The 144,179-nt window shown below is 42.9% G+C and overlaps 1 protein-coding gene across 9 annotated transcripts; it reads left to right on the top strand.

The window, feature by feature from the left end:
* Window positions 1–77,090: 77,090 nt before the first annotated feature.
* LRRC3B (leucine rich repeat containing 3B) lies at window positions 77,091–132,618 on the top strand. Of its 9 annotated transcripts, none has more exons than XM_084620122.1 (3): window positions 77,091–77,640; window positions 119,792–119,839; window positions 131,497–132,618. In XM_084620122.1, the coding sequence occupies exon 3, from the start codon at window positions 131,660–131,662 to the stop codon at window positions 132,437–132,439; it is 780 nt and encodes a 259-aa protein (XP_084476248.1). In that variant the 5' UTR covers window positions 77,091–77,640; window positions 119,792–119,839; window positions 131,497–131,659; the 3' UTR covers window positions 132,440–132,618. The 9 variants fall into 9 exon arrangements, with proteins under 9 accessions (XP_084476248.1, XP_084476244.1, XP_084476251.1 ...); XM_084620118.1 differs by lacking the exon at window positions 119,792–119,839 and adding an exon at window positions 78,619–78,973; XM_084620119.1 differs by lacking the exons at window positions 77,091–77,640; window positions 119,792–119,839 and adding exons at window positions 77,786–77,992; window positions 78,619–78,973.
* The last annotated feature ends 11,561 nt before the right edge of the window (window positions 132,619–144,179 follow it).

Genomic DNA, 144,179 nt, shown 5'->3' with positions numbered 1-144,179 from the left:
GAACCAGACTCAAAGAACCCAGTCCCCTAGTTCTGTCTTTATAGGTCTTTGGCTAAATACAAGTCTATGCAGGTTGCTTCATCAAGCTGATGTTGCAAATGAGATGACCATTAATCAGTTCAATCAGCAGATGGCACATCCATGACAGCTCCATGATGGCTGGGTGTTATCTTCAGTTCTTCTGTCCTTTCTTGAGGCGCTTGGGTGGATTCTGGTTTGCCCACTGGCCGTCAACCGGTTATCTCCACTCTGCATTCTCTTCGGCCCATCAATACTGGAGTTGTAATTCTTAGGTTTAGGCTGGCACCATCCACTAACCAATCAATTACCTGTTCCAAACACTCACTCCCATACGCTCATCATTCTTCCATTTCAAATGCAGTTTCATGACTTTCAGAGTATAGCAGAATTAACTCAATTCTCTCTCACTCTCTTGTTACACAAAAATCTACATAGGCCTGGTCTACATTAGGAGTTTAGGTAGTGTTTAGCTGCGTTATTTCAATTTAACCCTGCACAACGAAGCCCTTTCTTTCAACTTAAAGGGCTCTTAAAATCGATTTACTCCACCCCCGATGAGGGGATTAGTGCTGAAATCGGCCTTGCCAGGTTGAATTTGGGGTACTGTGGACACAATTTGACGGTATTGGCCTCTGGAAGCTAACCCAAAGTGCTCAGTTGTGACCGCTCTGGACAGCGCTCTCAACTCAGATGCACTGGTCAGGTATACAGGAAAAGGCCCGCGAACTTTTGAATCTCATTTCCTGTTTGGCCAGCTTGGCGAGCTCACCTGCACAGGTCACCATGCAGAGCTCATCATCACAGGAGACCATGTAGTCCCAGAATCGCCGAAGAGCTCCAGCATGGACCGAACGGGAGGTTCAGGATCTGATCGCTGTATGGGGAGATGAATTTGTGCTGGCAGAACTCCGTTCAAAAAGACGAAATTGCCAAAATATTTGAAAAAATCTCCAATGGCATAAAGGACAGAGACTATAACAGGGACCTGCAGCATGAAAATTAAGGAGCTCAGGCAAGCCTACCAAAAAACCAGAGAGGCAAATGGCCGCTCTGGTTCAGAGCCCCGGACATGCCGCTTCTATGATGAGCTGCATGCCATTCTAGGGAGAGCAGCCACCACTACCTCAACCCTGTTCTTTGACTCTGTCCCAGGAGTGGGAGGCAACGTGGAAGCAGGTTTTGGGGGCGCAGAAGATTGCTGTGAGCTATCTACAACCTCCTCCTCATCATAGCAAAGAATCAGAGAAACTGGTTTCCGCAACAGCCAGGATCTGTTTATCACCCTGGACCTGGACCCAGTACCCCTCGAACCCATCCAAGGCGGTGTCCCAGACCTTGAAAGTGGAGAAGGGACCTCTGGTGAGTGTACCTTTGTAAATATTATACATGATTTAAAAGCAAGCGTGTTTAATGATTAATTTGCCCTGGTATTCGCAGCCAGTACAGCTATAGGAAAAGTCTGCTAACATGTCTGGGGATGGAGCGGAAATCCTCCAGGGACATCTCCATAAAGCTCTCCTGGATGTACTCCCAAAGCCTTTGCAAAAGGTTTCTGGGAAGGACAGCCTTATTCCGTCCTCCATGGTAGGACACTTTACGATGCCAGGCCAGTAGCACGTAGTTAGGAATCATTGCAGAACAAAGCATGGCAGCGTATGGTCCCGGCGTTTGCTGGCATTCAAATTACAGAACAGCAAGCTCAATCCTCTGACATCCCCATGGAAGAACCCCCTCAGAGGAACTTCATAATGATTTCCATCCTTATATCCCTTCCTATGGGTTTCCATGCAGGCAGGGTTGGTTGCGCTCACAGCTTCTTATAAAAATCTGATCACACAAAGGACTGCTTTTTTACTTAATAGTAAGTGCTCATAGTCACAGTTAAAGACAACTTTATGATCTCGCGACTGCAAAGAATTATCGCAGAGGAGCAACTTTTATGAGACTCGTCTGACTGCAGAGAGTTACAAGAGCATAAAATCTCACAACATGCATACGATCAATCTGCATTAGCATTTTAATTGGGATTTTTGTTTTGCATTTGGTAAATACTGTACAGTGCCATTTCTAAAGTGCCTTGTCTCTCATTATTGATGTGCTAGACAGCTTTTTTTTTTTAATGGCATGTTTTCAAAATAAATGACTCGCAGGTCCTAGGGAGGCTTATCTGCTGATGAATGTCTGGGCATATTTTAGAGATATTGTAGTGAACCTGCTGGCTTATTATTGGCCACTGTGTAATGCATTAAGAGAAGAGGGTTTTTTGTGTGGATGGGACTTGAGTTGGGGCAATATTCAACTTATAACTCAAATTAACTTTGCAGTGACGACAAACCCTGAGTTTCTGGCAGTTCAAGAGAAGGAATCCTCAATTATAGAATGTGGCTTAGGGACCCACCAAGGGCCAGAGCCTAAAAAGTCTAGTCTTTAGAGCCCCTACAGTACTTGTCTCTAAGCATGAGGTACATCTGGCATACAATCAAACATCTTGGGGTCTGGTGGACCACAACACTCACAGTAACTCCCTGCAGTGGGGTCAGTTACAAGGTACAGTAGATATGATGTCAACAAGGTTATTTCCTTTTTTAACTATTCAGTTTCAATGTTTTGCTTTAACAGTGGCAAAGTATTCAGTTTTAGTGTGGTGGAGTAAGGCTTAAAAGAACCGCCAAAACTTTTGGGAGTTCTACAAACCCTCATGCTTCAGGGTGTAAACCGATTTCTCACTAATGAGGGCTTGGAAGAAACCTTCCTTTTGGACAGGTTATTCCACAACTGGCTTCTGCAGGGTTTCTTTCACTTTCCTCTGAAGCAGCTGTTATTAGTCACTGTTGGTGACAAGATACCGGGGAAGAGGGAGCACTGCCCTGACCCAGTGTGGGGATTCCCATGTTCCCAAATATAGAGACAGCAATATTGACTTTTCTTGTTGAGCGTGACTTGCAGTTGCTGGTGTACATATAATCAGACTGGAATAAAGGAGTCATACACAATGAACTAAGAATTTAGTTAATATTTTTGTTCCATCTAATTAAAAGAACCATTTATATTTTTAAGAAGGAAATGTGTTGACCCTCCATAGGAGACATACCAACCCAAAACTCCCAGTAGGGGCTGATTGAACTTGGCAATCAGAGGCCCGTGATTAAATAGTGTAACTATCTTCATAACCTTTGTCTGCTTTTGCATTTCAGATGCATAATGATTCACAGCTTTTTACATAGTTGTATAAAATGAATGTTGTACTCTGGCAATCAATGTATCTGGTAATCTATTTCTCTGCTATGTTATTCCGTCTATGAAAAATTACAATAAACTATTGGTATAAAAATACTTCCATGGCTCTTCCTGGCATTGTTTTGCATTCAATTTATTATAATATTTTCATGAGATCAACTTCTTAGGCCCTTACTAAGTCAAAACTCTCATTGATTTCAGCAAGAATGTTGCCTGAGTAAGGTCTGAATAACAATGAAGTAAAGATGCTGGGATTTTGCCCACACCAAGACTTAAGAAATCCTCCACATGTATATGATGACTCAGAATCATTAAAACTTTCGGATGGGATTTTCAGAAGCATTCAGCATTGGCCTAACTCAGCTCCAATTGAAGTTAACAGAAGTTTTTACCATTGACTGCAATGGGAACAGTCTGGCCAAAGCTAAGTGCTTATGAAAACCCTCCCCTGCATGTTTTTATGGTTTTTGTTTGACTAATTAGTCAGGGTTGGTTTGTCTTTTAAATAAAAATAGGTGCATTATAGGGGTTTAAAAATTACAAGACCAAAATAAATAATTGTTCTTCTTAACACACAACAGCCTCCCACAAACTATTGAAATCCTTGCTGACCTCTCTAATTCTTGTTTTCGTCATAACAGTTTCTTTCTAAACAGAAAAGTCTAGGCCAAGTGTGAGCAAGAAGGGCCATCAAGCAGCATGGGAAGGAGAGTGTGGGCTGGCATGTTTGGTCCATGGTCAGAGGATTTGGTAATTTGTGGGAAATAAACCATTTTAGCTTAATTTTTTTTGGCATGGATGCCATTTTGAGCCCATTAGGCAAGGAGGGGTGATAAAAACTTAGCAGACAGAGCTAAGGGCATATGTCAATCCTTTCACATAGTGATTTCCATCCAAAATGGGGCATTCAGGCAATACCCAGAACAAAGTTGTTAAAATCCCCCTATACAGTCAGTATCCAGACAGTTTATTTTAATACAGTAAATCACACATACTGCTGTTTGAAGTCTCCTCTGCAGCACTGTCAGACTGGTTCTTCATCTATGTCTTGGGGGCCAACTCCAGTTCCTTCCCTGCCTAGGGCTGGGTGGGCTGAAGAGATGTTGGCTGTCTGGGGGAATCTCCTCCTCGTTGGGATCTGTGGTCGGTTAGATGCTTTCCAGTGGTGTGGGCGAACTGTCCTGCATATACGGGAATTCTGTGATAGCTTCCCTGCCAAAATGTAGGCCATTGCCTCATAGTAAGTGTATGTGTTGGGAGCATTACCAGAAGTTCTGTTTTTTGTCTCGTGTTCTTGCAATTCTGCCAGAACTCCTTGTCTTTGGCAAGGCACTGGGCCATCTTCTGGGAGTACCCCTTCTCCCATGTTTGCTGTGCTAGCTCCTTGTAAATCTTCACATTTCAATGACGCCTGTTGAAATGGGACTGAACATGCTCTTCTCCCCAGAGAATAAGGAAGTCCAGGACCTCCTGATGGGACTTTGCGGAAGCCTGGGGCATTGCTGCTATAATGGACTTGGGATGCGAACTTGCCAGGACCTGGAATCCCAAAGGCGAACAGTTGGGTGTGTTGGGATTTAAACAGGGAGGAGACATCTGGTCAAGCAGCAGAGGGTGCAGAGGAACCAGATAGGCTCATCCAGAAGGGAAGCAATGCAGTGTGGGATATCAGTGGGAGGACTGCCTGCTAATTATAATTACAGTAATTTGAAATAGGCTGGCATCCACACGAACCTTATAACTCTGTTCTGGAATGAATTATACTGGTACGTCGCTTCCAAAAGGGGTTAATTAAAGTGATAAAATGCCAGATTTAAAACAAAACAAAACCCACCACTTTTGTGTGTGGACATAAAGCATTTTATGCTGAAAAAACTAAAGTTATACTAAAAAGCTTTCTTGTGTAGACAAGACCTAAGGACATATATAATTAGAACCAGGTCCTACTACATGCAAAAATCCCATTAAAGTAAACAGGAGTTCTCTTTGGGCTTGGGGCTTTTTAAAAAAGGGTTTGTGCTGGTGGTGTATTGGGGATGTGTGCATATATAAAGTTTGTATTAATTGTAAATGTATCAGACAGGTAGTGGGATCATGAATGAAGCAGGAGGGTAGGTTATGTATTAAATAGTACCATTTTAAAATAAAACTAAGAGCTTGCTCCCATTCCTTTAGAAGTCAGTGGCAAAATTCCCATCAATTTTAATTGGAGCAAGATTGGATCTTAAGGAACAAGTGAAATTTTAAATATCTTCTCTCTCTCTCGCTCTTAACTTTCTCTGGGCTAAAATTTCCATGCTTGTTCTCAAAGGAGAATTTTATTTTGGAAAGTTTGAGTAAATTTGGTTCAGCCATTTTTAAGTTATGTGAGGGTGGAGAGAGAAACACGCTCCCCATATGTTCCAGTATGCAAATTTGTACTTGTATAACTCAAAAATTGCTCAAGTGAGAAGTTTTAATTTTGGTTTGTTTGATGGTGTTCACTGAATCTGAAACAAGCCAAGTTTGAAGACAACTGGATCAATATTTTTAAAGGTATGAAACACTGAAGACACGACTTTTCTGCAGGCACAATAGTAGAACTCAAAAGGGGTTTGGAAGGTACGGAGGGTTGTTTTGGTGGTTTGGGGGGGTTTGGTTTTTTTTCAGTTTAAGGAAATATTATAGATAACTCTGTTAAGGAGGCCTCAATTTAGGAGCCTTAAATTAAAGACTGCTGAGTTAAGGCAGCCTTCATTAAGGACAACTAGTGCATCTATTGGCTCCAAAACCTAATAGATCCATTTAGGTATTATGACAAAATGGGATTGTTTTTGAGGAATATTATAGGTAGAACTAATTACTTTAATGGGAGCTGCAGAGTTATAGGCACTTACTCAGGTGCTTAAAATATGAATTTAGGAGTTTAAAATTAACAGCCAGAATTTTAAAAAATGGATGCTAAAGTTAAACTATCCCAAAGGTGCATTTTCAATACCCGTTTGTGGCACTCCAACCACTTTTAACCCACTCTTTATTGTATTGCTATATATTAAAAGAAAAAACACCTACCTCATCTGGCAAAGCTCGGAGATGCTTGTAAAGTCCAGATATCTTTCCTTTACTTTGAAATATAAAACAGTTCATTATTTTAATGTTATAATAAAAGTGGTTTAAAGTAGCTGAAGGTCTCCAAACTACTGTTGAAAGGGCAGCTTGGCACTGTGGGGGAGAGACGGTTTCAAATTAGGGGCCAAGATTAAAAAAAAAAGCTAAAGTAAGTTTCATAAATCCATATCTAGGTATCTAAATAAGTGGTGTGATTTTCCAAGTGCCAAGAATGCAGCAATTCCCAATGAAATTAATAACTTTAGCTACAGTGATCCTCAAAAATAATCTCATTCTGTTACAGTGGTCAAATTAATCAGTTTACCACATCTTTGCTGGTTCATTTTTTTGTCATTTGTATCCTTTTTCATGATGCCACCCAAGAAAACCAGAGCATTTAACAACTGTCCTCTGCATATGATGGGAATAGTGGGAAAACTCTCTACACTGTTTTATTCATTTCCTGGGCAGGAGTTGGGATTTAAAATACATCTAGTGGAGAGAATGTAGAATAAAGCTTCTCCAGATTCAAAACTACTGCACTTTCCCTGTGTACAGATTGCTTATCATACACTGTTGTGAAATGTACCTTCTTTGAAACATTTTAAATTGCAGTAAATTACGGGGCATACCTAGAAGCATGCAAGTGCTGAATGAATGCAATAATACTTTATCAACAACACAATTTTGAAACCATATAATATTTTATACCTATCTATTTATCATATTCTGAATTAACCATGTCACAGAAGATGAACGGTTAACATTACCTTGGAGCATTCTTCCGCCTACAAGACTTATGTAGATCCTACTGAAATATTGTTGGTACTGTCCTATGTTGGATGACATTTTCTTTCTATACACATAATGCCATCCTATTCACAAATGCGGTCTTGAATTTATCATGCAGGTTTGTACCAACATATTCTTTTTGGGTTGCACAAGTGACAGTATGACTGAGGTTTCTCTGGAATGAGAATGTGGTGTCTTACTCAGGCTAGTTTATTGTCTTATGCAGCTGATACTTTCTTTAAAAATACATTTTAAAGGACTGTCCAGATGTTAAAAAGAAAAAAGCAGGAGCATCTGCCTTTTGCTACCACATCTGTCATCACTCAGTCTTTGATGATTTATACTCAGCCCCTTGGTTCTGGACTAGCCCCTTAGTGAAAAATAGGCAACTAATGTTTGTTACATTAGGCTAAAAGTCATTGGTGAATTAAACTGAAAGCTGACCCATAGTGATGGCCAGACTAACTGCTGGTGGCTGTGATTTCCTTCCTATTGTCAAAACTTTCTTGTTAGGTTTCTTGCTCCTTTTTAAATAGGGTCTGAAAGGACAGTGCTGATTAGACACCGATGTCCCCATTTTAACTGGTCCTTTGTAACCAGCTCCCATGTTAGGTATGAGAATCTTATAGTTTTATGGTTCCAGATGCAAAATATCTACTTTGGTAATTTAATTACAAACTGTGCACAAGTGAATATGTTGTTTGATGTCCTGTTGCATTAAGCTTTCCATAAGCCTGGAAAATGGAAGTTCTTACGCTTTTTCCCTGCTGTTATGTCTTGCAGCCCTGTATTAAGCTGGCCCAGGTTCAAACTGCTGTTTATTAAATCATAACCACAATAATGATTCTCTTTAATAAGCGCAATGCAAATTAAAATAAGAATAGAGTTTCTTTGATGTAGCATTAAGCTGCAGCTACAGCAGGATTGATACAATACAATGAATAGCACAGCAGTAAATACTCCTCTGATGTTCAGCTGTCCAGATAGTCTGCATCTTGTATAAACAAAGCTGAAATAGAGCTTTAGTACTGTTAAAGTCCGTTGCTACAGAGTCCCCCCTAAACCAGAGCTCGCTCTGCTGGTCACTGTACAAACAGATAAGAGACAGTCCCTGCCTTGAAGCGCTTACAGTCTAATTAGGCAAGACAGAGAAAGGAAATACACTTATTCCCATTTTTGATGGGGAACTGAGGCACAGAGACACAGATGTGCACAAAGTCACACTGAATCTGTGGCAGAGCGAAGAATTGAAGTCAGATCTCCAAAATCCTAGCCCACTGTCTGATCCACAAGGCCATCCCCTATTTTAAAAGTAATTCTTCCGATCAGCGAACTATGCTATAACAACATTGGCCTGAGCACCAGCATGTTGGTAAGAGAATGTGTTTTAGAAAACTGTCTTATGAAAACCAGATGCACAAACAGAAGTTCCCAGTGAGCTGACCATGACGGGCAGAGTAACCAACTCTTCTTTTAATTACAATAAAATGTAATGGGCCCAATTCAGTGAGATTAATATAATAAAATACAATCCTCCCCTGCTAAATTGGACAATCTAGGATGTCACATTTGTCTGGGATAATACAGTGTCTGACCTAGTACAATAGGCCCTCAAATACTATTTTGTTTTCAACACAGGTTGTTTAGCACATTTCTCTGTTTCTTTTCATTCAAATTTTCATAAACAAAAATTATAGCAATGCAACTGTTGTTCTCCCTCGATTGCAATGTGGTTGTTTCCTTTGTCATAAAGGCAAAGCACCACGATGAAACATTTGCACGGCTATGCTGTTTGTCAGAAACATACAGCACAGGAAGTTTCAAATTTAACCCTTTAAAATGGTATCGTTTGTTTCATTCAGGATGAGGAAGTTAAAATTGACCATGTGAGGATTCCTTCCTTCCTCTTCTTTGCAGTTGTTTGGTGGGAGGTAGGGAGGGGGAAGAGGTGTCTGTAAGTGGATGATCCCAGAAGACTGGCTGTTCTGATTTGGGGGAGTTGCTGTTCAGACTTTGGCTGCAGCTACTTGTGCTCTCCTCTTTGCAGGATGCTGATTCCCTCAGGGGAAAAGCATAGGGAACCTGCCCATTAGCAGTGTTGTCGTACAGCTGTAGAGCTGGATTAGATTACAGTGAAAACTAAATGGAGATAGACGTAACTAACAAAATGGAGGATTGGCCCTTTTCCCTAGTTGCTTCCTTATGAGGATCAGCCAGGCTTGACATGGAAGAAAAGATTTGCAGGGTCTTTGCCAGTTTGTCTGGGGTCCCTATTTTTTTGGTTAAACTAAACTTTGAACTATTGGTGAGGCATAATATTAGCACGAATTAGTACTGGGAAGCAAAAAACCATGATGTCACTAGTAAATTGCACCCATTCTTATTAGGAAATTGAAGCTAATATTTGGATTCGTCAATGTAAAACATAACAGTGAATTTGTCACTTCCCTGGTTAGTATCCCTTACTTCCTCCTGGCCAGAGGTGGCTAAGAGAGAATACTGCATTTGGAGGTTTTTCTATATAAAAATAAAAAAGGGTAAACACTGGAAAAGCAGAGGCTGGACTGTTGAATCCCAACAGAGGAGGAGCCAGAGACCCATAAAACTAGTCTTCACCTTCAAGGTAAATGAGTTCAGTTTAGCACTTTGTTGGGATCGGCACAGCTACACATTATCTTAATTTAGTTAATGAGCAAAATTTTCAAAATGCCTAAATGATTTAGGAGCTCACACCCCCTTTTCAAAGTGACTTATGTCTCAGATTTAGTCTGCAATGGGTCAGATTTTTAAAGGCATTTAGGTGCCTAACGATGCAGATAGGCATCTGCAATGGGATTTTTACAAATGCTTAGGCACCTATGTGCTTTTGAAAATCCCAGGTAGGTTCCTATCTGCATCTTTAGGTACCTAAATACCTTTAAAAACCTAAGTGCCTAAATCACTTTTGAAAATGGAGTAGAACTGGACAAAATTTTTCAGTTGAAACTTTTTTTGGCAAAAAAATGCAGATTTGCTGACATCCAATTCATATTGGTTTTTCCAAATTGTTCATTTAAAGGGGGAAAAAACACCCCAAATCTCCTCACCAAGTGCTATAGCATTTCACTGTAGACATTCACTACTCCAATGGGAAGGTCTGTCCCGTTGCTGTAGTTAACCCACCTCTTTGAGAGCTGGTAGCCAGGTCAGTTAAAATTCTTCCGTCAGCCTAGCACTGTCTAGGGGTAGGTCAGCATAGTTACGTCTTTCAGAGGTGTGGATTTTTCATACCCTGAGAAATGTAGCTATGCCAAGGTAAGTTTTCAGTGTAGACCAGTCCTTAGGCTTTGACATGGTCACCTCATAATAATGTGATTAATTAGACTAGATTACCTGGATAACAACTTGATTTGCATTTTGAGCTCATGCTTGGATATTTGGGATTTTTCTTCCTCTGGGTGGCAGCTGCAATGGGATGGCAGCTTTGAACTGCAAATCATAATTTTGTCACCAGAGATGGAACTTTAGCCTTTGAATTATTTTCTTTTTAGCTATCTCCTCCTTGTTATTGTAGATTGCATATTGTGTTAACAAGGAGTTGAATCAGTTTACAGTATGCTCCACTCCTCACCCACATACATACACACACAAGCTGAGGACTGCAAAATACATTCCATGTTTATATCAATGACTATAGAAAAATATGGAGTATTGTCTCCATTTTTATTCTATGCTTTTTATCAGTTAACATTTTCACTATGGTAGCACCTATAGACCCCCACCCCCTGCAACCATGGACGCTTTTTTTTTTTTTTAATTTTTGGTTAGTGAAAGCGGAGATTCTAGTGTAATCGTGGGATTCTAGAAGCTGGGACTTTATGACAAACACCAAATACTCACCAAATCATGAGAGCTGGCAACACTGCAACCCTGCTAGGGCCCCATTGTGCTAGGCACTGTACAAAGATAGAGTAAGTGATAATCCTTGTCCCCAAAGAGTCTAGTCCAAAGCGTGCTTCTGTATCTGGTTAAGGTGGTTGATGTGTATACGTGTGCATGTGTGAGTATAAGAGTTTTGGACAAAGTTGGTACTCTGGTAGCATATAGCTCATCCCCTCTACTCTTTGAATACCCCACCAGAGTGGTGGGCACATTGAGTTGTTTGTTGTGTTGTTTTTTGCTAATGTTTTTACATGAAGCATTATTAGAAAACATTACAAAACATGGACACGACCTACTTTCCATGTTTATATAGAGTGCAGTGAACTGCATATTGGGGCATGTGTGTGTGTGGTGGTGGGTTGGTAGTTTGGTGGTGCGGGGGTTAGAAAAAGCTCTGATATATCCCCCCCATAGATCAAGCTTTCGTGAAGCCTAGAAAGCTCACTGAGGTGTGGCAGGTAGTGCATATCATGCTAGTTGTATGATTCACGTTCCCCAAACCTGCAACTTGTTAAGTGTGCTGGAGTCTTGAGCCTAGCTGGTGTACCCAACATGAATTAATGTAATCTTAGTGAACCAGCCTTTGGTGTAATTAGATGCCATAGCTTGTATGAACCACTTCCATTGTACTTTCTATCTGTATAACCCAGTGCCTTCAAATTACATGGAGATTGTTTTATATAAATAAATAAATCTACAATAGGATGAAATATTTTTCATAACCACATATAAGCCTCCCAGTTCATTCAGTGGGGGTTTTTTATTAGAATGAACTACCTTTCAAAGATGTTTGGGGGCCTTTTTGTAGCTAACTAATGTTAGTTTGTTTCCCTTCCATAAGATCTGTACATTGGCCCATATACCTTAATCTACAAATGTTAGATGACATTGAGATTTCTTCATGATTGCCATGGCAATCACTTTAAACTAAGTTTACTTGTTTAATTATTTTTGTATGCTGGCCAAGAAAGTACCTAAAGAAACATATGATGCATATACCAAGCCAGCAGAAAAATCCTAGCACTAGAAGGCAGTGGTGCTGGAACAATTTTTATAGTGGGGGGTGCTGATGGTGGAAACCATGTATTTGGGTTGTTATTACTACTTCAAGCCAGGGGGTGCAGCAGCATTGCCAGCACCCCTAGTTTCAGCACCTATGCTAGAAGGTTATTTTATCTATCATTAAGTAAAAAAAAAATCCAACTCCCCAAATAAAGTAAATCAAAGAAGTCAAGGTACCTGCTATTCTATCCCTCCAGCTTACCTTAAATTCATGATACTTTTTCTAGTATTTAACAATATCAGATGCACCCTTTTATTGAATGATCCTATTTTAAGATTATCATGATAATGAGCCTACATGAATCATTCGATTATTTCACTCCTTGTCATAATTGCATAGTTGTATGATTTCCTCAATGGAAGTAGGTTTTGTATAAAGTATTCAGGACCAGATATAAATCATTAATACTTATTAATTATTTGTATTACTGCAGCACCTTAGAGCCCTGTTCATGACCTGAGCACTTCCTGTGTCCATATGTTTGGGTCTTCATTCTCTGATATGTCTGCATAATGTCAAAATGACAAGCCTTCCAAGGAGAGTTATTGTCTAATAAAAATACAGGGAAAACTATTATACTGGGCTAAACACCACATCAGTTCCACTGACATGCATTCCCTTTCCACCTCCTCAAGTGATTCCATGGCTCCAGACCATGGGTTCCTTCCAGCCGACCTCTGACAGTACTCAGCATTGGCTGAGCTAATGAACAGCCAATTTTTCATTGGGCAATGGCAGGAGGAAAGCAACCCCTGAAGCTGCCCATACATGTCACCTATGCCTAAAAGTAAAGCATATCAGCCTTCATTTTTGGAAAGATCGCCCCAACACATAGTGCTAAGTCTCTTGTCTCAGGGATCAGCAGATCCATTCTCAAAACCAGATCAGCCACACCAGGGCAATTTTCTCCCACATTGTATATTGTCATGGATTCCACTGATTCTACGGGTGGTGGTATCTTTTCTCTGGAGCTCCCTTCCTCCCCTACCAGGACTCCTTGATGCACCCACAGCCATGGACTGGCAGTGGGAGGGTGCTGGACTGTGGGGATCTTCAGCAGTTCTGGGTGGGTCCTGTTGCCTATTCCATGGTGGAACTTGTGGCCAATTCATCTTCTCTCTTCTTTCCCCCTGGGCAAAATACGGCCTGCCTGTCTGGCCTGCCAGGCTTTTTGGCTGCCCCCTCACGATCTCCGGGCTGCTAAAAGTCCCGCAGTGCAGTGGGGTGCTCAGGCAGGCTGCGTGCCTGCCGTGGCCCCATGCCAGTCTCAGAAGCAGCCAGCTGCTGCTGGCATGTCTCTGCATGCCCCTGGTGAGCGGAAAGGCAGCTCCACGCACTGCCCCCATCCCCCGCACTGTCCTCACAGCTCCCATTGGCTGGAAACAGGCCAATGGGAGATGTGGGGACAGTGCTTGCAGGCATGGGCAGCGCACGGAGACCCGCTGGTCCTCTCCCCCAAGAGGTGCACAGAGACATGCCAGCAGCAGCTGGCCGCAGCCGCTTCCGGGATTGGCATGGAGCCATGGCATGCAGGCAGCCTGCCTGAGCCCTTCTGTGCCACCAGCTGCAAGCCACCTGTGGTAAACGCCTCCTGGCCAGAGCCTCACACCCCCTCCTGCACCCCAACCCCATGCCCCAGGTCAGAACCCCCTCCTGCACCCAAACTCCCTCCCAGACCCTGCACCGCAATCCCCTACCCCAGCCCGGAGCCCCCTCCTGCACCCAAACTCCCTCCCAGACCCCACACTCCCTCCATTAATATAGTAGAAATGTGCAGCTTACAACTTACCAAAATTCATGGAGTAGCGCCCCGGTGAAAAATATTGCCCACTCCTGCCCTAGAGAGAGCCTCACAAAGATTTCTTCCCTTGAAATCCCTCCTTTTCCCATGAAGTGGATGATTTAGGCCTATTGTTTTGCTGAAAAAGAAGTACCAACATGTAATAGCTGGGAGTTTACTCATAATGTTCTGAAACCTCTCAGACTTTCAGTCTCCCTCCCTGTCCTGATCAAACATGGAAAACAATCGTGCTCCCAAGCTTTTGTCTGAAATTTTTCATCTCCTTATATATTTATGGCAACAAAATGAAGGAGAGGAATGGTACTGAGGGGCAAGAGAGTCTGTGTGGATTGTGAATTATCATTTTCTACAGCCACTGTGTTTCTCAAAAGCGAAGATTAAAATCTGCCAGTCAGAGAGCTTATTACAGCTTTCAAGTTGCTTGGTTTGTATGTTAACATTTTGCATATGCATATTTCTGGCCTAGAATCCAAAGTATTCACTTTATCCAAGAAGGTGGGAAAGAAATGATAAAGTGGCACAATCTGAGCACTATCCCCATGGCAACCAGAGCATGGAAACTTACTTATATTTGGTGAAACAATACCGCCTCTGGAGTCAATGGGCCAATTCCATCTCCGGTGTAACTCCAAGGGCATCAATGGGCTTGTGCCAGATAGAAATCTGATCAGTGGAAATGTCAGATATGTCTCGCTTCCCTTTACGAATGTTGGTCTGATTCATCCCTGTGCTGATGCTGCTGGGGGGGAGTTGTGCTTTGCCTATTCAGAGTCTGTTAGGGGCCACTTTGGTCTCCAGCCCTGAGGCAGCCCTAATTTGCGCCCTGCTGAACTGGCCCTTCTAGGGCACTGCAGCAGCAGTGCTCCCTCTCATGCCTCTGACATGTCCCCTGCCCTGGAATGCCTCCGACAAGGGTCAATATACCGCCTGCGGCCAGCGAGGCTGTATCACTGTGATACACTTAATTTGGGAGTACTTCTGAAAAACCGCTCAAAGCTACTGCAGAACATAGCAGGGCTACGTGGGGCTGTTGGTGCCACCAATCATTTGCACTGAATGCCCTTTAAGATTTTAATGTCATTATTTAAAGCCCTTAATAACCTAAGACCCCTCTCCCCCAGGGACTGCTTGTTCTGTGTTCCCAGCATCAGCTGTCATTCGCTGGATTAGAACTGGTAACCCAGCTTCTGACTGTGTGCTGAATGCTGAGCTGCCTAATCTAGTGTGGCACAGCAACTGCAGAGTGGATGTATCTTGTTTATTGCCCCCTCCTTCAAGGGGAAAGGATGAAGGTGCAGTGCCAGAGGAAATGATACAGCCCAATTTCATCTTAAATGCTGCCTGTCTCTCCCCTATGTCACAGCCAAGGTTGTGGCCGGTGGAGGCACCTGTCCTGAAGTCCCATCAGAATAGGAAAGTAGGGGTGACTGGCAGGGCATTCTCTGTTAGGGGTCTGAGGACTTATGGGACTCACTTCATCTCCAGATTAGTAACTGCCCTGGTTTGGTAGCCTTCAGTGTGCTGCAAAGCGTGCCTGTTGTCCCTTTGTCCATGAGGAGACGGGGTTACATGAAGTTGGGTTGCAGCACTGTGGGCTTTTGGGTATTATGTGGGAGGTTAATTCAATTCCTATTATACTGATGTTGTCTCTGGTTATTTGATTTGATCCAGGGGAAATGATGTGTCTGTTTATTGTAATCTTAAAAGATTGTCAAGGGCACCCGGAGTATTGCAAGGGCACCATTGTACTGCACTTAATCAAAATCCAAATAAATAAATAAAATGCAATGGGGTCAATGGAAGCCTAATTACACCAACTGCAGATCTGGCCATTCCGTCCGTACCTTTTGTATAAAATTCACACAGAATTAATATAGTAACATAATTATAAGACAACCTTCCTGATTCTGAGGACAGTAACGACTGTGGCGGGATCAAATGTAGTGCATGCAAGATGACAATTTCCAGGGACTCTGGGTCTGATGAACCCAATACTTGTCCTTATAACAAAGTTGGCACTTTGAAACTTGAACACTTTGTTCTTCGTGCCTTGCATTAGGATGTTATGCGGGAAGGTGTTAATGGATGCCATCAATTGTGTTTCAAGCTATAGCTAGTCACAGGCCTGGCTAAAGCTGATGGGTGTACTAAGCACCCTTCTTTCAGGCTAAATGGAAGGAGAAATCAGTGACAGCTGAAAACAGTAGGAAGCTATTGCCCAAGGCACTAGGCCACATGGTGAAGTCTGAGCAGGGCTAAACCATGTGGTCTGAGGAGGTTACCTGGTAAAACAGGGGCTAAGGGATTGTTTGGCAAGTAGTTTGTGTCTTAGAAAAGAGAGAGCCAGCTGATAGTAAGAGGAGCAGCCATGGGCATAGCCCTGACAGAGAGAGCAGAGACTGAGCTTCTTGAGTACAGAACTCACTGGGGAGGCTGATGTGGGGATTTCCAAGCAAGGAAACTGTCTGCTGTTGTTTGTTTCTACCGTGGTCGGGGAAACAGGACTTTGTGTACATTCTTTGTAAATAAACAGTATTGCACCAAAGAATAAACCCAAGTTGTATCATCAATTTCTTCTCCTAATGAAAACAACCCTAAATGGCCCTGAATCTTGTCTAACTGCTTGGGCCAAAGGGGCAACAATAACAAAAGCAAAAGTTGGACTTTTAATAAAATTAATTCCTTTTTAAATAAACAGGGGCCTTTTCAGGGACGAAGTGAATAGCATGCTCATCAGAGAGCTGGCGATTGTTATTCCGGGGAAGAGTTCAGCAATATGGTTCAACAAGAGTGATCTAGCTAAGGAGTGGTTTCAGAGTAACAGCCGTGTTAGTCTGTATTCGCAAAAAGAAAAGGAGTACTTGTGGCACCTTAGAGACTAACCAATTTATTAGAGCATAAGCTTTCGTGAGCTACAGCTCACTTCATCAGATGCATTGGTTAGTCTCTAAGGTGCCACAAGTACTCCTTTTCTTTTTGCGAATACAGACTAAATTGGTTAGTCTCTAAGGTGCCACAAGTACTCCTTTTCTTCTAGCTAAGGAGTGTAAATCATCCCCAAAGGTTAACCATTATGATTTTCATAAGAGGTAATTTTCAGATTTTTAACATTTTCTTTAGTCCTTAGCACTTACATGGCACTTCATGCTAGGAAAGCACTGTACAAACATTGCCTAAGTAATGGTAATAAGCTATTAATATTTTAGTGACAGTATAGAGACCAAGAGTAAATCGATCCCAAGTGTATGATACTATAACTCCATGGAATTCATTGTGGTTGTGCTCACATACATTATGGCTGCATTCAGTAAGGAGAGGTTAAGGCAGGGGTGTCAAACACACAGCCTGCAGGCCGCATGGGGGGCTATTTCCTGCGGCCTGCCAGCTCCCCGTGGTCCTCCCGCGTTTACCTAGAGCAGCTCCAGCCCGGTGTGCACCGGGGCAGGGCAGGCTGCCTGCCTGCCTGCCCTGCCCCCGCGCCGCTCCGGGAAGTGGCCAGGACCTGGGGGTGGGAGGGTGGGAGCACGGGTCTGTGTATTGCCCTGGCCGCTCCTCCAGGTACCTCCCCTGAAGCTCCCATTGGTCGCGGTTCCCTGTTCCCGGCCAATGGGAGCTACGGGGGGCGGTGCCTGGAGGCATGGCCAGGGCAACACACAGACCCTCGTGCCCTGCCCCTCTCCCCCAAGTTCTGGCTGTTTCCCGAAGCAGCACGGGGACATGGCAGGCAGGCAGGAAGCCTGCCCTGCCCCCGGTACGTGCCGGGCCAGAGCCCAGCCCCCGAACCCCTCCTGCAGCTGACCCCGCTGACACACCCCAACCCCCTCCTGCACCCCAACCCCCTGCCCTGAGCCCCTGCTGTACCCCAAACCCCACCTAGGAATGGGGGCAGAGAAGGGGTGGGAAGAGGTGGGGCAGGGGCAGGGCATCATGGAAGAGGTGGAGTGGGGGCAGGGCAGCGGGGGGCGGGGTGAAAGTGATGCAGCCCTCAAGCCAATGTACGAATCCTCATGTGGCCCTCGTGGTCATTTGAGTTTGAGACATTTGGGGTTAAGGGCTAGGTTGTGATATCTGCTACATGCTCATGCCATGAAGTAAGAATCCCCCTTACCCACCCTACTTTGGGTCCAATCACTTAGGAAAAAGCAGGGCTACTTGCCTGTTTTTCTCCCCAGAGTGAGTGGGTAGGGGATGAAGTCTTAGTTCCACACTCCACCACTTTCTGCCTAGAATAGCTGAGCCAGAAGACACTGGGGGATAATAAATTACTGCTGGTATAGGCAAGGAGGAAGCAGGGGAGGAATTGGCCTGTCTCTGACTCACAGTGCCTTCTGGAGTTACATCTGGATTAGTGCAGTTTAGGCACCACCGCTTAGTCAAGGCTACAACATAAAAATCAGCCCTAAATGATTTACCTTAGGTCACAAAGTAAATTAGCATAAGAGCATACTAGGGTCAGACCAATGGTCCATCCAGCCCTGTATCCTGTCTTCCAACAGTGGCCAGTGCCAGATCAGATGCTTCAGAGGCAGGAAGAGAACAGGGCAATATATCGAGTGATCCATCCCCTGTCGTCCAGCCCCAGCTTTTAGCAGTCAGAGCTTTAGGGACACCCAGATCATGGGGTCACATCCCTGACCATCTTGGCTAATAGCCATTGATGGACCTATCCTTCATGAATTTACCCAGTTCTTTTTTTAACCCAGTTGTACTTTTGGCCTTCACAGCATCCCCTGGCAACAAGTTCCACAGGTTGACTGTACTTTGATTGAAGAAGTATTTCCTTATGTTTATTTTAAACCTGGTGCCTATTTAATTTCATTGGCTGACTGCTGATTGATTTGTTATGAGAAGGGGTAAATAACACTTTCCTATCACTTTCTCCACACCATCCATGATTTTACAAACCTGTATTATATGCCCCATCCATGGGCAGCGGGTCGCATAGGCTGGGGAGGCTTTGCCTCCCCAAATACCCAGTCATGACCCCGTTCCCTGCTGTAACGCTCCCTGCATGTGGCTCCAGTCCCCAAGTATTCCGCTGTGGGCTGCCCGCCTACCCACGCTGGTGCAGCTGGGGAGGTTGGGGCCACGCGCCGCCTGCCTTCTCACCCTCCCACGCTCCAGGGCTGGGGCTACATGCCGCTCGCCCTCCTGGCATTTCTTTGGGGTTGGGGGGCTCACCATGGGTCTCGGGGTGGGGGGGCAGAAGGTGCAGGGCCTTGGGCAGAAGGGGCACGGCTGGGGGCTAGCCTCCCCAAGCCAGCAGTTCACGTGCTGCCCATGGCCCCATCAGTCTCTTTTTCCAAGCAGAACAGTCTCAGTGTATTTAATCTCTCCTCATACAGAAGCTGTTCCATATTCCTAATCATTATTGTTGCCCTTCTTTGTACCTTTCCCAATTCTAATATATCTTTTTTGAGATGGGGCGACCAGAGCAGTATTCAAGGTGTGTGCAGACCATTAATTTACATAAAAAGAAAAGGAGTACTTGTGGCACCTTAGAGACTAACCAATTTATTTGAGCATAAGCTTTGAGCTGTAGCTCACGAAAGCTTATGCTCAAATAAATTGGTTAGTCTCTAAGGTGCCACAAGTACTCCTTTTCTTTTTGCGAATACAGACTAACATGGCTGTTACTCTGAAACCTGTCATTAATTTACATAGTGGCATTATGATCTTTTCTGTCTTCTTATCTGTTGCTTTCCCAATGGCTCCTAACATTCTGTTTGCTTTTCTGACTACTGCTGCACATTGACCAGATATTTTCAGAGAACTATCCACAATGACTCCAAGATCTCTTTCTTGAGTGGTAACAGTTAATTTAGACCCCATCATTTGATATGTGTAGTTGGGATTATGTTTTCCAATGTGCATTTCGTTGCATTTATCAACATTGAAGTTCATCTGCTATTTTCTTGCCCCATCACCCAGTTTTGTGAGATCCCTTTGTAGCTCTTCGCAGTCAGCTTTGGACTTAACTATCTTGATTCATTTTGTTTCATCTGCAAACTTTTCTACCTGACTGTTTATCCCTTTTTCCAGATCATTTATGAATATGTTGAACAGCACTGGTCCCAGTACAGATCCTTGAGGGGCTCTGCTATTTACCTCTCTCCAGTATATAAACTGTCCATTTATTCCCACCCTTTGTTTCCTATCTTTTAACCAGTGACTGACCCATGAGAGGACCTTCCCCTTTTTATCCCATGACTGCTTACTTTGCCTAAGAGCCTTTGTTGAGGGATGTTGTCAAAGACTTTCTGAAAGTCTAAATATGCAGAATCACCCTTGCCCACATGTTTGTTGACCTCCTGAAATAGATTGGTGAGGCATTATTTACCTTTACAAAAGCCATATAGACTATTCCCCAACATATTATGCCATCTGTGTGTCTGATAATTCTGTTCTTTACTATGGGTTAAACCAGTTTACCTGGGACTAAAGTTATGCTTTCTGGCCTGTGATTGCCAGGCTCGCATCTGGAGCCCTTTTTTAAAAATTTGCATAAAATTAGCTATCTGCCAGTCATCTGGTAAAGAGACTGATTTAAGTGATAAGTTACATACCACCATTAATAGTTCTGCAATTTCATATTTGAGTTCCTTCAGAACTTTTGGGTGAATACCATCTGGTCCTGGTGACGTATTACTGTTTAACTTATCAATTTGTTCCAAAACCATCTCTCTTGACATCTCAATCTAGGACAGTTCCTCAGATTTAAAAAGAATTTACATCGTCCTCTGCAGTGAAGATCAATGCAAAGAATTAATTTAGCTTCTCTGCAACGGCCTGACTTCTTTGAGTGCCCCTTTAGCACCTCGATTGTCCAGTGGCCCCACTGATTGTTTGGATGGCTTCCTGCTTCAGATGTACTTTAACAAAATATTTTTTGTTGTTAGTTTTTGTGTCTTTTGCTAATTGCTCTTCAAATTCTTTTTTGGCCGGCCTAATTATACTTTTACACTTGACTTGCCAGAGTTTATTCTCCTTTCTGTTTTCCTCAGTAGGATTTTTAAAGGATGCCTTTTTGACTCTAACCACCTCTTTTATTCTCTTTAGCCATGGTGGCAGTGCTTTGGTCCTCTTGCTGTTTTGGTTTTTTATTTAGGGTTTACATATAGTTTGAATTTCTGTTATGGGCTTTTTAAAAAGTTTCCATGCAGCTTGCAGGCATTTCACTCTTGTGACTGTTCTTTTTAATATCTGTTTAACTAGCCTCCTCATTTTTGTGTAATTCTCCTTTTTAAAGTTAAATGCTACTGTGGTGGGTTTCTTTGGAAATCCCCCGTCCCCTCCCCCCCCCAGAAGGATGTTAAATTTAATTACATTATGGTTGCTATTACCGAGCGGTTCAACTATATTAACCTCTTGGATTAGATCTTGTGCGCCACTTAGGACTAAATGAAGAATTGCCTCTCCCCTTGGGGGTTCCAGGTCTAGTTGCTCCAAGAAGCAGTCATTGATGTTGCCTAGAAATTTTATCTCTGCATCCCATCATGAGGCAACATGTTCCCAGTCAATATGGGGATAGTTGAAATTCCCCATTATTATTGGGTTTTCTGTATTTGTAGCCTCTCTAATTTCCCTGAGAATTTCACAATCACTGTCACCAACCTGGTTAGGTGGTCGGTAGTATATTTCTATGATATACTCTTATCATTCAAGCATGGAATTTCTATCCCTTGAGATTCTATGGTACTGTGTGATTCATTTAAGAATTGAGCAGTGGAGTTGAGAACTCAGAACTCCTCGTTTACACTCCTAAATTTAATCCATTAGAACACGTATTCCCAAAGAAAGAAACCAAGTGCAGAATATTTGGGGACCCAGCATATATATTAGTAAGCACAGGACAAATAGCTTTCATTTCAGTATTTCTCCACAAAGTATTTAATTTCCTTCCAAAATGATCAAAGAGCATGTATATTAACTTATCTTTTCTATTCAGTAACCAGAGGTGTTAACCTCTAAGAATAAAAACAGAGCTTTGCGTAACCTATACCAATATTATCTCCTTCATTCAATATGGCTCTTGCAACATATCACAATCTCTTCAGCATGACAGTGTTTTTCTTACATACCTGATTGTGCTGAATTTTATCAGACGTTCATTCTAGAACTAGCCACTTGGGGAGGGAAAAAAGGCACAGTATAAATACCTCAAGTGATATGAGAATCAGTCTTTAATAATGGAAGGGTGAATACCATTGTAGTGGTAACTTTCTTGATCTAATTTACTCAACCATCATATTTAATAAATGGGGTACATAGTAACAGCACAAGTTTGTGACAGAGACCCTGTATTCACAGGGGTTTTTCTGCTTCAGCTTGCCTTGAGCTTTGTGATATACAGGTCATTTAACAAAGCTGTCCTTATCTAATGATGCTAAAGCTGGAGGTTTTATCTGTGCATGCTGGCTCATTCACAAATCTATACAGAAATACATAGGTAGGAGGACAATCTGATTGCAATAGAGTGTTACACCAATCATATTTTGGATGGAAATCAAATAAGACAATATACACACAGCAAAAGTACTGTGGAAAAATACACTGTAGAAAAATATACCATAGGCTGTTCATTCTATTTCTAAGCTCACAATAAGCTATATTGCACTTCTATAAGGACCATGAATCAGAGTCAAATGTGAATGTTTCTTTTAGGGGTTATATAGGGAATACAGAGTGTAGGAGGAGGCTCATACTTGCCCCAGCAGAGTGCTAGTAGGCACTTTACATGCTGTTCTAAGATGAATACAGGGTTGCACATGCCAGTAACTAATAAGGGTATAGAGGGAAATAATAATAGCCTCATATACATTTTGTATATTTGCCAGGCCATTTTGTTACTGGTACTTTTCCCCAAGAAATGCCCAGGCAAAACGAACATACTGATTTCTAAGCTGCAGCGGGATTTCTTGTGTTCAGATGTTTTTTTTTTCTAGGAATGGTATAGACCAGGGTGATTGATAAAATGATAAACAGCCTGTATCTCTAGGTCCTTGAGTGCCATCCAGCCCAGGTTATTCGTGACCAAAAGTGGCTTCCACGTGTTGGCTCTTTGGCCTGTGTGAAATGAGATAGTGATCTTAGTTCAGCCTCTAGTGGACATATGTCCTCCACACAAAAGGCACCATCACAGCTGACACCAATTTGAAACTGTGATGAATCGGTTAAGCAGGAAACTGCTATTCCCATCAACCTCTACCCCACTGATCTCTGACTCATCAGGGAAGGGGAAGAAACTCTAGGGAAAGACTCTGACCTAGGAAGTAACCTGGCACTTGGGGAAGTCCCAACAGTGTAGAAAGGCAGGAGCAGCTGGGCAGCTGAATACAGCATGGGAACCGCCAGAGAGCTGTGTGCAGTGCATGTGGAGCAGGAGGTGACTGTCAGTGTTGTGACTGGGTGCAGGTCCCTTTGGGGCTGGTGGGGAAGCAGCAGAGACTGGGAGCCAATGCATAGGGGTCCCAATGAGACACACCACTAACTGATCCTGGCCTAGAAACCTGGAAGTTGTTATTAGTCTCTAGCAGAGGCTGGACTGGATAGGCACAAGCCTTGAGGAGCCTTTACTCAGTATTGGTCTGCCCACCCCAAAAGCCCCGATAGGAACTGTTATTGTTTAACATTCAATTGCAATGCTTAACTTACTGTACCTAGGTTATTTGTAACCTTCCCCTTTCTGCCAGCCCTAGTAAAATGCCCTTCATTTACCATATGTCTGTATCATAATTGGGACCCACCAGGGCTAGTGCCTACAGGAGCTAGTATCTGAAGTGCCTCTAGAACTTGCCTCTGAGCTGTGATACATCTGGTGCGATACCTTAGAAGTGTGGGGTACCTTGGCACTAGTGCCTGTAATAATTACATAAGTCTGCTGATGGCCTCTACAAGAAGACGCAATTGAATGGACATAGGGACCTAAGCCTAGATATTTAAACGCATTGAGGCGCTGAAAGATGCGGAGAGGCACCTACTGGGATTATCAAAAGTGCCCAGATGCCTAAACCCCATTAATTTCAAATGGGAGTTCAAATGGGGGGGGCGATCTACATCTTTAAGTGCCTAAATATCTTTAAAAATCTGGTCCCTACACTCTTAACCCAAGGTATGGAGCCTCCACGTCAGTGCCTAGATGTGTTGGGTGGATGGTGTGGAGAAGTATGCTGCGCCGTTGCAGGTACTATACCTGTCACGGAGAGAGGTCTCCATGGTATCCTGTGCTATCAGTGTGACACTTTTCGTGAGCACTAAATTCACTGAAATATGTGTCCTTTGGCCAAAAAAAAAAAAAAAAAAGTAAACAAAATTGAGATTCTCCTTTGATTCTAAATTGTGTTTCTCTGTATATCACTGCAGGTTCTAGCAGTGAAGTGAGACATTTCAGTGGAAACAAGTGAATCTACTGGAGGGTAAAATCTTTCCTCCCAAGTACAGAAATATGGAGACCTTTTTCAAAACAGTCCTAAGAGGGGAGACCTGGACACGATTCACCTTTTCAGGAACCACTGTTGCTGCTTATAACATAGTATGTGTATTCTCTGTTTGTCAATTGAGACTTTGTTATTTGTTGATACATACTGTAGGGGGCAGAAGCTGGAGACTCAACATGCTGCACCTGGCTGTAAGCCACCCCTGTATTGTCTCAGGGCTGAGTCTACTGGATGCTGGACTGGTCCCCAGTGCAAGACACTGTAATGATCTTGTTGGCTTATTACTGAGCGCTGTGTTGCCTCCCAGTTCAAGATCCAGCCAGTCAAGAGCTCCATTATCCCCAGAGTACAGGAAAGGGAAGTACAATTTAGCTCACGGGCAACAAGGCAGAGCAGAGAGTCAGAGGCTGCATGTGTCTGGGTTCAGCAGGCTGGACAGCAGCTTGGGAGCCAGCTGCAGAGGGGAAGCTGGGCCAGGGGCAATCTAGGCCCTTGGAAGCAGGAGAGCTGGGCCAATCACACCTGCGTAGGGGGCTAGCAGTAGCTGCAGTAGGAGGATACAGAAAAGTGGCCTGCAGGGCAGAGGATGGTATGGAGGGGTTACAAGACTCTGTTAGCTTTATACCTCTGTAGTGGACCTCCCTGGGGGGCTGGGTTAGGAACTGTTGGGTTTGATCTTTTGTTGTAACTGGTAAAGTCACTGGGTGAAATCCTGGCTCCATTGAAGTCAGTGAGCTTTGCTCCTCATTCACTGGGGTAGATATTTCACTAAGGTGTTTGCATTGTTTCACTTCTGGCAACCATTGCATCGGAATGCTCTGTTACTGAAAATGCGTGAGTGTTTACGATCACCCACCACAGGCAAGAGCGCCCGCAGCCCTCAGCTGTGAGCATGTGGTACTCCCTGCACGCTGCCAGATATCACAAAGAGTCAGTGTACCACAACCCTCACAGCGACACCCTGCAGTCGACTTGCTTAGAATACATTAGCGTCAGGGCTGCTCTAGCTTACAACGAGCAACTGGTAGCTCCCGTTGGCTGCTCCCACAGGCAGGGGTTAGCTGGAGATTGCCATGCCCTGGCCATACACCCCTTTCCCAGGCCCTTCCCCAAAGTAGAGTGAGCTATGCCACCTGGGGATTTCCCACACCAGATGAATCCAGGGTGGTGCAGTACAGCCTTAAGGGGGTCAGAAGCAGGCCCTTTGAATGCAATCCTTTCCAAAGTAAGATATGGCTTGAAGAGGAACATACAACTAGTCTCCTTCTGTATGTCCACATACCCCCACACTGATGCCAATGGGGAGGAGGGTTCCATATATGTGCACGGAGGGCAAGGTGGGTCTTACAGTTTGGATCTCATGCTACTGAAGGGGATGAGGCCATACACTATCTCTGTTTCCCTTTCTAAGAAGATTAGAGTGGCCCATGAATTAGAAATCTATGTGGGGCAATCAACCACTTGCTTTGCTGATGCTTGGCCAGAGGGAGAACAAGCCCCTTTCAACAAAACAGCTTCTTTGAATCCATGCATTATTTTCAAAAGGATAGTCCTTTTAACTGCAGTATTCAGAACACTGATACAACATGTCCTAGTGGATGCATTTGAGCAGTGCAGTTACTTTGTTGTAGTGCTATTCTTGCAGTGTGAGCCTTAGAGGATCTATTCTTTCCTCAATGTGCGTGCATAAGTGGGAGTTATGTGTGCACAGATGGACGCACATCCTAGCTGCCTCCCGTTAAAGTACTGGTAAAATTCTGGTTGATCTGAGTGGGTAAAGGATGCAGCCTTGATGGCAAATGCACCCAGTCCAACAGCCTAGAAGTCTGCAAGGCAAGATGTGCTTGTCACTATTCATACACTGAAATACTGCACATTGTTTTCAAAGTGTTTAATTGCAGTTGGCATTACTCACCCTATTGCTGGAGGCACCTACCTTGCTAGAAAAGGATGATGCTGGTGCTACTTGCAGTGTGTAAACCTAAGGGGAGAGATTGTAAACCAGTTTCCATCATGCTATAACAAATGGGTTGATAATTGGAAGAGAAACCTTGATTGCCATTAGAGATGGGGCCAAATGAAAACTAGATTCCATCCCAGCTAAATGTGAGGACCAGTCTTCATAATGAGTGAACACCTTCCAAGATGTGCTGAGTGCCCTCACCTGCCCAACAGGAGCTGAGGGCGCTCAACATCTCTTGGAACACAAACGGCCTCTCACAAGTTCAGTCCTTGGAGAGTTTTGGGGGATGTAAGGTCAGAAGCCACGCTATGAGGCCAGTCCTGCAAGGTGCTGCGGGCCCTCAACTCCAATTGACAGCACCTCAACTTATCAGGCCTCATGTAAGGAAGTTTGCATAGTTCTTGCCTACATGTGCTTGGCTCTAACCCGTGCTATTAGCCCACCACCCCACCTTGTTGGTTTTTTGAGGTACATAGTCTAGTAAAAGTTTTGAAATGTCAATTTTCTCAGTGTAGAAATCCCATGTCAAATTTAAAATAAATTTAGACATTAGAAAATATTTCCTTGTTAGTCCTTTGACTCATAACCAGATGCAAAGCCATGCATGAACTGCACTACATTAATTGATGGTAATTATGCATTTAGAGGGCTATTAGCTTTTTTTTCTGGCTAAGGATAATAAGAGACAAATATAGTTTCATAATTCCATACAAAAGACACTGTTGGGGAGAGGTGCAATGATTGATGAACCTTTGGAGAAGCCTACATAGTTTAGATAAAATAAACAATATGAGCTGCTTCTTGTTATGGGTTGAGTTAACACCCCATTGAGGTTGATAGGTGTGAACTCACCCATTAGTTAACATAACTGTAAGGAGGCCTCCCTTTCCTGCACTTAAGACAACAGTGTGCATGAACCCGCCCAGGAACTTCTGACTGAGAATTGTTTTGAATGGAGGGATGTATGTGGAGTGGCGAAAAAGAGATCACACAGAAACTTGGGCCATGTCTATACATACAGCGCTGCTGCAGCACAGATACACCAATACAGCTGTGCCGCTGAAGTGCATCTGGTAAAGATGCTCTATGCTGATGGGAGAGAGCTCTTCCATTGGCATAAAAAAACCACATCTGCGAGCAGCAGAAGCTTTGTCGGTGGGAAAAGCTCTCCTGCCAACATAGCACTGTATACATGAGTGTTTATGTCAGTGTAATTTATATCGCTTGCTGGGCCGGGCGGGGGGAGGTGGATATTCACCCTTCTGAGCAACATAAGTTTTTCTGACGTAGGCTGTGCCACTTGGGAAGGTAGTCTAAGAGACAAGAACAGAGAGAGGAAGAGGCAAGAAAGCCAAGCAGAAGCCTATAAGTACAGTGTGACCTGTTGCCATAACTAGGCCTACAAACTTACCCCATTTGTGAGCTCAACCGTAAGAAGTGAGTGTATGTTCATGAAGTGTCACAGTACCTTATAACAATGAATGTTGAGGGTACAATGGAAACAGACTGAATTAGTCCAAACAAAAAGGGCTATTGATATAACTCAAGGACTGTGTTAAGATCATGCCTGGTAAACAAGAAAAGTGTGGAACCAGAAATCAGTGAACTAAAATTGGTGTATCAGAAACTAGGCCTAATTTGTGGACAAATAATGAGGGGATGGGCTGGGGATGGGCTATTCCACTCATCATTCCTCTTTTGTGTCCTTAAAGAAAGACTTGGAGAGACAAATAGACTGCTTCACCATCATGGCACTCCACCAGCTCCCAGACTTCTTCATGCTAATCCTGAAAGATGTACTGACCAGATCAGGACCCACAGGTACCAAATGACGTTGCCATGTCCACTGGCTTTGGCTAAATCCTGAACACTACCTGCCATGTGAGACTTTGTCTCTTTCAGTCCCCAGTGTGTCCTTTTCCTTCCCTACCGTATTTCTTCTTTCTTCTCTCTCTCCCCTTTTTGTTATGTCTAATAAGAGTTTGCCAAGATGCATATTTTTGAACATTGCTGTAAGCCTGTGACCACAGAGACAAATAAAATAATGCCCTAAACAGTTTGATGCTGTTAAAAGCATAGGCGGTGAGTGACTTTTTCATTTTGGGAGGCTTACGTGAGCACCGGAAATTCCCTAGAAGTGGGGGGGGCCACCAGTGCCCAGACCGTGGTTCCGCCCCCCTGCTCCACCCCACCCTCGCTCTGCTTCTTCCCGCACCTGCTCTTCCTCTTTCCCCATGGCCCCGCCCTTGCTCTGTCTCTTCCCTCCCCCATTCCATCTCTTCCTCAGAGGCCCCTCCACCCACCGCTTGCTCCTCTCTGCCTCTTGTATGCGCCACCCATAGGTAAGAGTTTGCCAGGTGTCAGCGTGCCTGATAAGACCATGTGCCATGACTGTGTTTTTCCAGCAATGAGGGTGCACGTGTGAGTCAATCCCAGAGACAGAAGGTCCATTTTCTATCTTTTGCCCTTTTGCGTGTGTTTGTCTTGTTTTGTCTTCTTTGGAAATGAGATCAGACTTTAATAACAACAGCTCTAGCTCATCTCACCTAATCTCTTTCCCCCCCCCCCGCCCTAAAAGGAGAGTTATTAGCATCTTTGATACCATCTAAAAGACTGTTTCAAACTAGAGGGTTTCTTTCTAATTACTGTCTCAAGCTAAAGGGAAAGGTGTGAAAATGAAAACCCTACTTAATACTTTACATTTCAAATGCTTTAACTGGTTTTTCCCTTCTTTTCTGTTTTTTAATAAAAGGTTTAAAGGTTTTTTAATGATGTGTTTAACATGGTACTAACAGCCTCTGTATATCAAACCTTGTTTAACACTCTTTAATGCTGGACAGTGCCAGGATCTGAACACTTTTCGTCCATATGTTCCATCTAAATTAACAACAGACCCTGGAATAAGCTAGAGAGAGAGAGTTTTTGGGTCTGGTGTTGGCTAAAGAGGCTTGGGGGCTGTAAGCTAAGAAACTGCTGCTTCTGTTCTTGGCTCCTTCTGCATCCAGAGACACAGGACTTCTTACATTCCTTGTAAATAAACAAGATTGCGTCAAAGAAAATACAAGACTCCATCATCAATTTCTACTTCCAGCTGAAACATCTTCAGGGCCCTGAACTTTGACTAGCTGGTTGGGTCAAAAAGGGGGCAACAGAGGTAAACAGCAGAGTTAGAAAAGTGCTATGAGTCACAGCCATGCTCGATTAGTGGTTGTAAAAGTGACACCTGCTCTGTGCTTTCTTCTCCAGAACACCACAGAGAATACAACTGATATTAACAAGTGTGTCAGGCAAAAATGTTTAACCCAGTTTCTCTGCCTGGCTCAAGAGAATAGGTCTGTCTGTTTACCAAGAACCTACAGAGAACTCAAAGTGACAAATGAAGGAATATTTTGTGGCAGCAGGTTTTTCAGTTGTTCCTGAGGAAATTGCTGTATTTCAGACGGTGAGCAATCAGTAGTTTTCCAGCTGAGGCCACTTGTGATGAATGTGTTGGGCACTGGGTGAAATATTACAAATGCAAAGCCATTTTCTGACTGGCCAGCTGGTGATTGGAATTAGTGATGTAACACCCATGCACTGATTCCCAAGGGTACAGGGCTGGGACTTTAACCACTGAAAACATGCAAACAAAATCACTTGTTCTGACCTTTGGATGGGTATCCCCCTGCAAAATGAACTAGGGTCCTTTTCCGTGCTCTACAAAGAAGCACTAACCATGCACTAACCAGTTAAATATCAATTCAGTACCTTCCCAAGTGGCATTGCAAATGACCCCTCCTTCTAATATATGTTTTATTTTTCTCTGAATTTTTGGGTTTGACATGATGAAATGAAAGTGTTAATTTGAGCTTCTTTGAAAAATGGAGAATCTTTTTCCCAAGCATTGTCAAAAAAAATTGCCCACCTCACCTGTTAATGTTATTTACCGGCACTCCCTCCTTCTCCACTGTAATGGAATATTAAACTATTATAATGTTTACCCTCTAGGTGGTGTCATGTGTAACATACCTTTCCCGAACTGCTAATAGCTACAGACAGCAATGCATTTAAGGGTATGTCTACACTGCAATTAAACACTCACGACTGGCCTGTGTCAGCTGCCTTAGGCTCGCAGGCTCAGGCTTCAGGGCTGTTTAACTGAGCTGTAGACATTCAGGCTTGAGCTGAAGGCCACACTCTGGGACCCTTCCCACTCACAGGGTCTCAGAGCCTGGGCTCCAGCCTGAGCCAAATGTCTACACTGCAATTTTACAGCCCCATAGCCCGGGCCAGCGGTGGGTGTTTAATTGTGGTGTAGACACACCTAAAGTACCTTAAAGAGAACATATCCTCATATATGTCTTTGTGGTGGAAGCTCTGTAACCAATACATATCTGGCCAACACAATACATGGTGTCAGAAGTGAAGGCAGCCTAACTAATGCGAGAGGAGAAAAGAAGTAGATGGAAAGTAGCAACACAGCCTTGCAAGCAGAAGAAGAAAAAATTAAGGTTGCAGGTTTGTTCTCATCAACATGCCATTCTACAATGCCCCAGAGAATGTCAGCTTTGACAGACCTTCAGAATGGACCAACTAGAAAGCAGCATTTTACAAGATTTCACATTGCAGCCAAACTCCACAAGGAAACTGGAGATATTCAGGTATGCTTTTTAATTTATGCTATTGGGAAGTAGGCAGAACATATCTATGTCTTTTAGCTTTACTGAAGACAGCCACAAAGGGGACCATAAAAAGGGTTCTGGCTATGTTTGATGCATACTTTATACTTCAGAGAAATGTGGTTTATGAAAGGGCATGTTTTCACCAGATAATTCAATAACCAGGGTGCTCTGCTGAATTTTTTTTTTATCAGAGCTTTACTTGGATTGGCTGAAAAAAATAATATTTTGGGGGGGCCTGTAAAACATGGAAATATGGCAGATATATCGGTTATTAGTCGGACAGACAACTGTCTTTCACAGCGGCTATAACTAAAAACAAATTTAACCCTACCCACAGCTATTCAAATAGAAAAGCATTCTGAACTTGCGAAACAGCAAAACAAATTTGCCAAACCAGAAACTAGCTTAGAAGCTGTAAACAGACACAGCATGTGTCCTAAATGTCATTATCATAAACCCCCTGAGGCAAGGAGTGATAACTGCCAGAATAACAAAAAAGATGAAATGCACAAGAGTGGAAAAATTCACAGCTCCAAAAGTGTATGTCCAGCCAAAGGAATAAGATTTAATGAATATACTAAAGATGGACATTTTGCATCTGTTTGCAGTACTAGGGCAGCCAGGGAGCAGACTCATGTTACAGACAGTCAAGAGCCATTGTTTCTGGGATCTGTCGCATGTGATGAGACAAAGCCCGCCTGGAGAGTGAAACTGACTATTCATGGAAAGACTATTGAATTTAAAGTTGACTCAGGTGCAGACATGAGAGTCATATCAGCAGAGCCGTCCCATCCATAGGACAGACCGGGGCAACTGCTTCAGGATGTGGGGTCCAGGGTGTCCTGGGAGGTTATCGGGAGGCCTGGCACCGACAGCAACGAGCAACATGGCCCCAGCCTGCCCCGCTTCGCTCCGCTCTGCTCCACCCCGCCGGCTCCCAGAGTTGCTCAGGGGAGGGGGTGGAAGCCGGAAAGAGGTGGGGCCGTGGTGGGGGATTCAGGAAAGGAGTGAATGGGGGCGGGGAGGGGGCGGAGCAGGGGCAGAAAGAGACGAGGCGGAGGCTTGGGGGAAGAGGTGAAGTGCAGGTGGGGCCTCGGCCAAAGAGGGGATTTGTCCTGGGCCCTGCACTGCCCTAGGGATGGCCCAGCATATCAGAAGGGTCTTACAATCACCTTCATCCCCTCCCAGAGCTGAAATTACCTGACACAGCCTTGACCAGCCCTGGAGGTATTCTGAACTGCCTGGGCCAGTTCACCATAGAAACAACTTACAAAGACAAAAGCTTTGCATTCAGAGTTTGTGATCAAAGGATCAAAGATCAACAACCTTCTCCACTGCAATGTAGTAGCCTAGTGAGAGGTGGTGATGTTGGACTTTTGAAAGGAGATCCAGTACAAATAACTTTGAGACAATGCTGAACTATATAGTGCAGTGGTTCCCAAAGTGGGGTCTGAGGATGCCATCTTGTTCCTAAAATGGCATCCTGTGAACTATGTGACCTCTCATGCACTTCTTGTGCACCATGCTTGCAAGGTCGTGCTGTGCAGAGGTCGTGACCTTGCATACACTGTGCTTGTGAAGTCACGCTGGCTGGGGCAGTCCCACGCTGGTGGGGACATTCCAGTAGTACCAGAAATGAAAGGAGTCTGGGACACTCGGTAAATTGCCAAAGGGGTCCCTTGTGGGGAAAAGCTTTGGAAACCGCTCATATAGTATACCTACACCTCAGAGGATACCTCTCGCAAAGTGGAAACTGAGTTAAAGAGAATGGAACAGACTGGCATAATCAAAAAAAAAAATCTCTGAGCTAACAGCAGGGTGTGCCCCAATGGTTGCAGTTATAAAGAAATATGGAAAATATGAATCTGTGTGGATCTTAAAACTTAATGAAGCAGTTGAAAGAAAAATATATCCTCCCAACACAGGATGACTTCCTCCCCAAAGTGGAAGGAGCTACAATATTCTTCAAGCTGGATGCCTCAGGCAAAATCTGGCAAATTTATTTAGCTAAAGAGAGTGCTAAACTGACTACATTTATCAGACCCTTCAGAAGATTTTGCTTTTGAAGTTACCTCTTGGGATTACTAGTGCACCTGAATTTTTTTCCAAAGAACGATGGCAGAACTATTAATGAACACAAATGGAGTTGTAGTTTTCATGGGGAATATTTTGATATATGGGTCTTTGATGGAAGAACACAACAAAACCCTCATTGAAGCTTTAAGCCTAGTCAGTTAGTGCGGACTGAAGCTAAACAAGGAAAAATGTGTCTTCTGCCTACCCCAAATCAAGTTTTTTGGGACAGACAATAAACTAAGGTTGAATCCATACTTGCCCTGAGAAAGTAAAAGCTATTTGAGAATTGAATGCACCAACAAATGTACCAGAACTGAGATAGATACCAGATACTGGAGATAGTAAATTACCTTGGTTGACACCTAAAAGACCTTTCCATGGTGACAAAACCACTGAATGAACTATTAAAGTCCAAAACATTGTGGTTATGGGGGCTAAATCAAGAAATTTCCTTCAAAAAGGTAAAAGAAATTATCTCAGCTGCTCCAGTTCTCTAGTACTATGATGCGAACAAACCCACAATATTCAGTAGTGAGGCAAGCAGCTATGGCTAGGCTGTGAATTGTTGCAACAACATGGCTCTGAGTGGAAGTATGTCTGGTAGCCATCGTCGCCATACTCCAGGGTGCTCTTTTAGCCGACCTCGGTGAGGTCGTCAGGGGCGCCTGGGAAAACATGGGAGTGACTCAGCCAGGTCATTTCCCTTTTAAGTTTCATCTCATGGTGATTCAGTCCTGCCGGCAGTCGTATTGCACTGTCTTCTAATGAGCACCCACAAGATGACGATGGCTAGCATTCGTACTCCACCATCTGCTGCCAGCAAGATGTATAAAGATAGATGAAGTGGATCAAAACAAGAAATAGACCAGATTTGTTTGTATTCATTTTCTCTTCCCTCCATGAAATCAACGGCCTGCTAACCCCAGGGTTTTGAGTTCTATCCTTGAGGGGGCCATTCTGTTTCTCCTTGATGAAAAGCCACCGTCGTTCTTGATTTTAATTCCCTGTAATCCAACCCTGTAAGCCATGTTCTCAGTCGCCCCTTCCCTCCATCAGAGCAACGGCAGACAATCGTTTCACGCCTTTTGTCAGTGCAGACGTGATAGCACTGGGAACATGGAGCCCGCTCAGATCACCGCGGCAATTATGAGCACTATAAACACCGCGTGTGTGATCCAGCAGGATATGCAGAACCAGAACCTGCAAGAAAAGCAAAACCAGGAGAGGAGGATGCGACAGCAGCGCGGTGATGAGAGTGATGAGGACATGGACACAGACTTCTCACAAAGTACGGGCCCCTGCAATGTGCACATCATGGTGTCAGTTGGGCAGGTTCATGGTGTGGAACGCCGATTCTGGGCCCAGGAAACAAGCACAGACTGGTGGGACCGCATAGTGTTGCAGGTCTGGGACGATTCCCAGTGGCTGCGAAACTTTCGCATGTGTAAGGGCACTTTCATGGAACTTTGTGACTTGCTTTCCTCTGCCCTGAAGCACAAGAATGCCAAGATGAGAGCAGCCCTCACAGTTGAGAAGCGAGTGGCGATAGCCCTGTGGAAGCTTGCAACGCCAGACAGCTACCAGTCAGTTGGGAATCAATTTGGAGTGGGCAAATCTACTGTTGGGGCTGCTGTGATGCAAGTAGCTGACACAATCAAAGATCTGCTGATATCAAGGGTAGTGATTCTGGGAAATGTGCAGGTCATAGTGGATGGCTTTGCTGCAATGGGATTCCCTAACTGTGGTGGGGCCATAGACGGAACCCATATCCCTATCTTGGCACCGGAGCACCAAGCCGCCGAGTACATAAACCGCAAGGGGTACTTTTCGATAGTGCTGCAAGCTCTGGTGGATCTCAAGGGACGTTTCACCAACATCAACGTGGGATGGCCGGGAAAGGTACATGACGCTCGCATCTTCAGGAACTCTGGTCTGTTGAACAGCTGCAGCAAGGGACTTACTTTCCAAACCAGAAAATAACCACTGGGGATGTTGAAATGCCTATATGTATCCTTGGGGACCCAGCCTACCCCTTAATGCCATGGCTCACGAAGCCATACACAGGCAGCCTGGACAGTAGTCAGGAGCTGTTCAACTACAGGCTGAGCAAGTGCAGAATGGTGGTAGAATGTGCATTTAGGTGTTTAAAAGCATGCTGGCACAGTTTACTGAGTCATTTAGACCTCAGTGAAACCAATATTCCCACTGTTATTACTGCTTGCTATGCACTCCACAATATCGGTGAGAGTAAGGGGGAGATGTTTATGGTGGGGTGGGAGGTTGAGGCAAATCGCCTGGCCGCTGATTATACGCAGCTAGACACCAGGGCGGTTAGAAGAGCACAGGAGGGTGCGGTACGCATCAGAGAAGCTTTGAAAACCAGTTTCATGACTGGCCAGGCTACAAGTGTGAAACTTCTGTTTGTTTCTTCTTGATGGAAACCCCCGCCCCCCCCCGGGTTCACTCTACTTTCCTGTAAGCTAAGCACCCTTCTCTCCCTCCTTTGCTCACCACTTGCAGAGGTAATAAAGTCATTGTTGCTTCACATTCATGCATTCTTTATTTATTCATAACACAAATAGGGGGATAACTGTCAAGGTAGCTCGGGAGGGGTGGTGGAGGAGGGAAGGACAAGGCCACACAGCACTTTAAAACTTTAAAACGTATTGAATGCCAGCCTTCTGTTGCTTGGACAATCTTCAGGGGTGGAGTGGCTGGGTGGCTAGAGGCCCCCCCACCGTGTTCTTGGGGGTCTGGGTGAGGAGGCTATGGAACTTGGGAAGGAGGGCGGTTGGTTACACAGGGGCTGTAGCGGCAGTCTGTGCTCCTGCTGCCTTTCCTGAATCTCAACCATACGCTGGAGCATATGAGTTTGATCCTCCAGCAGCCTGAGCATTGACTCTTGCCTTCTTTCAGCAAGCTGACGCCACCTATCATCTTCAGCCTGCCACCTCTCCTCGTGGTCATATTGTGTTTTCCTGCACTCTGAGATTGTCTGCCTCCACGTATTTTGCTGTGCTCTGTCAGTGTGGGAGGACAGCATGAGGTCAGAGAACATTTCATCACGAGTTTTTTTTTTTTCGCCTTCTAATCTTCGCTAGCCTCTGGGAAGGAGAAACATATGCAGCTGGTGGAGGGAAAAAAAGGAGAGAATGGAAGTTAAAAAGACACATTTTATAGAACAATGGGTACGCTCTTTCACGGTAAACCTTGCTGTTAACATTACATAGCACATGTGCTTTCATTACAAGGTTGCATTTTGCCTCTTATTGAGGGTATGCCAGTTTGGTGTGAGAGATCACTCACGCAGGGCCGGGTGGCAGAATTTGACTTGCAAGCAGCCATGGTAAGCCACAGTCTTTTGGCTTCTTTAACCTTCATAACATGTGGGAATAGTTTCAAACAGCAGCGCCCTCATTTCCCATAGGAAGTAGCCGTTGGGTTGGCCATTAAAAATGAGTTGGCAATTTAAAAGAATGGGCTGTGGTTTTGGGGTTCACGTGCAGCAGAAACCCAACTAACACCCCCCCCCTGCAACCACACACCCAATTCTCTGGGATGATGGCTTCACCCCTCCCCCCCACCGTGTGGCTAACAGCAGGGAAGATTTCTGTTCAGCCACAGGCAAACAGCCTAGCAGGAAAGGGCACCTCTGAATGTCTGCTTACTAAAAGCACCCTATTTCAGCCAGGTGACCATGAATGTTATCACTCTCCGGAGGGTAACAGAGAGATAAAGAACGGATGTTGTTTGAATGCCAGCAAACACCAGGACCATACGCTGCAATTCGTTGTTCTGCAATGATTCCCAACTACGTGTTACTGGCCTGGTGTGGTAAAGTGTCCTACCATGGTGGATGGAATAAGGCTGCCCTCCCCAGAAATCTTTTGCAAAGGCTTTGGGAGCACATCCAAGAGAGCTTTATGGAGATGTCCCTGGAGGATTTCTACTCCATCCCCAGACATATTAACAGACTTTTCCAGTAGCTGTACTGGCTGCGAATGCCAGGGCAAATTAATCATTGAGCACGCTTGCTTTTAAACCATATATAATATTTACAAAGGTACACTCACCAGAGGTCTCTTCTCTGCCTTCAGGGTCCAGGAGCCCTCCTTGGGTGGGTTCAGGCGGTACTGGATCCAGGTCCAGGCTGATAAACAGATCCTGGCTGTTGGGGAAACTGGTTTCTCCGCTTCCTTGCTGGGAGCTATCTACAACCTCCTCCTCCTCCTCCTCCTCCTTCTCCTCATCATCTTCCTCGCCCCCCAAAACCTGCTTCTGTGTTGCCTCCCACTCCTTGGACGGAGTCAAAGCACAGGGTTGGGGTAGTGCCTAGTATGGCATGCAGCTCATCATAGAAGCAGCATGTTGGGGCTCTGAACCGGAGCGGCCATTTGCCTCTCTGGTTTTTTGGTTGGCTTGCCTGAGCTCCTTAATTTTCACATGGCACTGCTGCAGGTCCCTGTTATAGCCTCTGTCCTTCCTGCCATTGGAGACCTTTTCAAATATTTTGGCAATTTCGTCTTTTTGAATGGAGTTCTGCCAGCATGAATTCATCTCCCCATACAGCGATCAGATCCCGTACCTCCCATTCGGTCCATGCTGGAACTCTTTGCCGATTCTGGGACTGCATGGTCTCCTGTGATGATGAGCTCTGCATGGTGACCTGTGCAGGTGAGCTTGCCACATTGGCCAAACAGGAAATGAGATTCAAAAGTTCGCAGGCCTTTTCCTGTATACCTGGCCAGTGCATCTGAGTTGAGAGTGCTGTCCAGAGCAGTCACAACTGAGCACTCTGGGATAGCTCCCGGAGGCCAATACCGTTAAATTGCATCCACAGTACCCAAAATTCAACCTGGCAAGGCCGATTTCAGCGCTAATCCCCTCGTCGGGGGTAGAGTAAAGAAATCAATTTTAAGAGCCCTTTAAGTCGAAAAAAGGGCTTCGTGGTGTGGTTGGGTGCTTGGTTAAATCGAGATAACGCTGCTGAATTCAACCTAAACTCGTAGTGCAGACTAGGCCTAACAATGGAGAGTTCAAAAAAAGAGGAGACTTCTACAGTTTGTTCCTCAGAAAGAACAATCAACAGAGCAAGCTCTACAGATGGGAGATGCAGAACATGACACAAAGATTCCACACCAGTCATTGCAACTAATAAACAGCCAGATGTAAAGTTGTTACATGTTTGCGTAATTAAAAAAACAGTAACATTCAGAGACATTTAACAGACTGAACTGTACTGAACTTTAAAGTAGCATCATAGTGTAAACTTTGTAAGTGATAGGAATGTAAAATTAAAGAGGGACATGTAATGGAATGTTAAACTCTATCCTAATGTTTACCCAGTAGGCGGTGTCCTGTGTAACATACCTTACCTGAGATGGTAATAGCTAGAGCCAGCAGTGCATTAAAGTGTCTTAAAGAGAACACATCTTCATGTATCTCTATGGGATGGAAGCTCTGTGACCAGTCCACATCTGGGACATGATATCCACTGTCATCAACACCAACTTTTCTTCCTGGGTCTCCTTTTCTATGCCCTTCACCTGCTTTAATGATTCCAACTTCTCTTGACCTCCCTTGTCCCCAGTTTCACTTTCTTCCTCGCTCTCACTATCCAGGCATGCTCTAGTCTTTCCCATTCTTAAAAAGCCACCATCCCTAAACCACACCCTCACTCATCCAACTCCCACTCTCACCCCATTCCCCCTTTTCCCTCTATCTCCAAACTCAGTGAGCAAGCAGCTTGCAGGCATTGCCTCAGATTCCTCCTCTCCAGTTTTTGTCTTCAATCCCCTGCAACTTGGCTTCTGCCTTCTCCTCTCCACTTGCACTACTGCTCACCAAGGTCTTTCCTTGCTCAGTTCTCAAAGTGGAATTGCAGTTTGGATTGATCTGGAGGGAGCAGAAAGAGCTGAATGGTTGTGGGCTGGGAAGGTGGAGAAGGGGGACTTAGTGTGTTTAGCTTTTCAAAGACAACTAAAGTAACTTAATATGATCCCCATGGATCACAACCCCAATCCCTTTGCTTATACCTTGTATTCCCTTCCTGCACTCCTCCTATGTCTTTATCTTTTTAAATTATATGCTCTGCTAGGCAGGGACTGTGTCTTCATCTTGTTCAGAAGGTGCCTTACCCATTTGGACTCCTGCTACTGTACAAATAATGAATAATAACGCATGAGTTTCAGGAGCCTGCAAGATTTATAAGATATATAAGTCAACAAGACTGGACTGGCTTCCATTGGTGTGCTTCTGAATCCAGAATGCTTCTGTAGGTAGCATATTGGTTTTGCATGTTAATGTGAAGATCTGTGAATATGCATTGCACAAATACTAGAACAAACTCTGTTGTGAAGCAAGTAAACCTTACAGGCAGTATGGATACTAGAGGTTCACATGCTTGCGTCTGTAGGCCAAGCACATTGTACACCACAGGGCCTATTACATCTCTCTATTCTCCCCCACAAGTTTCCTGTGTGCCACCCTCCCATATCCAACTATTTTATGGATTCACTGCAACCCCTTTACTACCTCCTTCATACCAGATGCTCTGTGCCCTCTATTGCAGGGCCCACCATTCTCTACACCCATGCCAGGTCCCCCTTCCCCCTTTCCCACTATATCAGGGGTTCTGTGTGCCCCATCCCTGCGTACCAGTGTCTCCCATTCTCTGCACTCATGCCAGGTACTTTCTAAGCACCCCTTCCCCCCATGGCCTCTACTTCCTACCATGACAGGAGATCTATATACCCCCCATTGCCTCCCCACACATGCATATCAGGTGCTCTGTGTGCGCTCCAATTTCCTCCTTCCCCCTATGCCAGTGGTTCTCAAACTTTTGTACTGGTGACCCCTTTCACATAGCAAGCCTCTGAGTACAACCCCCCTTATAAATTAAAAACACATTTTTATATATTTAACACCATTATAAATGCTGGAGGAAATGCAGGGTTTAGGGTGGAGGCTGACAACTCGCGACCCCCCATGTAATAACCTCATGACCCCCTGAGGGGTCCCGACCCCCAGTTTGAGAACCCCTGCCCTATGCCCTCCACTTCCCACCATGACAGGGGTTCTGTGCTCCCATACCCCCAGTTCAGGGTCCCCCATTCTCCCTCCCCTCCAATGTCAGGGCTCTGTATAGCTCCCCTTCCCTGCATTCCCCTCTTCCTCCACCTTATCTCTTCTTTCTGTGTGGGAGATAGATCATTCAGGCCATCAACCTGTTCAACTCTATTGAGAGGACAGGCACAGATGAGATGGGAATATTGTTATGCTAGAAGGTACTAATGGATGTCATCAATCAGTTCTTTGATCTACAGGCAATTGCAGAGGTGCTTGAAGCTGTGACTTTGCTGAACTGATGGCAGAGGGGCCCTGTGTCTCCAAAATTCCCCCTTCAGGTTTTTCAATTTCCCCCCAAATCTGCCCATTGATACCTAGAATCTTCCCTGAAATTTTGGAATTGATTGACTGCAGTATACAAAAATTATTGTGTTACCGACAGACAGAGAAATGCCATAAAATCAAGTATGGAGTCTCGCAAGCTCAGCCAAAAATCCCCACCACTTGACTGCTTTTGTTTTAATGACATCAATGTTCCCATTACAATTTGCTATGCCTCCAACCTTCTGCTTTTACCAGGCCATCATTTCTTTACCTCCAACTACGTGAGGACACTAAAACTGGACAAATAAACTAGGTCATTTTGTCTCTCAGCTTTTAAAGTTGCACCTGGCACTGGGATAAAGTGCTTTCAGCTTTAACTCATGGATTCTCTCTGGTACAGTCAATGTGTCACATTCTTGCCCTGTCATACCTTAAAATCGGATTTTCATTTAAATAATCTAGTTTGAAGATGAATGCTTAACAGTTTTATTACAAAGTTTCTTCCAATTTGATTTAAAAAAATCAAATAAACTCAAACAACCCTGTGCTGCATTAGCCAGGAGTACGTATCAGGAAAGTTTCCTGTCACTGAGGTTTGTTAGTGGAAAGACTCCTGAGGGAAGTACTAAAACTCCACTGCTTGACCTGTAAAAAGATTGCATGACCTATTAGAAAGCACACTCTAAGGAACAATCTGGTAGTAGTAGGGAAGCTGACCTGTTGGTTCTTTTCCACCTCTTATTTCTAGAATTCCATGAGAATTCATATAAATAACACACGAGAGAAGAAAACAGGAACAACATGACACGTGAACTACATGGGATATTTCTGTTTCAGCAGAATTTAATACAATAGGCTAAATCCTGAAGACTCAGCGCTTACCAGCGAAAACTCCCACTGACTTCAGGTGGTTACATATTTTCTTATTTCTCCTGATGTGAAGATTATATGTGCCTCTTTGTATCGTGATTCTCCAGCAGGCTCAGGTGCTTCAATGCTTGGCCTGCCACAAGTGCTACCTTGCTGCCTTTTGCTTGAATTTAGTGCGCTTTCTCAGATCATGTGCTACCTTGCTGCCTTTTAGTGCACTTTCTCAGATCATGTCTAGCACGATACCATACTTAAATCAAACACAAGAGGCAGCAGAGGGAAGTTAGGCCAATTCTGTTCCACCTCCTTCCACACCATAGAATCATGGATATGTAGAATGGGAAGGGACCTTGCTAGCTCATCTAATCCAGTCCCCAGCACTGAGGCAGAATTACTGGTAAGTATTTAACCTCCAATGATGGAGATTCCACAACCTTCCTAGCTAATTTGTTCCAGTGCTGAAATACCCTGACAGGAAGATTTTCCTAATGTCTAACCTTAATCTCCCATGCAGCAATTTAAGCCCACTGCTTCTTGTCCAGTCCTCCATGTTCTCCTTCTCCAATTTATCACATTCTCACCGCCTGTTCTTACTCTTCTGTGGAGTTGCCCCCTTCACCTAATCTAGCTGTGGATCAAAGTTTTGTTAGGACTTCTTAGGGCTTTCAGCCACAGATCAGTGGGTCTGTAGTTAATCTGTCAATGGTTGCAGGAGTCTCAAAGGGTCTTCAAGTCCAGGCACCCCGTTGGAAATTTCCCTGTTGCCTCTGAACTTGGTGACATTCCATGTGAACACATATACTCAAGGTATAATTTGGCCGGCTATCATATGTCTAAATAAAAACTGGCTTGTGATCTATTGCTATGTCTGATCTTGCAGTCCTTTCACATGCAAACTCCCATTTATTTGCTGGAAGAACTGCATGATCAGACCAAAAATGAATTACTATACATGATGCAGACACTTTACACAGAGGTTTTACAAAAGCAAGACAGCAGCAGCAGACTAAGTTGCTGAGCTCATCTTGAGTTATACAGTCACAGAGCTCAATTCAACAGGAACATACAACCATAAATGTTTGAAAACATAAATCACAGCAAAGGAAATAGGAGAGGCACAGAACTGATACACATGCAATTTCAGACCAGGAGAAATCTCTGTTATCATACCTTTGATTAAAAATAATGTAAGGATTATATTTGTTTTTCTCATTGCACAGGGACACTGCATGTCCTGGTTGTTAAAACTATACCCAGGGTACTACTTTATATATACAGAAATGGTGCACTAATATTTTAACAAAAGTATTTATAGTACACAATGAATGTTTACATGGGATGTTCCACGCACTCAGGCAATGCCTGCTACACAGTGTACTCCAAAGTGATTTTATTTGAAAGGTAAAATATTTTAGGGCTGGGTTCCTTTTGACTTCTGTTCAAGCTGATTTCTCTACCATGGAAACAACCCAAAATAAAAAGAAATCTATTCCAACCAGGAAATCAAATCAGCAGCTGGAAAGAGGAAGGGGGAACTGGGGTTTCTTGAAAAGTCTTGCAGCGTAGGTTTTTAAAACATTATTATGTTCAAGTGACAATGGTTGCTGGTGAAAAACATGGCTCAAGGCACCAGTTTCATTTCTCTAGATACCAATAGGAGAAAAATGTAATCATGCACATATTTGTATTCAGCCAGTCATGAAAAAGTATATGCTATAAATATATTTCAAATGCCAAGACAAATCAGATGTATCCTGACAAACAGTCCTGTAAAGGTTTCAGAGTAGCAGCCATGTTAGTCTGTATTCGCAAAAAGAAAAGGAGTACTTGTGGCACCTTAGAGACTAACCAATTTATTTGAGCATAAGCTTTCGTGAGCTACAGCTCACTTCATCTGATGCATTCAGTGGACAATACAGTGGGGAGATTTATATACATAGAGAACATGAAACAATGGGTGTTACCATACACACTGTAAGGAGAGTGACCACTTAAGATGAGCTATTACCACCAGGAGAGCGGGGGGGTGGGGGTGAGGGGGGGAAGTAGTGATAATCAAGGTGGGCCATTTCCAGCAGTTGACAAGAACGTCTGAGGAACAGTGGGGGGTGGGGAGGAAATAAACATGGGGAAATAGTTTTACTTTGTGTAATGACCCATCCACTCCCAGTCTCTATTCAAGCCTAACTTAATTGTATCCAGTTTGCAAATTAATTCCAATTCAGCAGTCTCTCGTTGGCGTCTGTTTTTGAAGTTTTTTTGTTGAAGAATTGCCACTTTTAGGTCTGTAATCGAGTGACCAGAGAGATTGAAGTATTCTCCGACTGGTTTTTGAATGTTATAATTCTTGACGTCTGATTTGTGTCCTGTAAAGATAGGTAATATATCCCCAGTTTATTATATGTTACGCAATACTGGACTAGTAACTCATAGAATGTGCTTAGCTATTACTTTTAAATGTGAATACCTAGAACCTGTATGGTAGGTATTGTATTTGCAGGCTGGTACAAGTTTTTTTTGGGGGGGAGGGTTGGAGGGTTTAAGTATATAAATATAAATCCCCCGTCTCTGTCTTAGGACCAAATCATGTAGTCCTCACTCACATGAAACTATCAAACTCTATCATAACTTTATTCTGAAGGCCCAGGGCCAGATTTACTGTTTAGGTGTCTAAAAATACAGATAGGTGTCTAGTGGGACGAGTTAGGTGCCTAACTCCCATTGAAAATCTTGAAGTCCCACTGAGACTCAACAGGAACTAGGCATCTAACCTGCTTAGGCACACTTGAAAATCCAACTTGGTGCTATCTGGACCTGTCAGGGCCTAAATACCTCTGTAAATCTGGCCCTAAATTTCAGGATTTACCATAAAAGTTAATGGGAATTTTGCCTGAATGAGGAATTTAGGATTTCACACTTGAATCGGCCAGGGAGTAAATCAGTGCAGCTCCATTGATTTAAAGTGTAGTTTTTAGATAACCCCCTCTAAAAATAATAGCTAAACATATTCTCTGAGCTATGGGTCCAGTACAGTGTAAAATACAAAGGAGTGTGGATATATTACCTACCTTTACAGGGCTATGGGTAAGAATATATCTGTTTTGTCTTAACTTCAAGTTAATGAACCTAGGATTAGGGCCCTACCAAATTCATGGTCCATTTTGATCAATTTCACCGTCATAGGATTTTTAAAATTGTAAATTTCATGATTTCAGTTATTTAAATCTGAAATTTCATAGTGTTGTAATTGTAGGGGTCCTGACCTAAAAAGAAGTTGTGGGGGGGTTGCAAGGTTATTCTAGGGGGGGTTGTGGTTCTACTACCCTTATTTCTGCACTGCTGGTGGTGATGGCGCTACTTTCAGAGCTGGATGGCCAGAGAGCGGCAGCTGCTGGCCGGGAGCCCAGCTCTGAAGGCAGAGCCGCTGCCAGCAGCAGCGCAGAAGTGAGGATGGCATGGAATTGTATGGCATTGCCACCCTTACATCTGTGCTGCTGCCTACAGAGCTGGGCCCTCTGTCAGAAGCCGCCCTTCTCCAGCCGCCCAGCTCTGAAGGCAGCAGTGTGGAAGTAAGGGTGGCATGGTATGGTGTTGCCACCCTTTCTTCTGCTCTGCTGCTGGTGGGGCACTGCTTTTAGAGCTGGGTGCCTGGCCAACAGCCACTGCCCTTCAGCTGCCCAGATCTGAAAGCAGCGCAGAAGTAAGGCTGGCAATACTGCAACCCCCTAAAATAACCTTCTGACCCCCCTGCAATCTCCTTTTCGGTCAGGACCCCCAGTTTGAGGAATGCTGGTCTCCCCTCGTGAAATCTGTATAGTAGAGGGTAAAAGCACACAAAAGACCAGATTTCACTGGAAGACCAGATTTCATGGTCTGTGATGCATTTTTCTTGGCCGTGAATTTGGTAGGGCCCTACCAATGATGTTTTAAACCTTTAAGCTGAAGATCTAGCCCCAAAAATTCTTAAATCGGGCCTAACTGCTTAGGTCTTAAAAGAAAATACTCTCATTTCAATATTTGTTTTCTGGGGCTCACATGATTCTAAGTTTAATGTAGAAATCCTTGTAGTAACATCTAGTTCCCAGGAAAGTGCCGTGGAAGGATTTTTTTCCCTTAGTCAGAACTTAGAAGTAAACCCAGCCAAACTCCGATACAGATGTGGTCTAACTTGTCTAAAAGGGAAAAAGAACAGAGTCACCACCTCTGCCTGCCTGTTTGCAGAAGCATAAAGCACAAACCAAAACTTGATTACCGAGCTAAGTGAAGGAAGGGAGAGGAATGCAGACACGATTAAAAATAAAAAAGAAACCCCTTGTCTGAAATGCCCTTACACTATATTTTGGGGGGAGGGGTAAAAAAAGTTTCCCTCTCATTTAATTTAATGAGTTTTTATTATTGATTTCCATGAAAGCAAGATCAGGCCCAAAATGTCTACTGTATCATAAATAGCATAAACGGGTACCAGGCAAGTAGCCTGTCTCTGTTTCAAAAAATGTGTGATAATGAAGACCTTAATGTAACAGTCCTACACGCCATGCCTCCTTTCTATCCAGGACACGTACCCACTTGTTTACTGGATGCCTTTACAAACTGCCAATAAAAATCAGCAGGCCATCAGTAATCAGAAGGGATGGAAAATGTGAGCACTTCTAGTCATGCAAATGATGGTAACAATTATATAGAATGACTTTTAAAAATATTAAAGAAAAGCCAAGGAGAAAGTTCAGAAAGATGGTGTAAAGGTAAACCACACACTTTCTGGGTGTGGTGTTCTGTCCTGTTTAGTGGCACTGAGACCACTTAGAGAGAAAGAGAGAAAGAGATTAATGAGTCTGCTTTACAGCCTTAGCTAACAGCCAGTTAGCTTTTAGCTCGTGCAGTAGAGGCTCATGCACTAAGCTCCAGAGGTCCCAGGTTTGATCCCACATGCCGATGGCCAAGGTCTGTCAGTGTTACATAAGCAGGGTCTGAATGAGCTCTCCGCTGGCATCTAGTGATGAGCTGTGGAAGAGGACTTCAGGAGCTGATCTTGTTTCCTTGGCACACCCACTACTCCTGAGGGAATTCTGTGCCAAAAAATTATGCACACAATATTTTAAAATTCTGCAAAATTCTGCAAATTTTATTTGTCAATAAATAAATGTGGCTCCAGCATGGCAGTAGAGAGCACAGGCCACAGGCTGCACTGAGGTGGGAGATCACCCTGAAGTCCCCACTTCCCCCAGTACAGAGACTCAGTAGTGAGGCTGCACCTGACCCTGACACAGTGCAAGGGCTGGGCCTGCTCCAGAAACAACCTGGGTCCTGCCCCTCTGCGCCAGGTGCACCAGGTGTGGGTGGTCAGGCTCAGCCCAGCAGGATCCAAGTGTGGAGGGGCTTAGTGTGGGGGGATCCAGGGTATCTGAGAGGTATCTGTGTGGGGCAATCTGGGTGTGGGTGGCTCAGTGATCTGGATGCATAGAGGTTCATTGGGGGGTTCTGGGTGCAGAGGCAATGTGACTCTGCAGGGAGTCCAGGTGAAGGTGGTCGGGGCTCAGTAGGGGGACTCTGGATGTGGAGAGATGGGGCTCAGTGGAGGGGTGTCTGGGTGTGGGGAACTCAGTGGGGGGGGTCTCTGTGCTGGGAGAGTGGGGCTTGATGGGTTGGGGGTCCAGGTGCAGCTGGTTGGAGATCAGTGGGGTGTGGGGCTCATCGGAGGTCTCCAGGTATAGTGGGGTAGGGCTTGTCAGGGTGAGGGTTCGTTGGGCCTGCTTAACAAGGGAGCCCCAGCTGCTGCCAAGGGGATGCCACATGTCAGACTCCCGCTTCCCCCCATGATTCCGCTAACCCCTTTTATCCAATCATAGAATATCAGAGTTGGAAGGGACCTCAGGAGATCATCTAGTCCAACCCCCTGCTCAAAGCAGGACCAATCCCCAATTTTTTTTTTTTTGCTCCAGATCCCTAAATGGCCCCCTCAAGGATTGAACTCACAACCCTGGGTTTAGCAGACCAATGCTCAAACCACTAAGCTATCCCTCCCCCTTTTCTCCATCCCTCTCCTCACGTTCCCACATTCCCCTCCACTTGCCCTATTCCACCCTGTAACTTCCCCACTGCCTCTTCCTCCCACCACATCGCCCCCCCCACACACTCATTTCCCCTCCTTATCCAGCCCCACTGTGGGCACTCACTGTTTCACAGAAAACAGGAAGGCTCCCAGCACACAGAAGGGGAACATGACTGGCACTAGGACCCAGGAGGTGGCGTTTCGCTGCAGAGTTAGCAGAGCGGAGACCAGCCTCCTTCAGCTGGGCAGCTCTGTGCTTGCAGAAATGAGGGAAGGGCCATGGCACATAACCCCACATGCCCCCAAACTGCACTCATGGTCACTCCCCATGCGGCTTCCCTTTGCTTCCCTGCCATTTTCTGCAGGGAAGCACAGGAATTCTGCAGGGGGGAGGGTGCGTTTTCTATAGGCAGGCAGTCACACAGAATCTCCTGCCTGGTGCTCAGCATGATGGGATTACTTGCCCAAATGATCACTTTTGGCTGGTGTTGGATCCCCAGTCCCATTGTTATTGAGGCAGGAGTAGTAAAGTGTTGTTATCTTTGTTGTGTAAATCAAGGGCTGCAGAACTGCATACCCTGATTGAGGGACTCACCCTCAACTAAATGGCACTTGCTAAGCAGGAGACATGGGTTCCAAAGCCCAGTGAGTTGAGAAGGGTGGGGATGGTGTTTGTACCTGGTGGTGTGGGCCCTATACACCATTTGACCCTTCCTCTCTCCCCTGTGTAATAAAAGAGCTAATTTAGACTCAATTAAGAGTCTTGTTACACACCACAGAGCTGAAATCACTGATACCTAGGTCTAAGCATTAGACTTGCTTTGGGACAGTGTCTCTGATACAAGAGATTGCCCAGTGTGCACCAGCAATGAGGCTCCCCCGGCTCTAACAGCTGAAATCACTGAGAGCTGTGATAAGTGGTGAGACTTGAAGACCACCTGGTGGATCAGTGAGTGGTTGGCAGGGTGGCTAGCAATGTGACCAGTGGAGAGGACCGGAGTGGAGCCTGGCAGAGAGGCGCAGTGATCGGCCAGCAGGACGGCTATCAGAGAGGCATGGTGATTGGCCCCGGCAGGGCAACTGGAGAAGAGGAGCAGAGCACCGATTAGCTGGAAGAGGAGAGGAACACTGAGTGAGTGCCTGGGCAGTGGAGAGAGTAAGATTCCTTCTTACCCCCTCCACCCAGGGTGGAAGGTGAACTCTGCACCTCTGAACTCTGGGTCTGCCCTAACCAAGGACAACAACTGTGAGTGGGGTGCAGACAAGGGACAGGCACGTTAAAGGGACTTTTGGCTGCTGGACTTAAGAACCTGAGGGAAAAGGACACTGCCCAACTTACTTGGGGGTGGGTCTTTTGCTCATGGTTTATGTTTATAAACCCTGTTTGCAGTGTCTTCCCAATTTAATGCTGGGTTACTTCCCTCCTTTTATTAAACGTTTCTTTGCTACACTCAGACTCTGTGCTTGTGAGAGGGGAAGTATTGCCCCTTAGAGGCACCCAGGGGGTGGAGTGTAATTGTCCCAGGTCACTGGGTGGGGGCTTGAGCTGGTTTTGTGTTGTATTCTAGAAAAGGAACCCCTAGAGACTGAATCTGGCCCTAGTTGCAGCCAACTCTGACTGGGAGAAGGGTTACAACGGCATCAGACAAGAATAGGTGATCCTACTTGTGACACAAAGGAATTGGTAGTTCTAACACCACACAAATAATATGTACACCTTAATTTGTTTCTAATCAAACCATGATGAAAAGCCCATCTGACAATTCATTAACCCAATTATCAATATTATTCCAGCAAAAAGGATATTGCTCTTTATGTTTTCAGTGTATGTATTCTAAACACCACATAATCATCTGATGGCATTTAATAGGTCCACTTATAGCTGACATTTCTTCTTACAGATGTAAATCTGTATATTTAATTTCACAAACAAACATCACTGACAATTAGCCAAGAACATCCAAACATCCGTGTCCACAGTCTGGTTCCTTTGATGAATGATTCTTTCAGACGTGGCAGTGAGATACAATTACTCTGGAAAAACAGCATGCTAATCAAAGAAGCCAAGACATTGCTAACCTAATTGCACTGGAAATTCTGAACTTGCAAAGAGACATAGAAATGCCGGTTTCTGTTGAAAGAATTCCTTTTAATATCTAATCTGCCATGACAAGAGAATTTTCTAGTGCTTTTCAGCTCCTGTTCATAGGGCATTCCTCTTACAGCATTTGTACTCCAGCAGGGACCATTGAAGTAGAGCCAGATCATGCCCTCCTATGTAAAAACATTCAGCAGGTTAGGTCAAAAACTCAGCAACTTTCCATTCACAGGGCCAAATTCAGAAGTGATATATAAGCCAGACACACTTGCACTCAGTTAGGTCTAAACTAAACTGGTGTAATTTATGAGATGACGTGCTGGAAGAAAGTGTAAGAATCTGTAAGCTGGAGACTCTTCACACCATGCTGGGCAGTGGATTCTCGCCATTGTGCTGTCAATATATTTAATCTCAACTAGAAAAAAAACTTTCAAAACATAGCTATGATTAAATAAATATAGCTACTACTCAACTATGTGACTAATGGTGAAATAAGGCAGTAATTTTAAATCTTACTGTTGAAAGAAACCTTCTTTTTTTTGGCATTTTCCATTCGGGCACCCATGAGAAGTCAGATGCAATATCTAAATAAAAGTCTTGCTTTTTTCAGCCAATATTAATTAATATCTCACTTTTTCTCATTTGCTAAAAGATCAGGACTTACCACAGGTACCACAATAGAGACAATCATCCTTTTCCATGGTGACATTAAAAACATTTACTCTGATCATTCTCTGAATTAGGAGAGCTTTTCACAGGAGCATTAATTTAAAGTGCTGTTACCAGAATTCCTCAGGAGAGTTTAGAGGCTTAAATTAATGATGTTTAGATTAATTGAAGAGAATGGTCTGTGAATTTTCCCAGCTGAGTTAAGATCCAGGATTTTTTTAAAAAAAAATGTTTCCAGCAACAGCAAACTTGAAAAATATTCAGACTTAAACCTAGACTATTGCAGAGCAGATTATATTAAGACTGCAATTAAAAATAACATAGAGGCAGCTGGTGGTTTATTTGCCAACTGTGTAGCTCCCCAGCTCATGTAAATCGCCACAACTGAAGTCGTTTGAGCTCTGGTGATTTACAGTAGTTTATAATTCTGACCCAGCATGTTTAGTAGTTAGAGGAGAAAATGTGGACATTAGGACACCTTGGTTCTGTTCCCAGCACTGCCATCAACTGACTGTGTGGCTGTATAGGTCATAGCACTAAAGAATATGCTTCATGGAGTAAACACAGCAGCCCTGATCTACTGTACATTTTGTAAGCGATTTGAGGACGGACTGTCTTTTTGTTCTGTGATTGTAAAGCAACAAAGACAGTGAGTCCCTGGTCCAGAATGGGGGCTCCTAGGTGCTACAGTAATACAAATAATAACAGTTTTGCTGCCCAAAGAATGTGTGAAGCCATTTGGAGACACAGGGGCCAAGCCAGCTCCCATTGATGTCAGCTGGATGGGTTACTGCAGGATGTTTCTATAATCAATATTTCATCTACTTTGAAGTATTTACATGAAGCTGTCTGGAAATGTTTGTCTCAGAACTGTTTAGGAGAACAGTGCTAACCTAAATTCTGGCTCTGATTGGACAGGATGTCCTACGGGGGGAATGGACAAAGACTCTTAAAGCCAGATAATCCACTGAGATGTAGTCATTGTGTCGTACTGCCAGCTTGATCTGGCCCTAAAGTTGATGTAACTCATTCCGGGAGGATCACCCTAGTCAGTGTAAGGGCAATCCTCTGTTAACATATATGCTAATGCCGCTGGTGTGGAGGGGTTGGTGTCCTGTGGCTAGTTAATTGTCCCAGAGGATCATTGTGCTTTATTCTGAAAATGCCATTCCTTGGGGATAGCAATGTTGGACAGATTGACTGTTAGGCACAAGGTGCTTTTTCTACGTGTAATTAGTGGATAGCGAATGTGACACTGATTTTTTAAAAAGAGGCTTCAGAGCTGATCCTGGCAATTACAGGCCAGTAAGCTTAACTTCAGTCCCAGGCAACCTGGTTAAAACTATACTAAAGAACAGAAGTATCCGACATGATACATTGGAGAGGAGTCAATATGGTTTTTGTAAAGGGAAATCATGCCTCACCGATCTACTAGAATTCTTTGAGGGGGTCAACAAACATGTAGACGAGGGTGATAGAGTATATATAATGTATTTGGAGTTTCAGAAAGGCTTTGACAAAGTTCCTCACCAAAGGCTTTTAAGCAAAGTAAGGAGCCAAGGGATAAAAACAAAGATCCTTTCATGGATTATCAACTGGTTAAAAGATAGGAAACAAAGGGTAGGAATAAATGGTCAGTTTTCACAGTGGACAGAGGTAAATAGCAGAGTCCCCAAGGACCAGTGCTGTTCAACATATTCATAAATTATCTAGAAAAAGGGGTAAACAGTGAGGTGGCAAAGTTTGCAGATGACATAAAATCACTCAAAATAGTTAAGACCAAAGCAGACTGCAAAGAATTACAAAGGGATCTCACAAAATTGGTGACTGGGCAACAAAATGGCAGATGAAATTCAGTGTTGATAAATGTAAAGAAATGCACAGTGAAAACCATAATTTCAACGATACATACAAAATGATGGGTTTTAATTTAGCTGTTACCACTTAAGAAAGAGATCTTGGAGTCATTATGGGTAGTTCTCTGAAAACATCTGTTCAATGTGTAGCAGCACTCAAAAAAGCTAACAGAATGTTAGGAGCCATTAGGAAAGAGAGAGATAATAAGACACTATTTAAATCCATGGTACAGCCACACCTTGAATACTGCATGCAATTCTGGTCACGCAATCTCAAAAAAGATATAGTAGTTCTGGAAAAAGTACAGAGCAAGGCAACAAAAATGATTAGGGATGTGGAACAGCTTTCATGTGAGGAGCGATTAAAAAGACTGGAACTGTTCAGCTTGGAAAAAGAGACAATTAAGGGGGTATATGAGAGAGATCTATAAAATCACGAATGTTGTGAAGAAAGTGAATAAGTGTTGTTTACCCCTTCACATAACACACAAACCAGTGGTCACCTGATGAAATTAATAGGCAGCAGGTTTAAAGCAAACATAATGAAGTACTCTTCACAAGATGCACAGTCAACCTGTGGAACTCAATGCCAGGGGATGTTGTGAAGGCCAAAAATATAAGTGGGTTAAAAAAAAGACTTGGATAAGTTCCTGGAGGATAGGTCTATCAATGGCTGTTAGCCAAGATGGTCAGGGATGTGACCCCATGCTCTGGGTGTCCCTAATGCTCTGACTGCTAACACCTCGGCCTGGACAACAGGAGGTGGATCACTCCATAAATTGCCTGGTTCTGTTGACTCCCTCTGAAGCATGTGGCACCAGCCACTGTTGAAAGACAGGATGTTGGGCTACATGGATCATTGGTCTAACCCAGTGTGGGCATTTTTATATTCTTATTTAAAGTGTCCTTGCCCATGGTGGATCTCGACCCAGAAGTATTTGATAAATTAGCAGCTGGTCATTCTACAGATTATCTCAAAGAAGGAATCTACAAGGGACAAATCAACCTTCTTCATCTGGTGTTATACCATGGTGATACACAGTCATGGAAAGCACCACACACAGCTTATTGCTCTCTGAAGGGCTACGGGTATGTGTGCCAGTGTAATGTTTTTTTATGTTGTTACTCCAGTGTGTGGTCACTCAAGTTTCAACCAGCTAAATGAGCCTGGTGAGTTAGCTGCAACCGTCTCATGTCCTGTAAAGTTAACCAAATGGAGAATACCTGCTAAGAGGGTAACCTATAATATGAACAGTCAATCCTGTGTGGTTACTAATAGAAAAATCCATATATATGGGGACTGTGTATGTAATGTCATTGTTTCAAACTTTTGTTTTACATGACAAAAAAACATAGTGGATAGTGAATGTGACACTGATTTTTTTAAAAAGAGGCTTCAGAGCTGATCCTGGCAATTACTGGCCACTAAGCTTAACTTCGGTCCCAGGCAAACTGGTTAAACAACAAGCCAGGCTCTCAAGATACCACTGAAGCTTTTGGTCCAGAGTTTGATATGCACATTCCCCTTCTAACATTATTGTTATTAATAAAGGCAATCAAGCTTTATTACTATTTCATTGCTACCAGCTAAGACCAGACCACTAATCCATTTTATGCTGGAAGGTAACATCGTACACAGGGACCACAGGTCACACACTGCAATGTTGTATCAATCATAGCACACCTCATAACACACATAATGAGTCTGCATAAGGAATACAGTAGGTATCACTATGATAAGTGCCTTAGAAATACCAATAGATAGAATATTGTATTTAATTCCGTAGCACCTAGGAGTCTTAGTCATGGACCAGGACCCCCAAGTGCTAGGTGCGATAGAAACACAGAACAAAAAGAATTACCTAGTCAATCTCTTCCACCTGTTGCTGCTCACCTTAGTATTCAGAGGCAGTAGGCTGTCTCCTATCCCCAATCCCAAAATTTTTAGGCCAAAATTTTCAAAGCTGGCTGCTTAAAATTAGCTTCCTAAAATCATCTGATTTTCAGAAGAACTGAGTACCCCCAAATTTCATTAAAGTAAATGCAAGTTGCAGGTGCTCTGAACCTTTGAAAACCAGGCCACTCATGTTTAGATACCTAGATATATTGATTTAGGAGCCTATGCTTAGGCATCCAGGCCTGAAACTTTTGGCCTATAAGACTTAGTCCCTAGTATTTAACCTCTTCATAAGTGAACTTATATTTGCAACTTACAGCATGGCAAACAGAGGAATGGGTTATGCAGTTACAGCAGTAAAACTTCCTGTTTTTCCCAAGTAAAATAGCAGTATCGAGACACCACCTCTTCCCTGCTTTCGCCAACAAAAGGAATCTGAAATGCAGGTATATAAATGGAAGTCAGCATTTCTACTCATTTCCAATGGCCTCTGCTTCTGATAAAGTGGAATGCTAATGTCTTTCATTCTAAAGAATTAAACTGAACATATGAATGGCTTTGTGGCTATTAAAATTCGTGGAGATGTTCTTGTTCATTTATTTCAATGGCAGTAACTGCCGTCCCTTTTCTCTTTGATTTCATATAATCAAATCAACTTGACAGAAAAAGAGAGAGTGAAACATTGGACTTGTAGGCGCACTGTTGGATTGACAGAGTCTACCCCATTAAAACTCATTTAATCAAGATCCTAAATGCTTTGAAACAATGAAACAAATTTCCCAAATGAAACAAATTACAAACACACACACACCCCACCCCAAGAAAAGTTGAGGAGCCACAGAAATATATATAAAAAGGATTCTTCCCTGATTATTTTTGTTTTGTTTTCTACCTGTCTGTTACTATATAATACTTGTCTTTTTATTATATATGCTATAACCAGAAAGAGAACAATACAGAAACAAACTTGGAGTTTGAATGGGCTGCTGGGTTTGGCTGCTGACAATCCCTCAATGTTGAGCTATAGTATTCTCAGGGATAATGAAGTATAAATGGAAATACCTTGTAATATACATTTCAATGGCCAGCCAATTTTCTGGAAACCAGCTAAGATCTTGATTGAAATAGTTTTAATAGGCAGATTCTGTCAATCCTACAAGCCCAGTTTTTCCCCAGCTCGCTCTCAAGTCGATTTGGTAATAAGAAAATCAACATGAAAGGGGTTTTATTTATATAAAATGCAGCTGCTGCAAGATAGCCCTAGGCACAGATATTCCATCTAATTTTATTTCTGTGATTTTGCATCTCTAATTTAATAAGTGACATTTTAACATAGATGCCCACCTTTTTTTTTTTTTCACTAGTCATTATAATTCACTGGAACTATGACATATTTTTGTTGGTACTTCTGAGAGCCTTAATGACACTGTCAGAAGTCTGAGAAAGGAACGTGCAAGACGAGCCAGTGCATTTCTTCCTTGACATTTTAGCTCCAGCAGCAGCCAAATAGTATTTAAGAAAAAAACGGAAGAACCTACAGCTCTTCCCCACTGATCTATAGTATACAAATAGATATTGTTTTATATGTAAAAACTCAGTGCAGCAGGGCTCCCTGGCAAGTTGTTATAATGAGAGTGAAAGCTTATGCTCAAATAAATTGGTTAGTCTCTAAGGTGCCACAAGTACTCCTTTTCTTTTTGCAAATACAGACTAACACGGCTGTTACTCTGAAACCTGCTCCTGATCATAGAATCATAGAATATCAGGGTTGGAAGGGACCCCAGAAGGTCATCTAGTCCAACCCCCTGCTCGAAGCAGGACCAATTCCCAGTTAAATCATCCCAGCCAGGGCTTTGTCAAGCCTGACCTTAAAAACCTCTAAGGAAGGAGATTCTACCACCTCCCTAGGTAACGCATTCCAGTGTTTCACCACCCTCTTAGTGAAAAAGTTTTTCCTAATATCCAATCTAAACCTCCCCCACTGCAACTTGAGACCATTACTCCTCGTTCTGTCATCTGCTACCATTGAGAACAGTCTAGAGCCATCCTCTTTGGAACCCCCTTTCAGGTAGTTGAAAGCAGCTATCAAATCCCCCCTCATTCTTTTCTTCTGCAGGCTAAATAATCCCAGCTCCCTCAGCCTCTCCTCATAACTCATGTGTTCCAGTCCCCTAATCATTTTTGTTGCCCTTCGCTGGACTCTCTCCAATTTATCCACATCCTTCTTGAAGTGTGGGGCCCAAAACTGGACACAGTACTCCAGATGAGGCCTCACCAATGTCGAATAGAGGGGAACGATCACGTCCCTCGATCTGCTCGCTATGCCCCTACTTATACATCCCAAAATGCCATTGGCCTTCTTGGCAACAAGGGCACACTGCTGACTCATATCCAGCTTCTCGTCCACTGTCACCCCTAGGTCCTTTTCCGCAGAACTGCTGCCTAGCCATTCGGTCCCTAGTCTGTAGCTGTGCATTGGGTTCTTCCGTCCTAAGTGCAGGACTCTGCACTTATCCTTATTGAACCTCATCAGATTTCTTTTGGCCCAATCCTCCAATTTGTCTAGGTCCTTCTGTATCCTATCCCTCCCCTCCCCCTGATGTTTGCAATCATTTCTAACCTTCATTCTGTGCAGTTGTTCTCTGAGAGGGAGGAGAAAGTCTGAGGGAGAGTTGGCCCTGGGATCCTCTCCTGGGTAGAGGAGTTGGGCAAGAGGCCAGGAGAGACAAAGCAGCCACTGGGACTAAGTGGTGCAGGCAGCAGGCTCCAATGCTAAGCCTTGATAAAAGGCAAGAACTAGACTTCCAGGAAGGGAGCCCTGGGATGTGTTCAGTTAAGGAAAAAAGCAGGGGAAACAGAGTAGCTGAATGGTGTGAAAGGCCAAATTGGCAGGGGTGGGGTAAGTTGGTTTGAATTTATACCTTTGATTTGGGTTTGTTAAGGGGAATCTAGGAGAGGGACCTGAGAGAAGGGTGAACCTAGAGAGGTTGTGGGGGAGAAAGCCTGAGACAGAGCACAGTAGGAAGAAGCCGAGGGAGCCTGTAGCAAGGAGTTAGATGGAACAGACTTTGGCTCCTGGTGATTGGGTCCCTTGTCTGGAACATGATGTAGTGGGAGGGGCTTGTTCCCCAATAGCTAATGGAGAAGGTGCCATGAAGCCCCCCTGCTACAAGGGAATAAAGACATTGGAAAGCCCTGGGAGAAGTGTGAGAATGATGGGGCCTGGAATTGGTGCTAAAGACTTTTTGTGGGGACCTTTGGACTTTGTTACCCCAGAAGGGGTGGACTAAATCATGATCTGGTTGGGTCATGGGAAGAAGCAGACAACTGGAGGAACAAAGCAGCTGTCAGCAGGGACTGCCAGATGGGGAGAGAACAGCTATGCCCCTCCCAGCCACAAGGAGGCACTCCATCCAATGAGTCCATCACACAAATTTGCAAGATTTTAAAGTCTCAAAACAAATCAAGTTTGAAGACTGTCAGTTCAGTAGTCTGAAGTTATGAGCAGGTGAAGGAAGCAAATGTATCCTGAATTACGAGTAAGCCTTAACTCTGAATGAAAAAGTTTCAAGTAGCAAAATTCAAAAATTTTTGTATTAAGTTTTAAAACTATTGAATGTACTTTTTTTCAACTTGACTTTTTTGTAGATCTTACTGAGTCTTAAAAAATCAAGCCAAGTATGAAGACAATCCAGGATCCTGATATTGACTATCCATCTGAGAAAGCATTTGCCAAATCTAAATGTCTCCTATCTTTAAAATTGCTGAACCAATTTCTTTCAAACCTAGCCTGAAGTTTAAGCAATAAGATCTTTAAAAAGAAGAAGAAAAAGAAAAGATAACTGGTTATCATTTTAAAATTATAAATGCTTGTGAACAATTTTTCAGCAGATTAAAGGCCTGCTGCATCTACAGAAATATACATACTACTGTGTACCTACATTTTTGCATGCAGTTACTGAAGATTGCATTTGCTGATGGATATCCTATATCTATTTATACATTCACTGCAATATGCCACTGATTATCAGCCTTTGGAAAACAGATATTAATGAACATCACCAACAGCTGTGCTGGCCTTCTCTTCTCTTCTGATGGAACTGTAAAATGACTGAAGGCTGTTCATTTATTTGATGGATATGTCTGTAAGTGTTTGTTGTTATTTTGAAATAAGTATGACATCTCATACAATCTTTACCATAAAAACTTGATATAAAAAGGCGGGAAGCTGCAAAGTCAAGACCTAAAGAAAGCAGTGGCTCTCCTTTGTGAAGCGGCATCAAGCTTTCTGGTGCCACCTGTTCCTGCCCAAATCCAGCCAAAACCATCTCCTAGCCTGTCTGTGGACAGACATATGGAACATGATGGTGCCTCAGAGTCAGAGGAAAGAGAGCATTGTTTCTCTGTTGCAAGCACTTGGGTCTACTGTTGAGGGAGGTTAGCTGCAACTAGACTACTTTCTTTCCCTGCAAAAATTCTGAGTAAGCCTTTCACCAAAAAAATCTGGCTGATGCTGGCCAACAGGTATAGTTGCTAACAAACAACTAATCAAATGCTTGTGCACCAGCTATGTGGCTATACAGCTGTGAGTGCCCTTGAAGATCTATCTGCAGTATAGGCTGCATATCCGTTGTTTTAGGATTGGTGAGAGAGAGATAAGGAATCCATCTTGCTACTAACAACTTTTTCCTTCCATTGTTCTTCTATTATGTCTTCTGTATGAAAAGCAGAAGAGAGAAACAAACAGGCTATTTCTGCAAATCTCTAGCTGCCCCTCCCTGGTGCTAGGCTCCTACTGGATACATTAAAAATGGCAACACAAAAGCAGAAAAAAGGGCTGCCCAGAAATATATCCCACCCTTTCCTTAACAGAAGAGGTGGGGGAAAGGAAGGCTTTACAAAGCGTTTCCAGAAGCTCAACGAATGTGTGCTCTGGCAAACCAAGCTAGGGACTAAGTGCCAAACCCAAGGACCCCTCCCTGCCAGCAGCCCCCTCTTGTTGAGACTGAGAGGCTGCTCCAACTGTAGCCCCACTGTTGATCTCAGCCGTGGCAGTGTCTCACGGGGAGAGATGCCGTCTCACAGGTAATCAGATCCCCAAGCCTTTTCGGGCTCTACAGATGAAACCCAACACCTTGAATTCCACCTGAAAGTTTCTTAAAAGCCAGCACAGATGTGCAACTCCATTCAGTAAGTGGGCTGCGGTATTACAACAAATATAGATAGAGCTTCTGACACTGGTGAGTGGTGTTAACTACTAATAGTTCTTGACTATTCTAAGAGTTATGATGTCAAGAAAATGGATCTCCTGAATTGTATAACCCCTGGTTGCTCTTAACAGCCCACTCTTATGATTGGAAGATGATGAATTAGTATTCCAGGCATGATATTTGATTTTCATTTATTCCCAAACTGGTAATATAATAATTAATTAATAACAAATAGACATTGATTTGTTTCTCCTTCCAGACCAGTTAGATAAAGTTAGAATGCCACGGGATACTATCACACTGAAACTGATGTTTAATAACAAAGGCTAAACTTTGTCCATTAAAGTTTCCAGGTGTTACTGCAAAATGGCAAAATCCTGTTACAGTCCAGCATACTATTAATAGTAATGATCACCTTCCAAGTATCTGTTTTGGAGTGGAGATCCACATTAGTGGATCTGACTGGGTTGCAGGCCTGCTTTGATATGAGTAATTAGAGACGGGTAAGGCCTCATTTCTTAGGAGACAGGATTAGGGAGGTAAGTGGATCAGTGGGTTGGAGATAGAATATCTGTGCTAACTAAGATAGGCAAAAGGATCAGTAAGTAAGACAGAATGTCTGTAGCTATGATAAGGGGGTACACCAAAAGAACCATTTACACTGGACATGTAAGATGAGGTAAAGAGTAAGTTGTGCATGGCCAGTATACGGCCAAAGGATTGGTACGGGGAGAGGTACAGGGATTGGTTCCTACCTGGTAACCAAGCCAGACCAAAACATGTCATGCAATGTATAGTAATGCTATGTGTAAATGTATATAAAGGAAGAGGTTTTCTGTGTAACTTTGGATTTGTGATGTATCCTCTATCCACGCCCTGTGCTGGAGTCTGATCAACTCAGTGTAGCTTTGCTGTATGCCAAATAAAGATACCTGAGAGACAAAACCTTAAGTCAAACTGAGTTCTTGAGAAGCGGAGTAGAAAGAGTTTTCCGAGGGAATCCCAACAAGGGTTCCCACTTCTTTCTCCTGCTCCTTATGATCAGTACTCCATCATACTTTCCCCAGATATGGGACAACAAGTTAAAGTTCGTGGTTTCGTTTCGGCTGCTCTATACATTGCTTCTGGAGTCTTCCATTATTCCCTTGCCTAAACTTGCACACATCCGAATTAGAACTAGTAGTATATAAAGCCCTTTATTTGTTAGTGCAAAAGAACCGGTGTCACAATTGATCATTGTAAAAGTCACTCAACCAGGGGTTATAGTGGACATGGTTTTTCAAAAATTGCAAATAGAAAAACAGAACTAAAGATCACACAACTCAACTAGCTAGGCTCTCCATGGAGTCATGTTGATAACAGCCAAGGTGGGATCCACAAAGCTCCCTCTTAGCTACTAACCCTGTAAGCTCCTAAAGTTGCTCACCAACTAAGTTTTTACAGTGAAACTTCCCTGGGCACCAAAGTTTCTACCTCAGAGCTTGAGACACTGAATTTTAAATTGTCCAATTAAACCATTACCCCTGTACCTGTGATGGAGTGTGCCAAATAGTAGCCTGAAGCAACTCTGCTTGGCTGTTAAAGCCTTGAATTAATTGGTTTATAATAAAAGCAACAATTCAAACTTAACTGTAATAAGCATGATTGTGTCTATACAACTCTGATAAAAGAGGATGTGTTATTGCATTACAGTTCTCCTGTGGTAATCTGGGCCAAAATGTCAGCTGGCTTCTTTGAAAGCACCTGCAATATTTGTTCATGCATCCACTTGTGTGTGCAAAACCCTGCATTTGTGCACACAAAAGTCTAGTGGAAGTTGCCCTACATCCACTTGCATGTGAAAATGCAGAGTTGTATATACAAAGGACCACTACAAGGTCTCTGCATTAAGTCCTATCTTGAGGGCTTAAGTGGGACATAAGTGTGGCAAAGGCCTGTGCTGGCCCTCTGCACAGGAGTGAATGTCACCCTTACAGAAGACATTCACATCTTTGCAGGCACAACAGTGACATTTGGCTTTGAAAATTTGTCTCTCTACATGTCCAACATACATAATCTTACCCCTTGCCTCAGTGATGACTGATATCAACGCCTCACTGGCTTTTCCTGCACTGGTCTCAGTATATAGTTCTATTTGTATTAATGTATTTCTTCCTACCCTAATTTTTCCTCGCAGGTTTTTTTTTCATTACATTCTTTCTAGAATCATGACCTTCTGGAGATTTTTGTGTGTGTGTGAGCTCATCACCCTAAAATCCTCAAACTCTCAAATCTCTGCTAGACATGAATATGACCTGTGTCTTTTCATAGTGCCTTGGTTTTAGTTAGCATGAATTAATTATAACACTTTTACCAAAATGGAAAATTTCAATGCAGTTGACTCTGTAATTTCATTTACCTGCTTTTCTTGACCTCTGAAATAGAGATGCCCCAGCTTTCAGACAAATAACACTATTTCAGAAAAGTCTCATTAGTATGACAATACCGTAGTTTGTTTTTCTTCTAACACTATATTGTCCATATATATGATCTATTGTTACTGTGCTCATGTTGAGTTACTGTAGGCACATATAGTGCATCATCACTGGACCATTATTTTGCCAGATCAAGGCTGCTACCTTGCCCTCTGAGAGCAGTCTATAAGCAGATAACACTTTTGAAGTAGACAGAGGGATTTACAATGAACCTCATTTTAATTATCATGCATAACTCTAGGGATCTTTTCAAAATGTTCCTTCATTAAGTAATTTTAATACATTGTCTTATCAGATGAAAGATTTAAAGTCGAATAGGTCCAGAGGCAGAAAAATTTTTATTACTGTGTTTTAAATATTTGTATAAAACCCCAATTGTACTACTTTATTTGTATTTATTTTATTAATCAGACCTGGTTTTAATGCATTCCTTTCTTGTTCTTACTTCTTCCCCCTATCCTCCAAATCTCTCCTTGACTGCTTCTCTGGTACCATTTTAAAATTTACCTTAGCTATCTTAGGCCCAGAGCCTCAAAGGTGTTTAGGTGCCTAACTTCCATTGATTTCAATGGATCTTTGAGGCTCTGGGCCTCAAATATAGTTAATGTGAGAATCATGGTAGTACTGTAGTCCCTTTGGCCCAAGCAGTTAGCCAGTATTACAAGTGGGAGTGGCCTCAGGGCTGGAGCAGGGGGTTGAGGTGCCGGAGGGGGTGCAGGCTCTGGCTGGGAGTGCGGGCTTTGGGGTAGGGTCAGGGATGAGGGGTTTGGGGTGCAAGAGGAGGCTCAAGGCTGGAGTAGGGAGGTGTCATAAATATAAAGGGAAGGGTAAACACCTTTAAAATCCCTCCTGGCCAGAGGAAAAACCCTTTCACCTGTAAAGGGTTAAGAAGCTAGGATAACCTCGCTGGCACCTGACCAAAATGACCAATGAGGAGATAAGATACTTTCAAAAGCTGGGGGGAGGGACAACCAAAGCCTCTCTCTCAGTGTGTGTGATGCTTTTGCCGGGGACAGAACAGGAATGGAGTCTTAGAACTTAGTAAGTAATCTAGCTAGATATGCGTTAGATTCTGATTTCTTTAAATGGCTGAGAAGATAAGCTGTGCTGAATGGAATGGATATTCCTGTTTTTGTGTCTTTTTGTAACTTAAGGTTTTGCCTAGAGGGATTCTCTGTGTTTTGAATCTAATTATTCTGTAAGGTATTTTCCATCCTGATTTTACAGAGGTGATTCTTTTTACTTTTCCTCCTATTAAAATTCTTCTTTTAAGAAACTGAAGGCTTTTACATTGTTCTTAAGATCCAAGGGTTTGGGTCTGTGGTCACCTATGCAAATTGGTGAGGATTTTTATCAAACCTTCCCCAGGAAAGGGGGTGTAACGTATGGGAGGATTTTGGGGGGAAAGACATTTCCAAACGGACTCTTTCCAAATTATATCCCTGTTAGACGTTTGGTGGTGGCAGCGATAAGTCCAAGGGCAAAAGGTAAAATAGTTTGTGCCTTGGGGAAGTTTTAACCTAAGCTGGTAAAAGTAAGCTGAGGAGGTTTTCATGCAGGTCCCCACATCTGTACCCTCGAGTTCAGAGTGGGGAAGGAAACTTGACAGGAGGGTTGGTGTGGAAGGTGATGTGGAGTGCAGGCTCTGGGAGGGAGTTTGGGTGCAGGAGGCGGTCCTGCCCTAGAACAGGGGGTTAGGGTGCAGGGGAGGGGCATTCAGGGTGTGGGCTCCAGCCTGGCAGTGCTTACCTCAGGCGGCTCCTGATCAGCGGTGTAGCAGGGCTAAGGCAGGCTCCCTGCCTGCCCTGGCTCCGCGCTGCTCCCAGAAGCAGCTGGCATGTCCAGTCCCTAGGCGGATGCGCAGCTAGGCGGCTCTGAGCGATGCGCGTTGCCTGTGCCCACAGGCACCGTCCCTGTAGCTTCCATTGGCTGCAGTTCCCTGCCAATGGGAGCTGTGGAGTGGGGACTGGGGACAGCACACGGAGCTTCCCTGATCGCCCCTGCGCCTAGGGGCCACAGGGACATGCTGGCTGCTTCTGGGGAGCTGCGTAGAGCCAGGGCAGGCAGGGAGCCTGCCTTAGCCCTGCTGCGCCACCTACTGGACTTTTAATGGGCATTCCAGTCGAAAACTGTATGCCTGGGAATTCTCTCTGAAACAAGTCAAGTAAATGTTTGCTGTGATATTATTTATAAAACATGTAACTGTCACAGGGTGACTGACCTCTTTATGGGGAGATGGGCCCAACCCTACCTGTGACTGATCAGCTGCCTCCTTCCTGTAACTGTGCACCTAGGGGTCGGGGATAGTCTGAAGAGCACTTGGTCCTCCAAGAAGAGCTCAGCTGAGTGGCAGGCAGGATTCTGTAGTAGGCCCTTGGAACAGGGGGAAAGAAGCCAGCTATTAGGTGACTCCCAGGCAGATGGCCTAAAGACTGAGGACTGAAAGCCATAAAAAGGCTACTGCAGGAGTCCCTGGGTCAGGGTAAGGACCTGGAGGGGCTGAGAGAGGTGACGGAAAGCCTCTAGGAGCTATACCCCACCCAAGCTGGGTAGAGGAACTACTTTATTTTGGTATTTTGACTAAGTTTTCTGTTTAACTCATAAATCGTGACCTGAGGCAGACTTTGGTGTAGCATCCGTCCTTCCTGGGCTAGTGAGTTAGCTTGCGGGATTAGAGTACACAAAGTTCTGTTTCCCTGAACACAGGAGCAACAAACAGAAAGCAGTTTCCTGAAACTCTCTCCTGCAAGCTCTGTGTCCTCACAGCCCTTTGTCTTAGGGTTCCCCTCACAACTGCTTCTCTAGGCCTTTTTGTGGCTTTCTGCCTTCAACATACAGACTTCAAAATCAACATCCTAGCCACTGTGTTAGTCCTCAGAGAAACACCTCAACCCACGTGACTTAGATCTCTCTAACCTGCCACCTGCCTTGGCCCTCCACTGATTTTAGCCATCTCTAGTTCACAAAAAGGCTTAATTGCTCTTTCCATTGTGTCTGAAAAACTGCTTGCTGAATGCATTGATTTTAACTAGGTCTGTGATTGTCTTTGATCGAAGACACACCTGATGACAGCCGCTGGTACCTTTCAAGCAGTTGAACAATTTTTCTAATTAAATTCACATGAATGAATGGGAATCAACAAGAAACCTCAGTGGAATTGTAAAATCTCAATGAATCTTACTGGGAGGAAGAAGATAGACGTAAAAGAAGATGGTAAATTCCTATACAGCAGGTTTCACTTAATAGCAACGCAGATATTAACAACTTCTGGTGAATAGGAACATTTTGTTGGTAACCAATCCCTCCCATTGACCTTCATATTAATGGGGTTTGGGTACCAGCAATGGCATGCCACTTATGAACATTGTTTTGGAAGAAAGGCCTCTGCTGGCAAGTTTGAGAGACTGCAGCCAGAAAAGGAAGCACAGGGGCTGCCACACAGCTGCTGAAGCTGCATGGCATCTCTCTCTGCGCTTTCCAGGTGGCATCCTGTTGGGGGGCTGCACTCGGGGAAGGAAGCTCTGGGACGTGCTGAGCCCTGAGCATAGGAAGAGGCACCACGCAGCCCTGCCTGCTGGCAGGTCTGTGGGAGTGCAGGCAGGGAAGGTGTACATTACCGCACTTCCTTCCCTGACTGTAGCCCCACAAACCTGCCCTGCCGCTTATTGGCAATTGCAACATTTTGCTGGCAACCAAGGGATTGCTAATAAGCCATATCTACTGTATTTCTCTGGTCCTCAACTTTCTTCTTTTCTTTTAGTTCATGGTCAGTTCTCATGGATCACAGTGAATGCAGCAAAAGCATCAGTATTCCAGCCTCAGAAATCTGGCCTCAATCAGCCTCTCCTATGGAAATACACAGGAGAGGGACTCCCTCACCAAGAATCCTCTCATTGGGTTTTTCTTAGGTTATTCCATTCAGGCAGCCACACTTGTCCCCATCCACAAAAGGGGCTGCAGTTCTGCTCCCAAATGTCATGGATAACGAGGGTTTACAGGAGATGAGGGCCCACCTCATGGAGTTTGAGACTCTGTCTCTGCACCAATTTTCAGGGGCCCCGTGGCTCTACCTGGCTCCCTGATAGTGTGGCTTCATTGGAATTGCACTGCTAGAGTTTAATACAACAGGTTTTGCCCCTGGGACACCCCTTTGAGGACGTTTCCCCAGCCTGGAGGGTGCTGCAGAAGAATGAATGCAATTCCAAATTGATACTTTTCTGCAGGGCTTGGGAGGAGTGAGGAAAAAATGTATGTTTCCTCCCAGCAACAACCCTGGTTGCCCAAGGGTGGAGAACAAGACTGCCATGGTGATGATTGACAGCCTCTTGTATGTGGAAAGGAGGCAATTTGCATAGATGGGACTCCCAGTAAGGGTCATACTGGTCAGCTGATATGTCCCTGTAGCGGGGCAAGAACCTAGCTCTGGTTAGGAAGGGGTTAAAAGCAGCCAGGGGAGGCTGGTTGGGTAAACAGTCCTAGGTGTGGCCACACCCAATTAGAGTCCAGCTGACCCTGATAAAAGGGCAGGCTCAGGGAGCGAGAGAAGACTCTTGCTCCAGTTGAAAAGCAGAAAGGACTAGGTTGTCTGGGAAAGCAAGTAGGGTACCTGAGGCAGAGCAGGGCTGGGGAAAGACTGAGGAGCTCTGGCCTCGTGAGTCCCCAGGCTGAGGCCTTGCTCAAGGCCGGGGAGGTACTAGGGCTGCAGGGAGGCAGCTGGGGCTGGAAAGGCAGCAGGTCTAAACCCCCTTGCCAATGATGAGTGGCCACTTCAGACTGCAGTTTTCCCCTGAGGGAAGGGGCTCGATGAGGACTGGCAGTGGGCCACTGAGGTGAGGTGGGCTTAGGGGATTGGGGTTCCCTGGGGAGGGGAGACCCAGAGTGTGGGGGCACTGCTGTGGGAAAGCACCCTAAGGTAAGAGGCACCGGAGTCTAGGAGGGACGCGGCACCTGAAGTGCTATAAGTGGTGAAGATCAGGAGGAAGCAGGCACCAGTAGAAAGACACCAGCCAGCAGGAGGCGCTCCGAGGCTGGATCTGCACTAATTCCCGGATGACCAGCAGGAGGCGCTGTGGCAGTGAGTGCCTGCTGTGCTACAGTCCTATAGTAATTACCACGCCAGAACAGATATTCATCTAGTCCAGTATCCTGCCTTCTCAGGTGGGAACTAATCCCTGGTGATTCAGAGGAAGGTGGAAGTGCCCCATAATTCACCACACTCTGGTGAGGGAAGTTCCTTTCTAAGCCCAGCTAACAGTGATCATCTTATAATAGTAATAATATAATAGTACTCTTTGACAATAGGTCTCAAGGTACTTCATGCAGAGGGGCAAGTAGTATCCTTTCCCACATTTTATATGTGTGGAAACTGAGAGGCTGAACATGAGGATTGAGTCTTTGTAATTTTTGCCCTTCTAGCATCTGTTGGTACCCTCTCATTACTAAAACATCAATCCTGCGAAGATTTATGCATGCAGTTAACTCTATGAATTCTAAGTTGTTCTATTGAAGTCAATGGCAATATTCCCAGGCCCATGTGCTCAAAGCATATTTAGGTACCTAACATGGGCAGTAGGCGCCTAAATACCTTTGAGGATCTGGGCTTCAGTGTATGGTTTAGAAAACTTGACCTATGAAGTAAGTTTTAAAAACAAAAACAAAAACCTGGGTATGTTTAGTCTTGAGAAAAGAAAACTTGGGGGGTGGGGACCTGAAAACAGTTTTCAAATATGTTAAGGGCTGTTAGAAAAAGGATGGTGATCAAGTGTTCTTCATGCTCAGTGAAGGTAGGAGAAAAAGCAGTGCATGTAACCTGCAACAAGGGAGCTCTAGGTTAGACATTAGGGAAAATCTCTAACTATAAGGATAGTTAAGCACTGGAATAGGCTTCCAATAGATGTTGCGGAATCCCTGTTTTAAGAACAGGTTAGACAAGCTAGCATCTCCTAAGGATAGTTTAGGTATACTTGGTCCTGCCTCACCCCGGGACAGTGGATTAGATGACTTTCCCAAGTCCCTTCCAGCCTTTCTATGATTCTATAAAATTAAGCACACAAGTCTTTTCAGGATCAGGCCCTTGAGTTGTAAGCTCTTGCAGGTCAGGGACATCTCTCCCTGTGTGTAATGTGCTATGTAAAGGGTTAGTAAATAACAATTATGTAATGTGGTTGTCTAATAGTTCTCTGAGTAATATTAAACTTTGGGGGGAAAAAATGTTATAGCACCAACTTGATTGATGTGGGAAGACAGACAAAAACAGACCAGGGGTACCATATGAGTTCTGCCTGCTCAATCGTAGGTTTTGCTAGTCCTCTTGATATTATACACAAAGTGAGAAATCTTCAGTTTCCCCTAAACAATGTCTCAGATGTACAGGTCTAGAATCAATAGCTCTTTGTTATTAACTGGTTTGAGCCATCACTTTTTTAAAGCCTTTTTTTCCCCTCTTTCAGAAACATACTAAATCTATCAATTTCTCATTTATCACCCAGATGCCCTGCACGATAATTCTGGGACACAGTTGGTTGCTTCCTACAGCTGACATCATAAGCAATGGCTCTTTAAACAAATATTTTGTGAGCTGGGTGACAACAGGTAGCATTACGCAAAATAGAATTCGCATGGAAAAGGACTGCAGACGCAAGATGAACTGTATTTGCAAAGTTATTCATATAGTCACTCAAGCTGCAGAAGGCAGTTCAGGTCTACTCGATGTACAATACAGAAAGCATCCTGATTATGGCACTGATTCAGGAACACATTTGAGCATATGCTAACTTTAAGTATGACTTTAGTGGGACTTAAACATATGCTTAAGTGCTTTTCTTAATAAGGATTCTTTCTTGAATTGGGGTCTATATTCTGGTACTTCCTAGAGATCCACTGAAGTGAGGTATAGTATTGTTGATATATAAATAGCAATAACTCTGTGTGGTTATTGCCTGAAGAAGCAGGTGGAATATAGCATTCCAGGTACCTCCATTTCAGGGTCTGAAATTCTGACTGCCCTAAAAATAATCCTCTTATAAGACTATGGTGACCCTACACTGGTTTACCAGGAAAAGTGACTGGATTTGTCTTTTCTGCCAGCCTAGTTCCATGAACTATATCTGGTACACAATTTAACTTCATGAATAGTGCAGCTCCTTTCAGATGGGATTTATTAATGTTATAGCAGGACAGTGCATTCTCTGTATCATCCAAGGAACTTTATAATGGATTCTTTATTAAAAATACATGGCATTTCCTGGGTCATTCAAAGTGATCACATAGTTGTTGGCTAAGGTAGATTTTTAGAGTTTGCATTAGAGAGGCCTAAATCCTGCCCCTGTGGTGGTTATTGAAAACCCAGCTGCCATTGTCATTGGGAAAATCCTCCTGCCATAAATATAAAGGGAAGGGTAACACTTTTAAATCCCTCCTGGCCAGAGGAAAAACCCTTTCACCTGTAAAGGGTTAAGAAGATGAGATAACCTTGCTGGCACCTGACCAAAATGACCAATGAGGAGACGAGATACTTTCAAAGCTGCGGGGGGGGGGGACAAAGGGTCCTCTGTCTGTGTGATGCTTTTGCCGGGACCAGAGCAGGAATGCAGGTCAGAACTCCTGTAAAGGGTTAATAAGCAATCTAGTTAGATATGTGTTAGATTCTGTTTTGTTTAAATGGCTGATAAAATAAGTTGTGCTGAATGGGATGTATATTCCTGTGTTTGTGTCTTTTTGTAACTTAAGGTTTTGCCTAGAGGGATTCTCTATGTTTTGAATCTGATTACCCTGTAAGGTATTTATCATCCTGATTTTACAGAGGTGATTATTTTACTTTTTCTTTAATTAAAATTCTTCTTTTAGGAACCTGATTGCTTTTTCATTGCCCTTAAGATCCAAGGGTTTGGGTCTGTGTTCACCTATGCAAATTGGTGGCGATTTTTATCAAGCCTTCTCCAGGAAAGGGGGTGTAGTGCTTGGGGGGGGATATTTTTGGGGGGAGACGTTTCCAAGTGAGCACTTCCCCTGTTCTTTGTGTAACACTTTGGTGGCAGCTTTTTGCCTAAGCTGGTAAGAATAAGCTTAGGGGGTCTTTCATGCAGGTCCCCACATCTGTACCCTAGAGTTCAGAGTGGGGAAGGAACCTTGACACCTCCGTATACCTCTGTTTTGTCTTTGGGTTTAAAACAACCTAGATCTACTGAATACCATCATGTGAAAGAATATATAAATTGAAGGGAACAGACAGTTGAGGTAATAAGTACCTAACAATGGCATGGGTCATGCTGATGGCTGACAAGGCAGCAAAATGAAGTGGGTTCACTTTTTTAAAATAAACCTGTATTGAAAATAAGCTAACATAATGTCCTCACCTCAGATTGAGTGAAGGCTGATTTATGCCTGACTTCTACCCTCTGAAAGCAAGATACTGAATGAGTTTTGTGGTGTTGAGCTTGATCAAATTGTACATACCCTGCACTTTGATTTCCAAGAAGAAAACCTTTTTTCAGGCTTACATACTATTTGTGTTTGTTTCATATATTTGCTTATTTATGGTGTCTTAATGTGTTAAATGACCAATACAATTCTGCAATGTTTACACATATCTATTATTCAGAAGTAACGAGTCATGTAGATCAGTGATTATCAAACTTTTTTTTCTGGCGACCCAGTTGAAGAAAATTGTTGGTGCCCGTGACCCAATGGAGCTGGGAAAGAGGGGTTTGGGGTGTGGGAGAGGCTCAAGGCTGAGGCAGACTGCTGCGGTGTGGGGTGAGAGCTGCAGGGTGGGGCCAGGAATGAGGGATTTAGGATGTGGGAGGGCTGGGAGTGCGGGCTCTGGGTGGGGTCAGGATGAAGGGTTTGGGGTGGGGACTCAGGGCTGGGGCAGGAGCTTACCTTGGGCAGCTCCCAGCCAGCAGTGCAGCGGAGGTGCTAAGGCAGGCTTCCTGCCTGTCCTGGCACCACAGACCATGCTGTGCTCCGGAAGCAGCCAGCAGCAGGTCCAGTTCCTAGGCAGAAGTACGCAAGCAGCTCCATGTGGCTATCACCCGCAGACACTGGCCCCCTGCAGCTCCCATTGTCCGGGAACCAGCCAATGGGAGTGTGGAGCCGGTGCTTGGGGTGGGGGCAGTGTGTGGAGCCCCGTGGCCTCCCTGCCTAAGAGCCAGAGCTGCTGCTGGCCACTTCTGGGGTGCAGTGTGGTGTCAGAACAGGTAGGGACCAACCTCCCTTAGCCGGGTAGCACTGCCAACGGGAATTTTAACCACCTGGTCAGCAGTGCTGACCAGAGCCCTCGCGATTCAGTGCCTTATGTTCTTCAACCTATTACTGGGTCATGACCCACAGTTTGAAAACCACAGATGTAGATGACCCACTGTATTTGTAGCTGTTTGCATCAGTTCACAAATCAGAACTGTTTTTTCCCTTCTCTAATCCTGTAGATAAGCTTTCAGAAATAGCATTCACTAACTGTATGAATACAGGGACAGAGTTTACTTATTACGTTGTAATGTGCTCTATTTGGGGCTGCCATTTACTTGTAGATTGCAGCCACAGCAAAACACAACAGCCTCTATTCAAATGCCTTCCCCAAAAGGATGTAAGTAATGTCACCAAGAGATGTTGAACTGCTGAGCATGCTCAGCTGTCATTGACTGTAATGAAGACACTCAGCATCTTATAGCAAGCACTTAACATCTCATAGTATTGGGCCCTGAATTCTTCATGGTTTTAACTTTGCTATTTAAAGTTTTAAATAATACAGGACCAATCTGCTGGAGGGACCTCCTTTCACCTTGTGTCCCATCACTAAAGCTGAGTTCAGTGGGAGAGGGTCTATGAACTGAACTGAACTAGACTTTAGAAATGGGAGGTAAGGCAAACCATTCTAGAATATTCTTCCCCTTCAAATAAGCCCAAAGTCATGTGGCCAAACCTTGATGCTTTTTTGTTTCCTTTCTACATTTTGTGTAAGAAGTTTCATTATTTGAGTGTCCCTGTGGTTTTGTTTCTCCCTTTTTGGTAGATCTGTAGGTTATTTGGGCTTGTGACTCATTTTGTCTATGACTGCCTGATGGTACTCCCAGTGGCATTTGAAAATTAGGCACCGTTATTATCCTTTACACAAGCTTCACAGTTTTATGCCTCGTGAAGATATAGAGCCCTCATCACATAAGTGGAAGAATCCCTGAAAAGCAGCTCAAAACACTCATTTCAAGTAATTTTAAAGCACGTAGCTGAAAAAGATACTTCACTGATGAAGTCGGCTGTAGCCCACGAAATCTTATGCTCAGATAAATTTGTTAGTCTCTAAGGTGCCACAAGTACTCCTGTTCTTTTCACTGATCTAAGTTTTTCTTAAATCTGAGATAGGTGGCGTCTAAGAAATAGCACTTATTTACAGTATCTTTGTTTTTCCATGAGAGTTAACTAATTATAGAAAATCTCAGGATTTTTTCATACTTAAAACAGAAATACTATTCCATAATGTTATGGACCCTGCAAACAAATGTGCTGATTTTTCTGGGTTTTAGGTGAAATCCTCATTGTACAGATAAGGGGTATTTGGGAAAACAGCAAAATCTTTCAAAATGGAAGAGCTTATCAAATGTGCTCATTAGAGAGCAAAAATTGAAGCAAATGATACATTGGAAAGAAACATTATTTAGGGCCCCATCCTATAACCCCTTATATGAGTAGCCCAGTCCTTAGTAAGTCAGAGTTGAATCCACCCATGTTCAAAAGCCCAGCACAAGGTGTAAGTGAGACTTAAGTGGTGTTGATGATTTGTGCTGACTTCTGCAAGGGTGGATTTTGTTCAAAATTAATCTTACTGGGGCAGAAACTCAGTTGGTGTTAATTATCGTAGCTCCATTAGGACTTACACCATCTGAGGACTGGCCCCTGCTAACATCAATAGGATAAATCTCACTCACTTGAGTACAGCTGGTTAGGAAATGGACAATATTACAAGGGAATTTTTATTGCTCCTTTATGGGAAAAACTTCAATTGGATGAACATTTTCTGACTATCTCCACATGAGAGGAATGGTTTTGAAAGTTGGTGCCCAATGGTTTGGTCCTGAGAAGTGTGGAGCACTTGTAGCTCCCAGGGAAACGAATGCTCAGATACCATGATTATAGTTGTGAGTTAAGATCCTAGTTAGAGAACAGCTCTCGGGAGCAGACACCCAAGTCATTTTATTTGGGGAAATGGCTACAATGCAGGCACCATAACTACTTGTCATTAAAAGTGTTAGAAGGAGTTTTAGCATTCCAGTATTACAATGTTCTGTGGTTCATGCTCTAATGGCTCTGCATGGAGCAGATGGAGTCTGTTGTTCTTTTAGGCCAGGGCCCTAGGAAATGAAGCAGCACCTGGGGATATTGGGTGGGAGCCATTAAAGAACTTAGCAGTTACAATGCTGAGCGTCATAGCACTTAACTTTTAGGTACCTAGACAATCACAGGTACGACACTGTGATCCACAAAGCCTGGTTAGGCTCCATATACAGTGAATGGGGAAAGATGGGTGCCTTAGAATAGGATCCACAAAAATCAGCATGCTAGCCATGGAGCCACTAAGCTAGCCAATGAGAGATGCTGATGACAGAGGTGTGTTCTAAGCCCCCTCTCATGGAGATAGGTGCATAAGTCCAGGCTGCAGGGAGGCATCTATGTCTGTGTGTGATCCACGAATGGGAACCTGCTACCTGGAGAATTGGCAAAGCTGCTTCTTCCAGGAATGACTTAGGTGCCTGCCTTGCTCTACACAAAATGACTGGAGGAGTAAGAGGAGGTGGTGCCACCGTCCACATTATTAGACCCATGGTTAGACCTCTTGCCTGGGATGTGAGACACCAAAGTTCAATTCCACCCTCTCTGCCAGAATGGTAGAAGGGACTTATTAAAAGGCTAGAAGTTATCTGGGCAGCGTCAGCTCCTCCTTTGGACAGATTTTGACTGGGGCCTGATCAGGTAGGCCTAGCAGCCTACAAATGACTTAGGCAGCTGAATGCCTATCTTCTCCCAGTTGGTGGATCAATCTGGGGCTTAGGTAGGAAACAGGAGTCTGGACATTTAGAGTGAGGCAGCACTGCCTGTGCCCCCGGGCCTAAAAACTTAGGCCCCTAGGGAACTGTTACAATGGAATGTTAGGTGCTGAGTGAGTTTAGGCACCTACAGGGTTAGGCGGAAGCCAAGTGGCAATTTAATAGATTGCAGTGGCACCTGACGCTGGAGTGTAGTGATTTAGGCACCCGACGCTGGAGTGTAGGATCGAACCCTTTTGTGCCCATCTTAGGCAAAATCACTGTGGTGCCCCCTCCTGGAACACTGTGACTTTGTATTGCCACCTGTACAGGATTGGGGCATAAGAGCCCCAATCTTGGCCTTAAGCAGAAGAGGTATTACTACTAAGTACTTGAGAATGTGTTCCTAGAGCCAGTTGGAAGATTCAGTTCATTAGTACATCAGCGAGAATATGAATTTTATGCCATTGTTTGAAGTGAAAGGATTAATCCTCTATTAAAAATGAATATAAATTAATGAATAAAGAGAAGGTCATTTGGCTTCTCTTAGCACAGGAAGAAGCTGTATTATTTGCTGACTTCTGCACACATAGCTATGAATTTTTGGGAGGCTAACAGAAATAGATTGTACTAGATGGCTCCTTAATTGACCCTGTGAAATTTTGGTTAGTATTTACAAATTTTGAAGGACCAATCCAGCAGTCCCATATTCACATGAAAAATCCTTAATCCCATGTAGTCCTGTTGATGTGAAGTATTTACATGAGCAAAGTTTACTCATCGGAGTAAGGGGTTTGCAGGATTGGGTCCTTGAATATTTATAAACAGCAATCAAAATTATTTTATGAGGTAAGTTAAAGAACCATCTGGTATCATCTATTATTTTATCCTCTCTAATTTTCATAGTTGTTTGCAAAAGTCAGCATGTATTACAGCTTCTTCCTGTGCTGAGAGAAGCCAAATGACCTTCTCCTTATCCATTAAACTTGTATTCTTTTTAATAGAGGATTAATCCTTTCACCTCTAACAATGGCATAAAATTAACATACTAGCTGATGAGCTAATGAACTAAATCTCCCAAGAGGCTCAACTTGAGGATCATGTTCTTAAAATTAAGTATTTTCTTCTGCCTAAAGGAACAGCACATTCCATCTACTCCATACAGAGCCAAAGGAGGGATCATGACCTGGGCCATATTTAACTACTAAAAATCCATATGATATTTTTAGCAGCAGCTAGCTCTGGTGCTTACTCTGTAGTAATTTCCCCAAATTACTTTTTTTTTTTTTTTTCCTCTAGAGGTGCTGAATGCTCATCAACTTCAACTCAAGTTACAATGCTCAGCTCCTCTCAGGAGCAAGTCCTAGAGTGCAACCCGGAGAAACCTTATATTCATGTAGAGCTAGTCAGAACATTTTCACTGAATTGAAATTTCAAAAGAAGCAGAACTAATTAATTTATTATCGACCATTTTGACTCATGTGAAAAGTCCTTACTCGTGCAAATAAAACCCATTCACATGACTGGATTAATTGTATGAGTGAGTGCTAATCTTGTGTGTCAAATTTTGCAGGATCAGGTGTCATCACTTCATTTTTTTTTCAAAACCATAAAAGTCAATTAGATTGCAGTGGACTGGCAGGATTTCAGTTTTAAAGGGACACTGCCACATTGGTAAGTTATGTTTTTACTATTCAAAGAAACATTATTTCTTTTCAGCCAGCAAAGAGCAGGTATTTGTTTCTTTACAATGAAGGACTTCTGCTTAAGATGTTCAACAGTAAGTAGGCTTAGAAGGATTAGATTTTTATTGGGGGCCTTGTGAAGCTAAATTCCTCAGGCTTTGGTTTCAGCCTTGGGTGGCAGGGCTTGGAACTCCAGGCTTCAGCCCCATGAGGTAGGGTTTTAGCTTTCTGCCCTGGGCCACAGCAATTCTAATGCTGGCCCTGCTTGGTGGACTGCCTGAAACCTACTCAGGCCCTCCCAGGGGACCCCAGACCCTTGGTTGAGAATCACTGGTCTATGATATGAATACCAGGGATGTGAGTATGAACAGGCATTCCAACTGAATACATACATAATAGGTGTTTTGCACATTTGTCCTGGTGCCCATATCCTGGAGACTGAAAGCGTAACCATAAGTTGGATTTTGGTGCAATTGTCCCAGTATGCAAGCTCTTGGTTGGTTTGTTCTCAATTTTGATTGATATTTCTATACTTTCAAGATTTGTCTTAAAACGAATCCAAAATCAGTGAGCCTCCGTCTAAATGACTGAAAGTTGGCACATCTGACAATCATTTAACATTTAGTCACCTAAACTTTTTTTTGTGTGCAATCAAATGATCACTTTTGGGCACTACCTGCCTAGAACAAAGCTTGAAGAGGTGACTAGAAGGTTGAAAGGATCTATAGCCCTCTGTGAATAGGCCAGGAAATCCATTCCCCAAAGCATTTTAGTTTTAATGATAGCAAAGCACATCAGGTAGACAAAATCTAACAGTTCTAAATAAGAATGCATATTCCAGTATTTTTATACTGGGCAAGTTTTTAAGGATAAATGAAGGCACAGAGTGTGAAGAAGATGTAAGAATGTATTGCTTATTGCTCATGCAAGCTGAAAAGTTACATCAATGCCCCTCTTATTTATCATTTACTTTTAGTGTACATAAAAGCTGACCCATGGGGAATTCATTAGGCTTACTTTACTCTTATGAAGAGTCCTATGTCCCATAGTTTTTTGACAGAAGGAATTTACAATCTAAAGCCTTTGATCCTGCAAAGCCTTTCTCAGATAACTCAGAGGGACTACTCACATGAGAAAAGCTAACTCATATAAAGATTTTGGCAGTAGTGAGCTCTAAATTGTACAATAACCAGATGAAGGAAGAGAGAAGATCCAGTTTGTATGGTCTAACACCTGGGGTATCTTGTCCTCTAGTCAGCAGGAACATGGGAATTGGCATAGCAATGGTGTATCTACTCCAGCATCCTGCCTCCTAACAGTGGCTTACATACATTTAATGCAATTATATAATTAAATAGAGGCAAGCAAATGTAGGTATCCAAACCAATAAACTTTTCCATTTACTTTATTTAACATTCTGTGTTTTGTTTGTGTTTTTATTTACTTAAAAACACAAACAAAACAAGCATTTTCCTCAGTCTTTTCTAGGCAGATGCAATAAACCAGCCCCAGACAACAAAATTCCCAACCAGGCTGTGACAAACATGGCAAATATGAGGTTTATATTGCACAGTCCAGAGTAATAATTTGCAGAAATCAGGGAGACATAAAGTGCTTACGGGGGACAGCGAACAAGAGGAAAAAATGCCTAGTGTTTTGGTAAGGTATGCCGTGTGATGGGCCATGGTGCACTTCAAAGCATCTTCAGGAGCCAGGACTGAAAATCATCCCGGGCGGGAATGGGGGATGAATAACACGGCTCGGAGTCACTTGCACCGTTTTTACACGAGTGCCGTTCGTGGAGTTACTCCGCATTTGCACGGCTGGGAGAGGTTAGCGGGGAAACCCTTCCCCTCCCCACGGGGGGGGGACGGGGGACACGGAGGAGGTGATTCCCGGCGCTCCTGAGCCGGGGCCGGCTGCGGCGGAGGCTGGCACGGCCCTAGGGACCCGCAGGGGAGGGGGAGCCGCAGGGGGCGCTCCTGGCACCCCGATCCCCTCCGGAGCCTGGCACAGCAAACCCTCGCCCCCCCCCCCAAGCCAGCCGGGCGCTGGCATGTGGCAGGCGGGGACAGGCAGCGCGTACCGCCCGCAGCCCGGCCGCAGCCCGTGAGGAAGGCTCCTCTCCATCGCCGCTGCCGCCTCCCTGCCCGCCGGCTCCGGGCTCTGCAGCAGCGCTCGCTCCCTCGCAGGCGGCGGCGGCGGCTCCCCGCCCTCCAAGATGCCCGAGCGGCGGCTGCCCGCACCGCCACGCTCCTCGGCCGGCTGAGGGAGCCGCGGGGGCAGCCCGCGCTGCGGCCCTTGCAGCCCGGTTCCGCGCCGCTCCTATGGAGCCGCGGCTGGGCAGGCACCGGACGCCTCAGGCGAGGTAAGGCGCCGCCGCCGCCGCCGCCTGTTGCACTGGCCGGCTGCCCGCCGGGGCCCGAGAGTCCTTTGCCCTGCCCCGGGCACGCAGCGCGCGCGGGGGGCCGCTCCCGGCCGGCGCATTGCAACTCCGGGAACTTTTGCAGGCAGGCTCGGCTCGCTGCGCCTGCTGGCCCCGGGGTGCCGCTTCCCCCCTCGCTGCTGCTTTTGGTTTATTTCTTCATTGGCTGTGGCCGGGCCCTGCCCCAACTCCGGGGGAGGCGGAGGCGAACCCGGGGCTGGCTCGATCGGTCCTCACCAGAAGCAGCCAGGCGAGCCCGGGGAGGCTGCACCCTCGGTGCCTGGGCTGCTCCCGAGTGAGCTGGGGAGGATGCTGAGGGCTGCGTCGGGGGCCACAGCAGGGCTCTGTGACTGTCTAGCTCTGTGACTGTCTAAGTGGGGGGGAGGCTGTGGGGGCGCGGAGAGCAACTCCGGGAGTTGGGCTGGAGGGGAAAGGAGCGAAGCCCGCGGCTGTGGGAGTGGGTGGGCGGCAGCCCCCTCCCCCCAGCTCTAGCAGCGGCTGGGGGAGGGGCAGGAGAGCGTGTCCTGGGGGTGTTCAGGGCACATCTTCCCCCCCCCCCCACCACCACCTGGACTGAAAGGCTCTGGGGCGCGGAGCAGGTGGAGTCAGACACCCGCTGGCCGACTAGTGCAGCCTGGCACCGAACTAGCCAGCCGCGCTTCTCCAGCGGGAACCCCGGCCATCCCTGCCGCAGCCGGGCCGGAGCCCTCCTCAGCGGAGCCTGCTGCTTCCCGGAGCTAGCTGGGGCTGCGGCTGGAAACTCCCCGGAAGGGCCCGACGGCGGTAGGTGGGCTGGAAGGGTGGGGGGTTGCTGAATAAAGGAGCGGAGGCTGCAGGAACTAGGGCTACCCCCCACCGCCGGCGTTGGAGCTAGAGCAAAGGGAGCATTTTCAAGGCGTGTCTTCTTTCATTTTTTGCAAGCTGGTGGCACGCACGGGTTGCAGAGTGTCAAGCTGATCGGCATGCAAGTGGCGATGAGTGAGCAAAGTGAAGTGAGAGAGGCGCGTGCAACTGGCAGTGGAAGCTGAGGATGGTGCATGGGGAGAGAGAGAGAGAGAGAGAGAGAGATGGGAAGAAGCTGTTTGTGTTGCCTTGGGATTTTTCCACTTTGAAACCTACCAGGACCAGTTGCTACGAAGCATGAAGCAGGTGGTGATGGCTGTGATGATGAGGAAAGGCTGTTTCTAAATGACTGGGCTGCAGCTCCCTCAGAACACAAGCAACAAATGGCAGCGGGTTGTGGCCGGGCTGCAGCAGCAGCAACTGCAACTCCCAGGTGAGCTGCAAAGGCTCCAGGCTGCAAGCTGCAGCTTTCCGTGCATGCGTCTCGCATTCTGCTCCTGATCCACCCCCAGCCCCTAAGCACTTGAGCTGGGAGCCCTTTTCCTAACCTATGGGGTTAGTCTGGGTCTACTAGCGAGTGACCAAGGGATTTGTGGGTGCTTCTTCTTTTGCTTTTTGCATTTTGCACTGTACCCCCTTGTACAGGAAAGCCAAGGGAAGAGACGGGAGTTTTTGCTGATGTGTACCCTGGTCTCTATGATGCAGTAAAATAATAGGGCAGTGCACTACCCTGAGCAGGACACTGTCCTGACCTTAAAGCTTAATGTTTAGATAGAAATTTCATGGCTACTCGTAGTAAGCAGGTAAAGAGAGCATCAGTATGTGGAAAATTTTGTGTGTATGTTTAAAATTTGATAACACCATTCTGTATGTTATTGCTTTGATGACAGTGTACATAGCCAAAAACTGCTTCTTTAAAATTTGGAACTCAATACTATGCCAAATGCAATAGTATTTTTTCTTTCCTTTTTTTTGGCATCTTTCCATACAAAATAAAACACTTCTAGAATTATTATCTCTTAACTTGGAGTGCGAACTGCATGGATATTTTTATCAGTCAGTATTGCCAAATGGCCCCTTTTACTAGACAGAAGATATGGCGTGATTACAAAATAAAGAATAGCGCGCACAAAATACATCAATTTACCAAATATTTACAGGTTTCAGAGTAACAGCCGTGTTAGTCTGTATTCACAAAAAGAAAAGGAGTACTAGTGGCACCTTAGAGACTATTGGTTAGTCTCTAAGGTGCCACAAGTACTCCTTTTCTTTTTCCAGATATTTACACAACTGAATTGAAAATGGTCAAATAGTATATGAGGCTGGTATGAAGGAATTAAGCATACAGCAATTTGTACATCTGTAAAAATGACAAATAGGTTATTGCTTTTAAAAAGATGTTGTTTTTTAAAGTAATAGCCTTGGAAAAGTGCTCCAGAAGAGAAAACAATACCTTTGAGTATAAAACTTTGGATGGGACAAATCTCATCCTAATACCGAAAAATGATTGGCTGCAATAATTTCTTGGAGTTAAATCATTTAATGATTTATAAATTCAGATTGCAAAATGCCTGTTATGCCCTGTTGGGAGTGGTTCCTGAAGCCTTTGATATAGAGTACAAGAGTGTTCACACAGTTTACATTTTGATATTTTAAATAATGTCACCAAAGAAACTCATTTTGCATGTTTCTTTATAGTTTGATTTGGAGACAGAGGCTAGAATAATGAACTATGGTATAAACTAACTCACGGAAACCTTCACCATGCTCAAAGTAACTCAGTTTCTTAATTTTCTTTTGTAGGATCTAATTTAGTCGTAATCGTATTCAAAGTATCAGTAATATTGAAGGAATATTGGACCAACTCTGTAACCCGTATTCACACAGGTAGTCCTGCGTTTCAGTGGGATTACTCATATGAGTAAGGGTTACTCACTTGACTAAGGATTGGGCCTGTTGTCAACTAGTTGTGATGTGGTGTTAAATAGGGACCTGATTTTGTTGAAACTATTGAGAAATCTCTCATTTGACTTAAGTAGAAACAAGTAGACTGATGCTGAGTCCTTACCTTCTCTTATTTGTCCATATATTGCTGTCGGAGAATTGAGACCCAGTCTTGCTCCCAGTGAAGTCAGTTGCAAAAATTTCATTGACTTTGATGTGAGCAGGATGTGATCCTTAGGGTGCTCATTTCCATTGATTTTTTTAGTGGCATTGAGGCTGTTTAGCACCTTGGAGGAGGTGTTCAGAGCCTTATAAGATTGAGCCTTTGGTGAGCTTTTGTTTACTAGCAGAAATATCCTGTCTGTAGCTTTCTTGACGGTGAGAAATATTTACTCTTAAGCCACATGATTTGCCTCAAATGGGAGACTAATGGAAAAACAAGACATTTCATTAGCAAGAAATAAGAATGTATTCATAGGGAGGGCCCTGTCCGAAACCACAGAAGTCAATGGGAGGTTTGCCATTGATATTAAAGGGAGAAAGATCAAGGCTTGTATATACTTACTTTGGTTTAGTTATACATATATTATCTTGGTCATTTAATTTAGAAACCAAAAAGGAAACACAGCACTAGACTTTGAGCTATTCCAACTGTACTGTTCTGTGCTCCCATTGAAGTTATAGTAGATCGCCAGTGATTTCAGGGGCAATCAGGAGCAAGCTCAAATAGCTTGTCAATTCAAGAAACAACCTCAAAACTGTAGAATTGAAATTTAGAAATTAAAGATGACTGTGGTCAGCGTCTACATTGATGTTTGAACCAAGAGAAATGTAATATAAAATGGTCTTGCTGGATTTAAGTAATCAAGGCACCAAATTATGTAGTTGGTCCCATTGACTTAAGTGGGATCACTTCTGTAAACAAAGCATGCAGGATTTATCTCACTATCAGTAAATTCGGAAAGATTCTAAACCTTCTAATTGAGAATGAAGAGAAGATGCAAAATGTTTGAAAACATTAGTTATCACTAACTGCCTCATGTAGTGAGAGGAACAACAGTTAATGGTATTATTTTTAGAATCAGTTAAAGGTATATACATGTTTTTAAATACGATAATGTATCTGTTTATTATGGGCTGATCTGTAGCCCACTGAAGTCAGCTTCATTGACTTCAATGGACTTTGGATCAGTTCCCATTTGAGAAAGAAACTTCATTTGTGTTCCACTGTTGATACACATGTATACGTTATACGTTTTGTTTTTCCCAGTATAATCAGTTAGTAAATGTAAAGCAAATGTCTTGCAGTGCAATTCATATTTGTCTGTAGCTATAAAACTCATAAAACAAAATGTCAAAAGGAAGAAAGGAATCTGATTTTTAAAATGATAGTATGATTCCCAAACACCATGATTAAATATTTTGCTTTGAACCAAGAATGAATTAATAGAGTTCAGGGAGTTTGTAGTCACTTACTCTGGCCTCCTTGAACAGTTTTACCAAACAAGCTCTGATATTTTAAAAAAATTACTTGTGGAACATACAGCTTTGGTAGGACATTTGTGCTCTTGTGTGAACCAAAAGTCAGCATGTCCACAGATACTACGTGCAAGAAATTAAAGAAATCCACTAACTAATTTAATAAACATTTTTTAAAAATAATGGCTAACTTGTAAACACATACATGAATGTTTGTGTGGTAGTATTTAAACATAATACTGTACATCATAGGTAGAACACTAATGAATTTGGAGGTCTTTTTTTCTGGTGATTCTGAGTCTCTATTTTGTTGGCTTTAGTCCAGTGTATTTGATAAAGTAAATTATTTCTTCTTCTTTCTTCATTTTTGTGGCCACTTTGTGAAGGTTGTTCTGGATGTGCAGCACATACATGAACTCATCCAAAACAAAACATACATTCAATCAGATGCAATATCAGTTTTCCCACAATACTTTTTCGGCTCTTCATTACACAAGTAGTAATTGTCAAACCCAGCATAGGGGAGGCTCTCCTTTATTTAACAATGATTAAGGTGCATACTGTTGATTCATGAGGATTTGTGAATGTAATAGTTGTCTGTAAGTATAGTTGGTGATTTGCATTGTAGACTTCTGTACTGTATCCATTGACTTGGACCACAAGCATATTTTATGTGGGGACTTAGGTTGAACTTGAAATGCACAGCATTTGCTGCTAGTTCACATACAAAATTCCAGGCTCTATCAGCTTTTTTCTTTTCTGTTCTTGTCTCTCTGATATTTAAATGGTCTTTTGCATATTTACATCAAGTAGAGATTATAGCTTGGTTTATTTTCACACTGATTTCAAAAGTGGACATGGGAAAACTCTTTCACTGTAAGGGTGGGCACAACTCCAGAGTTCTGTATTCTGTTGCCAAGGAAAAGGCCATAGCCAAAGTAAAATGGCTGTTCTGTCTCTGGATGGGGAAGGGACGCGGCAATAGAAGATAAAGGAAAGGGGAAGTGAGAGACATCACAGGTGTTGTCTAGTTTGGGAAAAGAGGTTATGACCCTATTACACTATATCTAATCCTTAGAGAAGAACGATGGTCTAGTGGTTAGGGTACAAGCCCGGAGTTCTGGATGCAGTTTCCTGCCCCACCACTGACTTCTTTTGTGACTTTGGGCAAGTTAGTTCATCTTTAAAAAGAACAGGAGTACTTGTAAAAAGAAAATGAGGATTTGTAGCACTTTAGAGACTAACAAATTTATTAGAGCATAAGCTTTCGTGGGCTACATCCCACTTCATCGGATGCATAGAATGGAACATATCGTAAGATATATACATACAGATAAGTTGGGAGTTAGTATACAAACTGTGAGACGCTATTTAGTTAAGATGAGCTATTAGCAGCAGGAGGAAAAAAAAACTTTTGTAGTGATAATCAAGATGGCCCATTAAGACGGTTGACAAGAAGGTGTGAGGTTACTTAACTTAAGGAAATAGATTCAATATGTTTAATGATCCAGCCACTCCCAGTCCCTATTCAAAACCAAGTTAATGGTATCTAGTTTGCATATTAGTTCAAGCTCAGCAGTTTCTCGTTGGGGTCTGTTTTTGAAGCTTTTCTGTTGCAAAATTGCCACCCTTAAATCTTTTACTGAGTGGCCAGAGAGGTTGAAGTGTTCTACTACCGGGTTTTGAATGTTATGATTCCTGATGTCAGATTTGTGTCCATTTATTCTTTTATATAGCGACTGTCCGGTTTGGCCAATTTACATTGGTAGATGTACAGGTGAACGAGCTCCTGATGGCGTGGCTAATGTGATTAGGTCCTATGATGGTGTCACTTGAATAAATATGTGGACAGAGTTGGCATCGGGCTTTGTTGCAAGGATAGGTTCCTGAGTTAGTGTTTTTGTTGTGTGGTGTGTGGTTGCTGGTGAGTATTTGCTTCAGGTTCGGGGCTGTCTGTAAGCGAGGACTGGCCTGTCTCCCAAGCTCTGTGAGAATGAGGGATCATTTTTCAAGATAGGTGGTAAATCTTTGATGATGTGCTGGAGCGGTTTTAATTGGGGGCTGACAGTGACAGCTAGTGGCTTTCTGTTATTTTCTTTGTTGGGCCTGTCCTGTAGTAGGTGACTTCTGGGTACTCTTCTGGCTCTGTCAATCTGTTTTTTCACTTCAACAGGTGGGTATTGTAGTTTTAAGAATGCTTGATAGAGATCTTGTAGGTGTTTGTCTCTGTCTGAGGGGTTGGAGCAAATGCGGTTGTATCTTAGAGCTTGGCTGTAGACAGTGGATCGTGTGGTGTGTCCTGGATGGAAGCTGGAGGCATGCAGGTAAGTATAGTGGTCAGTAGGTTTCCGGTATAGGGTGGTGTTTATGTGACCATCACTTATTAGCACAGTAGTGTCCAGGAAATGGACCGCTTGTGTGGATTGGTCTAGGCTGAGGTTGATGGTGGGATGGAAATTGTTGAAATCATGGTGGAATTCCTCAAGGGCTTCTTTTCCATGGGTCCAGATGATGAAGATGTCATCAATGTAGCGCAAGTAGAGTAGGGGCATTAGGGGACAAGAGCTGAGGAAGTGTTGTTCTAAGTCAGCCATAAAAATGGCATATTGTGGGGCCATGCGGGTACCCATAGCAGTGCCGCTGACTTAATCTGGAGAATGTTACCTTATTTACTCATATTGCAGTACTTCCATAGTTCATCTTTGTATGCCTCAGATCGCTGTCTGTAAAATGGGGATAATAGTACTTCCTACCACACAGAGGTTGTGAGGCTAAAATACATTCAAGATTGCAATGTGCTGAGGTGCTACTGTAATGGGGGGCCATATAAGTTCCAGAGATATAGATATAGCATGTCCTTTCCTTAGTATAGGTTTGTGTTAACTGAGGTAAAAAATGTTATCTGGCCGAGGTCCACTCTAGGCTCCTACTTAAGGTTCACTTCAAGTACATAACACATGTGGCCAGAGCAAGTTGTATGTTAACACATTTTTTAAAAACTCATGTTTAACGTTAAACAAACAAACAAAATACACCATTTATTTTAGTCTAGACAAGGCCCTAGGAGAAATGTAGAGTACACCTCAGCCAGCTAAATTGAAGTGAAAGATGTAGATACAAGGGATAAGGTCGTGGCTGGGTCAGGGAGAAGTGGAGCAAGAAGGAGACAGCAGGAAATAGGTAGAAAGGTGATAGAGACAACAGAGGAAAGTGAGAGACAACATGAAAATGGGATGCTATTGTGGCCTGAAAATAGCTAAGAAAACAAAGTATTAATTAAGGAAGGATAAACAAAGAAACAGAATGAAAGAGCCCCAACAGCAAGAGACCAGAGATAAAAAAGTTGAAAAAGAAAAAAGTAGTAGAAAGAAACTGCATGGAAAAAGATGGGTGGAAAAAGAAAAGTAAGAAAAGATGCATAGAGGTTTTAATCTGGAGAATGTTATCTTATTTACTCATATTGAAGTACTTCCACAGTAACAGATGGCCCACATTTCAGTCATGTTGTGGAAGGCTGACAGAATGTTCTGCTGTCGGGGGTCGAGTCACATTTCTGCTTATAGTTACTGTTGGTCACATAACTCAGTTAGTGGGATATGTATTTTTAAAAGTGACATGCCCTAGTAGCAGGACGTCTTAAAGATAGTTTTAACAATATCCACAAAAATATATCTTCATCAGTGCTTACTGTGAATATACGCAAAAAGAAAAGGAGTACTTGTGGCACCTTAGAGACTAACAAATTTATTTGAGCATAATTTGTAGGTCACGAAAGCTTATGCTCAAATAAATTTGTTAGTCTCTAAGGTGCCACAAGTACTCCTTTTCTTTTTGCGGATACAGACTAACACGGCTGCTACTCTGAAACCAATGAATATACGGTAAAACAGTTTACAATACTGTTACATCAAGGTTGCAGTGAAGTTGCATTCAAGTATTTCCATTGTCTTCAGTGGAAATACTTTAATCAAAAAGGATTTGGTCCAATTTGGGTATATTTGTGAAAGTGACTGAAAGTGGTTTTGTGTGTAAAGATAGTGGGAGTTGAGAGCACTCAGTGCTTCACAGCTGTGCTTGTGGGATTGAGCCATTAATGTGTTTTTATTGGGGCTAATGGGACACATGAAAGAGTCTTAATTTTTTAAACTGGAGCGTACATATATGCAGATTGCTTGGGCATATTGCAGCCTTTCCCCCTCAAAATCATTTTAATTAAGTTTTATGCATAAACTGAAAAGAATTACTTAAAGGCCAAGTATGGCATTTAGCAAAGAGTATAGATATTTGACATTCAAATTAATGTATATGGTTGAGCTTGATAGGGGACATTATGTTAAAAAGAAACAGAATCCTCATTGCTTTTATGAATTATCCTATACTTGGATTCTTTAGGAAGGGTACAGACTAGTTATTGTATATTGGAAAGAGAACTCTAACATAAGATTTTTTTTAATCATTTAGGTTACTTTGAAATTAAAAATCATATATTATGTAAGTATATATTACATTAGATTAATAAAAGATAAAATTGAAATGCAGTTTACAGGGCACTTTTTTTGTTTTCCTTTTTATTTCTCTGTTGGGACAATGAAAATTAGCACAGTCAGTTTCACTTTTGTTTATAATCAGTTTCAAATTCTTAATGCTGTAATATTTGGGTATCAAATACTCCAGAGAAGTACATTTAAAACATAATTTTAATGGGATTTTTAAAAACAAATTGTGGAAACTTTTCTGTTGGCCTGTTGATTTTAATGGGATTACTCACAGTAGTAAAATTAGACATGTGCATAAATGTCTGCAGAATTGGATCCCTAGAGTCTGCTCTACACCTTACTTCCTGTGTGAAGTCACTTAACTCTTCTGCACCTCCATTTCCCCATTTAAAATGGGAATATTGGTAACACCTTTCTTTTAAAAGCATTTCAAGATGTATAGCTGAAGATTGCTGTTGATATTATTATTACTATTCATTAATAAACACCTCTTTTGTGAAAGATGCTATATATTCTTTCTGAAGTGCAATGCATGCTAGATATTTATTTAAAATGCAAAAATGATAGTCATGTGAAAGAGCTAAGACAGCTTTCAGCAGCATACTGATTTCAGTTTGTCTGTTTTTGTTCTTTCCTGTTTGGAGCCTTTGGTTGCTGGTTTGTTACGATAATACTAATTTGTGGGATGACAGGGAGACTTCTCAGTCAGACAGTGGTTCAGCATTTCATTTCCATGTACCCATTTTCTGGGATACTCCACAGTTTCCCTGTCTTTGCTATCACACTATCAAGAGGTAACACACATTTGATGTAATCAGTGATGCTGGGTTTACTTGATTTAAAAAACAAAAACAAAGCCTCAGTCAATATTAGTAAACTTGGGTTGACTACTGTGATAGAACGCTCTCTTTACCATACACGATATGTGGTTCCTGGGAGAAGAAATTTGATGGCTATGATCAGGTGGGTTTTAGTAGCAGTATTGTTGCTATATCAAGTTTGCTATTCTCAGATATAAACCTTATTATTACACTGTACTGTAGTTCTCTTTACGAGTCCAAACATACAAATATCCTTTGACAAAGAGCTTGCTACTGCAAGTAGTTCCATTAAAGTCTGAGAGATTGGCCCCTGTATTTCCATTTTATTATTCTTTAGATTGGTATTTTTTTACTATGACAAACACTTCAGTAAATGTGTCTAAACTGGCTTTGAAAATAATTGGCTTGATTTGAATAGTCAGGAGAAAATGTAATAATTTAGTAAAGAACTATAAAAAGGTGTTTTGGAAGAAAGAATTTGCCTGGAATAAGGAAATTAATGGTGAGCATATCCAGTATAGCATTCAGATTTTTAAAAAATTAAGTGTAAAATAAATGTACTTGGCTTTTTCCCCCTTGGTGCCAGGTTGGCAATACACTTTAAAAGAAAACCTGAAACCTTTCTTTATTTTCCAGTCTTTATTTTGTGAATATTGGAGAACACTGTATAATATGCTCCTGATCGTACTATAAGGATATAGGAAATAGTGCGGTGATTAAAAAACATTGTCACATTAGATTGAAAGATAGATACCCCGACTGTACACAAGTAGCATAGGTGTTGCATTGGTATGCTGGAAATTCCAGTGTTTTAGTGGATGTGGATCCTAGCTCTGGAATGTGTGCCCAAGGTTGCAGTGTGGTCATGGTGGTGACAGTATGCCTTGATGTTGGTACTGTGACAGAGTGGGATATGTCTGTATCAGATTACGAACCCCTGTTTGTTTTTAGAGCGCTGTTTTGTTTTAGGAGCTCCGCTTTGTATTGTAACCTTCATTTTGGAGTGTGACCCTTACGCTGTATTGCAACCTCCCTTGTGGATTAGTGCATTAATTTTGTAGTGGGGTATTGATGGCCTTTTCCTTGGGTATGTGTTAGAAGCTGTGACAGAGCAATCTAGGATCATCAGCTGTGATTGTCTGTCTGTTAACTACCAGCCCATACACAAGAACAATGAATTGTATACAGACACGTGGCTGTGGGAAAGGGTCAGATGTTCTTCAGCCTGGGTATGCAGCTTAAGGATCAAAGACTATGTTTAAGGGAAAAACAATGAGGAGTCCTTGTGGCACCTTAGAGACTAATGAATTTATTTGGGCGTAAGCTTTTGTGGGCTAAAATCCACTTCATCAGATGTATGGAGTAAAAAATATAGTAGGCAGGTATAAATATACAGCACATTAAAAGATAGGAGTTGCCTTACCAAGTGGGGGGTCAGTGCTAATGAGGTCAATTCAGTCAGGGTGGATGTGGCCCATTTCCAACAGTTGACAAGAAGATGTGAGGATCAACAGAGGGAATATTACTTTTTTGTAGTGACCCAGCCATTCCCAGTCTTTATTCAGGCCTAATTTGATCGTGTCAAGTTCGCAAATTAATTCCAGTTCTGCAGTTTCTCGTTAAAGTCTGTTTTTGAAGTTTTTTGTGTGGAAGAATGGCCACTTTTAAGTATGTTGTTGAGTGTCCAGGGAGATTGAAGTGCTCTCCTATTGGTTTCTTTACTCACCCCCACCACACCCCGAAAACCACATTCTTCAAAACCACATTCAATAGCCATTCTACACCTGCTGAGAGTGTAATTAACCTGTCTTTTACCAGGGCTTCTGAAATCAGGGTATGGTTTCATAAGCCAAGACAAAGGGTATATACAGGTTCCCCAGAATAATGGTGGGGGACAGTAACAGATTATGACAATGTTATTTGATGGGAATAGTGTCCCAGTCTGTCCACGAATGTAGACTTCCGATTGGCAGAAAACTTGGGCATCATGAACTTTCACAGTGCAGCCCTCTTTGACATTCATAAATTGGCCTCTGTGGTCCACAAGGGCCTGCATAACAATGGAGTAGCACCCTTTGCAGACTATGTACTCAGGCTCCTTGAGGAGAGCAAACTATGGGCATGTGAGTCCCAGCAATGGCCCCAGCACTGTTTGGAAACCCCGTTCTCTCAAAGCCAGCAGTTACCTCAGGAATATCTTTTATGCCTACCACCTTAAGGTAAACCACATGCCTGGTTGCCTTAGAAACCTCTGCCACCACTGTACCCACAGTCAACTTTCCAACACCACGCTGGTTGCAATGGATCTGTAGCAATCTGGGCTAGCCAGCTTCCACACAGCTATAGCAATCTACTCCTGGACCAGCAAGAGTGCCCTTTATGAGTCTTTATGCTGAAGGATCAGGGCAAGTTACTTGCAAAGCTCCAGAAATGTTGTTGCTTTTCATGCAAGAGTCATGAACGCACTGCTGGTTATCCAAGGTCTGTGTGACAACGTGATCCCACCAGTCTGTGCTTGTGGTCCTGTGCCAGAAGTGTCGGTCTATGTAGGGGGCATCAGCAGCTATACATAGTGTAGTGAGCTCCATCAGACAGAGAGAGTCCGCCTTGCCTGGGTGATGGTACTCCTCTGCCTCCTGCTCCATCTGAAGCTCTGTTAGGTGTCTTTGGCAGGTCAGACAGCATTGCTGAAATGTCCACCAGTGCCTCACAGAAACTCTGCCCGTTTCCTGACACAGGAATGAAAGTGCAAGCAAGAGAACTTCTTGAAAAGGGGCTTTCTCCATGTGGCCCGGCAGGATGTGTTGGCAGGCTGTTCAAAATTGTTGTAATGTGCAGGGTGGACTGTAAAGTTTTCCCACAGTGCACACAGGTCAAAGGGCTAGAACAGCCACATTTTGGGAGGGAGCTAGGAAGTCTTGAGTATGGTTGATTTGACTTGGGTTTTAGTGCTGCAGTGTGGCATCAGGAGTCCCAGGTTCTAGCCTTGGTTAAAAAATTCTTAATGTAGAGTTGAGAATCAGCGTAGAGGCTTGAGGCCCGGGTTCTTTAGCACCGATCGGCTGACTTGAGAGGTAGTGTGAGAATCAATAGTAATATAGCCATGGTTGCAGTGGCAAGACTTAGGCATGCTGAATACGTACCTGCTGGTTTCAGGTGGGTTTGTACTTGGTATCAAGGGTAATTAATTGGAGCTATATTTGTGCAACTTATGAATTCTGATTGATATTGTGAAGTTGTAATATGAAAATCTGCTGTGTCGTGTGTGATGGTCTTTGCTTGTGGGAAGTCTTGCCTAATAGTCAGAGCTTAGGCCCTTCGACATGTAGGGGAGCCTGGGCCCTCTCACTCCATCGGGCTCCAGCCCACTGCCCTGTGAGGGTGACACAAGGGTCTGACACCCAGGAGCACTTATGCTGCCCTTCCTGGGCCACTTCCTACCACCCCACTATTGTCCAAAGTACTCAGTCTATCACAGGAGGCTGTGAAGGAGGTCAGTCACTACTGGGTGCCTCTTCACAGCTGGGAGTGGCGTGGCAGCTCTCTCTCTCTCTCTCTCTCTCTTTCTCTCTCTCTCTCTCGGGGTAGCAGCTGCCTCCTCTCGTGCCTTGGCCCTTCAGCCAGGTCAGTTCCAAGTCTCTCCCCTTCAGGGGTTATCCATAAACAACACACAAGGAATTAACGCAAACTGCACTAGTAGGTGAAAGGGGGAAATACCTCCCTCTCCAGGTATAACAGAAGCAGGTCTTCCCTTCTCTCAGGAAGGGACCGTCAGGTGGTTGTTGAGGGAGAGATCCCACCTTCCCTCAGCCCTTTTCTCAGGAGCTAAAAAGTAGAAATCCTTTCTCTTCCCTGGTCTTCCCACAAGTGAGCTGTTCTGCTCCCTTTTAACTCCTCCTACACCCTGTGCATTTCTTGCACAGTGTGGTGGGGCAGGGCTGGCTGAGTCCAGAACAGCTTCTTAACCCCTAGTGGCCTAGTGGGGAGTTTGTATACTCCATCTCAGAGTGGTTATATGTTTGTGGACCCAACCATTGCTGACTAAGCCATGTATACACCAGAAAAATACACTGGATTGATGCTTAGGACTAATGACCCTATTTAGGTGCAAACATCTAACAACGGATAAGCTGCATCCTCAGTTTTAGCTGAACTCTTCTGAAGGGAGTGGGAAGGCAGGAGCAGTGGAAAGTTACCCAAAAGAGCAGAAGAAGCCAGGTGGATTTGAATAGCGAGTCACACCGGGGGAGGAGGAAAAGGACTAGAAGAGGAAGCATTATGAAGGGCAGGAAAGAGCAAGGTCAGAGAAGTTGGGACGAGGCTCACTGAGGGAGAGATACCAGCTACCATGAAACAGCCTGCTGAGGCAAGGACACCTTGCCTGCCCCCCTCCCTGGTAGGGGCAAAAGAGGCAATTTTCTCTGGGCCTTTCCCATTTGAGAGGGCCCCCAAACCCATGGAATTTGAGTGAGTGGTACTGTGACCTAGCTCACAGGGTCGCAACACCCCTCGAATTTGGCCCACCTGGGCCAAACCCGAGTGGCCTCACAACCCCTTGTGCTAGGTTGCAATGGCTAGAGTGGAGAGCCGGATCCAACCCTGTAGGACAGAAGCCGCCGCTGTGGATGACTGGGTGGCAGGCTCAATTTCCAAGCCACCCTTCCCCCACCCCGTTGAGACCAGTTTGATCTCCATCAGTGTTCCCTCTAATTTTTTACGTCCATGTGCGGAATTAATTTTATTATATTCACCAATAGGAAGGTGATGTGTAACACATCACCTTCGTATTGGTGCACATAACAAAATTCATGTGGTGGGGATAGGGTCAAGGGGTTCAGGGTGCGGGCTCTGGGGTGGGGCTGGGAATGAGGGAGTGGGAGGGGGCTCAGGGTTGGGACAGAGGGTTGGAGTGCAGGGGGGTCAGGGCTTTGGCTGGGGGTGGGGGCTCTGGGGTGGGGCCAGGGATGAGGGGTTTGGGGTGCAGACTGCCCTGGGGCTGCGGTGGGGAGAGAGGACTCTCCCCAGCCCTCTTGCCGCAGCAGTTTGGGGAGGCGCTTCTCCCCAGCTGCGGCAGCTTAGGTAGGGCTGGGCTGGGCTGAGGGAGGTCCATGCTGGGGGAGAGGCATCTCTCCCCACTGCAGCCCTGAGCCCCTGCACAGGGCTTAATAGGCAGCTGCGCATCTTAGAGGGAACTTAGGTCTCCATGATGATTTTTTTTAAAGGGTGGAGGGATTCCATTTCATATTTTGCCCCAGGCCCCCCAGAACCTCTGTGGTTCCCCAAAGACTCTCAAGCAAAGAGTGTGATAGAAAGTGAGGGGTATTGTGATTTCAGATGTTTGTTTTGTATGACCTGTGCTTTACATGATTAAGTATAAGAAAATATAAAGGTATTAGTTTGTGCAAAGAGGGTATGTTTGTGCTGACTGCTTCACAACTGCTAGATGCCCCTGACAGAGTTAAACTGTAATGAGATGCTTTGCATTATTGAGGTGGAGTGCTGGGAGAGGGGTTTTTTATGTAACTGAGGTATTTCGGGGGGTCAGTGCTGGTCCTGGAGACCTGTGGCAAGTGGGTTGAGGAGCCCCATTTTGGAGAGGGGTAGCTGACTGAGAGCCAGTGCCTGGGAAATGTGCCAGAAAGGTCAAGAGAGGAACCAGTACTGCAGTCTGCTGGCAGTCTAGAGGCTTAACATACTCTAGAGGATGCAAACCATAGACACATGGATTCCCTTCACAGCAGTCCCAGAGGGTGGCTGTGAAGGCGCATGTACTAGGTTACATGATAATAGATGGTTTGAAAGTGGTACTTAGTATAGAATGTATGTCTGTGTGACCCTTTTCATGTCATATATGGCACAGTGTGATATAAAACAATGTTCAACCTTCTACAGATAGTATATGCTTGTGTACATGGCAAGTTACTGGACAGCAAGCCAGGGTATGAATCTGTTATGCATCAGCTTGCCATACAGTAATGTCTGATGTGGCCAGGGTGGATTTAATTGAAACCAAATTGATTTAAATCACTAGTCAGGAAGACTCGATTTAATCATGGATTTCTACAAAAAAGTGCACTCATGTTGGTTGTTATAACCTTAATACATATTCTTTACAACTCCGAGATAGATGTAGGTTTCATTTTTAGAAGGTACACACTGAACATTTTTAAAGTGATTTATTTTGAAAACTTTTCAGATTAGTTTTACAGCTATATCAGAAAATGAAATGATTGTTTGGTTATTTCATTTACCAAAGGTAATTGATGCAGATATTTATGATGTCATTGGGAGGTGAACTATCTCCAATTCAATAGGTTAACCGTTAATATTTGGAGGATTGTCTTGCCATGCTGTATTAGGAGGAGAACATCACCAGACAGACATTTAAATTGTTTTATTTAACTAAAACAACGTTGCATATGCTGGATTTTTTTCTTCAACAGCAAACATATAATATTTTAACAAAACAAGTATATGAATTTTTGAATGTATTTAAACATTCAAGTTTTTAAAATCAGGTTTGTTTTTGTTAAAATTGTTTTTAACTAAAATAGTTAAATGAATATTTAAAAAAAAAAACAAGAAAAATTAAATTGACTGTCAGCCAGGTCAACATGAGAAACTTAAAATATTGGCTTCTGCAGCTAACTCCAGTTCGACATAAACCTTCTGGAGCTGTGCATAGTATGTAAAACTTGTAATGGTTCCTACCACTTATTTGGACTTTGCTTTTTGCAGTCATGTTGGACAACATGAAAACAATTAATAGTATCAACAAAGGAGGCGGAGCAAGATCCACCCCTCTTTGCATCAAAGTTGTCAATCTCCGGAACGGGTGCATTTGTCAGCAGATCACCTTCTTACAGTGCACCTTCCAAGGGTTAGTAGACAGCCTCAATAGACACTTCTCCAGGCCTTGGTGGCATGAAGCATCTTTCAGTAGTGCGGAATCCCATCTTGGGACCTCTTTGTGCCTCAAGAGTTCAAGAAATTTGCAGCGTACTGCTCCCGAGCAGTTCAAGGCCACGAGTCCAGAGGGGACGCATTTCCAGTTCAGAGGTCAGGACAGGTGACGTAAACATTTGTGCCCATTCCTTTGTTCTGAGGAAGACTGAACAAAACGGAGGGTTGGTGATCCTGATTGTTCCTAGGTGGCCCAGGCAGTTCTGGTTCTTGAGCATTCTCCACGTGTCCTCGTGTTTGTGCATCAATATCCAGCTCTTACAGACCTAATGACTCAGATCAGACATTTCAGTCCGGCATTCTTCCATTTAACAGTTTGGTATTTGAATGGGTGATTTGAATTTGACATAAAAGAGTCCTGCTCAGAGCTACTATAATCCATCATTAGCAATAGTAGGAAAGATTCTTCGAGGAAATGCAAAATGGAAAGTATTTTCTACCTTGTGCCAGCATTGTTGGATAAACCCAGAGGGGTGCCGTTGATCCCTACTGTCAGGACTACCTCCTCTTTCTAAAAACATTAGGACAATCAGTTCCTTGTGTGTGCACTTGACAGCTATTAGAGTCTTTTCCCCCTATGCTGAACAGGCACATAATCTTTGCCCGTCCTATTGCAGTATGGATTCTGAAGGGACTTGTCAGAACCTTTTGTGTGATACTAAAAGCTACCCCAATTTGGGACCTAAAGTTAGTGCTTTTGGTATTAATGAAGGCCCCGTTTGAACACTTAATCTCATGTTCCTTTGCCCAAGATTGCATTTCTTGGTGCTATCCTCTCAGCCAGAAGAGTAGGAGAGCTGGAGGCCCTTATTGCTGATCCACCTGATACTGGCTTCCATAAGGACAAAGTTTCCCTGAGCTTATACCCCAAATTCATCTCCAAAGTAATTTTAGAGTTTAATCTGAACCAGGTCATCCACTTCCCTGTCTTCCATTCAGAGCTGCACCCCATCAAAAAAGCACAAGAAACTACTCTCTGGATGTCCATCAAGCCTTGGCATTCTACCTACAGAGGACAAAACCTTTCAGGGAATCTCCTAAATTGTCTCCTTTGCAGAACATACAAGAGGGGAAGTGATCTCCTCACAGAGACTTTCCAAATGGATTATGGGCTGCATCCTGCATTTCTTATGAGTTAATGGTGACACCTCCCACCCCCTCAAGATGTGAGGGCCCACTTGACCAGAAACTAGGCTGCATCAGTAGCATTGCTTCAAGATGTCCCTCTTCTGGAGATATGTAGAGCAGCAGTATTGGGCTCTGTTCCCACTTTTGCAAAATATTATGCCCTGGTACAAGTTTCTACAGCAGATACAGTCTTTGGCAGTCCTGCAGTAGGTGATAAATCAGGGTTCCTTGCACTATCCCCCTCAATTAATACAACTTTGTCACCTCAAGTGGAGTATGCGTAGGGACCATTACTCAAAGAAGAAAAAAAGGTTATTTACCTTGTATAGTAACTGGAATTCTTCAAGCTGTGTGGTCCCTATCTGTATTCTACTACCCACCCTCCTTCCCCTCTGCTGCGGAGCCTTATCCTCGGGCTGTTTGTGGTAGAAAGGCAACTGGAGAAGGAGGCGGTTCGCACCTTCTCTTATGCACTCGGTTTGGAGCCCAAGGAGGAGAGGTGCACAGGTGTGGACCAAAAGAAACTGCTAGAAAAAAAATATGGTCTCAGGCTCATGGAGTGCATGCACCCCCCTCGAGTGAAATACAGATAGGGATCACACATCTTGACAAACTCCTGTTACTGTACAGGTAAATGACCTTTCATTTGTGAAGATTAAATAGTTAACGCTTGTAAAGTGCTACATAAATCCTAAAATTCCCCTGAAATGTACTGAACCATTCAGTTGTTGAAGCATGTATAGCCCTATGACTTCCATTCATTTGGACAGCTGTTCCACAGAAAATTTTGTAGAGCACTTGCAACCCAGGAAATCGGACTCCACTTCTGTAGCAGGAGACCAGGTGAGATGTAAAGATCATCTATATATACACATTTTAGATAAAGTGTGCCATTTAAGTTTTCTCCATCTACCTAAGCAGTTTGGGTGTGCTCAGCAGTATTTGCGCATCTCAATTTGAGGTGTATCATAAAGAACCATCTCAGTGCTCTGCCTCAAAATTCTTAGGCCAGCCATGCTCATAGGGGAATGAGCATTGGTGTACATGGGATCGATGGCAGAAATGAGAGGACGGAGGAGATCCACTAGACATACTCAGAAAAGATAGGGAAGAAACTGAGACGAGTGGGAAAGATTGAAAGGAAGGATGATTGAAATGCCAAGTAAAAGGAGGAAATAACTGGCCATAAGAAGGATATGATGGATGAAGAGAGATCCTTAAAATCCAAAGGAATCGAGGAGAGAAGGATAAGAAGAATATTAAGTTTTAAGGAGGGGATTATATTTTTTAATTGCATCCAACAAGAAACTCGAACAAATCCTTTCTCCTACAATTTAGAAATCCCTCCTTTGAAAGAGCTTATAGGTAAGTGGGTGGGATATCTTTCTCTAAAATGACATAAACTATACCCTGGCAGCTGAAAAACTTTTTACCATGTAATCCTGAAAATTTTAAATCCATATATAGAAAAGGAAATATTAGAATAGAGGTAAATCAAACTTAAGGTCTTAATGACAGGAATATCATCAAATTAATACATTGTGTCTATTTGAATTTCAGTTGGTCATTAATAAACTTTGTTCCAGAGGAAATGTGACCTCTTGTTCCAAATGAAGTGGCTGAAGAAGCAGGCAAAATACAAAGCAAAAAAGAGATGATGTCAAACAGGAGAGTATGCAGAGGAAATAATTGACAGTACCCTCTAGACTGTAAAAATTACCTGCAGCCTGCCCTAGGTTTCGAGCTCTTTTGATAACACTGTGCATTTGTAGGTGGCTCAATCTGTTTTCCATTTTCTGTGTATGTCAAGGGAATAGGTTTACTGAGAGTTGTAAAACTAGTCATATCGCTTTACATAGCACGGATTTCCAAGAGAACAGGAACATAAATCTACATTGTTGTATTATTGTGTGGTTGGTGGTACATCAGTCATTAACTCACAAGAAGGTATTCCAGAGGGTATTATTGATCTACTGATAGTAATTCTGATATGCTCTACTTTTGCACTTTGAGATTTTCTTTCTTTTTTTTTTGGTTACATAATACAGATACTGTGAAAAGAAAATGTACAGCTAATATCAGGGTGCACTGATTTAAGTCACCAATTTGAATCACAATATGAATCAGGAAGTAGGTAACTTAAATCAAGGTGATCTATTTTAATCCCATTTTCTATTTGTACTTTTTAGTTTATTTTTCTAAAGAAAGGTTGCGTCTCATTGGTTACTAACCCTTAAAACATGTTAATTTGCAACTAAATACAGCCTTTTTACTAAATTTGAAACTTCTTTTTGCTTACCAAGAAGATACTGTATGTATGCACATTTATTTAAGCTTAACATACTTATTCCGATTCTTAATTTTTACATGTTTATTATGTTAGAAAATGGTGAATTTCAAATTTATTTACTAAATGACTAATTTTTTACTCATAATTTCTGTCAGGCTGCATTTGGATGTAAATTGGAATTCAATTAAAATGCACAGAAATAGCACTTTCAAATTGTTTTATTTAACTTATAAACAATCTTAAATGTGCTGGTTACATAAGGAAAAAACCCTAAGTCTATCAAAACATGTTATGCATTTAAAACTAAATGATTTTTTTTTAAACAAAGGAAGTATTGTCTGTAGTTAATGAATTGAACTGATTGTTTCTGGTCACCGTATCCTTCAAGATTTATGAACTAGTAGAGCTCCTCCTCTTAGCCTTTTTTTTATTAATAGATTGGAAGAGGGAAAACAAGCTTTCCTGCTTCTTAACTTTGAATGAACTAGTCATTAAACTGATCTAATTGAATAAACTGAAATGAAGAAATATTCTCTTGGCACATGCAGAAGAAGCTACTGCTGTCAAAAGCAGTTTAGCACTTTTCGCAAATTCTGGCTGTGCGTGCTTAGTCAGTGACTTCCACCAGTCGAGTGGTATGACTTTCTTTAAAACTTCAGCAGCAAAAATGTACTGCTAGAATATTTTAAAAAAATTAATTTAAATGATCTTAATAGATTATACCTAGGTGTGGGTTGTCATAATTTCAAATTTGATTTTAAATAAATTTGTTATAAAAGAAAAATGTATTTAAAGAAAAAAATTGAAATTTTAAATCATTGATTTTTATCCACCCTGGCTAAAATACTTTGTGATCCTAGATATCTATCCTATTCTATTCTATTGTAGAATTTGAAATGTCCTTACAAGGCCATTTATACAAGTATGTAAGTGGTCACAAGGGCTGGACAATTAGTAATTGTTGCTAACTGTTGTGAAAACTTATCAAATCAGCGTACTAACAATATGACTCTATGATCTGGAAGCAGCTGTATTAAATGAAGCAGACATCAGAAATCTGGAGGCAGTAGAGATGAGAGTTCTTTGAAAGAAGGCAGGTGTAAACTGAAATTAATTTAAGACCAGTGAAGTTAGAAGGAGAGTAGGAAATGAAATCAGGGAACGGAGTTGGCTACAATCAAAAAGATGACTGTGGGGAGGATGCTACTGAAAACTGACAGATGATGGCATGCCAGAGAAGATAATGCAAAGATAACCAACGTCAGTCCGACCAAGAGGCCAGGCATTGTTCACAAGAACATGACCAGGCTGGGCTTAATGGAGGAGCAAGCCATGGATAGGAATGAATGGTAATCCTGTACTGCTCCCCATGTCTTTAAAGATGCTTTAGTATAAAAAAGAAGAAAGAAGCTTACTATTGCAGGTGCTTCACTTCTGATATAGTGAACTGTAGGTATTCTGAAATGCCAAGTTAAAGCCTGCCATGTGCTCTGCACTGAAGATGGTTAGTAGTAGTTTGGTAGAATTTAACTGTGTGTGGGGGCGGGGGGGGGGGGAGAGGGGAGGGATGCTATAGGTCTGTGTATGATAAATGTGCCGTGATCATAATTCAGCAGAAAACCAGGGCATGGATCTAGTGTTCCACAATTCTCTGGTGATGCTCTCAGAGTATCATAAAAGGGTGTGAACAAGGAGAAATGTGCTATACTGGTGTGAAGAATGTGGGAGATATCTGTATTAATATTCTGAAGGGTCTCTGGGGTTTGGTTGTTGTGGTGTTGGCTGACAAGTAACAAAGATCTACCAATCTAAACCAGTCTTCATTAGGTTTGGTCTGCAGGACATCCAGTCTAAAAGGGGTTTCTACCCTGAGAAAATGACAGGTGTGGACCTGTCACTTGGAAAGGGTGCCCACGGAGAGAGAGAGTGAGCGGGTTGAAGGTACAGCTAACCTTGGAATTGTAACAAACTGGTAAAGTCAAATGAGTTATTTCTTCATGGAAAAAGTAAGAGGTCAGAGGAGAGGTGTGGCATTTGTGGGTAGAGCAAAGGATTTTGGTATGGGTGGTGTGGTTTGTTAGATGTTGAAAGGACAGACAAATTTGTTGTGGCAGTGAGGAGTCTGAATGCATTTGGGTAGTGTGAGGTTTGCATATTTAGGGAATGTATTGATGGTGGTCTGTTGATTTATTTAGTAATTGTGCTTGTGGGATTTGCATTTTAAGCAGCTTTACTCCTAAGCAAATTAATAAAGATTCATGCTTTTGGGGAGGAGAGGTAAATTCTAAATAGTGGGAAACCAGCATGTACTGTCTTTTCTGAAATTGTCCATTCTACTCCTGCATGTGCCATTGAAATGTTGAGCTGAATTATCTAAATCTACCAACAGTGATCAAAATAAAAATCTGTTGGTCTAAGTTTTGCACAGTTACATTGATAAATCTGGAATAATAAAGTGAAATAATGGAATTACTCAATATTTAGACCACTGAAATTGAAAGCAGAATTTGAGTCTTTTTCTGTCAGTGTGGTTAGTCAGAAATATTCTGGTGTCATTAGTTACCATAATAGATTCTCAAAAAGAAAAGGAGTACTTGTGGCACCTTAGAGACTAACCAATTTATTTGAGCATAAGCTTTCGTGAGCTACAGCTCACTGCGAATACAGACTAATACGGCTGTTACTCTGAAACCCATAATAGATTCTGTTACTACTTTCAGTCAAAGAACAAAACAGTAATTTTTTCTTGACTCCAGAATTAGAGAAGATATTTGTGTTGTTGTTTTTCCTTTTTTTTTTTTTGTTTTTCTCTTTTGTGGAAAAATTGTACAGATGTTAATAGGGATGAAATGTATAGAATTCCATAGAAATTACTTACTAAATTGAATACAGAATGATGCATTCTTTCTATAGAATTTGTAAACCAGCCTATAGCAGGTAATAGAGAATTGTATTCCTGTGATAGAATTCTATTGGCTTGTTTAAGAAAGGTTATCCTTTTATTCCATAGGGTTTTTCAGTAAGTGCCTCCCCTCTTCCCTCCCCCCCCCCCCCGGATTCCCTTTAAACTGCTTAATTCTAGGCTAGATAGGTATGTTTATCAGTTACCTTCCTAGACTCTTTCTCAGAGGTATAATTTCATTAACTGGGTTTTCATTCATTACTATGCTTACCTTCATCTGAATTTACAATGTGGCCTATTATTCAACTTACAGACTGATGACTCATTCTTTTGCTTCACTGGATTGTTGCAGGTAATTCTGTCCCTACCTTACTGAAGCTTTAATATGTACCTAATAAAAAATGTTTACAGCATTCAATGTAGTTCTTGTAATCCCACAAAGAGGTTTGTCTTGCTTTTAAAAATTGTATTATTGAAACAAAATAATATATAGACTTTTGGTCTACTTTAATCTCTTCTACTTTACATACTCTTGGACTTCAGTGTATGGGAAGGAGCTTCAGGGGCAGATGTTCCCCTTCGCTTGCTGTATGCATGGGGAAGGGTGACAGTGTCTGTGGAACTGGAGTGGGGAGCTCAGAAGAAGATAGACCTAGTTGCAGTGCAATCCAAAGCATGCTACCCTATAACTTGTGCAAATCCCTCTGAGGGGAAGACCTCTTGGTTCAGTATCTATCCACAGTTTGGGAGGGGTGGAAATGAAGGAGCTGCTTCTCTTTGTGACATTTCCAACAGGAGTTAATGCCCATTTTCAATACATCATCTTCCCTCATTAGAAGTAAGGGGTAAACTGACAAGTTGTGGGTGGAGAGCTTACACTGCACGGCGGTTCATGGAGGTGTGCTACTGGCAGGAACAATAAGGTTAAGAAGCACCAGAGATGGCTTTGCTCCCTGCATCATTTTCTTGGGACTTAGCTTGCTTTCCCTGTGGCTTCTGGGATTCTGCAGAATTTTCAGGCTGCATCTCCTCCTAGCCCTGCACCAGGGCAAAATCCCTCCATTCTCAAGTGAGAAGCCATTTGCTGCAACCACTCAGCACATCTGCAGGTGCTTTGGTCACACTCCCTCACAAACCACTGACATCCATTTCTGGAGCTGTGGTAGCCCTGTTTATCCTCTCCCTTCAGCATACAGAAGATTACAGGTGGCTTGTATTGCCACAGCCCTCCACTGGGGAAACCTTTTGTCATCTTGAGTCCTGTCTCATGTGTATAGAAGCTGGAGAAATCCTGGTCTGAATCTCTCCATATCTACTGTAGATTTAAAAAGGAATATATTATAATCCTGTAAACCAAAATAAAAATGATACTTCTTCAAATCACATATTTGTATGTTATGTTTTCGCTACTAATATGTCTCTCTCTATGCTACTTATTAGTCAGGCTTTTAGTTAGGTTTTGTAACCATGAAGTTATTGGATTATTGTGTAGGTATGAAAAAGTTTTTTGTTGACCTATGGTGCCTGACAGACGCCGAATGTGGACTAATTCTGTTTTACAGTTTGTGCATACTGTATGTGGGAGTGTAAAGAAAGAATTTGTCACTATTGAATTTCAGAAGGAATCCATGTAGGAAAAATGTTTAGAATATTTGGAAAGAAAAAAAATGGAAAGTGCACAAATTGAACATGAGGCATAAAGTTCAAGTTTCTGTACGAGTGAATGAGAAGCATCCAAGTGTTCTTTGGAAAACTGAAATGCTATAATTTTATATACAGAATAGTAGTGTTTGTACCATGCTGCAAGTTGGCAGAGCTAACTATTAAAAAACCTCCAGCATGTTTTAATTGTACCACTGAAATTTGATTGTACTAGTTGCATACAATGAACGAATATTCTGATAAAACAGACACATGTCTTGTCTGATGCTATTCATTCTCTTGCAGTTGAGATATATTTTAAAATATTAGTTATAAACAACATGAATAAGAAAGCAAAATGCAGTCCTGTTGTCTGAATGAAAGTTTCTCATGGAGTGACCCTTCTGCTTTAGTGCTTTAATATTAAATAAAAATCTTTACTGTCTTTGAAGACATTTTCCCCCACTTTGTCTTTCTAAACTGCTTAACAAATAGAATAGACCTTCTACTTGTCATTCTAAAGGGAAATGATTTTGCACTTCATTACTTTTCTTTACCAAAAATTGAATCTCATTTACTTTATAAAGTCATGGATGAATAAACCAGGTTAAGTAATGTTTTTGCTAATGCCCAGGTAAACTCTTGAATTTTTTATGCATGGACTTATGGGCTAAAAAATGCCTCCTGTGCCCTGGTCTACACTAGGAATTTAGGTCGAATTTAGCAGCATTAAATCGATGTAAACCTGCACCCGTCCACACGATAAAGCCCTTTATTTCGACTTAAAGGGCTCTTAAAATCGATTTCCTTACTCCACCCCTGACAAGTGGATTAGCGCTTAAATCGGCCTTGCCGGCTCGAATTTGGGGTACTGTGGACACAATTCGACGGTATTGGCCTCCGGGAGCTATCCCAGAGTGCTCCATTGTGACCGCTCTGGACAGCACTCTCAACTCAGATGCACTGGCCAGGTAGACAGGAAAAGAACCGCGAACTTTTGAATCTCATTTCCTGTTTGGCCAGCGTGGCAAGCTGCCGGTGACCATGCAGAGCTCATCAGCAGAGGTGACCATGATGGAGTCCCAGAATCGCAAAAGAGCTCCAGCATGGACCGAACGGGAGGTACGGGATCTGATCGCTGTATGGGGAGAGGAATCCATGCTATCAGAACTCCGTTCCAGTTTTCGAAATGCCAAAACCTTTGTGAAAATCTCCCAGGGCATGAAGGACAGAGGCCATAACAGGGACCCGAAGCAGTGCCGCGTGAAACTGAAGGAGCTGAGGCAAGCCTACCAGAAAACCAGAGAGGCGAACGGCCGCTCCGGGTCAGAGCCCCAAACATGCCGCATCTATGATGAGCTGCATGCCATTTTAGGGGGTTCAGCCACCACTACCCCAGCCGTGTTGTTTGACTCCTTCAATGGAGATGGAGGCAATACGGAAGCAGGTTTTGGGGACGAAGAAGATGATGAGGAGGAGGAGGTTGTATATAGCTCACAGCAAGCAAGCGGAGAAACCGGTTTTCCCGACAGCCAGGAACTGTTTCTCACCCTGGACCTGGAGCCAGTACCCCCCGAGCCCACCCAAGGCTGCCTTCTGAACCCAGCAGGCGGAGAAGGGACCTCCGGTGAGTGTACCTTTTAAAATACTATACATGGTTTAAAAGCAAGCATGTGAAAGGATTATTTTGCCCTGGCATTCGCGGCTCTCCTGGATGTACTCCCAAAGCCTTTGCAAAAGGTTTCTGGGGAGGGCAGCCTTATTACGTCCTTCATGGTAGGACACTTTACCACTCCAGGCCAGTAACACGTACTCGGGAATCATTGTACAACAAAGCATTGCAGTGTATGTTTGTTGGCATTCAAACAACATCCGTTCTTTATCTCTCTGTGTTATCCTCAGGAGAATGAGATATCATTCATGGTCACCTGGTTGAAATTGAGTGTCCCCTGAAGAAAAGCACTCTGAGGAGCCCATTCCTGCTGGGCTGTTTGCCTGTGGCTAAACAGAAATGTTCCCCGCTGTTAGCCACAGGGAGGGGGGAGGGTTGAGGGGGTAGCCACACGGTGGGGGAGGCAAAATGCGACCTTGTAACGAAAGCACATGTGCTATGTATGTAATGTTAACAGCAAGGTTTACCCTGAAAGAGTGTAGCCACTGTTTTATAAAATGTGTCTTTTTTTTTATAAAATGCTGTCCCATTTTTTTCTCCACCAGCTGCATGTGTTTCAATGATCACAGGATCTTCTCCTTCCCAGAGGCTAGTGAAGCTTAGAAAGAAAAAAAAACGCACTCGAGATGAAATGTTCTCTGAGCTCATGCTGTCCTCCCACACTGACAGAGCACAGACGAATGCGTGGATGCAAATAATGTCAGAGTGCAGGAAAGCACAAAATGACCAGGAGGAGAGGTGGCGGGCTGAAGAGAGTAAGTGGCGGGCTGAAGACAGGGCTGAAGCTCAAATGTGGCAGCAGTGTGATGAGAGGAGGCAGGATTCAATGCTGAGGCTCCTGGAGGACCAAACCAGTATGCTCCAGTGTATGGTTGAGCTGCAGCAAAGGCAGCTGGAGCACAGACTGCCACTACAGTCCCTGTGTAACCAACCGCCCTCCTCCCCAAGTTCCATAGCCTCCACACCCAGACGCCCAAGAACGCGGTGGGCGGGCCACCGGCCAACCAGCCACTCCGCCACAGAGGATTGCCCAAAAAAAAGAAGGCTGGCATTCAATAAATTTTAAAGTTGTAAACTTTTAAAGTGCTGTGCTTAAAGTGCTGTGTGGCATTTTCCTTCCCTCCTCCACCACCCCTCCTGGGCTACCTTGATAGTCATCCCCCTATTTGTGTGATGAATGAATAAAGAATGCATGAATGTGAAGCAACAATGACTTTATTGCCTCTGACAGCGGTGATTGAAGGGAGGAGGGAAGGGTGGTTAGCTTACAGGGAAGTAGAGTGAACCAAGGGGCGGGGGGTTTCATCAAGGAGAAACAAACAAAACTTTCACACCATAGCCTGGCCAGTCATGACACTGGTTTTCAAAGCTTCTCTGATGCGTACCGCGCCCTCCTGTGCTCTTCTAACCGCCCTGGTGTCTGGCTGCGCGTAACCAGCAGCCAGGCAATTTGCCTCAACCTCCCACCCCACCATAAACATCTCCCCCTTACTCTCACAGATATTGTGGAGCACACAGCAAGCAGTAATAACAGTGGGAATATTGGTTTCGCTGAGGTCTAAGCGAGTCAGTAAACTGCGCCAGCGCGCCTTTAAATGTCCAAATGCACATTCTACCACCATTCTGCACTTGCTCAGCCTGTAGTTGAACAGCTCCTGACTACTGTCCAGGCTGCCTGTGTACGGCTTCATGAGCCATGGCATTAAGGGGTAGGCTGGGTTCCCAAGGATACATATAGGCATTTCAACATCCCCAACAGTTATTTTCTGGTCTGGGAATAAAGTCCCTTCCTGCAGCTTTTGAAACAGACCAGAGTTCCTGAAGATGCGAGCGTTATGTACCTTTCGCGGCCTTCCCACGTTGATGTTGGTGAAACGTCCCTTGTGATCCACCAGAGCTTGCAGCACTATTGAAAAGTACCCCTTGCAGTTTATGTACTCAGCGGCTTGGTGCTCCGGTGCCAAGATAGGGATATGGGTTCCGTCTATGGCCCCACCACAGTTAGGGAATCCCATTGCAGCAAAGCCATCCACTATGACCTGCACATTTCCCAGGGTCACTACCCTTGATATCAGCAGATCTTTGATTGTGTGGGCTACTTGCATCACAGCAGCCCCCACAGTAGATTTGCCCACTCCAAATTGATTCCCAACTGACTGGTAGCTGTCTGGCGTTGCAAGCTTCCACAGGGCTATCGCCACTTGCATCTCAACTGTGAGGGCTGCTCTCATCTTGGTATTCATGCGCCTCAGGGCAGGGGAAAGCAAGTCACAAAGTTCCATGAAAGTGCCCTTACGCATGCGAAAGTTTCACAGCCACTGGGAATCGTCCCAGACCTGCAACACTATGCGGTCCCACCAGTCTGTGCTTGTTTCCCGAGCCCAGAATCGGCGTTCCACAGCATGAACCTGCCCCATTAGCACCATGATGCATGCATGGGCAGGGCCCATGCTTTCAGAGAAATCTGTGTCCATGTCCTGATCACTCACGTGACCATGCTGACGTCGCCTCCTCGCCCGGTATCGCTTTGCCAGGTTCTGGTGCTGCATATACTGCTGGATAATGCGTGTGGTGTTTAATGTGCTCCTAATTGCCAAAGTGAGCTGAGAGGCCTCCATGCTTGCCTTGGTATGGTGTGCGCACAGAAAAAAGGCGCGGAACAATTGTCTGCCGTTGCTCTGACGGAGGGAGGGGCGACTGACGACACGGCTTACAGGGTTGGCTTCAGGGAGCTAAAATCAACAAAGGGGGTGGCTTTACATCAGGGAGTATTTCAGGCAGGACTTCATGGAGGGTTCCAATAAGAAATGTTATTGTTCTTATTGGAACGAGGAGGTTAGCCTGGCCTCTGATTGATACATGGCTAGATTTACCTCGCTGCACCTTCTCTGTGAGTGACTGCAGTGTAACCTAGAGGAATGAGTACAAAACAAATCTGGTCTATTTCTTGTTTTGATCCACTCCATCTATCTTTTACATCTTTGGCTGGCAGCAGACGGTGCAGAAGGACTGCATGCCATCCACATCTCATGGCTGCTCGGCAGAAGATGGTACAGTATGACTGCTAGCCATCCTCATCTCTTGCCTGCTCGGCAGAAGATGGTACAGTACAACTGCTAGCAATCCGTATCGCCTGCCTGCTCACCATAAGACGGTTCAATAGGACTGACTGCAGGACTAAAGAGAATGACCTGGTCAAGTCACTCCAAATTTAGTCCCTGCGCCCATGTCTGCCCAGGTGCTCCCAGCCGACGTGGCCAGGAGCACCTCGGACACGACGAGGACGGCTACCAGTCGTACTGCACCGTCTGCTGCCAGAAGGCAATGGGTTGCTGCTACTGTGTAGCAATGCCGTACCGCGTCTGCCAGCACCCAGGAGACATAGGGTGACGGTTACCTGAGCGGGCTCCATGCTTGCCGTGGTATGGCGTCTGCACAGGTAACTCAGGAAAAAAGGCGCGAAACGATTGTCAGCCCTTGCTTTCACGGAGGGAGGGAAGGAAGGGGGGCCTGACGATATGTACCCAGAACCATCCGCGACAATGTTTTAGCCCCATTAGGCATTGGGATCTCAACCCAGAATTCCAATGGGCAGCGAAGACTGCGGGAACTGTGGGATAGCTGTCCACAGTGCAACGCTCCGGAAGTCGATTCTAGCCTCGGTACTGTGGAAGCACTCCGCCGAGTTAATGCACTTAATGCACTTAGAGCATTTTCTGTGGGGACACACACACTCGAATATATAAAACCGATTTCTAAAAAAACGACTTCTATAAATTCGACCTTATTCCATAGTGTAGACATACCCTGTGGAAATGTTTTGGCTGGAACTTAATTGAAGGGTCAAAATAATTCATATTACTTGTTCCATTTTTGTTAATTATATTTCCTTTGCTCGACATACATTCCCTCTCATTTTTTGTTATTTACTAGTATAAACATTTTTTCTGTAATATTGTTAGTAACCAGTTTTTTTAATTGTTTAAGTGAAATAAAGAAATGTTTATATGACACGAAAGGTAAGCATATGGGTAAAGTGAAAGAAACTAAGAGAAATAGAATAGAGTCAATTAAAGAAACAAATACATTACATCCAGAAAAACAGTCTGTGAACAGACTCAATTTGGTTAGCTTGGTTAAGAAGACTGACCAGAAATGAATCATTGTAATGTCAATTTCTAAACAATAGTGACAAGTAATATTTCACAGTGCTGGAAGGGAACATGCATGACTTCCCGCAGCTCCCATTGGCCGGGAACAGCAAACTGCAGCCACTGGGAGCTGCAAGCGGCCATACCTGAAGACGCTCAGGTAAACAAAGCATCTTGTGGCCCGCCAGGGGCTTACCCTGAACAAGCCGCGAATCAAGTTTGGGAACCCCTGGTCTAAACCAATACAGTTTAATACAGGGGTTGGCAGGGCACTGCTAGGAAAGCCCCTAATCTGTTCCTGCCACCCAGCCCCCAATCAGGGGGAATGGATTGTAGCTGGGTAAATAGCCAGTGCTTGCCTGAGAACTGCTCACCCCTGCCAGCCTCATTAGTAGGAGCTAAAAGGCTGGGAGAAAGTGGAAGAAGGGGGACAGAGACCAGGAGGGAAAGGACAGACTCAGAGGGAGGAAGGATCCTACTATTGCTGATCAGGCCTGCGTGAGGCCAAGCCGTGTAAATAGCCTGTAAATAGCGGTAAACTGGTGGTGGGAAAGGGACACAAAATAAAGAGCTCAGATATTGTACCAGCTGGGAGTGTCCCTGAGTCTTTAAGGGGTGGGGCCAAATCCAGCAGGGCGTGGCATGCACCCCCTTACAAGGGGGAACTGGGTAAAATTAAGTGGTCTGTATTATACAGGTGATCAGACTAGATAATCTAATGGTCCCCCCGGCCTTAAAATCTAGTAGTCTGTGAAGCACTGCCAGCACAAAGTGACCTTAAAGCCATCTTGTCTGGCCACTGATAGATTCTGGCTTCATTGGGAGAGCCTCGGGTGATATAGAGCAACAGCACTACTGCAGCTTCGTCCTTCATCTTGGCCACCTGTGCAGAAAGCAGGGCTAGGGAAAGGGGAACATGGGCTGTGCTCCAGTGATCTTCATCTTGGAGCCATTGGCAGCTGCAGTTTTAGAGCAGCCTTCAGAGCTAGAAGTGAGTATGGGGTCAGACTGTGCATCCTCCCATTTCTAACCCTGTAAGGCTATCAACTTTAAAGCCATGACACATTTAGATATAGAAAAAACTGCTACTGGCCCAGGATTATCAGGGCTCTGATTATCAGAAACCAAGCCTTTTAAAGTTAATTTTAGGGGTATCATCTGGAAATGTTTTAATTCTCCAATTTAATTTCTTGCTATTGTTTACTGGCTGATTCTAGTCTGATCTTCCTTTTGATTCTTTGAGATCCTCATTATATAGCTAACATAGCCCTTGATGTAGGGCTGTGTTGCTGCCTCCTAAATGCTGCCCCCTTTTATACTTGTAGAATTGGTAACCACTTCTCTTTGTTTCATATTTCTTTAGATTAGCAGAAAATCATTCACAGGGACTGCCAAGGGAATTTATTTATTTTTAATAATCAGTTTATGGCCTGATCTTCTTCCTCGGTGTTTGTTTAGTTACAGCCTCTGCTCTGCTGGTTTCTTTCCTTCTAGATTCCTTATTTCACAAATTGTCATTATATACCTTGAGTTTGTTGTTTGTTTTCCTGTGCTTTAGCCTTCTTTTAATTAACATCATGATTTAACTATGATCTAGGACCAGATCAGAAGGGGGAAAGTGCAACGATGGCTTTAAGCCACCTTTTTGGCCCTTCCTCTCCACCCAAATCTGGGGGGGCGAGGAGGGGCCTGGTCTGGTCCTGGTCCTGAGACGCAATTGGCCTAGAGGGTATGTCAACTCTGTACATAGGAGTGAGCCACCCAGCCCGAGGAGACAGACTCGCGTTAGTGTGCTCAAAATAGCAGTGTGGATGTGCTGTGGTGGAGACTAGCCACCACAGTTCAGACTCGTGGGATTAGGTGGGCTTGAGCGTCTGAGCTGCAGTGTCTGTACTGCTATTTTTAGCGCACTAACTCGAGCTTATCTACTGGTGCTGGGAGACTCCCTCCCAGCAGCAGTGTAGACATACTCTGTTGTACTAATGTAGATGAAATAGATGGGCTAAAGATGTGAACGTAACCCAGTCACTGTCCAACATTAAATAATATTAAACAAGGTCTGTGGTTGGTATGCAGAGACCTCAGCCTGATTAGCACCATGGCAAACACACCATTAAAAATCCTTTTAACTTTTTATTAAAGACACAGAAAAGAAGAAAAAAAGAGTTAAAGCATTTGAAACGTAAAGTATTAAGTAAGTCTTTCCTTTTATCAACATTTCTTGTTCCCTTTCCCTTTAGCTGTACACAGTGTTTAAAAGGAAAAACCCTCTTGTTTGACAGTGTCTTCGATGGTATCAGAAATTATCATAGCTGTCATCCCGGGTGGTGGTTAGAATTCAACTGGAGCGGGTAGGGATGGTGGTGTCACTTAGGTCCTCCCCGTCTCTGGCCCATTCTGGTCAGGACACTTCACAGGATCAGGCTGGTGAAGGCCCAGGTTCTCATGAAACGGGTGGCAGCCGTCTTGGTGAAGCTCCATTTGTTTGTAGCCTCCATTTGTTCTTCCTTTTCTTCTTATATACTTTCTCCATAAAATCTGTTTTCTTTTAAGGACCCAAACAGGGAGTGATGGGCGGAGTAGCCCATCCCCTCATTATTTTGATTACCAGTTAGGCCTAATATCTGACATACTAATTTTGGCTCATTAGCTTCTGGCATCACATTTTAACAAGCAGAATTTAACAAGCAGTTATTTAATAGGATCAACTTGGCCTTTTTTGTTTGGACTAATTCAGTTATTCTGCCTCCCTTTTGTTCTTTTTCCCATCAGTATTGGTAGTTATGGGTTATTGTAGCATCATATGAATTTTAACATTGTTACAGCTGATTTCACAATTTGGGTAAATTTGTAGGCCCAATTGTCACAACAACTCTTATTTGCTTTCAGTTGCACTGACTGGTATCAGTCCCCATCATGGGGGCCACGGATTGGGTAGATGTTGCAGATCCTGACCATGCTTCCTTTTCCCCCAGTCACGCTTTCTATAGTGGGGTCTATTACACTGGGCCTATGCCAATTCCCCCACACTTAGAAATCTTGAGGTAGCAAATTGAACAATCTTTCTGGAAGCTTTGTTATGCAGTAGTCAGTTTTATATAGTCACTACTGTGTTCCTTGCTGAATATTCCCTTCAGGTTGGTGGGCTGATGGCTACCTCATTGACTTTATCAGCACAGCTTCCCCAGCCTAATTATAATGTTGCTTTTTTCTGATTTTCTTCTCCTGTGTCAGTGAAATAACTGATATGCGCTGTTCATTGTTTTTTTCAAATAGTCCCACTTCATAAATATTCTGTTAACTAGGCTAGCAAGTGCTTAAACATAGACCGTACCTCATTACTCTTCCTGGCTCATTTTACTTATATATGTTTTACCTTGTTTGCTGCCTTTTCCACTGTGAATGATGTCTGAGGAAGCCTGGGTGTAGTGGCTGCATGATGATCTGGGAAATGACCATTCAAGAGAAAAGGCCAGGCATGCTTGGGTGAAATTTATCAATAGCATATTTAAATGCATTCCTAAAAGATGGTTATGACTAAGTCCCCTAGTTTAACCGTACATGGAACTGTACACATCTTTTATGTAGCCTCTTCACTGTCTAATAAGATTCTGCAGCATTTGGAGGGGGCTTGGGTAGGCCTGAACATGACAGGATGAAGAAGAGAATGAGTGCCTTGAAAAATGAGAATGCTCTCTAGACAGTCTCGTTCTCATCCCTCTTCAGAGGGAAATATACTTACAGATGTTACAAATATACTTACATCAGTTTGGGACAATGCCTTTCTCACCACATATTTTAGAAGAAGAGTTAGATATTTATATGAAAAGGAATAGCATCTGCGGTCACTAGCTAGGACTATCAATGCTTATGTATACACGGATCACCATCGGAGGTCAAGAAGACATTTTTCATGGTATGGTTTTGCAGAATTAAGTGCATTATTGGAGGACTTGTGTATTTCCTGAAGCATCCACCTTTGACCAGTATAAGAACCACGTATTGATGAAGTGAACCATTTGTTTCTTTCAGTTTGGCATTTATATTCCTGTATCATGTAGGAGAAGTAGCTAGGCAAATATGTGAAGTTGGCCTTTTGTGTCTAAAATGTTTTATCAATCTTTCTGAAACCTGCTTCAGTGGCTAGCTATCACAGATACTTCCAGCTCAGAACCAGTTTTGAGAGTTTTCAGAGTAACAGCCGTGTTAGTCTGTGTTCGCAAAAAGAAAAGGAGTACTTGTGGCACCTTAGAGACTAACCAATTTATTTGAGCATGAGCTTTCGTGAGCTACAGCTCACTTCATCGGATGCATACCGTGGAAACTGCAGAAGACATTATATACACACAGAGACCATGAAACAATACCTCCTCCCACCCCACTGTCCTACTGGTAATAGCTTATCTAAAGTGATCATCAAGTGGGCCATTTCCAGCACAAATCCAGGTTTTCTCACCCTCTACCCCCCCCACACACAAACTCACTCTCCTGCTGGTAATAGCCCATCCAAAGTGACCACTCTCTTCACAATGTGTATGATAATCAAGGTGGGCCATTTCCTGCATAAATCCAGGTTCTCTCACTCCCTCACCCCCCTCCAAAAACCACACACACAAACTCACTCTCCTGCTGGTAATAGCTTATCCAAAGTGACCACTCTCCCTACAATGTGCATGATAATCAAGGTGGGCCATTTCCAGCACAAATCCAGGCTATTACCAGCAGGAGAGTGAGTTTGTGTGTGTGGTTTTTGGAGGGGGGTGAGGGAGTGAGAGAACCTGGATTTATGCAGGAAATGGCCCACCTTGATTATCATACACATTGTGAAGAGAGTGGTCACTTTGGATGGGCTATTACCAGCAGGAGAGTGAGTTGGGGGGGGGGGGGCGGAGGTTGAGAAAACCTGGATTTGTGCTGGAAATGGCCCAACTTGATGATCACTTTAGATAAGCTATTACCAGCAGGACAGTGGGGTGGGAGGAGGTATTGTTTCATGGTCTCTGTGTGTATATAGAAAAGGAGTACTTGTGGCACCTTAGAGACTAACCAGTTTATTTGAGCATGAGTTTTCGTGAGCTACAGCTCACTTCATCGGATGCATACCGTGGAAACTGTAGAAGACATTATATACACACAGAGACCATGAAACAATACCTCCTCCCACCCCACTGTCCTGCTGGTAATAGCTTATCTAAAGTGATCATAAAGTTGGGCCATTTCCAGCACAAATCCAGGTTTTCTCACCCTCCGCCCCCCCCCCCCCCCACAAACAAACTCACTCTCCTGCTGGTAATAGCCCATCCAAAGTGACCACTCTCTTCACAATGTGTATGATAATCAAGCTGGGCCATTTCCTGCACAAATCCAGGTTCTCTCACCCCCTCACCCCCCTCCAAAAACCACACACACAAACTCACTCTCCTGTCTTCTGCAGTTTCCACGGTATGCATCTGATGAAGTGAGCTGTAGCTCACGAAAGCTCATGCTCAAATAAATTGGTTAGTCTCTAAGGTGCCACAAGTACTCCTTTTCTTTTTGCGAATACAGACTAACACGGCTGTTACTCTGAAACCTGTCATTATGCAAGGCACTGCATTTAGCCGTATGGAGTGGAAATCTATCAACTGCATGAAAAAACTTGTACAGATACAGATAGACATCATCTTCCTTTCCAAATGCAAACAGATGGACATCGTACCAAAAGGACTTAAGGTAAAAAATCCATTACAATCTACATACCACACAGACTATGCTGATAGCTTGTGCCACACGCTTTCAAAGAAACTGCGGAATCACCTGATCAACATCCTCTACAGCAAACAGGGAAAGATTAAGAATGAGCTCTCAAAAATGGATACTCTCATAAAAAAACAACCTTCCACACAAACTTCCTCGTGGCTGGATTTTACTAAAACTAGACAAGCCATTTACAATGCACACTTTGCTTCTCTACAAAAGAAAAAGGACACTAAACTTTCTAAACTACTACATGCTACAAGGGGCCACAGCAATGGTTCCCTCAACCCACCCAGCAATATTGTTAACCTATCCAACTATACTCTCAGCCCAGCAGAAGCAGCTGTCCTATCTCGGGGCCTCTCCTTCTGCCCCTCCACCCCCACGAACATGATACAGTTCTGTGGTGACCTAGAATCCTATTTTCGACGTCTCCGACTCAAGGAATATTTCCAAAATACCTCTGAACAACATACTAATCCATAGAGGCCTCCCTACCAACACTGCAAAAAGAAGGATTCTAGGTGGACTCCTCCTGAAGGTCGAAACAGCAGACTGAACTTCTACATAGAATGCTTCCGCCGACGTGTACAGGTTGAAATTGTGGAAAAGCAGCATCACTTGCCCCATAACCTCAGCTGTGCGGAACACAATGCCATCCACAGCCTCAGAAACAACTCTGACATCATAATCAAAAAGGCTGACAAAGGAGGTGCTGTTGTCATCATGAATAGGTCGGAATATGAACAAGAGGCTGCTCGGCAGCTCTCCAACACCACTTTCTACAAGCCATTACCCTATGATCCCACTGAGAGTTACCAAAAGCAACTACAGCATTTGCTCAAGAAACTTCCTGAAAAAGCACAAGAAGAAATCCGCACAGACACACCCCTGGAACCCCGACCTGGGATATTCTATCTACTACCCAAGATCCATAAACCTGGAAATCCTGGGCGCCCCATCATCTCAGGCATTGGCACCCTGAGAGCAGGATTGTCTGGCTATGTAGACTCCCTCCTCAGACCCTACGCTACCAGCACTCCCAGCTACTTTCGAGACACCACTGACTTCCTGAGGAAACTTCAGTCCATCGGTGATCTTCCTGATAACACCATCCTGGCCACTATGGATGTAGAAGCCCTCTACACCAACATTCCACACAAAGATGGACTACAAGCCGTCAAGAACACTATCCCCGATAATGTCACGGCTAACCTGGTGGCTGAACTTTGTGACTTTGTCCTTACCCATAACTATTTTACATTTGGGGACAATGTATACCTTCAGATCAGCGGCACTGCTATGGGTACCCGCAGGGCCCCACAGTATGCCAACATTTTTATGGCTGATTTAGAACAACGCTTCCTCAGCTCTCGTCCCCTAATGCCCCTACTCTACTTGCGCTATATTGATGACATCTTCATCATCTGGACCCATGGAAAAGAGGCCCTTGAGGAATTCCACCATGATTTGAACAATTTCCATCCCACCATCAACCTCAGCCTGGTCCAGTCCACACAAGAGATCCACTTCCTGGACACTACAGTGCTAATAAACAATGGTCACATAAACACCACCCTATACCGGAAACCGACTGACCGCTATTCCTACCTACATGCCTCCAGCTTTCACCCTGACCACACCACACGATCCATCATCTACAGCCAAGCTCTGCGATACAACCGCATTTGCTCCAACCCCTCAGACAGAGACAAACACCTACAAAATCTCTGTCAAGCTTTCTTACAACTACAATACCCACCTGCGGAAGTGAAGAAACAGATTGATAGAGCCAGAAGAGTTCCCAGAAGTCACCTACTACAGGACAGGCCTAACAAAGAAAATAACAGAACGCCACTAGCCGTCACCTTCAGCCCCCAACTAAAACCCCTCCAACGCATTATTAAGGATCTACAACCTATCCTGAAGGATGACCCAACACTCTCACAAATCTTGGGAGACAGGCCAGTCCTTGCCTACAGACAGCCCCGCAACCTGAAGCAAATACTCACCAACAACCACATACCACACAACAGAACCACTAACCCGGGAACCTATCCTTGCAACAAAGCCCGTTGCCAACTGTGCCCACATATCTATTCAGGGGACACCATCACAGGGCCTAATAACATCAGCCACTCTATCAGAGGCTCGTTCACCTGAACATCCACCAATGTGATATATGCCATCATGTGCCAGCAATGCCCCTCTGCCATTTACATTGGTCAAACTGGACAGTCTCTACGTAAAAGAATAAATGGACACAAATCAGATGTCAAGAATTATAACATTCATAAACCAGGTTTCAGAGTAACAGCCGTGTTAGTCTGTATTCGCAAAAAGAAAAGGAGTACTTGTGGCACCTTAGAGACTAACCAATTTATTTGAGCATAAGCTTTCATGAGCTACAGCTCACTTCATCGGATGCATACCGTGGAAACTGCAGCAGACTTTATATATACACAGAGAATATGAAACAATACCTCCTCCCACCCCACTGTCCTGCTGGTAATAGCTTATCTAAAGTGATCATCAGGTGGGCCATTTCCAGCACAAATCCAGGTTTTCTCACCCTCCACCCCCCCACACAAATTCACTCTCCTGCTGGTGATAGCCCATCCAAAGTGACAACTCTTTACACAATGTGCATGACAATCAAGTTGGGCTATTTCCTGCACAAATCCAGGTTTTCTCACATCCCCCCCACCCCCATACACACACAAACTCACTCTCCTGCTGGTAATAGCTCATCCAAACTGACCACTCTCCAAGTTTAAATCCAAGTTAAACCAGAACATCTGGTGGGGGGGGGGGTAGGAAAAAACAAGAGGACACAGTCTACCTTGCATAATGACTTAGCCACTCCCAGTCTCTATTTAAGCCTAAATTAATAGTATCCAATTTGCAAATGAATTCCAATTCAGCAGTTTCTCGCTGGAGTCTGGATTTGAAGTTTTTTTGTTTTAAGATAGCGACCTTCATGTCTGTGATTGCGTGACCAGAGAGATTGAAGTGTTCTCCGACTGGTTTATGAATGTTATAATTCTTGACATCTGATTTGTGTCCATTTATTCTTTTACGTAGAGACTGTCCAGTTTGACCAGTGTACATGGCAGAGGGGCATTGCTGGCACATGATGGCATATATCACATTGGTGGATGTGCAGGTGAACGAGCCTCTGCTAGTGTGGCTGATGTTATTAGGCCCTGTGAGAACACTTCAGTCTCTCTGGTCACGCAATCACAGACATGAAGGTCGCTATCTTACAACAAAAAAACTTCAAATCCAGACTCCAGCGAGAAACTGCTGAATTGGAATTCATTTGCAAATTGGATACTATTAATTTAGGCTTAAATAGAGAGTGGGAGTGGCTAAGTCATTATGCAAGGTAGCCTATTTCCCCTTGTTTTTTCCTACCCCCCCCCCCGCCCGACGTTCTGGTTAAACTTGGATTTAAACTTGGAGAGTGGATGAGCTATTGCCAGCAGGAGAGTGAGTTTGTGTGTGTGTGTGTTCCCGGGGGGGTGGGGGGGGGTGAGAAAGCCTGGATTTGTGCTGGAAATGGCCCACCTTGATTACCATGCACATTGTAGGGAGAGTGGTCACTTTGGATGAGCTATTACCAGCAGGAGAGTGAGTTTGTGTGTGTGGTTTTTGGAGGGGGGTGAGGGAGTGAGAGAACCTGGATTTGTGCAGGAAATGGCCCACCTTGATTATCATACACATTGTGAAGAGAGTGGTCACTTTGGATGGGCTATTACCAGCAGGAGAGTGAGTTTGTTTGTGGGGGGGGGGGGGGGCGGAGGGTGAGAAAACCTGGATTTGTGCTGGAAATGGCCCAACTTGATGATCACTTTAGATAAGCTATTACCAGCAGGACAGTGGGGTGGGAGGAGGTATTGTTTCATGGTCTCTGTGTGTATATAATGTCTTCTGCAGTTTCCACGGTATGCATCCAATGAAGTGAGCTGTAGCTCACGAAAGCTCATGCTCAAATAAATTGGTTAGTCTCTAAGGTGCCACAAGTTTTGAGAGTGAAACTGGTATTTGGGTCCACCTACCCTAGAAAAAAAATGTTTCAGGAGTTTGTCAATTTTCTAGGTTAGATGGACCTAAAGAATGCTACTGAAAAGGGTTTAATTGCTGGCACAAAATCTTTTTCCACATTGTTACAGAAAATGTGATTGAGACTGCGACGTTGCACTCCATATGTTTTATGGAAATAGGTTTCATAAGGGTGAATATGATGTAACTGGAATATGCTTCATGCAAAAGGTCTCTTGTAAGGTATCATTATAAAGCTTATAATCTACTGAGTGTGTTCATCCTATTTGTATGACTGTATCTAAAACTACAAATATGAAGTATTACTCTGAGGTACTATTGTAATTATGCAAAGTGTGGGCCACTAATGGTGGCTTAGGATCTTGATGGCTACCATTAACTAGAACAATTGGTTGTAAATGGCTCTGTTTACGTGTAAGCCTTCCTGTGAGTCAGGCCAGCAAGAATGGAGGCTTGGGGTCTCACAGGACATGTGACCATGTCACCTGGTACTGGAATCCATCTTAAACCTGGTGCTTTTCCTTTTAGAAGGAGGGGTGGGGTCCCAGAGAGACAAAAGATTCCCGTCTTGTGCCAAAGCTACAAAAGGGGGTGGAACAAAACAAAGGGGGCTGCAGTCATGAGAAAACCCCTAGTTGTCACCTGAGCTGGAACTAACAAGAACTGTACCAGGGGAAAGGATTGTGCTTAGAGTAAGAAGGAGTCTAGTCTGTGAAAGAAGCTTATTGGAACATCTCTGAGGGTGAGATTTACCTGTATTCATTTCATACATGTATTAGGCTTAAACTTGTATATTTGTTTTATTTTGCTTGTTAACTTACTTTGTTCTGTCTGTCTGTTACTTGAAACCACTTAAATCCTACTTTTTATACTTAATAAAATCACTTCTGTTTATTAGTAAACCCAGAGTAAGTGATTAATATCTGGGGGAACAAACAGCTGTACATCTCTATTGGTGTTACAGAGGGTGGACAATATGAGTTTACCCTGTATAATGATTATACAGAGTAAAATGGATTTATTTGGGGTTTAGATCCCATTGGGAGCTGGGTGTCTGGGTGCTGGAGATAGGTGACTTGCTGAGTGATTTTTCAGTTAAAGCTGGCACCTTTGAGGGCGGACCAGACCTGGGTCTGTGTTGGAGCAGACTAGCGTGTCTGGCTCAACAAGGCAGGGTTCTGGAGTCCCAAGCTGGCAGTGGAAAATGGGCTCAGAGGTACTTCCACCACGTCAGGTGACAGCCTCAAGGTCTCTGTGACCGAACCTGTCACAGAGACCTCATGGAACATAGTCTCGAGCTCTGTAGCGGTACTGAAAATGTTTGTCTCATCTACTCTATAGCAATGAAACTGTCCTCCGAAGCAGTTGGGTTGGGAACAGAAAACTTGCTTGTAATCATTGTTGTTAATTGGTCATTTCTGTTCGTCACCTGAAAGAACCCTACTGATGTGACTGAACACTAGTGAAAACCTGTTTTTAGAGTCTGTTTCATGAGTAATTGCTGAGGTGTCCAAAAATTTATCCTGGTAATTAACTAGGTTTTACAAGTATAACTATTTAGTGATAGAGTTCAATTTGTATTAAAGTTCACCTTGCGTAATATTTCTGTTCTTATGTCAGGTTGCATATGAAATCTTGCTTATGTTTATCTGTTGACTGTGTTGCTTGTGGGAGATATAAGAGGGATGATTAGCCTATTATGGTCCACCTAAACCATAAGAAAGGGATATAGGAGAGACTCAGGAAAAGGTAGATAGTGCTGAATAGTTTACAAAGTAAAGGATGGTGACAGCAAAACAATCAAATAAAGCCCTGTTTGACCTTTGCCAGGACTCAAAGATCCCTAACAGCAACGCTGGGCAGCTGTTTTGGTTGGCCAGTTGGGTTTTGGGGTTTGTTTGTTTTTTTTTTAATGGCGCTTCTCCTATGAAAACCAATTCTCATTCTGATCTGTGTTTTCTAGAAAACACTTCCAAGATTAGAAGCAACATACAAAGCCTGGAAGAAAGAGGTAATTGCTTTTTCCCCCATACTGAGCTTTTCTTGTATTTGCTTCACACAATTATTTGTCAGTTCAGAGTTATAAAATTAATTTCTGACTTCAAGAGGAAAAAGAAGAAAAGTCAAATACATTTTTAACATGAACCCAACCCATCAGTCTAAAAGTGCTGATTCACTTGCCCACACAGTGTGATTAAGCTGTTAATCTGTTCAGGAGCAAATACATTCAGTGATCTCGCTATCAGAAAGTAATTATAGCTTAATATGTTCATGCAGGCTCTCCTTAACTATTTTATTACTCCGTAATTGTTAAGAAATACTATTCATACCCTGTGATCTATTAACGGTTTCCTATAACACATACCTCTATAACTAAAAATGTTTAGTGAACAGGTATGTGGTGTTAAAAAGATGTTTATAATGGAAGTCTTGAAGAGCTGAGAATGTCCATTGGCATTTCAAGTCCTGTATTAAGAGAATATTATGGCGTGGGTACATTATCTAATGATATACCTAATGAATCTGTTATGTAATTTAAGTTCAGGCTCACACTGATTAATCATGACATTTCTATTATTCATTGAATCAGTGATCTCTCCTGAATGTTTTCTCTCCTGCCTCATTTGCTGTTAGCTTTTATTCATGTTTTTATAACTGCATAAGGACTCAATCCTGCAAGCTGCTGAAAATACTCCACTGTCATAGACTTTCATTTGGGAGCTTAGAGCACTTAGCACCTTCTAAGCAACTCTTGGCATCTCTCTCAAGATTGCCCTATGTAGTACTACTGATTACCTGCCTCCAAGGTAGCCATGCACTTGTGCCATCAGCTAGGTAGGGTGGGGATTGACCACAACTGTCTTCTCTCTCCTTCGCTGTTGATGCTCCTCTAGAAGCAGCCCGTGATGCCAGACTCCATTGCCCACTTGCTAAATTTTCAAACAAGTACTTTTGTGCTTTCTCCTATGCTGCCCCTCATCTTTGGGAGATGCTCCCTGCAAACATCTGCAAAATGACCTAATTATTCACCTTCAGATCCTTCCTTAAATCTCTCCTTTGCCTTAATACCTACAAAGACTTGACAACGGTGAGGCTGCTGGTTTGCTGAGATCACTGGCTATTATGTTGATTCCTTGTACTCCCCTGTCCATCTGTATCCATCTATTGTCTCTTGTCTTACATTTAGATTGTAAGCTCCTGAGGACAGGGACCGTCACTTTGTTCTGTTAGTACAGTGCATGGCACAAGGGGAATCTGGTACATGAGTAGGGCTTGTAGACACTATGTAGCATAAATAAATAATATGCTGTCTAGTGAACCCACCACCAGGGAAAGCTGCACCGAAAGCTAATGTTGCCAGTACTCTCCATGCAGACTGAAGACCACATTCTAATTTCTTACGCTGTGTTTTTACTTCAGAAATCTACCCTGAATGTGTTACCCAGGCACTTTAAGAATTGTATAGTACAGCTCAGATAGTAAACTCTTTTTTTTTTCTTCTAAGTGAATGTATTGCTTGTGAAAGAAGCCAGATTGATACCTATGAAGACTGCTGTCTGCTAGGCACAGAACTGGTAAAGCACGAATATGCAGTGATGCAAACTTTTCTCTAATATCCTGCCAGTAATCCTCAACTCCATTTTGCAGGCATCATCCCTAACCATAGAGGAAGTGCAGTCTCCGTACCATCTCGGTCTTTTGCCTCTTCTAAGACTGTCAAAACATACTGACAGGTTTTGTGATAAGCACCTCTGTCTGCAAGGAACTGCACTGAAATCATTAACTTATTTCATGTACACTAACCTCTGAACAGTCATTATTTGGTAATGATTTTTGGACACTACTAGCCTGGACTAGATTCAGACCTGTACTTGGTCTCACCAATATTTTTAAACATCAGTGGATGGCTTCTGGCTGTTCCTAAGCAGAGTGGGGAGAAAGTTCATGGAAATGTTCCCTCTCCATGTGCACAGGCTCAGGGGGCAGCTAGAATCCAGATGTTTGTGCCCTCAAACCTAGAGTATAGGAGAGTTACAGGGCAACACAAAGCGCCACACACACTGGAGGAATTGTGGCTGGATATGGACATGGCTAGAGCCTTGGTCCTGTGTACCAGCTTGTGATCTGAGTCTGGTGAAGGATGGAGTGTAAGCTACACCCTTTGTTAGTAGAGTCCCTCCACAGACATTCTGCCTCTCTTGGCTCTTCATAAGCACGTCTGTGGTCACTACCACTTTTGCAATAAAATCTGTACTGCTCCCACCAATACACCTGAGGGCCTAAAAGCCACAATCTAGTGTTTAAGAAGGATAAATTCCGCTTCGTCCTATTTTCCTTACTCTTTTTAGTAAAGTAAATTTCTCACTTTGTGGGGGAAGGTGAACTGTTTGCTCTTCCCTGTTGAATTCAGGTTCTGAGTTTTAGCTACATGTGGTGGTTCTCTCACTAGTACTACTCACAAGATAGTATTTCTAGAGATATGATAGTATGTATAGTTTGTAAGAATAGTAATGACATAAAAGTGAAGCCACAAAATCTGTCTTTGGATATGGATTATATGGGTATGCGCAGTGATGAGATGCCAAAATCTTAACAACTGGTTCCCTCCTCACCTCATGAGGGGGTCGTGGACTGCCCCGCAGGACTCCTGCCCCAGTCAGAACAAATAAAAGCTGTGGGCCACTTTGAAGTCAGTGGAGCTACACCAGTTTACGCCAGCTTAGGATCCAGCTCTTCAGTAGAAATGGGATAGAGGGAAGTATTTGAGTCATTTACATTACTGAAAAGAAGAAAAAGAACAGAACGAATATGAGGATCATGGGACTTCTCTCCATAAGTATGATCCATACAAATTATATGTCTATCACAAGTATAATATCAAGTATCCTTTGCATGTGGCATGACTTAAGTACAATACATCTTAGACTTAGTGCTTTGTGTTTAGCATTTTCATCTCTAATAACCTTGTGGATATCTTTCTAGTTTTGGGTGAAAGGGCCCTGAATAAGTTCATAATCTGAACTGTCTCACCTTGGATATCACTGTGTTTATGCTTTTCACCTGCGTGCAACATCTGCTGAAAAGTTTCTAAGATTGAAATGGATGCTGCCATCTTCCATTTCCTTGGAGAGAGCATTGGGGGCAGGATAAGAAGATACACTAGCTTTTCCTGTGACCTCATTCAACTTGTTCCTTTCGGTGGAAAGTGTTTTGGTTTATTTGGGGAAAAAAAGGAGCCCAAATTTTCATAATTACGACTGCTCCAAAGGCCAAACTCTGCACTCACTGAGGTCAGTGGCAGGTAATTTGCGTTTCGTGGGTAAAACAAAGGCAAAATCTGACCCAGGGGGCTAGGTTTGTCCCAGAGCACCAGCATAGCACCTGGCACAGTTCCCTGCTGGTAGAAGACCCATCAGGAGATGTGAAAGCAGTCAAAACATCCCTTGTATCATGGCAGACAGTGAAATGGGTTAGCCATGAAGGAAGTGTGGTTAGGGAATGCATTTGGTTTGGCACCTCCTGTTAGGATATAGATATGCAGGCCTGCCTGTAAAGGCATATACTCTAAGAATTTAGGTGTATTCTTATCACTTAGCTAGTTATAGAGGTATAAAAGAAATAAAGAGAATCAAAATCACTGTCTGCCAGTGTAAAGTCCTTCTCTTACTGTGACAGTCTGAGGCCCTGTGCTTAAGTTAAGATCTTTGGCTAAGCAGCAGAGGCAGCCATAAGCTGCGAATGATCAGATCCTCACATTCCAAACTAGTCACATTGAAGTAAGGTGCTATTGGGCTGTTAGGAATACAATCCTGTTCTGATAATGCCTATCACCTCCAGAGAAAGGGAAGTGCCTAGAAGATGTAAAAGGAAACTTAGTTTGATAGCATCCTGTCTGGCAAGAACTCACTTATCAATAGCTGGGATGTGAAATCCTCATTTCTGTGTTTGTTCTATCACTGTAGTCCCCATTTCCCTATTGTTTGTCTGCATAATCTCTGTCTGGTTCTGTGATTGTTCCTGTCTGCTGTATAATTAATTTTGCTGGGTGTAAACTAATTAAGGTGGTGGGATATAATTGGTTAAATAATCATGTTACAATATGTTCGGAGTGGTTAGTTAAATTTCAGTAAAATGATAGGTTAAGGTATAGCTAAGCAGAACTCAAGTTTTACTATATAGTCTGCAGTCAATCAGGAAGTAAGGGGGGGAAGGGAACAGGTAATGGGGGTGGGGAATTGGAATGATGTTTTGCTAAGGGGGGGAATGGGAACAGGGACACAGGTAAGGCTCTGAGGTGTCAGAGCTGGGAAGGGGGACACTAAGGAAGGAAACTGGAATCATGCTTGCTGGAGGTTCATCCCAATAAACATTGAATTGTTTGCACCTTTGGACTTCGGGTATTGTTGCTCTCTGTTCATGCGAGAAGGACCAGGGAAGTAAGTGGGTGAAGGAATAAGCCCCCTAACACCTCCCAACTGTGCCTTTCACCTTCAGAGCTTCTCTGGAGCTCCAGTAGAAGATAAAGCTGCTTCTCCAGGCCAGCCCACCAGAAGGGTGTATTTTACTCCTCTCTTCTAATTAATTTTAATTAACCTGGCCCCAGCAATTTAGGTGCTCATCACCTAGGGAACTAGCAAGTGTGAGACAAGACCAAAATGAGTGTTTTAGTGCACTCCTGATTCTAGGTTGCCTCTAACGTATGCTGTCAGTTTTCATTTGAGATTGTTTTAGTTTATCAGTTGTTAGATTTAACTGTTACTTTGTAGAGGGATCTCAACAGACATGAGATGATGGTTGGTAATTTTTGAAATTACAGCCCTGTTACCAGCTCACATTGTAGTTTTGGCCTTCACAACATCCCCTGGCAACAAGTTCCACAGGTTGACTGTGCATTGTGTGAAGTACTTCCTTTTGTTTGTTTTAAGCCTGCTGTCTATTAATTTCATAGTGACCTCTAGTTCTTGTGTTATACGCAGAGGTCACTTTCTTATTCACTTTCAGTTTTGCCATACCATTCATGACTATAGATCTTTTTCATATTCCCTCCTGGTTATCTGTTTTCTAAATTGAACAGTCCCAGTCTTTTTAATCTGTCCTCACATGAAAGCTGTTTCATTGCCTTTCTCTGTCTTTTTTCCAATTCTAATGTTTTTTTCTGAGATGGGGAGACCAGAACTGCGTGCAGTGTTCAAGGTGTGGGAGTACCATGGATGTATATGGAGGCATTATGATGTTTTCTGTTTTAATTATCTATCCCTTTCCTAATAGTTCTTAACATTGTTACCTTTTTTGACTGCCACTGCACATTTAGCAAATGTTTTCAGAGAACTATCCACAATGACTCCAAGATCTTTCTTGAGAAGTAACAGCTAATTTAGACCCCATCAATTTGTATGTATGGCTGGGATTATTCTTTTCAATGTGCATTGCTTTGCACTTATCAAGATTGACTTTAATCTACCATTTTGTTTCCCAGTCACCCAGTTTTGTGAAACCTCTTTGTAACATTTTGCAGTCAGCTATGGACTGAACTATCTTGAATAATTTTGTATTGTCTGGAAATTTTGCCACTTCACTGTTCACCCCCTTTTCCAGGTCATTTATGAATATGTTGGACAGCACAGGCCCTAGTACAGATCCTTGGGGGACCTTGGTATTGACCTCTTTCCATTGTGAAAACTGACCATTTATTCCTATCCTTTGTTTCCTGTCTTTTAACCAGTTACTGGTCCTTGAGAGGACCTTCTCTCTCATCCCAGGAGTGCTTACTTTACTTAAAAGCCTTTGATAAGGGACCTAGTCAAAGGCTTTCTGAAAGTCTAAGTACACTTTATTGACTGGATCACACTTTTCCACATACTTGTTGACTACTTCAAAGAACTCTATTAGAGTAGTGAGCCATTATTTCCTTTTAAAAAAGCTATGTTGACTGTTCCCCAATATATCGTGTTCATCTATGCGTCTGATAATTTTCTTCTTTACTATAGTTTCAACCAATTTGCCTGGTACTGAAGTTAGGCTTACTGGCATATAATTGCCAGGATCATTTCTGGAGCCTTTTTTTTTAAAAATCTGTGTTATATTAGTTACCCTCCAGTTGTATGCTACAGATGCTGATTTAAGCGATAGGTTACATACCACAGTTATTAGATCTGAAATTTCATATTAGTTTCTTCAAAACTCTTGGGTAATACCATCATCTGGTCCTGGTGACTTATTACTGTTTAATGTATCATTTTGTTCCAAAGTGTCCTCTATTGACACCTCAATCTAGGACAGTTCCTCAGATTCATCACCTAAAAAGAATGGTTCAGGTGTGGGAATCTCCCTCACATCCTCTGCTGTGAAGACTGATGAACATAATCCATTTAGCTTTTCTGCAATGGCCTGGTCTTCCCTGAGTGCTCTTTTAGCACCTCAAATGTCTAATGGCCCCACTGATCATTTGGCAGGCTTCTTGCTTCTGATGTACTTCAACAATTTTTTGCTGCTAGTTTTTGTGTCCGTAGCTAGTTGCTCTTTAAATTATTTCTTGGCCTGCCTTATACTTTTCTTATTATACTTGAGTTTATATTCCTGTCTATTTTTCTCACTAGGATTTGAATTCCAGCTGTTAAAGGATTCTTTTTGCCTCTAATTGCCCCTTTTACTCTTTTATGTTTAGCCATGGTGGCATTTTTGGATCCTTGTACTGTTTTTTTCTTTTTTATTTCGGGTATTCATTTTGTTTGAGCCTTTATTATGGTGTTTTTAAATGGTCTCCATGCAGTTTGCAGGCATTTCACCCTTATGACTGTTCCTTTTAATTTCTATTTAACTACCTTCCTCATTTTTGTTTAGTTCCCCTTTTTGAAATTAAATGCTGCTAAGGTGGGTTTCTTTGGCATTTTTCCCCCAACAAGGATGTTAAAATTAATTACTTTATGGTTGCTATTCCTGAGTGGTTCAGCTATGTTCTCCTCTTGGACTACATTTGGTGTGCTCCACTTAGGACTAAGTCAAGAATTGCGTCTCCCCTTGTGGGTTCCACGACTAGTTGCTCCAAGAAGCAGTCATTAATGGTGGATAGAAATTTTATCTATGCATCCCTTCCTGAGGTGACATGTTCCCAGCTAATATGGGGCTAGCTGAAATCCTCCATTTATTGTGTTTTCTGCCTTTGTAGCGTCTATAATGTCCCTGAACATTTAACAGTCACTGTCACCATCCTGGTCAGGTGGTCAGAAGTATATTCTTACAGCTATACTTTTATTGTTTAAGCATGGAATTTCTATCCATAGAAATTCTGTGGTACAGTTTTGATTAATTTAAGATTTTTACTTTATTTGACTCTGCCTTCTTTCACATATAGTGCCACTCCCTCAGCAATGTGACCTATTCTGTTATTCCTATATATTTTGTACCCTGGTATTACTGGTCCCATTGATTATCCTCATACCACCAAGTTTCTGTGATGGACCTATTATGTCAATGTCCTCATTTGGTGCCAGGCAGTCTAGTTAACCCATCTTAGTATTTAGATTTGTAGCATTTCTATAGAAGAGAATGGGGAGGAAAAAGTTACAGCTAAGGACTGTCATTAATTCTCAAGAAATACCATTCTTGTTGATTGTTGCTTTTATTAGCTGACACTGAATAACACATAAATGTGTGGATAATTCTTTGTATGAATAACGTAATATGAATTAGTAAGTTTAGGACATTTCTAAAGCATTCATGTCCTTTACATCAGTCGGCTACTTGGCTTAGATGCGTTCTCTTTTTATTATTCTTTGTTTGTTTGTATTTCAGTAGCACCAATAGGCTCCAATCAGAGATCATCACTCCATAATGCTAGACACTGTGCAGAATACTTAAAAAGTCAGTACTTGTTCCAAAGAGCTTACAAAGTAGGTTACAAAAGAACATAACTGGTGGGTGAAATGGACTAGTGAGGGAAGAGATGAGGATGTAAAGTTAAAACAAGCATATCTTAGCACCGTGAATAGTAGTCATAACTGGCCACCTGCATAACCTTTGTCAGCAATCTGAAGAGTCCATTGAGCTCAGAATAACAATTACATTATTTCTCAAGTCGCAGTTTGTAGGGTTGGGGACTTCTCTGCCAGAGTCACTGTAGAGTAATGTTCAGGAGGCAGGAAGGTAGAAACATTTGCTGCTATTCTGCACCATGATGCTTATCTGCATTCTTAGAGTTCAGCATGGTATTTGTGAACCTGTTTGCTTGGGTGGACTTGAGCTCTCTTTGAAATGTGTCACCCACTTCTTACTTTCCTGTACACGACTCTCAGGATCTTAGACATGGAGACATAGCAGGAATGCTTTTGGAGAGCTATGTAAGTGGCGTTGCTCGCAGACTGTTACAATTATAATTCTACATTCATTAAACAGCAGTCAGGTAACATCATGTTAGAAATACGGTGCCATGCATCTGTTGTCTGACAAATTATTTTTCATTGGATTGATAACTATCAAATGCTTCAGAGTTCATAAAGCTAATTCTTGCACTTTCATAACCATATTATTGATATTGACTCATGTTATGGAAAACACTGATGTAACTGTACATCCAGGTATATGCTAACAATCAATTTATGCTTTGTTTTCCCACCAGGATATATTGAATGCTCATTTCAATACAGGCTAATAAATGCATTGCCTGAGCCTCAGGCCCTGGTGAGGAGAACAGTGATAATACTTATGTTCCTGTGAGATCAGCAACCGAGATGCCTGCAGGCCACTTGAAACAGCTTGAGGCGGGAGTCTTACTGCTGTTGAGCATTCCTATAGTAAGGATTCCAGTATTACTTATTAGTAAAAAGTTGCAGTGTGTGAGCAGTAGGTAGCAACACCATGCTTATCACCTTTGTGATGCTGAGCCAGGTCAGTGACCTAATATCAGTACCAGTGGCCTTGTTTATGGTACGCCGCACAGGAAAGAGTGGTGAAACAGTCATTTTAATTATTAAGAAATACTTTGCAGCAAGGAACAAGTTCACGGTGAAAAGGATATATATTGCATGGTGGGGCCTGAGTCTTTCCACTTCTAGGCCATGGTTACAGATGCTTTGTGGTCAGGATTTTCCCTGACTGTGTGTGTTAGTGTCCTGCTGCTTATGGGGCTCTCTTTCTTTGGCATCCTCCTGTTTCTGTGAGGGTGAGGTTCTTCGTGAAGAGTGGGGTATAATCTAAGAATCAGGTTCTGTTTCCTATTTTTGGAGAATGTTCTTGCACTGTTTAATTTAATCTGAGCCCAGACACTGCTGTGATGGGAATTTTCTGTATAGATTTTAATTCAACAAATGGTTAGACTGAAAAATGAAGGAACATAAATCTGTCCTACCTGTTATATGGTGGGGAAATGGATCTGCCCTGACTTATGGGTGGGCAGGGAAGGTCAGGGCAGCCAGTTTTCCCTTAGTAGTGTGCAGGGCCTGTGTCAACTCTTCATGCTCCAAGCTGGGGCTGGGCAAGCAGGCTCTGGTGGGGAGAGAAGGGCTGCAGTTACTCAGTGCAGTAGCAGCTTGTCCACCTTCTCATATGCTGCTGGAGTAGCTGGCAGGGACCATGCGGTTGTTAACTAACCTAGTGGAGTTCCTCTTGTAGCAGCTCCCACCACCACAGGCATGGTGGCAGACCCACACTGTGGAGCTGCCAAAGTTAGCCACCTGCCTGTTCCATCTTAGCCTCAGAAAGGGCTCAACATTGTAACCAGCACTAAGCTCTTCTGGGCAGGTTAATAAAACACTTTTTTTGCAGCCCATAAGTGTTTTCTGCCCTCCATGATCACAGCACTGTGCACAGGATTGATCTAAGGCTTTTAGGGAGGTTTAGCAAGATGATTCTTAAGGATACATCCCAAACACAATAGATTTATTTTACACAGGAAGTGTGTGTGTGTGTGTGTACATGCGAGTGTGTGCGTGCATGGAAATTTAGGTTCTGCCTAGCCTCATTTTGAATACTGAGAACCCAGCTGCTGCTTTCTTCAACCTTAGTGTTGTTCTTTGTTTGGGGTTTTTACATTTTGTTTTCCTTCATTTTACATTTTCAAGGCTAGCATAGCAAGAAAAAGGGATAGAAACTTTTTTTTTTCTTTTAATGAAAACTGAGATCCCTGTTTATGGAGCCCAAATGCCAGCTCTGTTAACAAGCGACTTGTGCAAGCCCCCTCCTGGCTCACCAGTGCAAAAGTGAATGTGTTTAGTTGTCTTGCAGATATACTTTGCAGGAGGCCGCTGTGGGATTCTTTAGAAATTCCGACAGTCTACTGAAGCAGCAATGGAATACTCACATGTAGCGTACCTGACACACAAACCAATACTGGGAGGCATGTTTTGTCCTGATGTAACTGCACTGTAACAGCAGCAAAGTGGTTAACTAAAACTCCTGTAGTTGGGTTAAAAATATTCAGTAATATAGAGAGTCAATGCTGTGGTGAGATCCTGGAAAGTGTGGTTAGTTTGTGGATTCTGCAGGATGCACCACTGCAGGCAGAAGTGATTGCAATATAGATATCCTTTGTTCCACATGGAATCTCACAAATCCCTCCCTATAGGGATTTCCGTTTTCATTGGACTCCACTGTATGTTAAAAATCATGTATATGTACATATAACTCAGAAGGCTTGAAAATGTCTGAGCTGCTAAAAGACTAGAAAGTGTGTGAATAAAAACAAATGGGCCTGGAATGGTTAGCAATTCATGGTTTAGCATAATGGGAGGGAAAAAATGAAGTTATCTGTGAATCCTTATAGGTCAACATATCATAGTCCGCATTTGTGTTTCTGTTGAAGAAATATGCTTCTGCATATTTGCATCTTTTTCCCTCTGAAGATGGCTTAAGAGATATTAATCATTTTCTTATCTTCCATTGGGATATAGTATACCTCGAGTGAGTTTTTGGTCATTGCACAGACATGGTACTGTTTCCTTTGTTTGTATTTTGTTTTATTTCTGTTTTCTGTATGTTACTTATAGACAATAAATCTTTTTAGACAGAAAATGGAAGATGAAATTTATTTCTTTAGAACTCTCCAGAAATATCTAGCAACATTTCATGAACTAGAAGACTCAAAACATTCAGAAGCAAAAAAAGGAATTGAGGGGGGAAATACACACATGGTATATGGATTTGTGCTGTGCCTTCCAGCAGTATTTGTCTTGGTTGTTTTTATAATGAGTGCATTCAGTCAGAAAAATGTTTCGTCAATGTAATTCTCTAATTTGGACTTAAAATAGGAAGTATTTCGTTTTGAGGTCATTAACCACAAAAATATTGGCCTTATTTGTCACTGTTGCTGGTGTTCAACTGTAAATCCTATTAATGTGCCTTCTATTGTAACTTAGAAAATGTAAATACATTTTATGGCTGTTATTTTAGTAAGTCTGTGATAAAAACAAACTACTGTTGTAATAATTGTCTGATATTAAACCCAAACCTCTGCATTTCAGAACTATTGTGGCCTATCTTTTTAAAGATGTGCTGCAATTTTAGTACTAAGCTCAGATTAATGCTAATAGGAGTTAGATGAGTAAATCCCCTGTGCGCTGATGGGATAATAGACCATTGTGCAATACTTTTCAGTTAAATTACATTTATTTCCTTTTAAATGAACTAATCTGGATTGTATTGTACGATCTAAGGAACCTTTTTTTCTCTCCTTAGGTTTATTTTTAAGAAGAACACTGACCATGAGGAAGTCCACCTGTTAGTCCATTTTTGCTAATTCTGCTGAAGAAAATGAAGCTACGCTTTGGCTGTACAGAATCCTTTACCACCACTGTTGGGTAAATGAGAAATGGTCGTGTGATTATGCTGACATCCCAGCATGCATTTGGTAGACCTGTGGTTAACTCGTTCCCTCTCCATGTGTCTACTCTTACAAAGTTTTGTCCTCATGATACTGTGCTTTCATTCTGCCAGTATGTGCCCAAAAGGCTGCCTTTGTTCTCATTCTGGAGGTTTAAATGTCAGTTGTAGCAATGCAAATCTCAAGGAAATACCCAGAGATCTTCCTCCTGAAACAGTCTTACTTTATTTGGACTCCAATCAGATAACGTCAATCCCAAATGAAATTTTTAAGGACTTGCATCAACTGAGAGTTCTCAATTTATCCAAAAATGGTATTGAATTTATAGATGAACATGCCTTTAAAGGAGTGGCAGAAACCTTGCAGACTTTGGACTTGTCTGACAACCGGATTCAAAGTGTGCACAAAAATGCTTTCAATAACTTAAAGGCCAGAGCCAGAATTGCAAACAATCCTTGGCACTGTGACTGTACTCTGCAGCAGGTCCTGAGGAGCATGGCATCCAACCATGAAACAGCCAACAATGTCATCTGTAAGACTTCTGTGTTAGATGAACATGCTGGGAGACCGTTCCTCAATGCTGCCAATGATGCAGATCTTTGTAACCTTCCTAAAAAGACTACTGATTATGCCATGCTAGTCACCATGTTTGGCTGGTTCACCATGGTGATATCCTATGTTGTTTATTATGTTCGGCAAAATCAAGAGGATGCAAGAAGACACCTTGAGTACTTGAAATCCCTGCCAAGCAGGCAAAAGAAACCAGAAGAAGCTGATGACATTAGCACTGTGGTATAGTATCCTGAATACAACTGACTTTGAGATGGCAATTAGATTTGGATGGCACTAAAACCAGAGGTTTACTTCTAACATTCATTGTAAACATTTAAGACTTTTTTTTTCAGTTTAACTGAATTATGCCACTGTTGATCTTTCTAACAAAAGTTTTTGTTTGGGTGGTATAGCTTAATTGCTTCTCTGGTGGTATTCTAAAGTAAGTAAACTAATATGTAAACATTAGTTAGACCCATTTAATAACAAAATTTATTTTTTTAATTTAAAACCGAATAAAAACTTAACTTTGAACCATGTTAAACAGAGTAATTTATTGATCAGAAATCTGTCTAGTGACTAAACCTGTTCGGTTTGTCAATATTAATAAGATTAAAAATAGCAGTAATACTGTGAGTCATAACACTCATAAAATCTCGGGAACTCCAGTTCACAGCCAGGGGCTGCTCTTGATTTACTCGGAGGAAATCAAATGAAGAGCTGATGAATAGTAGCCCTTTTGTTGTTCCCCTTTCAAAAGGAAAGGGGAATGGAGGTGGGGAGAGCAGGTAGGCAGTAAGTTCCTGTGGGTTTAAGAAACGGAAGATATGATGTGCTCTGAATAGCACTTCAACTGAGCTAAGGAGCAGCAGCCGTGAGGAAGCCTGCACTTCAGGATGCCACAGCCAATTGGACAGATATGTAAGTACCAATGAGAAATGGAAATAATAGTGTCAAACCAAACCTTAAGGATTGATCAAATGAATTTAAATGTAAGCAGGAATACAGTCTGAAAAAACATGTGCTTATATACCTGTGACCACTGCAGTCTGTATTTTCATACTCCTTATTGAGCATGTGCACTGTTTCCTCAGGTATTCTAGTTGCTTTGCTAAGTGAAAAAGACAAGATGTGGTCCTTGTCTTGAAAAGCCTGCAGATAAAGGACTCAGTTATGGTTTTGTCATAAGCCCTGAGCAAGGGGTGGCAGCAGCAACAGATCAGGAGCCAGATTGTTACTTTGAGAAGCTCCCTGTTCCCTTTGATAAGCTACCTGCATTTTATGAAGGTGCAAAGGGGTGAGCAGCCTCTGAGGGCTGCTACTCTCTTTTCTGTGCATTTGGGCAGATCAGGATAGGGTATAGACAAAGACTTTGCTCTGCTCCACTCAACCGTCCAGCCAGAAAATCTAAGGCAGTGTGCCTGGGGAAGTAATCCAAACCTTACATCCACTTACTAACTTGTAGAGGTCTGCAGACTTTCTCACTAATAGTTGGAAAAAAATAGTGCATTTACCAGCTACAACCACCCCAAAACACAGTATGCAGTTTGTACACAATTGTAATAATATGCAGGACATACCATATTTTAATTAGGGCTGTCGATTAATCGCAGTTAACTCACGCAATTAACTCAAAAAAATTAATTGCGATTAATCGCACTGTTAAACAATAGAATACCAATTGAAATTTATTAAATATTTTTGAATTTTCTCTACATTTTCAAATATATCTATTTCAGTTACAACACAGAATACGAAGTGTACGGTGCTCACTTATATTTTTGATTACAAATATTTGCCTGTAAAAAATAAAAGAAATAGTATTTTTCAGTTCACCTCATACAAGTACTATAGAGCAATCTCTTTATCATGAAAGTTGAACTTACAGATGTTTTTTTTGTTGCATAACTGCACTCAAAAATAAAACAATGTAAAACTTTAGAGCCTACAAGTCCACTCAGTCCTACTTCTTGTCCAGCCAATCACTAAGAGAAACAAGTTTGTTTACGTTTACGGAGATAATGCTGCCCACTTCTTAATTATGATGTCACCTGAAAGTGAGAACAGGTATTTGCATGACACTCTTGTAGCCGGCGTCGCAAGATATTTACATGTCAGATCCGCTAAAGATTCATATGCCTCTTCATGCTTCAGCCAGCGTTATAGAGGACATGCTTCAATGCTGATGATGCTTTTTTTCTAAAAAAAAATGCATTAATTAAATTAGTGATTGAACTCCTTGGGGGGGTAATTGTATGTCTCCAGCTCTGTTTTACCCACATTCTGCCATATATTTTATGTTATAGCAGTCTTGGATGATGACCCAGCACATGTTGTTCGTTTTAAGAACACTTTCACTGCAAATTTGACAAAATGCAAATAAGATACCAATGTGAAATTTCTAAAGAAGGCTATAGCACTCAACCGAAGATTTAAGAATCTGAGGTGCCTTCCAAAATCTGAGAGGGATGAGGTGTGGAGCATGCTTTCAGAAATATTAAAAGAACAACACTCTCTGATATGGAAAATACAGAACGCAAACCACCAAAAAAAAGGAAAATCAAGCTTTTGCTGGTGGTATCTGACTCATGATAATGAAAATGAACATATATCAGTCTGCACTGCTTTGGATAGTTATTGAGCAGAACTCCTCATCAGCATGGACGCATGTCCTCTGGAATGGTGGTTGAAGCATCAAGGGACGTGAATCTTTAGCACATCTGGCATGTAAATATCTTGCAACGCGGGCTGTAATAGTGCCATGCAAATGCCTGTTCTCACTTTCAGGTGACCCTATAAACAAGAAGCAGGCCACATTATCTCCTGTAAATGTAAACAAACTTGTTTTTCTGAGCGATTGGCAGAACAAGACGTAGGACTGAGTGGACTTGTAGGCTCTAAAGTTTTACATTGTTTTATTTTTGAATGCAGGTTTTTTGTACGTAATCCTACATTTGTAAAATCAACTTTCATGATAAAGAAATTTCACTAGAGTACTTGTATTAGGTGAATTGAAAACTACTATTTTTTACAATGCAAATATTTGTAATAAAAATAAACATAAAGTGAGAACTGTACACTTTGTATTCTGTGTTGTAATTGAAATAATATATTTGAAAATGTAGAAAACATCCAAAAATATTGTTTAACAGTGCAATTAATCATGATTTTTTTTAATCGCTTGACAACCCTAATTTTAATATAATACGGAAGCAGAGATCCTGTGATAATTCCAAATACAATACTGATTTTTCTCTCTAATTTACAGCATGGTACCAATAAAATCCAGTGCCATGGATAAAAATTAATGATTTAAAAAAATTCGGATTTTTAATGTAATTGGATGTTTAATTTAATTAAAATGTTTTTCTTTTAAAAAGTAACCCATTAAAAATTATATTTGAAATTATGACCACCTATATTAAGTTCTAAACTTACTATTGTATATTAATATATACATTTAATAAAAACATTCAAGCAATATATGTCTGCTGCCAGTTTTAAGGATAGTCAAACCACTGAGCTGATAGAAGTCACTGGATAAGCACCTGAAGCCAGAGTTTGCTCAAGTGCTGGACCAGATTTGACAGCAGTAGACTCTTTTGCAGGTACAGAGATTATTATCTTCATTTTAGTTTATTGAACTAGATCACTTCAGTGACTAGTTCATTGAAAGTTGAGAAACACATTGGGATTTGAAAAGGCCGGAAACCTTGTTTTACTCTTCCAATCTATGAATAAAACAAAGTCTGAGAGGATGAGATATACTAGTTCTAAAATCATGAAGGACATGATGACCAGAAACAATCCGTTCTCTTCACTAACTACAGATAATACTTTTGTTTAATAAATCAGTTAGTTTTAGACACAAATCATTATTTGGATAGACTGATTTTTTCTTATGTAGTTTTTATTTAACAAATGAAAACCATTTTAAAATACTATTTTTATTGAATTCCAATTTTCATCCAAATGCAGCTTGATACAAATCATGAGTAAAAAAATTACTCATAGTAAATGAGAAATGCATAATTCTTCATTCAATGATATGATAAAAATGTAAAAATTTCAAATCTGAATAAATGTATGTTAAAGCATATAACTGTTAATATATATATATATTAATAATATATATATTATATTATATAATAATATATAATATATTAACTGTTTTTATATATATATATATATATAGTGTATACTTCTGGTTAGCTACAAAGAAGTACCATAGTTAATATAAAGACTATCTTTAGTTGAAGATGAACATGTTTTAACGGTTGATCATTCAACCAGCCAAAGAGAATCAATATTTCTTTAGGAAAATAACTAAAAACTATAACTGCAAAAGAAGATTAAAATTGGTTATTTATATCAAGGATTCCTGCTTGCTCATTTAAATTACTTTGATCTAAATCAATCCATCCTGATAGAAATGGCAAACATTTTCAGACACGAGTATGTAAAGTTTGGCTCCTAAAGCTATATTTAGGAGCTTAAATAAAAATGGCCTGTTTTTTTGCAATGTAAATATCACTGAATTCACCCAAAGTTTGAAAATTTTGTCCATGGTGTTTAAAGGACATGCAATATGAGTGAATGTGTGGATAGCGCATGTCCTACTACATATCGGACTGATGGGGGTGTTTTAGGTGGTTTTACTGATAAATGTTTATGAAAAATAAGACCGTCATATAGATAGTCTCAGCCTTTAATACTGTATAAATTAAACATTTTAAGGGCCGTAATCTTTCAAAACATGACGTTTTTATCTTTTCAAATTGAACAAATGAACCGGAATGCATTTCTGCTGTCATAATAAAACAATATTTGTCTAAGAATGCATATAGGTTCACTTTTACTGAGCATGGAATGTTTTGTGGCCTTAGGGATTAAGTATTTACAAACAGGTGCTTTAGAAAAGCAAGAGTTAAGGGACAAAAAATGAATTAAAAAAAACCAAAATAGTAACCTCCCTTAGAATTATGAGGACATCAGTTATTTCTGTTAAAGCACATGTATCGTGTTTTAAAATCTATGGAATGCTCAAGCTTGTTTTACACCTTTTGTGTGGGTTTATTAACTCTCTCTTTGTCTGGCTTGCTATACAAAAGAAAGTAATCTATAAAATAAACTGAAGTTGGAAATAGGTAATTGCATTCCAAATGAAGAAAAGAACTTCTAGTTCTTTTTAATGTGTTCAGAAAGTGGGTAAGAATGGCTTTTTGTGTGTTCTTCATGGGCCAAATGCTGTGTACCTGCTACTCCGGTGGACTCAGCAAGTCCCAGTATTTGGTCTATTAAATTTTAGGTACTCTTTAATGGAACAGTTTTGGAAAGTTAAAGATTTTTTTATATGTAGTGTAGTTGTAGCCATGGTGGTCCCAGGATATTAGCGAGACAAGGTGAGTGAGGTAAAATCTTTTACTGGACCAATTGCTATTGATGAGAGATTTCAGAGTAGCAGCCGTGTTAATCTGTATTCTCAAAAAGAAAAGGAGTACTAGTGGCACCTTAGAGAGAGAGGCTTTCAAGCTACACAGGGCTCTTCTTCCCAGACCTGAAGGAACTCGAGTGTTACAGCTAAATGGACTGAACAGACACACTAGATTTATAGCTTATTACAACAATATATAACCCACTAACCCCTTCTTTTTGTCCTGTGACTGCAGAGGTGTTGACAGGCCACTCTACCTTGAATGGCCTCTTACAATATGTGCTAAGTAATTATGCTAAACAATCTTTGCATTTTGCTTTGATGCTGAGAGTTCCTTTCCCAGACCTGAATAAGAGCCCTGTATGGCTTGGAAGCTTGTGTCTCTCACCAACAGAAGTTGGTCCAATAAAATATCAGCTCATCCACCTTGTCCACTAGAGAATTGTTAGGTATTCTAAATTTTGCTCTTTGGCCAAAAGATTAATCTGCTATCTGTTGAGCTAATGAAATTGACTCTTCAATGGATTTTCAAGAAAAAAGGCTATTAGGGAGTGGAATGGTGTTAATTTGCACAAATCCTGTTGGGTTTAGATGTTACTGGTTTCTTTGGGCTGGTCTACACTACTGGAGGTGGGATCAATCTAAGTTACGCAACTTCAGCTCCATGATTAATGTAGCTGAAGTCAACGTACTTAGATTTACTTACCGCAGTGTCTTCACTGCAGTGAGTCGACGGGAGACGCTCTCCCATCAATTCCCCTTGTGCTTTTCGTTGAGGTGGAGTACTGGAGTCTACGCTAGAGCGATCGGCAGTCGATTTATTGCGTCTATACTAGACCCCCACTGGATCGATCACAGCTCATTGATCCGGCCAGTAGTGTAGACAGGCCCTTTCTTCAGAAAATGTTTTGCAAAAACTCCAGACTATTCAAAGGTTCCATTCTCGCCCCCTCACTGCTACCAACTCTCTGCGTAGACTGCAGAAACAGCCTCCAATGAGAGGGGGAAATTCAAATAATGAATCTGAAGAGAACAGATAAAATTATATGCTGTAGCAGCAAAATACAAAAACACATTGAAATAGGACATGTCTTTCATAAGACTCACCATCTGTATTCCTTTTATATATGCTGGACCAAATTCAACCCTGGTGTAATTCTGTTGACTTCAGTGGAGTTATCTAGGAACCAGTTTTCTGCCATATTTATATTACTGTGTTGCCAAGCAGAATATTGGATCCTAAAACATATATTATCCCTTTTTGGAGAGAAAAAGGGAACGGACTGCCGACACAGAATTGATATATTATTCAGCTCTACTGTTATTTATAAATATGTACTACACAATGTAGACAGACTATAATTAGATATGATTTTAATAGCAGAAAGCCTCCTTGGCAATTGTCAAGTGCCTCAATTCTTGCACACTGGAATCATACACTTTTTTTATCTCTGCCCCCCCCCAAATAAATGAATAAACAAATCTTCAGGTTTTTTCCAGTATGTACAGCTCAAGCTCCGTGCGATAGGTCCTGGAGCTACAATGATTTTTATATCAGCTGAGGCTCTCGCTCATTGTTTGTAAAACCCCACCCAAACCTATGAAAATGAAGTTAAACTGTGCTTTGAAAAGCGATTTTTGTACATATAATCTCATATTGATATGCCTTTAGTTGATTCTGTATTTAATTTAGTCTTGTTACAAATAAAAGGGTGATTTCTTTTAACTTCCAGCACAGCAATCTCTGCTTAAAATCTAAAAATAAAGCAGGACTTTCTCTGCCTAACACACAAAAATATTGCAATTACAATTTAGCTGGCAAGGAAAAGTATCCAGGTCACTCTTCAGTAGCTGTATAGGCCAGATGCTGCCAGTCTTGCTAAAAATTTGAGTCACAACTGTTATTTTACTGAAAAGAAACACAAAAGGAAGGAGCAGATCTGTGCAGTAAAGAAAATGCTGTTTTTACATAATCGCTTTTTTGACTAAAAGTGTCTTGTAAAGGAAAACTCATGGGGTGAAATCCTGGCCCCACTGAAGTCACAGCAAAACTCCCACCGACTTTCATTAGGCGGGATTTTACCCCCATTTTTTTTAATTCATAAATTCCATCTTGTTCACAAAATTACTAAATTGGTATTTCTAACAGTATTTAATCCAACATAAAAAACTGACTAAAGAAAGGAGAAGTTGCCATTTGTACAGGAAGAGACCCATCAAGACTCTACTTCAGTGAGTGAGGAAAGTGGGGGGCTTTGAAGCTTAATTTAACATGAGAATTAAGGGAACAGTGTTGCTCAGTTGTTTAAAAATGTGGCTTACTTGTAGCTTCAGGACGGTTGTTACTGGAGAAGGGAGGGGTTCTTCAGAGGCCTAATTTTTCTTTCCTCTAAATTTTGTAACCACCTTCCACCTCTGAGGGGCATGACAGTGTAAGGACTTTTTTTTAATGCTGGTGATTATTTTCTATGTGGATTATTTTTTCTGTGTAATAATGACAGCTACATCAGTTCATTTGGGATACTATAGTGTAGGCTCATACTGTGTACGTTTATTATAACAACATAATTTGTTGCCACTGACAAGTTGTTTTTGTACAGAAATGGCTAAATACCAACTACACTCTCACTTCTATAGTATAAAATCTGTGGGGAGTGGAGTTCAATGTTTTTAAATCTGTTACTTTGCAGGAAATAGCACAGGGCATTTTTAAAAAATTATCTGGCAGAGGGATCTTTGGACTCAATAATTTTTTAAATTAAAAATATTTTTGCCTCCTGATCAAATCTAAATGTTGACATGTATGGGAAATCTCTGCTTCAGACATAACCCCCTACAAGCTGTGTGCTGTTGTCTCTCCAGTAGAGCCAAGAGGCATTTTGATTTAGCTCAGTGTGTTTTCTGGATAAAAGTGGATTCCATTTGGCTCAGTCCTTCTTTTTTTTTTTTTTAAAGATTCCAGCCCCCACCTTAGATGCTCTAAAATAATAACAAAAAGAAAAATTCTGGAAAACTGTACTGTAAAAATGGCTTTATGCAAATACTCCCTTATTGGTTTGCTCCAGCTGAGTTCCATGGTGGCCGTGAGGTCACAAGCAGAGATGGGGCTGTCACTCCACAGTTGGCTAACACAACCTGCAAGTGGTGTGTGGAGAGAGTTACTAGGTGGCATGTGCTGACCGAGTCCCTCCCTGGCTAAGGGGACCATACAGCATATATCACTGAAGTGGATGGAATTCTGATAACTTGATTTGCAGCTCAACTTTACTGTGCAACTTGCAGTTGGATGTGATGATGATAATCATAATAATTAGAGAGACACTAATTCTGAATGCTAGGATAACTGGTTATTGATTTCCTGCCCCTCACTTGAGAGCCTGTGAAGGGGCAGGTTAATTGACCGGTGCTGCCGAGGCACTGATACTGCTGAAAGGAGGCATGGTGGTACAGGCTTAGATTCTTGCCAGAGTGAGAGGCTTTGTGGTGGTTTTAAAATTAATTCCACCCCAGCCCACCCCTTCTCCCTAATGTTTTTGACAGGTGGAAAAGGAATTCACTTCCCAAACCAGACTGTTAGTGAGGAGAGATGTCTCCTGGTAGAAACAGAAGTGAAACAGTTGTGCCTCATTCTCTCCCCCGAAGCAGCAGCAGTTCTTTTGGTGGACAAGGAGACTCCAAAAGGGTGGAGTGGGCATGAGGCCCAGGGCGAGCAGCACCACAACTTGTGGTTAGAGTGGCTTCTCAATGATTCACAGTGCTAGCTACAGGGAAACACTCTAGCAGTTAGCACTGTGAATCATCCAGATAAGATGGCTGCATTCTTTTCATCACTTCACTGTGACCCCTCCCCCTGGATACACAGGATGTTGCAGCTTTAGTTTTATCACTCATATGTATGTATCTACAGGACATGAACCACTCTGGATATTCCATGGAACTTCTCTCTTCCCCATCACTTTGCTTTGTTGCTTTGTGAACATTATGTATGCAGCTGCTGTACCTAGTACATTTCCATCCATATCCTTTCAGACTGCCCTCCTATGGTCTGGACATATTGGGTGAGCCATGAAAGATAACAGGTTCACCAGCATGGCTTATGCTGTCCCTGAGTTCAGCCCTCTAGCCATCTTGCTGAATTATTAGAGTGCTTCCCAAACACTACTGCTGTTCTAAAAAGAGGAACGCAACTTACTAGAAGGAAAAATTGCTAGGTGAACTGTGCAGACCCTTTTAAAACTTAATTTTAAAAAAAATTAGAATATTGGCCTACTTATGAAAACTCAAGGATGCAAAAATGTATTTATGAATAGTATCTGTGGACCAATTTTCTTTTCTTTGCATTTGTTAGTGGGTAGATTTTTTGACATGAATTCTTTACGTAATGATATAGTCTACTGTAAGATGTTATGCTTTTTCTTTCCTTTCTCCTCTGGTGGGAGTAAATATAGTTTGGATGTTGTTTTTTCTTGCGATGGTTCTGAATTACTGAGGTATATAGCACAGTTTAAAAGAACAAAACCCAACAAGCTCTAGAATGCTAGAGGTGAGTCTAAGTCCTTGTCATAAATATAAAGGGAAGGGTAAACCCCTTTGAAATCCCTCCTGGCCAGGGGAAAGCTCCTCTCACCTGTAAAGGGTTAAGAAGCTAAAGGTAACCTCGCTGGCACCTGACCAAAATGACCAATGAGGAGACAAGATACTTTCAAAAGCTGGGAGGAGGGAGAGAAACAAAGGGTCTGTGGGTCTGTCTATATTCTGTCTTGGCCGGGGATAGACCAGGAATGGAGTCTTAGAACTTTTAGTAAGTAATCTAGCTAGGTACGTGTTAGATTATGATTTCTTTAAATGGCTGAGAAAAGAACTGTGCTGAATAGAATAACTATTTCTGTCTGTGTATCTTTTTTGTAACTTAAGGTTTTGCCTAGAGGGGTTCTCTATGTTTTGAATCTAATTACCCTGTAAGGTCTCTACCATCCTGATTTTACAGGGGGGATTTCTTTATTTCTATTTACTTCTATTTTTATTAAAAGTCTTCTTGTAAGAAAACTGAATGCTTTTTCATTTTCTCAGATCCAAGGGTTTGGGTCTGTGGTCACCTATGCAAATTGGTGAGGCTTTTTATCCAACATCTCCGAGGAAAGGGGGGGTGCAAGTGTTGGGAGGATTGTTCATTGTTCTTAAGATCCAAGGGTCTGGGTCTGTAGTCACCTAGGCAAATTGGTGAGGCTTTTTACCAAACCTTGTCCAGGAAGTGGGGTGCAAGGTTTTGGGAAGTATTTTGGGGGGAAAAGACGTGTCCAAACCACTCTTCCCCAGTAACCAGTATTAGTTTGGTGGTGGTAGCGGCCAATCCAAGGACAAAGGGTGGAATATTTTGTACCTTGGGGAAGTTTTGACCTAAGCTGGTAAAGATAAGCTTAGGAGGTTTTTCATGCAGGTCCCCACATCTGTACCCTAGAGTTCAAAGTGGGGGAGGAACCTTGACAGTCCTTCCCACTGCAAATAAATTTAAGAAATGTTCAAGTATTTGAGGATTTCAGTCTTAGTGTGGACAATGTATTTGAGGTCTTGTCTTCACTGGGAGAAATGGTAGGGGGTTGTTTTTTTAACATGTTAACACAAACATGCTAAAATCCTACTGTACACAAGGCAATTGTAGTTTTAACATGTGGGAGCTGGTCAAAGTGAACCTGAGAGTCTCCCACAGGTTTTACCTCAACCAGCTAATGTGTTAAACTACAGCTGCTTTGTCTATGCAAGGATTTCAACACATGTTAAAAGTTTACCTTTTGTCCTTAGAGGCCATAGAGTCCTCCAAAGTGGAAAACAGGATGTAAACTTGTAATAGGAAAAAAAACAACCAGCAGGGAAAAATTTTAGAAGGAAAAAAACTCCAGACGTTTCAGGCATTCTAGCTATGTAACCCTTCTGTCAGGTGGAGCCAGCAGCAACCAGGGCTGGGTTCAATATCTAGGGTTTCCTTTCCATCAATACAACACAAAACTGACCTGAACCCCTACCCAGTAACCTGGGAAAATGACACACCACCTCTGGGTGCCTCTGAGAGACAATACTTCCCCACTCACAAGCACAGAGTCTGAGTGTAGAAAAGAAACTTTTAATAAAAGGAGGGAAGTAACTGGGTGTTAATTTGGAAAAACACTGCAACCAGGGTTCATAAAAACGTAAACGATGAGCAAGTAATTTGGGCAGTGTCCTTTTTCCCCTCAAGTTCACTAACCCAAAAGTCCCTTTCATGTGCCTGACCCTTCTCTGCGTCCCACTCACAGTTGCTGTCCTTGGCAGTGCAGACCCAGAGTTCACCTCCCACCCTGGGTGGAGAGTGGGGAGGTAAAGCACCTTACTCCCTCCACTGCTCAAGCGCTCACTTGCCAACCCTCTCTGCGGGGGCACTCTCTGCCAGCCACTCCACTAGCCTCTCCCCCAGCCGCCCTGCTGGCTGTATGCTGTGCCTTACCAGACACTCGTTTGCCAGTTGACTGTCAGTCACCTTCTGCTGCCCCCTGCCTCTCTGCTGTAACCTCTGCACAT

Source organism: Lepidochelys olivacea, assembly GCF_965140295.1.
Source record: "Lepidochelys olivacea isolate rLepOli2 genome assembly, chromosome: 2".
NCBI lineage: Eukaryota > Metazoa > Chordata > Testudines > Cheloniidae > Lepidochelys > Lepidochelys olivacea.
Note: the sequence above shows the minus strand (reverse complement) of the source record. Positions and strands in the feature narration are given on the sequence as shown.

Bases quoted from the DNA above. Each gene is read 5' to 3' on its own strand.
- LRRC3B (XM_084620125.1), top strand. From the start codon at position 131,660: ATGCATTTGGTAGACCTGTGGTTAACTCGTTCCCTCTCCATGTGTCTA.